The sequence below is a fragment of the Desmodus rotundus genome, chromosome 11 (assembly GCF_022682495.2).
Source record: "Desmodus rotundus isolate HL8 chromosome 11, HLdesRot8A.1, whole genome shotgun sequence".
NCBI lineage: Eukaryota > Metazoa > Chordata > Mammalia > Chiroptera > Phyllostomidae > Desmodus > Desmodus rotundus.
The window spans coordinates 67,295,238-67,402,248 of NC_071397.1; the positions used below are offsets into that span (position 1 = coordinate 67,295,238).

At 40.4% G+C, this 107,011-nt stretch overlaps 2 protein-coding genes across 4 annotated transcripts; both read left to right on the forward strand.

Annotated features, from left to right (window-relative positions):
- Positions 1–11,425: 11,425 nt before the first annotated feature.
- DSE (dermatan sulfate epimerase) lies at positions 11,426–73,074 on the forward strand. 3 transcript variants are annotated; one of them, XM_053914121.1, is made up of 6 exons: positions 11,426–11,811; positions 34,117–34,585; positions 59,715–59,968; positions 65,779–66,018; positions 68,166–68,373; positions 70,419–73,072. In XM_053914121.1, the coding sequence occupies exons 2-6, from the start codon at positions 34,170–34,172 to the stop codon at positions 72,172–72,174; spliced, it is 2,874 nt and encodes a 957-aa protein (XP_053770096.1). In that variant the 5' UTR covers positions 11,426–11,811; positions 34,117–34,169; the 3' UTR covers positions 72,175–73,072. The 3 variants fall into 3 exon arrangements, with proteins under 3 accessions (XP_053770096.1, XP_045044632.2, XP_045044633.2); XM_045188697.3 differs by lacking the exon at positions 11,426–11,811 and adding an exon at positions 11,922–12,291; XM_045188698.2 differs by lacking the exon at positions 11,426–11,811 and having other exon boundaries at positions 34,461–34,581; positions 70,419–73,074.
- Positions 73,075–88,529: 15,455 nt separating this feature from the next.
- On the forward strand, positions 88,530–91,502 carry CALHM6 (calcium homeostasis modulator family member 6). The gene is made up of 3 exons (XM_024551677.4): positions 88,530–89,528; positions 89,786–90,432; positions 91,080–91,502. The coding sequence occupies exons 2-3, from the start codon at positions 89,902–89,904 to the stop codon at positions 91,500–91,502; spliced, it is 954 nt and encodes a 317-aa protein (XP_024407445.2). The 5' UTR covers positions 88,530–89,528; positions 89,786–89,901.
- Positions 91,503–107,011: the final 15,509 nt, after the last annotated feature.

Here is a 107,011-nt window from a genome sequence, read left to right on the forward strand (position 1 = left end):
TTAATAAAAACCTGAGATGAGGTAGTAAGAGAATATGTTGGGTTTGGTCTGGGATGTGCAGTCCTTGGACGTATCCTTGGCAGGAACTGATCATACATGTGGACTTTCTCATTGATGAGCTGAGGAGCTGATGAGATGATGGTGCTGATGAGCACCAGGCTGTTGGGAACCCCTGGTACTCTCTAACAACTGCAAAATTTTCTTGTGTGCTGATGCAGCCACTGGCCTGCAGTGTCCACGATGTTGTGGCTGAGACGAGACAAATTCACACAGACTACCGAGCTCCATGGAGGAAAAGGGACTGCACAGCCACTCTCTCAAGAGGAGAGTGCTCCAACCCTTGCCTTGACAGGCTTTTATTGCTTTTCTGGGCACATTACATTGAGGATAGTCCTCATTTACTATGCACAGGTTCCCTTTAGGTGGTTACCTTTTACAGAAAACAAAGGAGAGGATGTTGCTAACTACATCAAAAAGGAAGGATATTTGTAAATGTAAAGGGAAAAGTGGTTAAGCTGGTTACACTTGTCCTTGGGAGGTTTAGCATAGATTTTAGGAAGTTACTTTAAAGATATGCAGTAAATGTTTGCTGCCTCAAATCAGGGTGAGGGAGTTTTAGCCAAAAGCAAGTCTCAAAGTAGCCTAGGTACAATCAATACAGGCCTGATTCCCCATGGGAGAACCTATTCGTGGGCGTGGGTCCTATGTGCTGGACCTCGCTTTCCACTGGCCTTTCTGAGTGGGAGCTGGGCTCACGCCACACAGAATAGTCTCCTATATTTTCCCCATTGTTTTTAGTTAGGACCACTAGAGATCCCACAAAGCTTGCTACTTGCTGCTCTCTCACATGACCCTGGGAAAATAATTTGCAAATGCACCAAAGTACACAGAGCATTATTATAATCAGTAAGCAACCAGTGACTCCAAAGACCCACATTCTCAGATTAAGCCCATCAGTCATTGTCAGGCAGTAATGATCAAACAATAGATAACATTCAAAGAACTATGAGGGCTTATTTAGAGTCAGGCTCAGATGGCTAAATGGTCATAAAACTTTGGGGAAACAAGATCATTTCAGGTTTGGACCCTTATCATTTAAATTGAGGGTATTAGCAAAGCAGGTTTCACAGGATTTTATATATTCTTTCTTAGGCCTGATCTCCCCGGGGAACCCACCCTTTCTAGCACAGGGTCACACCCACCTCCAGCATTGTTTCAGGCTTAGGTCAAGCAGGGGAAGTAAGGCAGCCAAGATATTAGGAGACTTCTTGCAGACAGAATGAGGACTCAGGTTATGTCAAAGCCGAGGGGTAAGGGTCCATCACCCCCCTTTTCTATAGCCCCCAAGTCCTTCCCTGAGGGCCCCCTCATGATCGTGCCTGTCTTAGGTCATCCCTCCCTTGAGGAATCTTACCCATCATTGGCTAACCGATCATGCACTGGGGGCCAGGCAGGGTGAAGTAAAGTGGGCAGAGGCAGTGCTCCTGCCAGGGAGATAAGCTTCATCTCCTCAGTGGCTTAGGGTCCCAAGGTCTCTCACTCAGCCTTAGCCATGGGGGGTTACAGCTTCTGAAACCAGGCAGGGCAGTTCCCAACAGTGTGTCTTATAAACACATGATATTCCTGTTACTAGATCTATGTAGCTATTGGGAAAATCTTAAAGGTAGTATGTTGTTTTAAACCTTATCTATTTACTACTGTTTCCTTCTTCTGCCAGTGCAAGCAAGTTTTAGGCAAGGTTGCCTCTACTTCCGATTTGGCTAAGGCATCCAGGCATCTTCTTACGTGTTTAACAGTCAGATTTATGCAGGTTAGAAAGAGTTCAGAAGCCACTTACAGTTTCATATTTTTTAGAGGTCTATACTCAAACTTTTATCGTAAACATGAAAAATATACCTCTACACATACACGAAAACCCCATGCAATGTTTTTAAGCTGGAAGTTGAAATCCATTAGTGGGTCTTAAAATGTATTTAGTTGATCAAAGATTGTCTTTATTTTTTAAATATACTAAAATAAAAATATAAACATTGGCTCTGAGCTTTATTTTATACATATCTATTTTTATATCTTTATCATCTATGATCTATCTACCTACCTACTATTTATCTGTGTTTTTAGTTAAAAAAAAAAAGGTTTGAAGAAAGGCTGCCTTAAGAGAATTGTCGGAAATAGATTAGACTTTGTAACAATTCTTATGATTTCTTGGTAGATTAAACAAGGAACACTTCCTATAAGTTTGCATATATGATGATGTCCTTCTTTCACAACTTCCTCTCCCCACAACTCCCAATTTTTTGTCCTTTTAAAACTGTAGAGACATTGAAAAAGGGAGTAACACTAAGTCTTAAGGACACCAAGATAAACTATCAGAGACCTATGCTTGGACGTATCCAATCTCTCTGGGCCAGACCGGGTTCATGTTCCTCCTCACTGATGCCATCCAGCAGAAGAGGCAGGTAGGATGTCAGCTCTTAAAAGCCTCACTTTACTGTGCACCAACTGTCAATGATACATTAAATGAAAGAGGTTGTAGAAAAATTCAGGCACCTGTTCATACACTGTCTTTCATGTGCTTGGAAATTAATAGCTAATGTGACTTGATTATACTTCTGAGCAGTAGATGCACCAAACATGTAACAAAAATTTTAATCAACAACTTTATGATGGTATATAAAGCAGGGCATACTTTCTAAAGGAGAAGGTATCGTGAAAAATATTGCTGCCCTATACAACCTGACCCTTCAGTCACCCACTCAGGAGGCAGAATCTGGCGCTGCTTTAATTGTCGATCTGGAGCAACTGAGACATCATCACTTGTTATCTCAATGTTGAAGCAACAAAATCACCTGCAAAGATGGAGCCTCAAAAATAACACATTTTCTGATTTATCCTTCATTAGAACTATTCTGCTACTGGGGAAAAAAGACACAAACATGTTCTGCTGTCAGTTCCTGGTAAAGCTGGCAAGAAAGACTTTCTTACATGTTTCTGAGCTAAGAAAATATATAAGTTCTGACAATGCTTTCAATTAAACAAAAAAAATGTTTAGAATGATATTTCACCAATTACCTCACTGAACATGAACAGTATATTGTAGTAAGCTTTGTAGTAATAAAAGGCAATTTAGCAATGACCACTGTTATCAGAATTTTGTGACTTTCAGAAATCATTGCCAACCATCATATCAAATTCAAATATATCTTTCTTCCTGTTTGTAATTGTAGCTCAGCTACTATAGTCATATCTCTTATTTCTTATATATAAAATATTGTTTTAATATTCATGAAGTTCAACGGGGGGAAATTGAGTCAACTGTAATTGAATAACAATAAAATAAAAAATATCCATGAACTTCAGAAGCCTCTTGGCTTTCAGAGAATGGCATCTTAGAGATTAGGGTCATATCAAAGTTAAAACTATCTTTTATAGTCAAAATAGAAACTTTGTAATATAAAACTTTCATTTCAATACAGTATAAATAACAGGTTATATGGTTAAGTGGAAACAGCTGGGAGTTTTGCAATCTTATTACAAATCAGAATTTTATAATACTTCCTCTTCTTTTAAAGCATTTGTTAATCTCAGCTCCTCTATGGTTTTAAGTGTTGACGCAGCTTGCTTTTCTCATGAAATGATATCCATTGACTTGTGACGCACCATCCCTTAGGATGCAATTGTTGAGTTTTCCAAGTTTATAGGAGACAAAAGCTCTTTTGGGGTGTGTCCTAGAACACAGCACTCTCAATTTCCAGTCTTACCCCATTCAGTTTCCCCCAACAACATTAAAATTGGTTTAATTCAAGCAGATTCACTCTAAGTGACTTTCCATTATAGTACAATCTAAGAATGTTGTATTCTATATTCTATGTCTGCTTCGTAATATTTGCTATTTGTTACATACACACACACAAGTATATATGTATCTATGAGTACATGTATATATGTGCTTGAACTTCACACTGTAATAATCTGCCCACCATGAACAGAAACACTACTCTCTAGCATTATCCTTCTTGTATAACATCAGAAAACTTAAAAAATTGATTCATGCAATAAAAATATGCAGATTTGTTAAAAAACTTTTGGATGCCTTAAAAACCCAAGTTATAATGAGGATAAATGACTCAAGGTGGGTAAAGTTTATTGAAGATTGCGCCTATAACTGAAGATGGCGGCAGCAACTGTACATATGTGGTGATGAGCTTACTCTGCCCAATGCCAGTGGAAAATTATAAGTAACATACACCATCAAGTTTAACAATACTACATGGAAGGTACCATCACGTTCACGTTCTGAGTGAGCGTTTGATTTCCTCAAAAAATAAAACTTATTTCTCCTTATGCATGGACATTTTGTTCATGGAAAGAATGCATCTTTACATTTTTCCAAAAAATGCCACAGTTCGTGTAAATATGAGAACCTCAAAAGGAGAAGTCAGTTGCACTTTCTTGGCCTGTGATGCAGATGGAGAAGTGGGAAAAAGAAAGTTTGAGCAGGAACTAGGGGATGACTTCTCGTCTCACCTCTGCCAGTAAATAGCAGCAGGAACTGGTAACTATTACCACCTATGTTAACTTTGGGTTCTTTTTAAAATGAAAGGGTTGGCTCATAATTATTTCAAGTTTCCTTTTACTTTTTTGCACAGAGGGTAAGTGCTTCTAAGGAATGCTGTTTTTCTGTTAGACTGTAATTGGGCTTTTAACTTTTGTTATTTTAGCATTTTAAAATATTACCCATGTTTTCCATTTGGCCACAAAGAGCAAAAATGGCTATCTAAAAATGGCACTATTTTTAAAAATCATAAAAATTAAGACAAAAGAAAAAATAGTCTGTATTCTTTGCTTTTAGGTTAGAAAAGATATGGAAAAACATCATTGGATTACAAACGGAGGTTTAATATCGGCAAACTATCAATTATTCCTCATCTAAAAGATATCATGCCAGAGTAAATTGCAGCCTCGAACCATTGCCCTGCCTCCTTATCTGTGGGCTGTGAGCACGGAAGGGGGCTGTACAGTGTGAAAAAGAAAAGATGTTATAAATACAAAACAGCCAAGATTTTCTTTGCTTGGTACTGTTAATCTCATCAGCAGAAGAAAAAGTCTGAACAGACTGGCTGTTAACTGTTTTATTGAAATTCATTATTTATATAATATTTGGGCAGCAGAAACATGAAGTGAAACATTAACTTCAATCCGAAAGCAACTTAACTAGTTCAGCCCATACTGAAATCAAGTATTATTTCCCCAAACTGCATATCTATCAAAAGCATAGAAATAAATATATCAGTGAACAGGTATAAATGGAAACACTTCTTCACAATATTTTATACAATCATTAAACTGGTACAAATGCGGCAAGTAAACACACTGTCGGAACCTAATGCTTCGTTTGGTTCAAGTGCCTACTCCGTAGCACTTCTGTGGAACAGTGGTTCCCAAACTTCCCGTATACTGGAATCACAGGGCTTTACACACCCCAGTCATTATTGATTGGATAGGCTACAGCCCGGGCATCAGAGGTTCTAAAAGCTCTTCCCAGAAGGTCCTAATGGCGAGCAAACTTTGGGAACCACTGCCTTGGAATACTGGTTTTAACTGGCTGCACACTGGAACCACCTGGTATATAAAAGCATATGGGTTGTTTGGAGCTCATCCTAGAAATAATTAAATCAGAATTTCTGAGACATTGGTGTTTTACATACTCCCAGGGTGACGCTAATATGCAGCCAGGGGTTAGAATTACCACTACAGAATACTGCTGGAGAAACTCCTTAGCGCCTCTCGAATACATTAGCATGAAATCCCAATAGGCTTAGCTTCCAAACTGGTGCAAACATGGTATAATCTCACTTTTAGTGGGGTTGACTTTCCAACTTCATAGGAGACAAAAAACTCTCATGAGTGAGTGGAGTGCATGAAGACAAGTTGCACTATGTCTTTAAAAAACAGACCATAATAGCACATGGACATTGGGAAATCAGATTCCTGGACCATGAACTTGTCCTCAGAACTTCCTTCACACAATTCTTCCTTAATTGCACTTTTCTGGAAAAAGCTGGAGTTTGGTAAAAACATGAGGATTCAAGGCCATCCAAGTATATTACAAGGAATCAGCAGATTAAATTAAGCCTCGATAAACATTCATTTTCCAAACTCCTCAGTGATGTCTACAGTTCCTTACAGTTCTCAAAAACCATGTTTAAGAAAATATGAAATGCTTAAACTTCTTTTGGTCCATTTTGTAATTCTTTTGAGGAAAACAACAAACTTCTAGTTTCATTGAGTCATGTGGCAAATATCAGTAACTGTTTTTATCACTTCAGGGAACAGTGCTGTAATTTGGTAGGCGTATGGGACACCTTGGGTAGTTTAAAATAAATCAGGTGGTGATATAAAACTCTTCCATTTCAACAGTCGATCAAGAATGGCGAATAACTTTCACCTGAGGCCAGGACACTCAAACTACAGGTGGGGCTTCAGATAATGAAAAGTTAGTGCAGGCTGAGTGATTCAGTGGAAAGAACCTGCATTTGATATCAGAAAACTTAATCATATGTGTTCTGAGCCATCTTGGGAAAATCCCTTCAACTTTCTGAGCTTTGTTTCCTCATGAATCAAAAGAGCATAGTAATACCACACCAGCGCCTGTGAGGATAAAATGAAACACATGGAGTGCCTGGCACACTTAATAATCTGCCAGAAGATTGTGAGGCCAGGAAATATGTACTTGAAGAATTATATGTAAAAGTGTCCACTTGTGACTGGGGTGGAGACGGTGCAACTCAGTTCTGTTTAAGGGTGTAGGTACATGTTTCTTTTCGTTTGTTTTTGTTTAATTGAGGTAACACTGGTTTATAGCATTATATAAGTTTCAGGTGTACATTATAATTCGACATCTCACCACCAAAGTCTGTTTCCATCCGTCACTATACAAATCACCCCTTTATCCATTTTGCTCTTCTCCCATCCTTTCCTCTCTGGTAACCACCAAGCTGTTGAGTTTGTTTTCGTTTATGTTAGTTCTGGGTTTTTCTTTAAATCAATATATTCCACATATGAGTGAAATTATATGGTAGTTGCCTTTCTCTGTTTGACTTATTTCACTTAGCATAATACCCTCAAGCTCCAACGCTGTCATTTTCTTTGGTTTTAATGATGAAAATTAGGTTCAGGAAGCTTGAGTCATTTGGAGATGAAGCAGTAGCAGAAGAACAGCCTAGGTTATGGAGAAAAGCTGGTCAGCACTGAAAAAGTGGGAGGCAGCAGCCCTAAGTAAGAAAGAGGACCTGAAGTAGAAGCCTTAGAAGCCTTGGTGGATATCTGACCAGAGCAGAATGCCGAGAAATAGAAGGGGAAGCTGAGATTATCACTCAGTACAGTGTAGGGCAATGGGGCTTCAGTAACAGAAATGATCATACTTCTTCAGTGACTCAAGGATGAACCTTTCAGGTGTAGGGTACAGTGGTTTTTATTTTTATTTGGGGGTGTGTGTTTTAACAATAAGACTAATTTTGCCTGAGGTAGAAAAAAAACAAAGCATTTCAAGGATTGAAATAATTGTATAGTCATGAACCAGCTGGCTGGCTAGTAAAATCAAAAGGGCAAATTTGAGTTTAATTTAATAACTTACAACTAAACAAGGGAACAGAAGCCATCGTACTTGTGATATCCCTGTAAGATTGGGGTCTGTTGGACTAGAGCTGAGAATAAACTAAGGACACTAGAAAAAAAAACATGTACTTTTTTGGGTTTTGTTCAGGCAAGCAAAACATAGAAAGGATGCCCCTACTTGGGATAAGCGAATGACAAGCCAGAACTAATTCCCATTTTTTCTTCTCTTCTCTATCATGAAAAAATAACCATTCAACTGAAAGAATAAAATGAACTTTGGAAGAATTAATTAAAAACTAAGTGAAGAACTTGTAGGAAAATATCCTAGATCCCTGAAACTGAACTTCTCTTACCTACAAAAATTACATCCCAGCAAAGAGAGTTTAACTATTTAGGACTTTCACCTAGAATCAGCACCAAAAGCTTTGAACACTAAAAGAGTGGATATGGACAAATAAGTTTTCAAAAAAGAGCAGCTTGATTCCTGAAACCAGGACAAGAGGCTTTTCACAGATCCTGAGCAAAATTAATAAACCTACTATTAAGGTAATATCTGGCCACTTAGAAAAGTATGAAGAAATTCAGAAGTTAATGAGACTTCACTAAGTAGTCATTTCCTTTTTTTGACAATGTTGCAACACGGGCAAAGCAAACCCACTGGATAGACAAAGCACATCTGCTGTTCAGAATTCCATCTGGGAGGAAGCGGTCAACCCCTCTGCCTGAGTAAGGGTGGTGTACCGTCTTCTAATTTCCACAAAGATGCCATTGTAACTGAAAGCAGGTCTGACTGCCTGCTGCAGTGAAAGCCAATAGTCAAGAGGCAGGTACTGATGTAAAGGAAAGTAGTTTATTTTCAGGTGCTGGCAACCTGGAACATGGGGGACTCACGTCTCAAAGCCCATCTCTACATCTCAGTGGATGCAGAGATTTTCATAAGGAGGGAGAGGGGAACAGAACAAAGAGATCAAGGGAGGGGGTTGCAAAGTTCTCAACCTGCAGACAAGCACAGTCCATTCCGATAAGGCAAGTGATGGTCTGGTGTGCATCATCCTGGTTTAGTCATCTTGGATTCACGTCATCCTGTTTTACTTCATCCTGACTCCGTGGTTGAAGGTCAGCAAATCTCCCGGAGCTGGGATGCCTAAAGGTTGGAGTCCGTATCTTTTGAAGTTAGTTCCCAGGATTCTTATACAAACATGCTGCTCATCTACAAGCCACACATCAGTCAGAATCAGCACTTACAAAAACAAGGCCAAAGAATGGTGGGGTGGGTTCAATTTCCCACTGTTACAGCATGCAGCCATGCACATTAAATGCTGCTCTGGGACAAGGAATGAAAATAGGACTCTAACACGTGGGGCCCCACTTGATGTGATTATTCATCAACAGTATGCTAATTCAGTTTCAGTTGGCATGGAAGGTACATGAGAATGAGAAGATACGTGATGACATAGCACACTGATCAAATTTACAGAAGACAAAATTGGGAGGCGGAATTATTCAGTTACATCACTGACATCCAACATGTCAACAAGCTAAGAGGCCTGACTTAGCATAATAGAATTTAATAGACAAACGCGTTAGGTGCTAAACACAAATTGTAGTAAGTGTAGGTTGAGAAGGTGTGTTTTGCAACAGTGGTGAAAAAGACATTACTGCTTAAGAATGCTAGTAAATTGTAATATAGGAGTCAACAGGGTAGTATTACTGCCATAAAAGCTCCCAAGATTTACTTGGGGAAATACAGTAATTAGAACAAAGCCATTAAATATCTTTTTACTGTGTGTTATTTGGATGAAACCCTGAATTAAATTGTTGGGATCAGACTTTCAGAGGGATGATGGCAAAGTAAACCAACTTCCAAAGGCTTTCAGAAAGGATGAGAAAAGCTGGTGGAGTTGGTAGGTACCCAGGCAAACTGGAGCACTTTCCTGGGGAATCAAGGCTAGCTGCATTCCGGAAGACTCCAGAGAGTAGAATTGCAGATGATTGAGGCCTACTATATGGGGGGGGAGGGGGCACTTTTCAAGAGGTGGATTCATTCAGTGGTAGATTTCCAGGTCCATGGAAGGTAAAACTGGGGGTAAAGGAGCAAATGCCAGTGGGTACTACTGCCTCCTTTGAGGAGTTCTCAACCTACTGCTTGCACACCATGATGACATGGGAAGAGAGTTTAAAACGCTGATGCTTAAACTCTAGTCCTGGAGATTCTGATTTACTGGTCTGGCGTGGGGCCTCAATTAAAATGTATTTTATCAAAGCTCCCCTGATGATTTGATGTTCTAGGTTGAAGAATCACTGAGCTAAATGACTACTCGTTGAGCGGTTAAATAAATCAAAACAAAGGCTTTTTCTAAAGTTTCTTCCAGATTTGAGAAGATAAACAGAAATGAACATATGGGTTACATACCACAGCTAAACATTTTCACAATTAATCATCTCCAATATTTGAATTATTACATGTAAATCCCACAGCACAGTAACTGGCATCAAGTAACTCTCAAATATAAGCCATCTTTATTGCACCCTTTCTATAACTGTTTTGAGAAGGTATTATTCCTCTCCATTACACATGAGGAAACGGAGGCTTTGGAGTTAGTTTTCCAAGGCCCCTTGTAGTTAATTGCAAAACAAGGATTTAAACCAGAATTCAAAGCTAGTTCTAAATTCTCAAGCCCCTTCTGGTCTCTTCCACTGGCCACCTCTAAAACATCTGGAAATTTATGCAAATCAGTGGTTTACCTGAGTAAACATCACAAAAAATTAACAAAACCACTTCCTCTTGACCTGTTTGTAAGGAATCGCTTCAGAAGCAATTTCTGAGTAAGAAGGCTAGCAGTAGGCACCCACTCTTTTTTCTAATGTGGCCTAAGGGAAACTCCCTTGCAGGCCTGGAGAACCTCCGAGGGCAGGGGGCGTGGATGGAGGCGGCTCTTCACAGCTCAACGCACTTTGAAGCAAACGGCAAAAATGCACTGCTCTCAGATGAAACATTTCCTATTCTAAGGAATGGGTAACCATCTGTCATTCCTGTACTGTCTAGCGCTGGTGGGTTAATTACATGCTAACACAGAGAGGCGAAGTTAGCCCTGAGGTGATGGCCAGGTACCTACCTATCTGACACCTCTTGGGAGCAATGTTGGTGCAGTGGCTGCTTTTAAGAGAACTGCAGAAACCTCTCCCCAAGGGAGCTGTGACGACTAAGGTTGCAGAACCTCTCCCTCTCCTTTCCCCCCACCCACCCACACAGGCCTAGGAGATAAGATAAATGGAATTTCCTCTTGTGAGCTGCAGGCATGAAATGCTCTGTTCCCGACCCGTTACCTTTGGTGATTAAAATCCATTCAGTTTGCAGGGTTCAATGGTTTCATTTCGTGTTTGTTGTTAGTACAGTTACAGCAAGAAGTACTTTTAAATAGGTGATTTTCTGCCTTCCCTCTGAGAGCAGAGTAAAACCGAATGCGGGAGAAAAGGAGGAGTTAACTATTTTGAAAAAGGCGAGTGGAGTAGGCGACAGCCTCTCCTTCTTTCCTCCCTGCAATAAGGTTCTCCAAGTTTTCCTCGATTTCTTTCTCCGGGCTCTAGGGAAGCATCAGCTCCTCCCCGTGGACCTGCAAAACTATCTTTCGTTTGGGAGCGGTTCCGGAGTCCAAGCAGAAACGTACGGGCCATTAGAAACGATTAAGAGCAAGTCAGAGCCGCAGGGCTGGCAAGGCAAGGGTGCGTGGAGTCGTGGCCAGAGTGGAGGGAAGGCCGGGCGTAGCTCGCGAGCCGCGAGGCCGGGGAGGGGCAGAGGGAGGGGGAAGCGGGGCAGGCCGGAGGTCGGGGTCCCGCAGGGGGTGGGGGTGTCCCCGTTTCCCCGTTTCCCCCTCCCCATCCTCGCCTCCGAGGGCTCCGGTGACGTTGCGGTTTCCTCCTCCCTCCCGCTCAGCTTCGCGCCCGCCCTCCTCCGGATGAGCCCACACCCCACCCTCCCGCTCCCCGCGGGCTCCAAGTAGCGCCACCCGAGGCTGCAGCGGCGCATCTCGCGGCGCGGCGCCCACCGGCACCGATGGCGCGGCGGGCGAGCTGAGGACTTGGCTCCGAGGGCGCCGCGCGCCCTGGGGCTGAGGGGCACCGGGAAGGGGCTCTGGAGCCTGGGCCGAGGCTGGTGGGGCGACGCCCGAGAGGGCGAAGTCGCGGCGGGGAGCGGTGAGCAGAGGGGCGCGCGAGGGGGCGGACAGGGGCGAGCGGCGGGCGCCGCTCCGGGTTCCTCGCTGCACAACTTTCTTTCGGAGTCCTGGCAGGGAGGCGGGCGGGAGGCGGAGAGCCACGTCCCCAGCAAGGCGCCGGGCGCCGTGCGCCCGGGCCGGACTCGGCGGGGTGCCTGCAGGGTGCGCTAGGCGTGAAGTTCGAGCGGTGCGGGCGGCAGGCAGCCTTGGGGACAGCCGATCGTCCCTTTCCACCCTGGAGCTCTCAGTGCAGAGCCCGGCGCACCGTAAGAACCCGGAGCTCGCTTTCGGCGCGTTGGCTCTAGCTTAGCCACGGTTTTTCGGACGGCCTGCTGGGCTCTGGCAACGCTCCGCTCGTGGTTGGGGGACGCTTGACTCATAGGCTGGGAAGCTCTGTAAGCGATGCCACATGGGCTCAGGATCTGTCGCTGCTGGAATCGGAGCCAAGTCTGTGACCTGAGTGAGAGCTTGCTCATTTTCATTGCTCACTTGATCGAGGTAGCAGCCTCTGCGTAGGCCTGCTGGCATGAAAGGTTGAAACCGAATCCGTTGCTTAAAGGAAGGGAGTGCACCTCATTTACCTGGAATTCCTTAGGTCAGGCAGTGACACATAGTTTCTAAGGATCTTCGTGTAGTGAAATTATTAAAAGTTATTTCGTTATAGAAAGTCAAGGTTTAGTTAATGTAACATTAAATTTGAGAATGGACGTTCTCACTTAAAAATAATGTAAAAATAGTTTTTTTTAAGTATTTTTCACATTACAGGATTTAGTCATCTAGTAATTACATTTTCCTCAGTTTTTTGGACTTCTCAGTGTGATAACCTGTAAAATGAAATATGACGTACAATACTTTGTAGAATATTCACTGCTAAAATCGAATCACAAAAATGTTTGTAATATGCAAGGAAGAAATAAAATACGGGATTATCAGTCTGAGTATTTGACTATTCGTGACAATTTTCTTTTAAAGTCACCAAACAGATATGTCCTTTTATGAAGTGTTGTAGGTAAAAATGTGTTCTAGTAAGATGGAGAAAGGATTGAATTTGATACCTCCGTTGTTTAGTGACCCGTCTGTGTGGGTTCAGCAAAAAGTACAAGACAGTGTGGTCCATTTAGAGGTATAGGAGAAAATGCATGGGCAACTCTCCTGGAGTTGCTAATGTAGACAGGGAAAAAACCTAAGTAAACATTTGAGAGGTTGAGAGCTTGGGAAGCATCATCTTTCATTGATTGGCATATGTCAGATCAGTGTCATCATTTTAGTTAATTAAATAGAAACAGTGGCCTACAAAGCGCATTTTTACATTCAGGTTAAAAAATATTGGTAATACAGTCACCAAATAAAATGGAATTCTCAAAAAAAATAAATAAAAAATCTTGGACAAGGAGAGATTTGCAACAGAACACACTGTATGGAGGCCTTCCTACTGAGGGAATTATTGGGACCTTCCAGGTCCCGATAGGTAGGATAGGTAGACACTGTTTAAAGTTCCTCCCTGAGGGTAGGGGCCTGGCGTGGGAAACAGCCCCTAACAAGTCCTGTCGGCTACATGAGGTCAGGACCATCGTAGTGACTGACACTTGTGTGTGCATCTACTTTTTGTACTTGTAAAATTACTCCACAGTTTAGTTTTTACAGATGCAGGTTTTCAGTGAGGTTTGTGGTCTTTCCAGTTTGATATCCGACAGTGCTGCGTGAGAGAACCTGGTGGTTATCCATGAGGTGAGGTTCTTAACTTCACAGGTGTTCCCTGCCTTTCCCAATGCCTCGTTGTAAAGATTTTGTAATCTCCGGAAGTGTTTTAAAATCATAGGTGAAAATGCATTCTGCCATTAAATAATAAAATATTTATACAATTCTTAATGTTTGTGATAGATTATTTTGGTATTTATTTCTACTGTCTCAGACCACAGTGTGTTGCATGAAAGCCATTATATGATTCCCTTTTAGTATTACGATTTCAACCAATGGCTAGAGAGGAATAAAGGAAGATAAAATATTTAAATTTGGGTTTTAATATATCAGTAATCTTTGTTTCCAAAAGGAGTAAAGAAATTAGTAAGGAAAGACTTAATATTTTGTGGTTGCAGTAGTACTTAACCACTGGCATGTTTGAGTTCTAAGTACATATAGTAAGTACTCTTACTCTTTTTCACCACCCTAATAAAAAGAGAAATATTGTTATTATCTTGTGATGTGTGTGTGGCAGGCCTTTGAGGAGATCTGGCCTGTGGCGGAGGTAATATCATCATCATAGTGGATGTTGTAATTCCATTTACTGAGAGGGGCTGGATCTTCACTCTTCTGAAAGAAGGGGGAAGGCACCTGATGAGATTCAGCGACCAGCAACCTTCTGAGAGTGTCTCAGCAGAGGGCAGGACAGTTCTTATTACGAATGCCCTAGGGTTTTCTCATTACATTACCTTCCCCTGTAGTGATCCGTAGAATAAAGCTCTTTGGGGGTCGCCAAATTGCCAGCAGATGTTTGGATGACACAATAAAATTCTCTAAATCTAGAATCAGTGCCCAAAATGGGAATTTGGAAAGTGTATAAACCCAGAGTACCAAAAAGAGAAATTATTCTCCTGAGAAATTCATACAGTGAATTAGTGGCAGAATGGGAAGTAGAGGTTCAAATGGCAGAATCCTGATGCACTGATCTATTTGGCGATAGCAATAATTAGAAATGGAGGAATTCCAGAAAGTCTTACTAACTCCAATGCCCAATTCTAGTGGGGAGTTCCCTTTTAAAAATTAAACTTTTCATTAAGTGGATACTATTTAATTGAATAATTGGTTTTTTTTTAGAAAAACCTTTTTATGTATGTTAGTAAATAAATGTAGTCCCAAGTTCTGACCCATCTAAATTTAGTATTTCACAACTTCTGGTTATGTTTAGAACAGTAGTTTCGTTAGCTAATGGTGGAGAAGTGTAGAAAAGAATCAAACTGGAAAGAGAAATGCAGAGTATTGTAGATGGGTTCAAAAGGGGCCATTAGGATGAATAAACTCTTCCCTACAAATTCATAGGTGTTTGCACAATTGAAGGAAGGAAAAGTCCCCATAGATCATACAGCTACAGGAATACTTGCATTTTAAAATTGCCCAGTACTTTCTAATTTTTTTTCAAATCTAGTATTTTCATATTTTAGCCCAGTGGAAATGGAGAGTGATGTAGAGCAGGTGACTTCTCTTTTTAGAGGGAAATGGAAATACTGTGAAAATAAGCAATCTGTTTGTAATCTTGCATGTAGTTAGTGGCTCTTTTAAAAGTGAGATTAAACTAAATTGCATGTTTAATTGTACTTTTCTCCATTATGACTCCAAATTTATATTATTAAAGACTCTTGCATTTTATTTTCCTACAGATCCAATTTATTATCCCTTTTAATACTCACTACTGCCCGTGAACTGTCAGCTCCCTAGAATGCTCCTGTGCTTCTCAGGCTTCTGTAAACTGTCCACTGCTCCCTCCTTGTCCTCTCTTCTGTATCTCTTCTCAGGCCTTGTAAGGATTCCATTGTGGGGCCTCTGTTAGTTTCTGCAGGGCCCTTTACTCTGCAGGGCTTATCACTCTGTTCTCATTACCTGGCCTCAGGTCTTTGAGTGTTTTACCAAGTATGTTGCTTACTACTGAGTATGCAGGCAAGCTCCAGCCTGTTGAGGGTGTAGATTCCAGATCCTCTTTTAAATGCCCAGGAGAGTATAAACCTGCAGGAGGCAGAGTGTTCAGAGGCATGGTTGGAAATCAAAAAGAAAAAAAGGGATTTGGAAAGAGGAGAGAAAATTGTTGAGGTCATGTGTTTACTTCTTGAATGCAGTAGTTTGTTCAGTCCTTAATTCAGAATGACATTATGAATTTCAATGTGCTTAAAGATTACCACTGGATTTCTGTTTGTTCCAACTGTCTTGGGATATTCCATAAACATGAGTTTGGTTAGTGTTGTCATGAAATATTAGTAAACAGTTCCCAAAGGAACAGAATTTGCCTCTTCAGTAATAATTAGAAGCTATAAACCTACTGATAATTCACATGACTTATTTTGGCATCGCATATTTGGGAGTAGTTATAACTATTAGGGAAGTATAGCCCTGTTTTTAAAAATATAACAAAAGACATATGTAGTTAAGTCTCAGTTACGCATACGTGACACATTCATTGTTGATTGTTGTCTGTTTGTATCCACCTGCTTTTCCTAGACATGGTCAGAGTGAATTTGCAACTGAGTGTGTCTGCATGCCAAAATATTTTTTTGGTATTATTTATAGAATTAATAACACCTCTTTCCTCCCCAGTTAATGTGAAAAATAGGAGGGCAATCATAGCAAAATTCCTTGTGTGTGTTTAAATTAAGGTACAGGCTCTTTTAGCAGAGGTTGAATAGGTTCACAGTCAGTCGAAAACGCCACCATTTAAATCTGAAATATTTGTCGCACACACATGCCATAGAGACGTAAATGTATATCTGTTGATTAAATCAAGATTTTGTGTTAAACTTAGCTACTAAGCAACAGGCATTTAATACATGCAGATGTGATACCACAACAAAGTTGAATCAGAATTTCATAACTCTTAAAAGAGATTTGTAAAGGAAATCGCCTTACCAAGCTTGTGGGTCTATAATATTTTTATTGATGAAGTAGGCAGGCAATATACTGACTTTACTGTTGCAGCCTAATGGCAATTGCAAGGAAAATGAGAATAATTGTCAGCTTCCTGGAGTGGAAGGTAACAACATTAGGTTGCGTATATAAATTTTGGTCTAAAATGTGATCTGCAGATTATGTCGTGAATCTGGAGAGACAGCTCATTTAAAGAAATAATGGACTGCAGATTGACACTTTGATTTAGAGTAGTCCTTTAGATTGCAGCGTTGCATGCATTACTGCATTTCTGAGGTTAGCTTACATCCAGAAAGTTGTGTCAGTGACCAGAAACTCAAGAACTGCATGATAAAGTCACCAAGCAGTTCAGATGTGTTTCACGCCAAGGTGCCCTCACCAGACAACACACGGAGTGGAGCTGCAGGGAAGACCGGGTTGGCCGGGCTGCGGGGCAGTGCTGCTTAGCTTCTTCACAGCTCTGATCGAAAATGTCTTGAAACTGCTGTTTTTGTTGTTTGACTATATCTGAGGACAGACTGTAAGCAGTGGGTTTCTAGAATTTCACACATTCTGGTAAAGAACTGTTCTTGGGGCCCTTGCAGTTCCGTGATGTCGTTCCAGGAGGTACAAGTGGGGCCAGGTTCGCCAGCCCCGTGGATCATCAGGCATGGGCCAGCTGGGTTTGGGACTCACCTGCGGTGTTTACACTTCTCCCAATGGGGGGGGTGGTGTTGGGTCTGGCAGGAGAGAAAAAGTAGCCTGAAAGGGGATGTTGAGCAGCTGTTTTCCATTTTCCCTGAAGGAAAAGGAGAGGAAATAGACTTACAGCTAGCATCAAGAGGGATTTATGCTAAATACAGGGAAGTTTTTTGGAATTTTTCACCTTTAGAATAGATTTCTGATGGAGGCCTTTTAGGTCTTCTCTGTTTAGAAAGGTTTAAGAGAGGTTGTCTTGAGGGGATATTAGCATTTGTCTGCTGGGGGTTTAACTTCATGACTTCTGCTCATCTGGAGTAGAAAATTGTAAAACTAAAGATTATTTAATTACAGTTGATCCTTGAACAACACAGGTTTCAATTTCGTGGGTCCACTTGTGTGCAGATTTTTTCAATAAATACATACAGTACTGTAAATGTAGTATCCTTATGATTTTTTAAAATAAGATTTTTTCCTCTAGCTTCCTTTATTGTAAGAATACAGCATATAATTCATATACAATATATGTGTTAATCAACTGTTTATGTTATCGGTAAGACTCCTGGTCAACAGTTGGCTACCAGTCGTAGAGTTTTTGTAGAGTCCGAAGCTGTATGCAGACTTTCGACTGAGCTGGGGGTTGGTGTCCACTGCTCAAGGATAAGCTGTATTGTGAATATAGAAGACATGGTCCGCTTTAGTGTCTGAAATACAAGTTGCCTTTATTGTTTCTAGTTAGCATTTTTATTTGTTATTACAAAGTACTGGCTAACCGGTTAAACCCTGAGCATATAGGAAATCCCTTTAACTTCCCATTTAGGTACACACTACAATAGATGAAAGTCCTCTGTGCTTCATCTGCTTTTACCTCACAGAGGTCACTTGTCTTCACATTTCTTTTTCATTCCAGAAAATCTTGAAACAAAGGTTTTGGCATCAGACTGTGGTGTTCCATCCGGGCTTTCAGTAACAACTTTTACGTTCCTCTGCTCCGTGTTTTACAGTAGAACTGGATGGGCACCAGTGGCCACACAGACGTCCCGGGCATCCATCGGTCATGGGGCAAACTGTACAGGTTGCACATGTCAGAAAGAGTCTTCTCTCATGTACCACATTTGTTGTAGCAGTACTGATGGTCAAAACTAATAATGATATTTATAGAAACAATGTGAACTTTGTTGCATTTTTGTTTAGGAAGATAGAATCTCCAGTAGGATCAATTCTGTGGTTTCAGGCCAGTGGTTCTATTTTTTTTCCTATTAAAATTAGGCAATACTTAAGATGTAATTATCTTAAAAGAGGGTTCATTTTGATGAGCAAAAAGTATTTGAAAATGCATTCTCAGCCAGTACTGGGTCAGTGGACTTGGGGGATGCCAAAAAATGAAGCCCAACAAAGTCAGTGTCATAGGCAGTTGGAATTAAGTGTTTTTTAGCTTGTAGTTGTAAAGCAGTTTTGAAATGTTTTTCACAATTACCTTTCTCAAAGACAGCTGATTCTTAGGAGTACTAAAAAGCTGCAGAGTTATCTTAGGTAAGAGTGTCTTTTGTTGGCCCCTTGAGTTGTGAGGTTAATTTCTTCGTTTCGTTCTTATTATTTATTGTAAAAATCGACAAGTTAGACTCTTGCACAGGCGGCAAACACAAGGCCTGAGGGCTGAATCCGGCCTTCCACCTCGTTTTATCCGGCCCAGCACCTTGTTTCCACCTGGCGGCAGCACCGAGCTCCTTGCCCCTAGTTAAGGAGTAGTTACATTTATACAGTCCTAAAATTACATTTGGTCCTTTGAAGGCAACCACAAGGCTGATGTGGCCCGCAGTGAAAAAGAGTTTGACACACCTGCTCTATTGGTACTAGTGAGAGCCCAGGATAATTGGAGCGTGACATAAGAATCCATCTGTTGCTTTTGTGCAGTAGTTCAGCTTATCCATTCCTAAACACTGGTGTGAAATTTTAAGATCCACCTTTTTTCCTAAGGAAACCAATATTGTTCAGATTGGTTATCCATGTGCTATGATAGGGTTCTAAGATTTTCACTGTTAAATTTAAATTTTTTAAAAAATGTATTGATTTTTAGAGAGAAAGGAATGGGTGGGTAGGGGAGAGAGAAAGAGAGAGGGAGAGAAGCATCAATTTGTTGTGTGACTTATTTACGCATTCCTTGGTTGATTCGTGCTTGTGCCCTGACTGTGGGTTGACCCTGCAGCCTAGGTGTATCGGGACAGCGCTCTGACCAACTGAGCCACCTGACCAGGGCACATTAAAATTTCTAGACTTTTGTGACTTGCATAGCATTCTATATAAAAGTCAAATTAATAAGTGGTACTTGAGTATCTGCTGTGGGAACTTGGGAACTTTTAAAATTCAATTTCACCTCTCCTTTTTACATTTCATGTTGCAAGTTTTAGGTTAAGTTGGACCACTTCTAATGCCTCTTTCTTGAGGAAGAAATGTGTGGCAGTATTTATTCTACTAAATTGCCATACAATGATAAATCCTGTGCCTAAAAAAGTTGAATTGAGCTAGCAGCATTAGGCGGTTACATAACAGATCCTTCTTTGTGTGCTTATACCTTTTTTCTTGCTGGTGAAGCCACTGAAGTTGGGTTCAGTGATTGCAAGTTTTAGAAAAGATAAATCTATGTTACTTGGCAATGAATACTTTGATATATGACTTTTTCCAATGTACTTTTGAACCTGGAGAGTCAGATGAAAGAATGTTATACTTCAGCAATAGAAATACTGAAAGGATTTAGTCATTCAGCAAGTATTTGCCTGGTTGTGTTTGAGGGGATGTCTGGGTGGAGGTCACGAGGAGAGGCATACAAAATAAATATGACATAGTTTCCAGCCTTGGGGAGCTATAAAATTTGGTTGGAGAAATGACAGAGCATGGATCTTTGTGAGAACAATTAAATGCATGTAGTAGAATTGCAGGCGGGAAGAGGTCTGTAAAGGTTGCATGGGCAGAGAATACTCAGCTTGGAGGGGAGAATGGGCTGGGTCTCAGAGGATTTCATGCCAAAAATGGAGGGGGGAAAAGCACTGTAGGGAGGGCAAATGCACAGGAAGAGGAGTTAGCAGCAAAATGGGGTGGCTGCCAGGCCAAGGAGAACTTAGAAAAATTGCAGAAAGTCACTTTAATGACATTTTCTTTCTTCCTTCCCATCCTAAGTAAAATCCTCACCATTGGGATGTTAGATTTTTGCCCCTTTCCAAAAGCATTCAATTCTCCCTTTTTCTTGTACTTTTAGATAATGATATATCACCCAAATTTATAGAGAGAACTAAAATTTACCAGTGCAAGTATAATGTCCCTGAACTTATCTTCATACCCTTACCTCCAATACCAAATGGAAAGAAGTCACACGTAGTGCCGTGCTGGAAAGAAGAAAGGCAAAAACTAGATTCTTTCAGGAGACAGGGAGCATAGCAACATCCCAAGACCCCTGTGACATGTCCATTGCTGGGGCTGTTCCGGGAATGGTTCAGATATAAGGCAAACAGGAGATAGAAGAGCTAAGGACAGCTCATTCGGGGACACACGGGAAGAGTGTTAGGTGAAGATAAAGGTAGAGAGTGGAGTGAAGCATCTACAAGCACTGTAGTACATCGTACCTCCAAATGGTTTGTCTTGGTACCCAAAGATTTTTACTGCTTCTATTTATGTAATTACATTTATACGGCTATATAATTAGATGTGTAGTTATCTCTGAGTTTTTGAAGGTTTATATCTTGACACATTAGTTAATCTATTTAATAACCTCTGAGGGTTTATTAAGTGTTTGGCCCCCTTCTAGGTGTTAGGGATGTAACAGAAAGCTAATGCCCTCATGAGGCTTATGGTCTACGTGGGAGAGCCAGACACATAAAAATGAGTAAATTATACAATAGATTAGAAGACTGTAAGGACAGTGAAGAAAAATAAAAACCCAGGAGGAGTTGGGGAATGGTGGTGGTTGTGTACCGTAAGAGTGTGATTTAAATAAGATGGTCATGAACAGCCTCACTGAGAAAGTGCCATTTGAGCAAATACTTAAAGGGGGTGAGGGAGCAAGCCATGTGGATCCCTGGGGGGACAGGCATACAGGCCCTGAAGAGGGAAGACTCCTCCCGTGTACAAGAATAGGAACAAGCCACATGGCGAGAACTGGGAAAGACAGGGTAGAGCTGTAGGAGGGGAAGGCAGGGAGGTAACAGGGCCAGACCACGCAGAACCTTAAGAGCTATTGTCAGCACTTTGGGTCTTACTCTGAATGAGATGAGGAGCCGCCAAAGGGTTTTAAACAGAGAGGTGACATAATCTGAATTATGATTGGACAAGATGACTCTGGCCCCGATGTCAAGAAGGACCAGTGGGAGGTGAGGGTGAAGCCAGAGAGGCTAGTTTGGAGGCTTTTGCAACAATTCAGGCAAGACATGGTGTGGCTTAGGCTATTATGGGGGTGGCAAAAGTGGCTGGATTCTGAGTGTATTTTGAGGGTGGAGTCAACAGAATTTGCTGATGGTTTAGATATGAATACAGAGGAAGGGAAGGAAAGGAGGGGGAATTTGGGCCTGAATTGCTGGCAGGATTTGTTGCCAAGAACTGAAATGAGGAAGTGTAAGAAGGCAGTGCCTGCATCTTCGGGTTATGCACATCTGTGTCATTGTTTTACAAACCAAATCTGTGATGTTCTGGGATTTGATTATGATTCATAGAGGACATTTGGAAAGTACTCAGATTTTGATGCCAATATACTATGATTTGCAAGACAAAAATGACAGAAAGTACGTACAAAAATGTGAAAGGCAGCAAAAAAAGTAAATTTATAATTGGTGAGTATTTGCAGATTGAAAAATGGAAGAATGCTTGAATATAAGGAATAAAAAGAGCTTTACATGTAGTGCTGAAAGTATCACTGCGTATGTACCCATCCAATATATAAAATTTTTATTTTAAATTACATATACTGGCAAGGTAGGTTTAATGCCAGCAAATTACTTTCCCCTGAGATTCTTTAAAGCCTTTTCCCTACCATCTACGGATTTCATTTTTAGACAATATCTAAAGCCTTCAAGCGATTTGTAAGTCCAGCATTTTCTGCTATGTACTTTGTTCCAATAGTAACATCCTTGGACAGAATCCTTTTACAGGGTGTAAGTCAGAAAACAATAATAAAAGTTGAGTAAAGAGAAGGATTTAGTGAAACGTATCACTACATTTTTTATTCTAATGGGAGAAAGTGTTACAGCAAGACTCATAATTCTAACCGGAATTTAGATGATTAGACTAAAAGTGAAGGTTGGTGTCCCCAAGACCACTTTTGGGTTCAGCGAGTCCCTGGAAGGACTCACCCAAAGCTGTTGGAATCGGGGTTTTATACAGCCAAAGGGTATACAGATGAAAATCGCAAGGGGAAAGGTGTGCAGGCCTCCAGGTGCCCTCCCAGGGGAGTTGCACTTCCAGCAACACCATGTGACAACACGTGCCAAGTGCTGCCAGCCAGGAGAGCTCACCCCAGCCTTGGCGTCCAGGGCTTTCATTGGGGTTCAGTCATGTAGACAGACGCTAGCCTCCTGGAGTAAAACTAGCGGTTTATCACAAATCACACATAGTATAAACTCTCTGGTCCCACTGGTACCACATGGCTCAAGGCCGCAGGCGCACAAAAAACTCGAATCAGACAGAATATTACAAGGGCTCCAAGCTCATCTACCCTGAGCCGGACAAGGGCCAGTGCCGAAGACAGGCCTTTCTTAGAAAGGTGTGGTGTGTGAGCACTAGGCCTGCTGCGTCAGCCCTTTTCTGCCTGGCGTGGTAGAGCCTTGAACATGGTATTAGTACTTCGTAGAGTCATTATTATTAGGGGTTAAACTTACAGGACCTGAGCCTGGAGGAGACGATATAAGGACATACACCAGATATGCACAGTGTTAGCTAACTTTCTAAGTGAGTGGGCTGGAGTAGATTACACACAAGAGGTCAAGCATATTTTGTGGTACTTTGCTTAATAACCTATAATTGATGTCATGACTCATGCCAAAGAAGTTTACAGGTACTGGTCTAGAAGAGCAGAGGAACATGTGGTATTGACTGGAATCAGGAAAGAGGTGGAAAAGAGGAAATGTAGCCTGAAAGTTGATGTTCAGGTAGAGGAATTAGCTCATGTGACTATGGAGTCTGAGATGTCCTGGTGTGAGTTCCAATTGAAAGGCAGGAGAAAACTGACATCCCAGCTCAGGGAGGGGGTACAGTGAGGGTGAGGGTGGAAAGAGTGAGGGAGAGAAGGAGAATGTTTTTCTGTGTAAGTGTGTGTGTGTGTGTGTGTTATACACACACACATATTAGTATGGTCTGTCAGTAAGCTTTATCTCTCTCTATAAATTTTGTTGATGAAGAGATAGTATTACATTTGAAGACTTATTTTCTCCTTAGATGTCTTCAGTTACTTGGAATATGTACCTTGAAAGTATGTGCAGTTGAGCAGGAAGAAAGAAAAACCTCTTGGCGTCAAATACTTTATATTTGTCAAAATATTTGCCATTTTTAGTGTCTTGAGGGTCCCTGAAGTTATGAATACACAATACGCTCTTTCTAGTTTTTATGAGCACTTCCTCCTGGCATGGGGCACACTTTCTCTGGGTTGGAACGACCCTGGTGTTCTCTTTGATGGGCAATGATGCTTCTGCAAGCCTTTATTGAACACTTTGTAAATCCTTGGCACACTTTTATTGCTTGGAGTGTATCAGCTAATTTGAGATCACAGAAACCCTGTGGGGAAGGAACTATTGTTTCATCCATTTTACAGAGGAGGACACGGGCATAGCTAAGGATGCGGTGGTACAGGGATTCAAACCCTGGAAGTCTGGCTTCAGCTCGTGCCCTCAACCACTGACCATGTTCTGAGGCGAATGATGGTTAACTAGTATTTTGAAGAAACGCTTACCAGAAAGTGGTGTTTTATAGGTGTTATCTCATTTAATCTCCCAACCAGTCTAGGAGAGAAATACCGTTTTTATCTTCACTTTAAATGACTAGGTTTAGATGGTTAGCTTGTCCGAAGCCATAGCGTGATGGAAAAAGCCACTCTGCTGTCTGTGGTGCTCCTCTTAGCCGCCTTGCCAGTCTGCGCTCCTAAGTCTGCTGCAGGGAGAGCGTTTTTGCTTTTCATGAACATTTCATGAAAACTATGGGTTAGTTTAATGTTATTTGAAACTGTATGTTGTTATATTTAACTGTTGGCTTCATTATCTCTATTCATCTTCTTGTCTCTGCTTTATTTTTTTAGCCCGTAGTGCCAGAAAAGAGTGTTTTCTTGCTTAAAGCTATTGCTGAGAAAGCTATAGGTGGTTTCTCAGACCCTTCCAGAAAACCTTTGGTTACTTACTGTTCAGAAAAAAATTTGAAAACAAAGATTGTTAATTTCCTTTTGAAGTCAGGCACAGTAATTTAAATAAATTGCTTTGGACTAAGGGAGATATTCCTACTTAACTTTAATGGCAGACAGAGTAATACAAATACTGCAGTTTAAAAAAAAAAAGAACCTCAGAAACACCAGTTTCTTAGATTTTTTTTTATTCTATAGTATTTAGGGCAGAACATAGTTTTTCTTGTTTACTTTGTATCCTCATGCCTAGCACATTTCCTGGATTTAACAGCTGCTCAGGACATACCTGAATTAATTAATATATACAAGAAATTCTTACCCCCAACATGGATAGGGAATTCATATTCCAATTCTGAAAAACAGTGCATTGGAAAATTTAACACATGTATAAAGTATTACTTTCTAAAAGATTCAGAATACCAAAAATAAATATACTTAGTTATACTCAACATTATTCTGAAAATAATATCCGAATTAAAAGTTAAGGTATTACATTCCAGCACCGTCATTAAGAAAATTAATTAAAAGTGTAATAAAGAAGTGCCAGTCAGATGTCCAATGGTTAGACTGCTAGATAAACTAGAATTTACTTACAGCATAGCTGAGAACGTCTAACCATTTCATTTTCTCTTTTAGTCTTTTTAAAGCAAAATGAAGTACTCCAGTGGTTGCATTAGTGGCTTTGCAGACTCCCCGCTCTACGCTGCTTTCTCTTTGCTCCATGAAAATGATGCAGATTTAACTTCCTTTCTACATTTTATAAGACAACCGCTCTCTCAAAAGCTGGATCTTAATGGTTCTTAATTTTGTAATAATGTGCACCAGGCAAAAACTCTACTGCTAAATTAATGCCTGCAGCTGGATAGCCACTAAATTACTCTTTCAAGTAGTCTCTGGTGAATGGGAGATGGAACCTTCAGACTTTACACCAGAAAATATGTATAGCCACTTTAAATGTAATTGAGATTAATTACTGTTTTCATAAAGGGAAGTTCTACCACCGTCATTGTTGATGTAGGAGAGAAGTGAGCTTCAGATGTGTTCTGAGAAAATGTGGCATGCACAGAAACTTTCCTGGGGACAACGCAGAGAGGTTCTTTGACTGCAGAGAGCTGTACTTAACTTGCAAACCTAACCTAAAGTTTCTCCGGTGTTGAGAGTGGAGGTTGTGAACACCATTATTATCCACAGTGTGGTTTTGCTGTGTGGGTTCAGGGTTATAATTACTCCCTCAGTAGTTTGTGTAAATTCTTGGGGGTTCCATGTGGTATAATGTCATATTGCGGATTTTTGTTTGGAAATGACTTTTTAGGGAGATATATTTCATTTCACCCTTAAATAAGGAAACAATAAGCCCTCAGTCAAAGGAACTTTCATTTTGATTAAGAGCCTTTGGTTTTTAAAATTTTCTTTTTTGGCTGAGTCTGCAGACTTTACACATCAGGGAGTATAATTTTAGGGAATGATTGTATAGTACCCAAACCATATGTTTTCTTAGGATTTGACATTTTTAAGAATAATGTTAGATTTATTTCACTACAGAAATTTACCAAGAACACATAAGGTTTATTTTGCTACTTCAGAAAAAAATATTTTTCAAAAAATTATTCTAAATATACATTTAATAAAATCAAAGTAGAAAAGTAAGGAGAACTTTAAAAATATCTGCATTCTATAAATTAAAATATGTGGAAACAGTGAGGGTAGTATGTATGAGACCATGGTGAGGTGTTTCTCAATTACGAGGTTTCTCTGAGAGTTAAATCCTACACTAGATCAGAGAAGGAAGTGTGCAGCTTCATTAGGGTATATTAGTGCTCGCAGGCCCTCAGAGTTTGCCTGAAACCAGATTAGAAGTCTAAAGAGGGAGGGAACTTGGGTTTCAATGGAAGCACAAATAAGGAAGTGTCGCAGATGCTAACTAATGCAGTGTCTACACATTTTCCAGGGGAGGGGGTATGACGTGAGGAGCATGCAGTTGTCTGGTCTGCTGGATTGTTTTAGGCCTTTATTGTGTATCCTGCCTTAGTGTGGGAGGTATTTGACTCTCCTAATCGTGTAACTAACTACTGGGCCCCTCCATTGGGTTGGGTGAACTGGAATGGCTACTCTTGGGTGAGCCTGAGTCTGGGGGGGGGGGGGGGTGGCAGGAGCTGTGGGGGGTGTTCATTTTGATCTTCTTTCCTAGATGTCATGGCAATTCAATTTTTAAAATTTTGTTTTTAACGACATCCCAAGTGCTGACAATTCAGCCCCTTTCAAGTGCGGTTATGGCGCTGATCTTGACTGGTTGAGTAGCCCCAAGCCCAAGGCCCCTCCCACTGCTTGCGTTCAGACTCTTTATTCATCGGGCAATTAGCTAATAATTTTACTTCCTGTGTAGTTTTCCAATGAAGCCAGAAATATTTCCCAATCTGCTTGATTGTTGTATTCCTTATAAATGAATGTAGACATTCTGGTTTTATTTATGTTGGGGAAGGGGAGTTTTAGTTTTATTAATGTTGGAGAGCATTTACTGGTTGATCAGCTGAGATATTGATGACATTGAGTGAGCCGAGACCAGACCCTGGACTGAGATTAGCACAGCAGTTCTGGCAAGGGCAGCAGATGTCCCATGAGAACTCAGGTTCCCCTTTCATAATATAAATTCGTTACTAGGAAACAGATCCCCAGCCAGAGATAGCAGTATTTCCCAGTCCTTATTGTATCAGTTGACCTTTCTTTTGAAAGAATACAGTAAGAAGTGTCACCATTTGTACATCAAGAATTTCTGGCCTTTGGAAGCAATCAAACTCAGATAATGGTTTATTTTGTTGTTGTTCTTTTCTTTGGGAGCAAAATCCCCAGCAAATACTTGAAAAATTTCAAGGGTCGAATGCTTTCTTTCCTAGTGAGTGTTGAGCTTACTGTGAATGACATGTTGAAGAGTCAGGAGCACTGTGTTCGAGCTTCAGCTGTCTCTTAACATGTGGCATGACCTTGCCCTAGTCAGTTAACATCTGTGGTTCTCATTCTTTTGCTTATAATATTCAGTTTCTTTCAAATAAAATATTTTATGGGCAGGATAATATAATCTTACATGTCTAAAACTTCTTCTCCTTTTGAAAAATTACAAATATTTATTGAGCTCCTACTTCGTATCAGGTTCTATGATAAGTGCATTACGTAGTATTTAATCTCCCCGTGAGGTTGGGCCATTTTATGAATGAGAGAATGGAGGCTTTGGGAGCAGCAGTCACTTGATCAGAAGTAGCAGACGGCACAGCTGCGATTACATACCGTGTCTGCCCAGCACGACACGCGTTATGTTCGCCGTAATGCCGTGCTCCTCAGACTTGGCACATCTTATAGAAGGTTTTTAATTCATCTTCACTTGGGATATGTTTTACTTTCTACAGGGTGATTTCTCTTTTCCATTCTTACACATTCAATGTTTAAAATTTTTAACATTATTTTTTAATCCTTTTTATATTTTGTAAAGCTGGAGGAACTGAAAGAACATGTGCACTACCATGTGTTTCATTTTTAAACAACCCCAGACCACTTGGGAACCCACTTCATTTTGGAAACTTGGTGGACTAATCTAGTTTTCAGTTCTTTTCACTTTCATACTCTTCTGTGCTTTCCTTGCGGAAGGATGGCAGAAATGTTGTTGAATTGTTAAAAATTTGGTTATAGGAAAGAACCTTGGTTTAAGATTTAGGAAATTCGAGCTCTAGTTCTGCCTCTGAAGTTTACTGTAAGATACTGTTAGAGTAACAGCATGCAGTAACTCTCCATACTGTTTTGCCACATTCACTTATTGTAAGTAAAAGATCAAATATGTGCAAAGCATTTCACTCAAAATTTCTCTGTGTGTCAGAAATCAAAATAGCTGCAGTGGACAGTTGGAACCAGAGCTAAAGCAAAATAATTTCAGGCATATTTTTGTTGTGAAGGACCTGCTTAAGATACTTAGAATTGGACATCATGTTAAATACTTTTTATATCCTTTGGCTTGACCTAAGCAAAATGCCAAACTAGGATTACTGCAGATGTATGTAGGGCATCCAGGCAGAGAGGTGGTCAAATTGCTCTCTGAATTGTCTTGTAGTGACAGGTTAATTCTTAAAGGACTATATTGTATTCATTAATTGGTTGTGAATTTGGGAATGTTTTGCTCTCTGAGCTGTGTGGAAGGAGACAAAAGAATGGGAAAGAAACCTGGATTAGGAAAGCCAGTGTGTTATAGTGGAAGAGAAAAGACTTTTAGGGGAAATGAGGCCTGACAGAGTCTCTCAGAAACGTCCTGAGAACTGACTTATGGGTAACCTATATTACTAGAGTCGGCTGTAGAGGGTAGCCTGCAATTTTGCTATACTGAAAATGCCATGCTTTTGAGCTGGGCCAAGTGCAACTTAAAGATTTAAGTGAGTTGGCTCCGCTGGCTCTGCTGGGTCTGCAACATAGCGAACAAGGTAGAAAATGGCTTGAGAGGTATCCGTAGACATCTGGAAGTACGGAATTATTTGTCCAAGTGTGTTGTGTTTTGTGGTGGGGAAGCTGGCCATTCTGGTAAACTCATTAGCCTTTAATGGCCACTATTTCACTCAGCATTCTCAGCATCTCCCAAAGTTTGGTCATTCAGGCACCACCTTCAACAAATTTTGCCTTATCCATTTACTTAAGTGTAAAAGTTTTGGGTTTTTTTTTTTTTTAACTGTACTGAAACAGGAACTTTATATATCTGTTGAAATCTCAGGTTGTGCTACTTTTAGTTTTTCCTAATGTTTATTGAAATAAATATGTAGCTTAACACCTGTCCATCCGTGGTCCACCTAAAACTATGTTGAGAAAAGTTCCTTTCATCTAAATTTAGCTCTTCTCTTTATAGAGTTCACAGAATGCCAGGGTAGAAGTTAAAGGGGAAACCCAAAGGCTGGAAATAGGGGCTTTGGGTGGAATTTTCTAGACAGACTTAAGATGGTAGATGGGAATTAGGTTTCCCTGTAGGTTATCAGCCAAAAGTAAGTTTGGGTTAGGCTTCAGTTAAGTTTAATTCATCCATCCATTCCTTCCATCCATTTCTTCCTTCCTTCCTGCCCTTAATACTTTTTAGGCTACAGGACTTTCTAGGCCTTGTGAGTGTTTCCCTCCATTAGTTTTCTAGCAGATGTTTTTTCTGAAAAATTCTAAACTTGCATTGGCTTCAAATAAGAGGGAATAAGGTTTCTCCTTGCTCAATTTTAGTGATGAAATCTACTCTGCCAGCTCCTAAGCCCAGGAGTTAGTCTAGTTCAGCCAGAGTTTATGAGCCGCCTTTTCTGTGTCAGGCACAGTGCTGAGCCCTGTGATGCGAACAGAAAGCTGTGGTCCTGCCTTCTGTGAGGCACAGCATATAAACAGCCAGAGCAACCCACGGTGATGCAGCCAGAGGCAGGGAAAACGAATTCTTTGGGTAGATGGACAAAGGCCTTAGTAACTGGGAGAGCGCTGGGGGCTGGGCATGTGGCGTGTGACATAAGGGAGGCAACACACCATTCGTGCCGCCATGAAGGCTGTGGGTTTTTCTCCCCGGGCAGTCTTTGCTGATCGTTCTGCAGAATTTCTGTGGGTTCTGCACTGGCCCACATGGTGTTCCAACAAGAATTAATGTTTTATATGTGTGGTAACGCACAGCCTTGCTGCCCTGACACCCTCACATGAATTTCAAGTAATAACTAGGGAACCTTCAATAACTGTTGGCATATTGAGATGGCATCATTCCCAAAACAACATCTTAATGAGGTTCTGTGCTTCAGGAGCAGCTCTTCTTGTTTAAATACACTCAGGCACGTCCTACCTGACGGGAAGCGATGTGGCAGAAGTGGCTGGGCTCATAGTGTGAGTCCTAAATTGTGAGGAACTCTGTAGAGCAACGCTGACTTTCTCAGTGACTCTGTACCTGGGTAGGAGGATGTTATGCATAAGGAAAGAGAAAAAGAATAAAACAAGTCAGTCTTAAGCACCTTGAGGGAATGTGTGTACAGAATCTGAAATAGAGAATTTCTAGTCTCCACATAGCTTCTTATCCACAACCCAAGCCACCCCCTACCCACCTAGAATGGGAGCTGCACATTCAAACACCAGGCCCTGGCCAGGCAGCTCGGCTGGTTAGATTCTAATCGTTAGAGGGTTGTTCTGATATGCCAGGGTTGCAGGTTGGATCCCAAGAATCAAATGCATAAATAAGTGGAACAACAAGTGAACGTTGCTCTCTCTCTCTCTCTAAAAATCAATTTTAAAAAAAGTAGCAGAGCGATCTTTAATTCTATGCATGTAGGGGTCAATTAAAGGAGAAACTTCCAACCTATCCTCACTCTGGGTACCTAAACTGCCCCCCCTCCCTCATGGGCCCAGTGTTAATTGTATTGATGGCTGCATTCAATCTTCGACTTTGGGGATTTAATACATACAGGTTTTACAAAAATTGTTGGCATAATTATTGTCTGCAAAGAGCAAGAACTAAAGCCGGGGTTGGTGGGGGGAGCAGTGGGGACAGAGCATTACTCCAGATCCAGCCACATCTCTGTGTTGCCGGAGCCCACACCCCTTCTCAGACACAACCACGAAGGATTATTTCTTTTGGCCAGGTCTCTCACCGTGAAGGATCCAGCCAGCTGCCTTGAAGCTTTGGGTGCTAGACATAATATAGGCAGAGTCCAAGAGTTATTTCTATTTTATATATTTTATTTAGCATGGCTATATTGATCTTTTTTTTATTCACCACCAGTTCTACTCTTGAAGTAAATCTAAAATGCTTTGCAAAAGCATCGCCACTGCCACTGATTGCTTACACTGTGTGTATACTCTAAGAAATATAAAGAATACTAGAATTTATGGCAGTATCCACAAGTGAGGCCCCAGTGCCTTTCTCTTGGAGATTTAGCAAGTTGAGAACCTGGATTGATCTCTAATGTGTGTTAAATCCCTAATTTTCTTTTTTTCTGAATGTGAGGAGGCAGTTTTTCCTTGGAAAAATAGTTTGTGTTCAGCTGGGGAGGTTGATTTTTCTCCATCAGTTTTTCCCTTTAATAATTGAAAACTACTGTTCATTATTTACATAAAAGCTGTCTTTTTCTGGTCTGCTTTCTGTAACCTTTCCCCTCTGAAGAATTTGAAGAATTCCCTGACTTTCCTCTAGGGGATTTTATGCGTGCTTTATCCCAGATGTGAGACATAGACGACTAGGCTGAGGGTTTCTTTCTTTCTTCTTCTTCTTTTTAATGGTCCTCCATGTGAAAGACATTCTTTCAACCTGTGAGCAAAGCTGCCACTGAAAAAGGGACTTTCAAGAGAGTTAAGTAGTAAGAAAATATGTGAGCTTGGTTTAAAAGTCTGACTTACTGAATGACACCAAAATCCCATATGCACAATGAAAAAGTAGACAGTAGTTTCAAATAATAAGGGGGAAATGCACACATGTTATTTTAGCCTTTTAATTCTGGGATTTTATTTCCTGACTGAAGGCATGTCAGTTTCTAGTCCCAGCAAGCCCGTGACTGGTCGTTCCCTGCGCGCTTGCTGATGGCAGCCTAGGGAATGCCCGGGCCTGGCAGATGTTTACCCTGGTTTTGTCTTCTCTGTTCCCACCTTCTGCTGACACAAAGAGGATATTAAGCCTTATTCATAATATTTTGTCTGCTTACATTCTTACAGACATATTGATCCTAATCTCCGGTTCAAAATATAGAATGTTAGGAAGCAGGGAGAGATTAGAGTGAAGGAGGCTGTGTTAAGAAAGATAGGATTTTGGGTTTTTTTTTCCTAATGTCCATTTAGATTCCCAGACCACATTTCACCACCAGCTTTTGGTTATTGTGGTTTTCATATTAGTGGCTAAAAAGTAACCATAAAACCTAAACTTTTTGTGTGCTATGAGAAGAAGGCCTACTTACGCAAGTATTGGGTTGTCCAGAAAGTTCATTTGGTTTTTTCTGTAAGATGGCTCTAGTAACGCTTAATTGTCTTTAACTTCATTTGAAACAATTTTGTTAGATTGTATTGTGACAGCTGTCATATCAGTGTGCATTAAAAATTAAAACTGATCAAAATTGGTGAATTTTTGTGAAGCCCTTTAATATTGAAGATGGAAGAAAATATGCAACATTTTTGGCATATTATGCTTTATTATTTCAACAAAGGTAAAAACGCACAACCAAAATGCAAACAAAGATTTGAGCAGTGTATAGAGAAGGTGCTGTGACTGAATGACTGTGTCGGAAGTGGTTTGCGAAGTTTCATGCTGGAGATTTCTCGCTGGACAATGGATGCTCCGTGGTCGAGTAGAGCCGTCGAAGTTGATGGCAATCATATCGAGGCATTAACTGAAAACAATCAGTGTTATACCATGTGGGAGATAGCTGACATACTCAAAATATTCAAATTAACAAAGTTATTGATAAAAATGAAACTACATGTCTTGTATTTTATGGAAAAAATCATATGGACTTTTTGGCCAACCTAATATTATTTGGTTTCCCCAAGTCCAAAGTTCTGTTTTCCACAATGAATATATATACCTGATGTATCATGCTTAATTAATTAATTTAAATTATTAAGTTTCAGTGAGTTTCTTTCTAGTTTAAATTTGTTGTGGGTGGGGGGAGGTATAGGAAGGTAAAAGGTAGTATAAATGGTGATGGAAGGAGACTTGACTTGGGGTGATGAACACACGATACAGTATACAGATGATGTATTATAGAATTGTATACCTGAAACCTATATAATTTTATTAACCAATGTCACCCCAATAAATGTAAAAAAAATAAAGCATATACATGGTTAAAAAGAAAAAACCTAAATTCATATGCTTTATTTTTCAATACAAGGCCTGTCCAGGAAAAAGTCCAGCCATTGTTAATATAACAAGAGTAATTTGTGCAACACTGATGTAACCTGGCAGCCAAGGAGAGTGGACCGGAATGCACATGCGTGAACAATGACAACTTCACTGTACTAGTCAGTGGGGGTGGGTAGATGCTGTTGAGTGAGCATGTGTGGCTATGACATTCAAAATAACTGAGTGAGTAGAGCAATAAATCTGCATCAAATTTTGTGTAAGGCTTGAACATTCCTCTGTGGAAACAATTCGAATGGTTCAGAAGGCCGCAGCTCTGGGCACCTGGTGGTTGGCAGCTTCATCATGACAACGTGCCCACTTGTGCATCACGTCTTGTGCAGACTTTTACAGCAAAACATCAAATCATCCAGGTGACTCAGCCACTAGATCTGGCACCCTGTGACTTCTGGCTTTTCCCAAAACTAAAAATCACCTTTAAAAGAGAAGCAATTCAGACCATGGATGAGATTCAGGAAAATATGACAGGGTGGCCGATGGAGCTTAGAACTGTGTGATGTCCCAAGGTGCCTACTTCGAAGGCGATTGAGGTGTCATTGTCCTATGTTCAGTGTTTCTTGTATCTTCTTCAAGAAATGTTTCTATTTTTCATAGTACATGGCTGGATACCTTCTGGACAGGCCTCATATTTAGACCTTTTCCTAGTAAGTGGGGCGACTATCTACCATGTTTCTACTTTGCAATGTTTCCTTGGTGAACATATTTTTCTTTTCTTTTTCTTCTTCCTGCAGTACCTTTCGAAGATGGTTTGGCTGCCTTGGAGATTTGGAGATCTGATGCCACGATGAGGACTCACACACGGGGGGCTCCCAGTGTGTTTTTCATATCTTTATTCTGCTTTGTGTCAGCCTACATCAGTGACGAGAACCCAGAAGTCATGATTCCCTTCACCAATGCCAACTATGACAACCACCCAATGCTGTACTTTTCCAGGGCGGAGGTGGCGGAGCTCCAGCTCAGGGCCACCAGCTCACACGCGCACATCGCTGCCCGGCTCACAGAAGCTGTGCATACCATGCTGTCCAGCCCCTTGGAGTACCTGCCTCCCTGGGATCCCAAGGACTACAGCGCCCGCTGGAATGAGATTTACGGCAACAACTTGGGTGCCTTGGCGATGTTCTGTGTGCTATATCCTGAGAACATTGAAGCCCGAGACATGGCCAAAGACTACATGGAGAGGATGGCAGCTCAGCCTAGTTGGTAGATTTTTGTCTTTTTCTTCTTACTGTATGAACTCTGCAATTTAGAGAAACGAGTTTATACTCAGATGAAATCTCAAGAGGCCAGAGTTCCCCATTCTTGTTTGTGTGTGTGTGAGTGAGCAAGAGTGAAGGAGTTACTCGTGGTTTGTGTTACCAGTGGCTTTTCAAAGGTCCATAGTTTCAAAAGATCTAGTGACTTCCATGTTTAAAGTTAGAAGGAAAATATTTAGGTACAACTTAACCAAAGAAAAAATAATTTGTTGAGTTGAGTAAACAGTACCGTTTTGATTATTGAGAGTTTTTTTCATCTTGTTTAAAAGTACCAATATATGTATATATTACTGTCATCTGCCCTTAGGTTCTGATTGACCCTACCCCCAAATGGTTAAAACCTTTATTCAGCAAGAAATTTCAGACAGTTAAAATTTTGTTTGCATGATAACATTTATTTTTATGATAATTAGGAGCTAAAAGTAAATGTGATGGGATTAACTTGCAGTTTATAAAAAAGATCCTATTCAGTTACCAGCAAATTATACAAACCTGTAAGAAAACCAGTGTTGTAGGATAATTGGGTGAGGAATTCTTACTTTGTAATAATTTACATTCAGAAATTCAGATTTGAGGATAAACTTTCTCTTTTTGATTAGTTTAACTATATAATTGATGTACCTACTTGCTTCCAAAAAGATATGGATAAATTGATTAATTTAGAGATTCAGCGGGTATTCTTACTTAAACTATGTTTTAATACATATTCATGGTTCAGTCGCACTAAAAAATTTACAAACTATATGATATATCCTGTTAAAATTACAAAAACTGCTCCTTGTCATAGGGCTAGAGAGAGCTCATTGTTAAATGCGTAGGAAAGTCAGTGAATGTATTTAGTGCTCTGATGAGTTACATCTCCTGTGAGTTAAATCTTACATTTCATAGGGGTAAAAGGGATGGTAGTTTGCACACTTCCTGAGTTTCTCTTATGGGGTAAAGGAGTGGAATTCTTCCTATATTTCTGCCAATATGGTAAAGACTGTTGTTTGCCTATAGAGTTTGGAGGATGTTCCAGAATTTCTTACTGAAAAAGCTTATGGAAGAGTTTGCATTAAATCCATATCAGAGCCAATTTTAAAGACTTATTAAGTATGTATAATCATTTTAAAGATTTTCTAATATTTGAGGTTGAAAAGGACCTTTTTAAAAATTTTGTTTCATTGCCAGGCCTTGTACGCAATAGTTTCTGACTTTGGCACTAAATCACTGATCTTATTCTGCTGACGCCAACAAAGAAAATAAAAGACGTATGAAAACTTATTTGATGTTTACACTATAAGATTATATTATCATGGTGTAATTACTTGACATTGTGTAGTTAGTTAAAAATCACAAGCATGTTTATTTAGGGGAAAATCCCTTTTTTGTCCCTGGCTTGGTAGCTCAATTGATTCAAGAGTTGTTCCCATACACCAAGGTTGTGGGTTTGATCCTGGGTCAGGGAACATAGAAGAGTCAATCAATGAATACATAAACAAGTAGAACACCAAATTGATGTTTCTCTCTCTCTGGAATCCATAAATTTAGAAAAAAACCTTTGTTGTTTTACAAGGGTACTTTTTCTTTTAAAGCCCCCTACCCCATGTTTTTTAGATACCTAGTGAAATTTGACAGATTAAGATACTGGTGAAATGTTCCAGAGAGACAGTTACTGTAAAAAAACATCTATTTGACCTCATAAAAGAGTAGATGACGGTGAAGTAGCATTTTTTCAGTGGAGATTTTTTTAGCACAAATACAATAACATTTAGAGAATTGCACAACTAGTGCACTTTTGTTTGCTGTAGTATTAAACATTCAGGCATATAAATATCAGCTTGAATGAATGCTGATATTAGAGAGGGTTACATGCCTATCACAAAGGAGAATAAATGACTTGCAATAAAAATGACAGTTGTTACATGTTAGTTTTTTCAGGCTTATAATTACTGGTTATTGGAAATGTGTAGAAATTTGCTAGAGAACTAGTATTTTACTCATGTTAGTATTGATAAAAATAGGTATAACTCTATCGTTATCCAATAATCTAAAAACCAGTCTGGACAATTGACTTCCTTTGCTTGCCCTCCTAAAAGCTGAAGGCCAGAAGCCGAAATGTGTCTTTCATCTAGTTGCGAGCTCAGAAGCGATCCCAGCATAAAAGTTTGAGCTACTGGAACATTTGTCTTGGCAAGTACCATTACTAGGCTGTGCTTTGTAATGATTTTGTGGAAATTTTAACTTTCTGAAAGCTACCACACCTAATCCCTAGAATCTTAAATTTTCATTTCAATTTGTAGTTGAACATAATCACTTTTTGACAACTTAAAACACTGTTCAGTGTGTTTATAGTTTAACTATCTCTGTTTAAATCCACTAAGTCATGATCCCCACTATGCACAGAGAAGTGTAGTATATTGCAGGGGTGGGCATTGTCTCAGGATAGTTCACCTGTATTTGGTTTCAGGGGGGGAAAAAAAGACTAGCTCTTAGAAAAGATCAATAATTAATATTTTGGGGGAAAAAAACCTTTTTACAGTGGCTTCATCAGACTGAATACATTTGCTATTTCCTTGAAGAACGTTTCCACTCTTCAGAGAACCAATAACCAAATTGTGTTCATTGACTTAATCAACAAACACTCACTGAGTATCTCTTGTGTCGCGCACTGTCCTGGGCCTGGGGATTCAAAGATGAAGAAAGAGCCCAATGACTTTACAATTTGCACCTGGGGTAAGGGGTGCAAATGTCAGCCATTTGAAACTGAAGCTGGGGCTGTGTCCTCCTCTCAGAATTGAGTACGTTGGTGACGTAAAGGTCTGTGTCCTGCCGCACTCCAGGGCAGCAGAAAGTGTCAGTGCGGGAGTCCGGCTGCCTGTAGGGGAACCCCAGCCCCCAGTCTGCAGCTGCGTCTGAGTCTTCGCATAAAGTGACAATAGCAGCAGAATCTACTTCATCGGGTTGTTAGGGATAAATGAGATAATGTAAAGTATTTAGCACAGTTTCCATCACGTATTAAGCCTCCAATAAATAAGAATACCACAATAATAATTATTGTTACTCTTATGTACTTAGCCCTAGACCCTGTTTGGTTTATAATTTGGTATATGTGGGCCTTAAGGAAATGGTATTTGGGATTTATTTGGAGAGTTTACTCATTTTTGTTTAGATTGCTTTCAAAACTCATAAAATTTTCCTTTTGGCTTTGTTCCATTAAAACTTCCAACAATGCTCCCCTGGGCCTTTCTTTGTGCATCTAAGAATCTGATGGTGACACCAGTGAAGAAGGCTTAGGGCAAAGTCACCATGACGTGTCTTTAGTCTGGTATTAGAAAGATCCATATCTGAGATAAGCAGGAATACAGACTTGTTAATGTGGTTCATTTCACTTGAGTATTTCGTAAATGAGAATCTGAAAGATCACGTCTGTAGATTCACTTACTCATGAATCTCGGGCCATTGTAAACACTGAATGGAAAATGTTCTCTAATTCTACTAGTCTTGTCATGTGTCCATCTGATACAATGTGCCGCAAAGTGGAAAGGAAATCTGATAGACATAATGATGTGGTGGTGATTTGTCATCGTAGAAAAAGGAGACCGAGTGCTGTGTCTGCCTTTGCAGAGATGCCCACATCCTGTTGCAGAAGCTCGCTCTCCTTTGTTCTCCCTTCTGCAATGCTCACAGTCTTCATAATACAAAAGTACCATATTTTGCCACATATAATGCGCATTTTTTTGGCCCAAATTTTTGAGGGAAAAATAAGTATGCATATTATACATGGGTGGTACCTGAAGTACCTTGTATCTGTTCTTGTGTGTTGTGATTATTTGTTACATAAAATTTCTTGTACCATTATTTGTTCAAAAATAAGTGCTAAAATTATTTTATAATACAAAAAACAGGTATCTAAATATAAATAAATAAATAATTGAATTAAAAACTTACACAAGATTTTTTTGTCCTGAAAGTTTGGGCCAAAAACATGGGTGCACATTATACATGGCAAAATATGGTAATTTAAGGTTGCTCTTAACTTAGTTCTAGAAATCAAATTTTAAAAGATATTTTAACACATATATGTAATGGCAAATTATTTTTTCTACAACGAATAATGTCTTTGACATCTGAATTAAGCCTTTTTCCCCTGTAGATCTCATCTTCTGAATGAGGTTTGGGTTGCATTTGGCTCTGTGTTAGGTAAAAGCATTGCTAGAATTTAATATGCTACCATTTTAAGTTCACTTAATAAGCTGAGATCATAAATCTAGGGCTGGTAACAATAGAAAATGCATTTTATTGCACTTAAAATGAATTCATTTTTTATGTAATATCACCTAGTCACTAGGACAAGTTCTGTATATGCCAGTTGGCACATGGGGGTATTCTCATTTATAAATGGTTGCTTTGTGCATTCAGTTCTCACATAGTCAAGAAAAAGAGCACAGTTGAACACCAAGTAACTAAAAATCTTTCATTGTTTTTTTTCCTCAAGAGCTTAATGAAGTAGCAAAATAATAAAAGAAGATTTTTTTTTAAAGACTTTATTTATTTTCAGAGGCGGGGGAGGGAGGGAGAAAGAGGGAGAGAAACACCAGTGTGTGGCTGCCTCTCAAGCACCCCACACCAGGGACCTGGTCTGCAACCCAGGCATGTGCCCCGACTGGGAACTGAACTGGCACCTCTTTGGTTGCAGGCTGGCGCTCAGTTCACTGAGCCACACCAGCCAGGGCAAGAAAGCAGTTCTTAGTAGAGATTTAAAGCGATGTCCATAAAGTCAGTTTCTATGATGAGTTTTTGGAGTCAGCACATATTATTCTACTCTCCTAATTTTTTTTTAACATTTATGTATGTATGTATATCTTTCCTTCAGAATATTAAGGAAACATAAAATATAAGATTCAAATTAGAAGTTGCTGAGAAAGAAAAGAGGGGAGAAAAAGATGAGGGGCATCAGCCGGACCAGGAATGAGATAGTTGCCAAAATGCATCTTATACACCTTGAGTGGGCCACAGGTGGGCTCTGCGTTTTCAGCTGCAGAGAAAGTAGGCTCAGTTACTTTTCAGTATACAGTGCCTTGGGATTAAAAACAGATCAGTTACTCTGTAGAAATGCTATTTTGGACGTAAGGATAAGACAGAAATTTCTCCTGGGGTTTTCATGATGAACTTCCACGGTAGTCTCAGGAGCATCCTTGTGTGACACATGATGAGTTGTACAGTGCTGATGTCTCTACACAAGACTAGACTGAGGGGCAGGACCGTGTGTGTTCTGCTCATGCGTGTATCCCCGACATCAGGTGTATTTCTGCCAAATGCATGAATGAATGCTGTAACACCCCTGGATGGAGGATCTCCAAAGTAAAGTTCCATAAAATGAGGTGGAGGAGAAGAGCATACGGTTAAGCCGCAGGCCGCCACTTCCCCCTGAGGCTAGCCTAATCCTTCAGTAGAATTTTGTATATGTAGAAAAATGAAATGACTGCATATCAGGCAGCCTCCCTATACATTGTATCTCAGCCTAGTTCTCCACAGATGTGGTGACATTGACATTATAGTCCTCAGCAAGTTCTTACAGTAATTAATCTACAGCTGAAAGCAAACAAAAAGCTCACTTCAACGATTATTGAAAAGCCCTAGAGATTCTGAATCACTTAAGAAAATGGCAATTAGGTTGACCATATTTCACCTCACAATAGGAAGAGATGAATGCACTTAAAAGAGGTTGAAAATAGGATTGTAACAGCAAGGATTTGTTTCCAAGCTCTAATTGACAGTGTATAGTCATCTGGTATGCACTTCCAGTCCACAGGCTTTGGGGACTTCTGTGTAAGCACTGTCAACCATGGGGAATAGGCCCCGCATAGTGCACCTCCCAAAAGGTGCACTTGCCTCTTGACTGCCGCTGTGTTAGCCAGGCATCCTTTGGCAGGTCGCTTAACTTCTTTAAACCTCAGTTTCTTCATCTATAAAATGTGGGTGATTCTTCCCATATATCAATAAGACTGTGCCAAGGATTAAATAAGATGATACGTGTAAAGGCTCTGAGCGTTATGTGCCTGGCACATAGTTTCAATAAAAAGCTTACTGTTATTACACTGAAATACCTATGCACATGTAGCTTTATGTTTAAGCTTCTCAATACACAGCACTTCACCTACCCGGTCACTCTGGAGTTGTGTGTTTGAGAAGTATTCATTGTGAATCATTCTTTCCCCCTTTCTTTATGGCATTTTTGCTCACTTATCGTCAGAAAATAAATCACAGAGGAAAGAAATTACTTCACTCTTGCACTGGAGCCAGTCGGCTAAGGAAATCAGAACTGGTGAGGGAAACAAAGGAAGTTGAACTTCGGACGGAGAAGTAATTATATTTTTATTTGCAACAGACTGCATATTAATTCCTTACCTGTTGACTACTAGTTTCTGGAGAGTGACATCTGAGGATGTATTTGCAAAATAAAATAAAATAATAAAGTAAACAGAGAAAAAGAAGAAAGAAGAGCCCCTGGCACATTGAAATGAACCCATCAAGTCTCATTTCTGCACATTCCAAAATGATGACTGTGTCTGTCCTGCTCAGCCCTGCTGAGCTCCAAATGCAGTTCCCTACAACTGTTTCTGTGAGCTTTTTACTTTTCTAATTTGCACGTTAAGGCTGGGAATCAAAGTGGGGGAGGAGGTAGCCTGGCCCCCAACGTGCGTGGCTACAGCACCATGAATCAGGGTTTCCTCCTCTCACCTCAGAGTGAAGACAGGAGGCTGAACCCAGAATACACCGGGAATCCACTGCGTTCAAGGAAACAAATCCTGTGGACTCGTGGAAACAAATGCTGGGCTCTCCGAAAACCCAGCCCCCAGCTCCCCTGGTTTGTTCTCAATTATGTTTTCCCTTCCTTTTACTCTTCCTCCTCTCTCTCTTTCTGCTCTCTTTTCCTCTGTTCCTTTCATTCTGTGATCTAAAGACAGTTATCCCCTTTTACTCTGCTTGAGATCCTTGGAAATAAAATGCTAAAACTGATGAAGGTTTTTAATGATGATTGGATTCTTTAAAAGTTACAGAAACACACGTTTTAAGAACCTGGTCACTGGGATTCCCCTTTTTCGAAAAGCAGGTTATTGCCAGCATCATTCCAAGAGAAGATATGGATGGGGCAAGGGTCGAGGTCAGGTGACCGGTGGCAGGGGGAAGCATGTGCAGAGTTGTTAAGGGAGAGGTGAAGACAGCTGTGCTCATTAGCTGAGCATCTCAGTGTGATCGTCCAATACATATCAGGCAAACTGTGCTCCATTTGTTTCAAATGCAAGTGAGGATAAAGTAGTTTTAATAAGGCTTCTTTCTAACAACTAATTGAAGATACTATACCAAAGTGATAATACACAATTGAAAAGAAGTCCAAAGTTAATTTCCTTTGTGGAGTCTCTTTGTTGTTTGACACTAAGAATCAGGATTGGTTTGACCTTCAACATGTCTCTGTGACGAGTGACTCGCTGTCCCCTACCTCCTGCCCTGTCATTGTCAGGGGCTGCCTTTTAAAACACAAGGTGGGCTTTCAGAGTTGCCTGAGGGAGCCGTGCCTAAGGCCAGCGGAGTTTTCCTCCTTTTGGTGGGGTTGTAAATCAGTGCCCCACACATGCAAAGACATGGGTATATGAAGACATGGGTTCAACATAGTCTTTAAATTTGGCTCTTAAATTTTTCTTATTAAAAACTTGCCAGTGATGATGTTTATTTAAATTTTGTGCATTCTTTGCCCCATATACTGAGGGAAAATGTTAGTCGGCAAGTGCTACATACATGAGGTCTGTCCGGAAAAAGGCAAGTTGTTGTTAATATAATGAGAGTGGCTTGAATCATACAGATGTAACCTGGCAGCCAAGGAGAGTGGACTGGAATGCGCATGCGTGAACAGTGACAGCCTCACTGTACTAGTCAGCGGGGGCAGTAGAGCCATTGAGTGAGCATGTGTACTGTGGCCATTGCATTCAAAATGGCTAGTGAGAAGAGCAATGAATCTACATCAAATTTTGCGTTAAGCTTGAACATTCCTCTGTGGAAACTATTCAGATGATTCAGAAGGCTTTTGGGGACAATGTGGTGAGTGCAGTGCAAATAAAAGTGTGGCACAAATGCTTTAAAGATGGCGGAGAATCAGATGAAAGCGATTCACATTCTGGAAGGAGGCCTGCAACAAGCAGAGCACCTGAGAATGCTGAACGTGTACGGCTGCAATCAGCAAAGGTTGGCGACAGTGGAGAACTAGAAGCTCATCTGGGGATTCCAAAAAACTACTGTATCTGAGATTTTGACACGGGATCTTGGCATGAAACGTGTTGTGCTAAAATTCATTCCACACCTCTGCTACCAGGGCAGAAGGAACATGTTGCTGCCGTTGCTAATGACTCGATTCAAACCACTACCAATGAACCAGATTTCCTCAAGAAGGTCGTAACCAGAGATGAATGGTGGGTCTACAGCTATGATCCAGAAACAAAGGCCCAGTTTTGCCAACTGAAGTCACCTGGTTCTCCACGCCCAAAGAAGGCACGGCAACGTTTCAGCAATATCAAACCATGTTAACTGTTTTTTAATTGGGAAGGTGTTGTCTATCACAAGTACATTCCTCCAGGCCAAACAATTAATAAGGAGTACTACCTCAATGTTCTTCGTTGGTTCAGAGATGCAATATGACAAAAATGGCCACAGCTGTGGGCAGCTGGTGATGGGCAGCTTCATCATGACTATGTGTCTGACCACGTATCATGTCTCATGCAGAGTTTTTTAGTGAAACACCAAATCACCCAGGTGACTCAGCTCCCCTACAGCCCAGACTTGGTGCCCTGTGACTTCTGGCTTTTCCCAAAACTAAAATCACCTTTGAAAGGGAAGGGATTTTAGACCATCAATGAGATTCAGGAAAATACAACAGGGCAGCTGATGGTGACTGGGAGAACTGTGTGAGGCCCCAAGGTGCCTACTTTGAAGGGAACTGAGGTGTCATTGTCCTGTGTACAATGTTTTTTTATTTTAAAGATTTTATTTATTTTTAGAGAGAAGGGTAAGGAGGGAGAAAGAGAGGGAGGAAAACATCAATGTGTGGACTCTCACACACCCCAGACTTGGGACCTGGCCCGCAGCCCAGGCATGCAACCTGACTGGAAATCAAACCAACGACCCTCTGGTTTGCAGACCGTCACTCAATCCACTGCTGCACACCAGCCAGGGCTGTACGATGTTCCTTGTATCTTCTTCAGTAAATGTCTATTTTTCACATTGCATTGCTGGATACTTTCTGGACAGACCTTGTATATCTATATTCTATTTCAATACTGCTTTATAATTATTTTTTAAAAGCTGGTTTTATCTGTGAAGTAAAATAACTATTCAGTTTTAATACCACTTAAGAATAGGGTCTTACTCAGAGAAAGACCAAAACCATATGATTTCACTTACATGTGGAATCTAAAGAACAAAATAAATAAGTAAACACGACTAAAACGGACTCATAGACACAGAGGACAAAGTGACTGTTGCCGGAGGGGAGGGGTTAAAGCACAGCATAAGGAGCACAGTCAATAATAGTGTAATAACTGCGTGTGGTGCCGGGTGGGCCCTTGGAACGTCGGGGCATCACTTTGTAAAGGGTATGACTGTCCAACCATTGTGTTACACACCCGAAACCAACACAAAGTAATGTCGAATGCAAAGTAAATTGAAAAAGAAAAGAGTAGGGTCTTGCTGACATTAAGTTCTTACTAATGCTATATAAACATTTGTAAGTGCTACAGAGTAATGATGACAGGTGTATGCCCGTGGAGTCTCATAAAGCTGGGTAGTTCATTTTACCTTGGTTATCTTCGGAATTGCTTTTTTACCTCTTCATTTCCTTCTGCCATATCCATTAAGGAAACGTGGTTTAGCCCTGCTTAACACAGCTTCTCATCCATCTTTCCTGTTCGTTTCCAGTGTCGACATGCTGGCATAGGACAGCAGGTGGAGACACAGTCAGGGGCCAGATTGCTGCCAATCCCACATAAGCCTGTGGTTTAGAAGCCTTGTGTGTGGAATGCCTTGGAGGTGAGAAATCAGGAGGAAGGGAACTCAGTAGAAGCTCATAATATTAGTATAGGAAGGAGATGAAAGCCACAATTAAGACAGTATGGTGGTGAGAAGATGGGATGAATTTTAAGAGACATTGAGGACAGAGAATCTACATAGAGATTGATTGGATAAGGGAGAGTTTTTCTGAAACATGATTCTTTTACCAGAATCATATAAGTAGTCTAAAAGGACAGATTCCAGGGCCCTGCCCAGGCTCAATAAATGATTTCTTGGAGCAGGTCAAAGAACCTGCCCTTTTAACAGTCCCCCTATAATCCTGAGGCACACTGGGATTTAAATGATAAAGGAAAGGGAGGTGTAAAGAATGGTACTTGGTTTTTGTCTTGGGGGAATGACCACTCAAAGATGCCACAGATAAGATAGAAGAGAAAGTGGGTTTTGTGGGAGAGAAAAGATAATTCACTTTTCTACATGCCTTTTTGAGTCATTCTCCCTCCCCTTTATTCTCCCCTTTTCTCCTCCCTCCCATTTATTCTGTTCTTTTTCTTGCTACTTTACGAGTACATTTTGTTAATTGTTATTTGTGTCCTTTCTGCACGTGGGTGCGCCCTTCAAGAAAAAGTATCTTCAGGTGGTAAAAAAAAGTTAACCTGTCATCACCATCACTGTAAAACATGCCTCCATCCAGAGCTTACAGATTTTTTAAGTCTCTTTTTTCTAGAACTTGGTGATTTTAGTGTTTCAGGCTTTTCACTGACAGGCATTGATGTACATCTCCCCAGTGGTCCACTTGGACCAGGTGCACTGACATTTGCAACTCTGCCCTGGGTCTGGTGGCCATACATTTACAGACCAGTCCCGAACTGGCCTTCCTGCTGCAGGGAGCCCAGGCTTATCCATCCCTTCTCTTCCTCCTTCCCCTCCAATCCTACCCAGACTTCAGGATGCAATTAACTTCTCCTTCCTCCATAACATTTTCTCTAGCCTCTTCCCCTCTCAAATCCCACAGTTACTATTTTTCATGTGACTCCCTGGTTTGCAAAAGTTAACTGGTTATGTTCCTTATTCTGTTCAGAAGTGTATGTCTTCGAGATGCAGCCCCAAAGAAACTGCTTTCTAGAAACCTCCTGAAGTCCAACTTCTACTCATACCTTTGCCAATGTGATTGAGATTTGTCAAGGAACCCATGCAAAACTCTTAGAGATTACTTCTCCTGTACTCTAATTCTTGGTTTATTTGTTTGCCTCTTCCACTGACACCTAAGCTTATTAAGGGTAGCGCCATCAACATGTTTTGCCATCGAGTCCTGAGAGCCAGGTATGTTATATTGCCCACAAAGGCTCTAATAAGATGTAGTTAATGAAAGAATAAGTGATCTCATTTTGATGGAGAGTCTAAGCTTGCCAAGAGCAGAAGTCCTGGATCTGTATGCAACTTTAAGTCTGGTTTGGTGCCTTGTGCATGGTGGGTGCTATTTGTCTGGTCTCGCTTCCGCTCTGAAGACTTGCCTGCTGTCTGCCTGTAATCACAGAGGCGTTGCGCCTTTGCCTACTGGGAGGCCGGTAGGAGGCATGTCAGGATTTGACATCTTGGTGCCTGGTTCACCAGAGAGTCTTGGATTAGCTGCATTTTGAAGTGCTGCTCCTGCTCTTGTCATTTTCTCCTCCTATTCCTTGAATTTTGTCATCCAGCATCTAAACATATCTGTGGTATTCATGAATGCTTCCTATCAGATAAACAATAATTTTTTTTTAGTGCAAAGCCACCTGTTTCAATCTTTGAAATGAGTGGTAATGACGTCAGGTGGGGGAAGGTGATACTTTATTGGAATGAAGGGCAAGAACTGTGGAGCCAGATTGCCTGTCTTCCAATCCCATTTGAGAGCTGTGTGACTTAGAGCATGTCACCTGACTTCTCCGTGGCTCACTGTCTTCACCGTAAATTGGTGATAAATACAATACTTACCTCATAGTGTTGTTTAGAGGATTAAATGAGTTAATGAGAGCAATACCTGGCATAATGTGTCAGCATTAACTATTTGTTCATATTTCATGTTCTTATAAATTAATGTGAACAAAGGCAATTTTAATTTACAATAAATTTATGCATGTATCCATTTTATGTAAGTTTATTGTGTACTTATTCTGTTTTAGGCATTGTGCTAGGTATTGGGGACACAAAAATTTGAGGACAAGTTAAACATCTTGCCTTAATTTGCTGACCTCTGGAAGACATAAACTAATAGACACTGTGAATGCAGATATTAATGGTGTGAGAGGGGAAAGTACAGTGTGTGATGGGAAGACTTCACCCAACCTGGCGCATCGGGGAAGGCTGTGCTACTGGGCCCTGAAGGACATATAAGAATCAGGCAAGTGAAAGGGGAAGAGAGCACGTTTGAATGTTCCAAACAGGAGTGACTGATGTTCAGAGAGCGGATCTATCCCATAGCTAGTACCCCAGTGCCCACGAGGCGATGTAGCTCCGATTTCTTTTACCAGGAAGCAAGGAGGCTGCTAAGGAGCATCCTGGAAATTGGACAGAATAGAGAGAGGAGCAGATGGTGATAAGTGTAGTAAAGACTCAGGGCAGGAATGAAGACCTAAGTTTGTACCATGGTACAGCACGTGCTATGATGTACTGTATATGGTATAACATGTTATACTGGTGAGGAGAGAGAACAGGTTACTCCATAATGTGGGAGTGAAGCAGCGTGACCCTTTTTAGAGAAACACGACAGACAACTTATCTTGGTTCTAGGAGAAGGAAACAGCACTTGGTTCAAAAATTCCCAAACACTAATTGAGGGTATGCTGGGTGTCCGTGACTCGGGGAGCATAAGCCCTGGGAAGAGAAAAGGCAGCGACAATTAAAGTTATTGCAGCACAATGTGAGACCACTTTACCCAAAATGGTTTAAGGCAAAGTGGGATTAAAAACCGAGTGAGTGGAAGTCCCCATATTATATGATTCCATTTATTTGAAATGTTCTGAATAGGGATATCTTTGGAGACAGAAGTGGATTGGTGGCAGCTTAGGGCCCAGCAGAGTAGGGATGGGAGCCTAGAAGGGTTATAAGGAAAGGACACTGGGTTTCTTTCCAAGATGATGACTGTGTCCTCAAGTTGACTGTCGCCCGTCTGTGAATGTACTAAAAACTGTCAGATCACACATTGTAAATGGATGTCTTCTTGTGTGGTAAGGAAATTATATCTCAATAAAGCCATTATGTGAAAAAAGTTTAAAAAATGAAAAGAAAGCAGAGACCTTTTGGGGAACTGAAAATTTAATGTAGGAAGGAGACGAGTAAGCTTTGAGTGGAGAACCAGATGCTGCAAGGCCTTGCCCACCGTGTGAAGGAACTTGAACTTTTCTTTACAAGCACTGTGAGGCCAGTGCAGGGTTTTCACAGGGCAGTGACATGATCAGATTTGTGTGTGACAGGATATTTTCCTAACCTTTTCATTGCAAAATAAAGTAGAACACCATGCAGACATGTGTAGCTTAATAAAGCAACTAATGCCAAGTGCCCTGGTAACCACAGCACAGGTCCAAAAAGACAGCTTGCCAGACACCCAGAGAAGCCCCTTCATGGGCCCCACCCCGATCATGGCTCCCTCTGTCCCCACAAAGGCCACTCTGACTTCTATACTCATCACGCCCCCGGGTTTCTTTATAGTTCATTCAGGGGTGCATCCCTAGGCACACGTTTAGTTTTGCTCATTTAAAAAAAAATTGTCTTTTAAAAGTCATTTTTATCAGCAGTTTTCCCTCCATCCCTTTACTTCTGTTACAATTATCTATGGAAGGACCCAGGGCTCTTGGAAGACCTGTGCTATGCCCCACAGTCTGGATGCTCCGACTGTAGTCAAGGGGTATCTCGCTGAGTCCCTCCACCCGTGGTATTTCCTGCGACTGACCGCCCGATGCTATGGCTTGCTCCAGCTCAGTTTCCATCACTTTGACACCAGCATGGGTGGTGGCTGTGCTCCCATCAGGAGACATAAAATGGCTGCTGGTTTCCCCGTGTGACAGATTTGTGTTTTAGGAAGGAAGAACCTCTGACCACGTGTGGAGAGCGACTGCAGAGGTCAAACCAGGAAGACCAGTTAGTCCTTTTGTGTTTATCCAGATGAAAGCCTGGAATGGGGACGCTGAGAATGGAAAGAATTAATGGTTTCCAGAAAGGGTTAAGATTTAGCATGTATGAGACTTGACCATTGTATCTGAGAACAAAGAGGACAGAGAAATATCTTTATGGGATGCTGAGAGGATGATGAGGTCTCTTGGTGAGATTGTAAAACTCGGAGCTGTTGGGGAAGGCTAATAAAGTGTTTGGTTTTGGATATACGGACTTCACAGTGCCTGTGGACAGAAGAGGAGATACCAAGTTCACACTTCTCAAGCATTATTTTTAACCACTTCCTGTTTGCCAGTAGTGTATTGTGACTTAAAAAAAAAATGTTGCCACAAAAAAAAAGATTTAATTCAATATGAAATATGCTTTCAAGTACAACAAGCATAGTTTCTGTTGATGATAAAAGAACATAGAAGGGAAATTCAAAGATGAGATTTAATTCAAGTGGGGTTCCCATTATACATGAAAGAATAACAGCCAGAAGCATGAAAAGAAAAAGCCAAGTGCTATCAGAGCATTCTAGCCAGATGGATGTCCTCAAATCATTTTCTGGAAGTGAAACGAAAATGAAACACCGTGCAGTGGCTCTTTAAGAGGAAAGCATCTGCTTGAGTGAGTTGTGCTGTTTTTTTTCTGAAGTTAGAAAAAGAAAAAATTCTTGACGAAGCACAGATATTAATTTGGGTTTGCCACAATTTAGTGAACAATTTTTAGTTCATTTCTGTGATTTCTTTACAGTGTTACAAAAAATCTGGGGAAGGAAGAGATAAGAATAAATTCACAGGTATTGCTAAAACTTTATCTTCTTTCCCTAAACTTTTAGCCATAATTTGAAAACCCACATGGACCTGACTAGTAATTTTCCCTTTGGAGCGTTTTCTGACCTGGGAGAGATTTTAAAGTATTACTGAAGCCAGTTTGGATTGAAGCCGGTTTGAACTTTTGACTCTTTGCTTCTCTGCCATGGCCTGGCACTTGGGGTGCGGTGAACTGGTATTTTCAGTGTGACAGAAAACTCAGGACCTGCAATTTGGGAAACTTTAGCGACCATGACATGTTGAAGACAGCCCGCAAGTTTGACTCTTAATTTAATTTAAATTTAGTATACTCATTCTTTTTTGTGGCAGCGTATGAGATAGCACATCTCCAAATTTTTTATTTGGAGCACAAAGCACAATCCTAAACTGACTTTTTCCCACTTTATTGCCAAATGCTTTTTAAGAAGTACTCCTTGAAACTGCGTTCCCAGGATATGAAATAAAATAAACACTATTGGTGCAGGGTGCTGTTCACAGGCATTACTTCATTACCCCTCTGGAAGAGAAATGGCTTCAAAGCCCAGCAGGACTGTTTTGGGGGATGAGGAGATGTCTTCTTGTTGTTTTTCCACACACTGATGAATTATTCTTTTGCTCCTGCATTGGCTGCCTAGACTTATTTGGTGTTTCATGTCTGCCTTCGTCAGACAACACCTTCTGCCCTCTACTTGGAGCAGTTGGAACTTCTCTGGTGTCTGGGTTCCTTCCTGATGATCTCACAGTGGGACTTGCCCTCAGTGCTGGCCCCAGACCCTCTGCTCTGGGAAAGTGCTTTGGGAAGCCCGGCACTCCACCCAGCTGCACACACAGAACCGGGCCCGGGTCCTCTGCCTGCAGGAGGCATGTGAGGGGCTGCTGGATCAGTGTCAGCTTTACCTTCTAAACAGTGGTTTTCAAACCTTTTTTCAGTGTGACTCACAATGAGAATTAAAGTTGACATCACAACGCAATGTACACATCACTTGACTCTACATGTGTAAATAGTAAAAGTTGTGTGCAATCAGCCCTTGGATTTAAGCCATGCTTTGTACCCTACTATTTCCTATTCTCTTCCATTCCATTAAATTACACTAAAAATATGCTTGTCGTAACCCATTATGTTCATTTCATAGTCTGTTAATAGCTTGTGATTTATAATTTGGAAAGTCTGCCTAACATTCTGATAAACACGATTCATTCTCAGAGAGTCCCTTCTTCATATACCCCTGATCTTGACTCTCTCCAGAGAGGAGACCGCTTCCTTCTTTGAGGTGGCCGCTTTATTCCGTATTTCTAGTGTTTATAGAGTACTTGTTCCTAAAATATATTAGGAAGCATCTTTTTTTCATTAGGAAACAGAGCAAGTCTGTGATTGATGACTCCATTTCAGGTTTCCAGGGCTGAGTGGAATAAATTCTTCAGTCTGTTATTTCCTATTGGTGCCCAGAATAAAATAAGCTGGAGTTAACTCACTGTTTTAAAAAGGTAACTTCAACAAAACCTTTAAAAATTATATTGTAAAAGAAAAAATTGGATAAAGCATTAGAAAGTGGGCATCTAGTGTAAATACTAACCTCACCGAGGAGACCATAAGGAAGCGTGAAATGTCATTGTGGGCATCCTAGCACCTCAAGATCCACTCATTTTATTTTTGTATTTTCCTACCATTAGGGTGCCGAAATTTAGCAGTTTGAGTACAGTTTTTGCCATTGTGAAAGTGTCTCTCACTTTTTAAACTTTATATTGCAAGTAATTCTTCGCCCTTTTGCACGTGCTGCTGGAACATTAGGGGATGGCTCTCCGGAGTAAGTGGCAGTGTTTGTTCAGGCAGCAGCAGGACCATGGTGGGGCGTGATGGCCGCGACAGCAGGCCGGTTCCAGAAGGGGTGTGTCCTCACGGCGGGACAGCCGCAACAAAGCTTGCAGGCAGGCGGGGTGGCTTCAAACGAACCAGTGACTTCTCTCCCAGGGCTGGAGCCTCGGCATCTGAAATGTGGGTTTAGCAGGATTGGTGTTTCTGGAGGCTCCCAGGAGAAACTGTTCCATGACAGTCCCATGCCACCATCCTAACTTTGGGTGGCTGTAGGCAGCCCTTGGCGTTCCTGGGCTTACAGATGTGTCAGTCATCTGTCTCTCATCAGACCATCCACCACTGACAGGTGTATACTCTTGTCCCTCCATCCTCCCATTATAGAGAAATGGAATTTTAACTAGATGAATATTGTGTTTGCGTATTTTAACAAGACAAAAGCTGTTGACACCTGAACCATACCATGTACTTAACAGTCACTTTTCAATTGGCACACCACTTTTTGTTTTCTCTAGGATGGTTAGCAGCTTGCTTGCTTGCTTTCTTTTTAAATTCTCACGCAAGGACATGCACATGAGTTTAGAGAGAGGGGAAGGGAAGAAGAGAGAAGGAGAGAAACATCGATGTGAGAGACATCAATTGGTTGTCCTTTGCTTGCACCCCAGCCGGGAACCGAACCCTTAACCTAGGCATGTGCCTTGACCAGGAATCAAACGTTTGGCATTTCAGTTTACAGGATGATGCTCCAACCAACTGAGTCACACCGGCCAGGGCACAGTTTTCTTGTTGTACTTGTTTAGTTTCCTATACATTTATTACTAATTACCGATCAGACTCTCAGGTAAATCTTCTCTCAGTCCATTTACACAAGACATTATTTTTAAGACATTCTTCGTAACAATTCATCTTAAAGAAGTAACTCCCAGAGCCGTTTGGCCTGCTGTGATCTAGATGTCTGTGCAGCTGCTGGCTTGGTCTCCAGTCCTGCCTGGCAGTGGATCCCTGGCCGTGGTGATCTCACCTGTTCTTTGTTCTTATACGTCCTAATTTTGGTGGAGAAATTCTCCACTGGTTTCCAGAGGAAGTATTCAAGACAAGTACATTTTGCAACCTCAGATGCCTGCAGTGCTTAATGGAAGCTTGTCTGGGTGTGGAATTATAGTCTGGACATTGTCTCCTCGAATTTTTGGAGGTATTGTTTTGTGGTCCTCTAGCTTCTAGTACGCTATTGAGATCTGTGATTCCACTCTGATTCTTGGTACTTTGAATGAACTCTGATTTTTCCTTTTGAAGCTTTTAGGGTGTTTTCTATGTCACCAGTGTTATGAATTGTAGAATCATGTGCCTTGGTTAGGGATGAGTCTGTTTTCATTCACGTCCTATGAACTTGAAGGACTATTTCAGTCTGGAAACTCATGCCCTTTAGTTCTAGGAAATTGTCTTGATATAGTTTGATGTTTTTCCCCTTTGTTTTTTCTTGTTGATTATTTGTTTCTTTGGGTGGGGGGCTCTCTTCTTATTCAGTTGTTCAACCTTTTGGGCCAATTCTTTCATTTTCTTTTCTTTCCTTTTTTTGGTCTTATTTTCCTACTTTCCTGATATTTCCTCAACTTTCCTTCAGCCCTTCTATTGAGTTTGTCTTTCTGCCATTTTATTTTTCATTTTCAAGAGTTCCTTTTTGTTTTGAAATTTTTTCCTACCTGCATGGTTTAATTTTATCATTTTGTTAATTTGCTGCATTTATCATTTTGTTCATTTGAAACTCTATTATGGGATTTCCTTAAACCTCTGGTAGTTATTGAGTGCCTACTCATATATTAGAGTGGGTATTACACATTTCCTATTGTTGCTGTCACAAGTTACCATAAACCTATAACTTAAACAACACAGGTTTAGCTTACATTTCTGTAGCTTAGAAATCTAATGTGGGTCTCTCACTGGACTAAAATTAAGGTGTTAGTAGGGTTGCATTCCTTTCTGGAAGCTCTAGGGCAGAGTTTATTGCCTTGACATTTTATAGTTTCCCGAGGCCACATAAATTCCTCTGCTCTTGTCCTCCTTCCTCCATCTCCAAAGCTAGCAATGTCGCATCTCTGATTTTTCCACTTTGGTTACATTTCCCTTTGACCACAGCCAGGAAATATTCTTTGCTTTTAAGTACCCTGTGATCAGACTGGGTTTACCCAGATTGTCTAGGACAATCCCCCGCCGCAAGGTCCTCACTCTAATCACCTCTGCAAACCTCCTTTTGCCATGGAAGATAAATACATAAAAATATACAGAATTGTAACTGAGCAGTTACTGTTGGAGCCAACATTTATAAGTTGTCATTTTTTTCTGAACCTTTTAATTTGAAAAATTTCAAATGCATAGAAATGAAATACTATGCAGTTGATGTTACTTATAGTCTCAATATCTGGATTCAGTTGTGGTTTGTATTTTCAGAGAACCAGTCTTGCCTTTGTTGATTTTTCTCTTATTACTTGTCTGTTTCGTATTTCATATATTTTTGTCCAATCTGTATTATTCATTTTGTACTGTTAACACTAGATTTAACTTGCTTTTCCTGCTGGAAGCTCAGACCATTAATTTTATACCTTTTTATTTTGTGATATAAGACTTGTAGTACCATAAGTTTCCGCTAAGGACTGTGTTCGCTATATCCCACAAATTCAGACATGTTGTGTTTTCATTATCATTTGCAATAATTTATAATTGTGCTTATGGCTTCTTTGACTCATGAGTTATTTAGAAGTATGTTGCTTTTACATAACTATATGATATATTAGTAAGCTCTTAAGCTCATGGTAGTGGATAATTTTTCCAAAATTCGTAGTTTCATTGGAAAGCTCAAAATTTGTCATTGGCAACCAAAACTTTTAGTTTTCCTTGACCTGAAAAGCTTCCTTGTTCATTTTCAAAAAGATTTCTTTTTAAATACCCAAGTCTAGATAACTATAATTTATTAGTTGGTCATTTTCTCATGTAAAAATGATGTTTCATGAAAAAAAGCAGCCAGTTCAGCTCCCAAATCAATGCACAGTTTCTCTTCCTGTGACAGTTACTGCACGTGGGTATTCATTATGCTTTTAACATATTTCCCATTTCATCACACAGGACTGAACAAATGTGCTCAGAGTTAAGATTTTATAAAATTAATCTTTGTACCACTTTATCAAGGATAGTCTTAAGTGAAACTGTTTTTTATTGTTGTTTTTAATTTAGAGTTCCTGGCAGCAGTAAAGACTTATACAAGGGTTACTAGAGCAGTTTGGTGCCCCTGCCTGGAGTTTTCCTAGGTGCCAGAATTTTTAGCTATTAGTGTTTTGTACCATCTGTACATATGTCCACATATAACATCTTTATATTATTATGAAATTTTTTACTTGGGGATACCCTAAAAGAGACTTGGAGACCCTACGGGTCCATGGACCTTACTTTAAGAACATCTCTCTAAGGAGAGGAAGTGTAGCTCATAAAAAGAAGAATACAGTAGAAGTTTTCCTAACTAGCCTCCTCTGATCCAACTTGCCAGTGAAATTAACCTCCAGTCCTCATGGGAGGCAGCAGGAGCTCTCACAGAGAGCTGGGAGGGGCCCAGGCGGCAGGCCGTCTCTGCTGTGTCCCTTCATTCCTGTTCCCACCGGTAGAGTTACCTCCTTAGCAAATAGCAGTTGTATTTGTTCTCAAGCCAGTTGATGCCAGTTTCACTAATACCGGGAATTACACCATTTTAATACTATTATGTAAATAGAATAAGTGTGAGTTTAAAAATAAAAAGAATTAATGTTTGAAAAACCAACTTCAAGGCTTTGGAATGACTTACTGTAAAATATTGCTGTCATCATTTAGTATGGATGAGATTCGTAAAAGTCTAGGGGACACTCATAAAAACCTGGGAGGGTTCTACAGTCTTTCACAAGTATCTTTAATTTCTCCCTACGTGATAGAGAAAACAAAGCTGGAAATAGTGAGGATGTGTGCCTTGCAGAAAGGAACAATGGAACTCCAATCTGTAGGTGACCGACTGTATTCAAAGAAAGACGTTTAGCTCACCTTCAAAATAATGGTGAATCTGTGTGCATATAGATATTTAAAGCCAAAATAAAATTCATAAATTAATACTTACCTCATTTTTTAATGATTCTCCACTTAACCATCCATTCCACTAAACTGATTAACTACTGGTCAGAATCATGTTACATAAGACAGTTTCTTTGTTGCCATCCATGAGCTAGAAGCAAATTTCCTTTGGATTCTGTGACAATAAAACATGCTATCTTCCTTCCGTTACTGCACTTTGTATCTGAGGCCGGGTAAGTTGCGTTGGTAAAGGATTTAGATAGCCTTTTAGAAATACAGCTGTTACAGGCCAGATTCATAATGACTTAGTAGTGATGAACCCAGTGGTGCCATGAACTATTTTATGTCAGTGTACTAGTATTTTATTGAATTGAAAACTGCTCAGAAGCGATAATTGTATGCAGGAACTTAGAAATTGTCACAGAAATTGCATTATAATATTTCCTGAAGAAAGAGACTATGCTAGATGTCCTTCTATCTATAAAAATAAGTTTATTTGTTAATCAGACATGTCAAGGTTTGGTAGATGGTCATAGTTCGTCAATGTCAGCTTTATCGCAGCTAGGTGCATAGGCTGTCACTTACAGATGCAGCTTGACATGGGTAGAGACACAGAGCTGGGAAACAAATGACTTGGATTCTCTGCCTGGCTCCCCAATCACCATGAGTCAGTGGAGACTGTGTTCTTAACTCCTGGCAGTGAGCTTGCAGTATGAAGTGTTTCCCCTCCACTGCCAGGAGTAGGGAATTAATTCATTCTCTTCACAGTCTGTTTACAACCAGTGTGTACACTGGCAAGCTGACTGGCAAGGTGACTTCGTGACCAAATGGTTAAGATACTCATCAACCTTAGTCACTTTAGCACCAGTCTGTATCACCAGCACAGCTAGCCAAACAGTGGTACTTTTCTGAAATACCAGGGGATTCCTCCAAATTTCTGATTTCATAATGATTGCATATTCATTGTCAACAGTAAGGCCTAGCTTTATAAACTTGTTCCTTCATTTTTTTCCTTTTAACAAAAATAGTTTTTGAGAGTCTGCTATGTGCTAGACACTGTTATGGGATTGGGGATCCAGCAGTGAATACAACAAAGGGGGAAAATAACCCTGCTGTTGCGGAACTGAAATTCCAATAGGGTATACACACATGTGCGGTATACACATACATATACAGTTTACACATACATACACATGCAGCATACACATGCACATATACCAGAACACACATACACATGCAGTATACACATACACACAGTATACACACATGCAGTATACACACATACATGCACAGTATACACATACACATACAGTATACACAAATACACATCAGTGTGCACAGTATACACATGCATCCACACATGGCACACATACACGTGCAGTATACACACATACACATGTGGTATACACATACATATACAGTTTACATATGCATGTGCATGCAGCATGCACATGCATATATACCCGTACATACATACATGTGCAGTATACACATGACATGCACGCAGTGTACACATGTGTGTAGTGCGCACACGTGGTATACACATACACATTGGTACACACATACACATACAGTATACACATACATATAGTTTACACATACATACACATGCAGTGTAAACATATACCGTACACACATACATATGCAGTATACACACATGCATGCAGTGCACACACAGTATACACACAGTATACGCACATGCAGCATACACACATACACATACAGTATACACAAATACACATCAGTGCACACAGTATACACATGCATTCACACACGGCACACATATACATGCAGTATACACACATACACATGCAGTATGCACATACATACACATCAATACACACCAGCACATGCACAGTATATACATACATTCACACACAGCACACACATGCAGTGTACACATACATGCACATCAGTACACACATGCATACACATGCAGCATATACATCAGTACACACATACATACTCATGCAGTATGTGCGATATACACACACATGCAGCATACATATACACATCAGTATACATATACATACACATCCGCATACATATACATACACATCAGCATACATATACATGCATACACACACACACACACACACACCCCTATGCTAAGAGGACCAACAAGTGACAAAGGAAATGAGAGGTTGGGGGTTGGGGGTTGCTGTTGACATTCAAACAGGGTGGCCAGAGAGGGCCTCACTAAGATCGGTTCTTTAATATAAACTCCTAAAGGAAGAACAGTCTAGAAGTAGTCTCTCAGACATTTTTAAGTCTTCTTAACTTTGGGTCTGTGGGGTTTGTAAGGGGAGAATATTGCATTGTAATTTTTACTAATTCTAAGTGAAGCTTATCATTTCTCCCAAACCATGAGTATAGATGACCAACCATAGCAATACTAGGAGAACCTGTAACTTTGTCACAGAGACCACAGATATTTCCCTGTCACATTACAGTTATTATGAACATCTCAAAATAGTGTTGTGCTCATCACTACTGTTAAATTACGTACTTACTACCCCTGCTGTTAAATCTTATTATTTAATAAAGAAGTACCAGGGGGACCCCAAACCGGAATTTATTTGTAAAAAAATTGGGTACTATTCTTATATATTTAAACTTCAGTCACCTTCAAAGTACTCTCCATTTGATGTAATGCACCTATTGACATTTTTCCACTGCTCAAACCAATTTTTGAACTCATCAGTTTTGATGCCTTTTAGTGCTTCTGCCGTTTTTTGTTTGCACCTCCTCCACATGGGCAAAATGTTTCCCTTTGAAGACTTTTTTCCTCCAGGGAAACAAACAAAAAAAAGTCTCTTGGGGTAAGATCAGGTGTAGGGAGTGTGGGGCATGGGGGTCCTGCCATTTTGGGGGAAAACTGCTGAACACAGTGCTGTGTGGGCAGGTGGGCTTGTAAATCACCCATCATGAAATGGGCAAACACATTGGGAGAGTCTTCAAAAAAAAATTCACTGAAGCTGTATGCAGCCTCTCCCAACGATGCCGGTCGGTACACCGATACAGATGGGTTCCTAAAACATTCACCTAGTGGCAGAGGCCCAGAAGATAATTCTGTTTTTTTGAGGGCTCCTCCCTCGTACATATCACGATTTAAAAAAACCTCTGTATTAATAATTACATTTCAAAGTAATAGCTTTCCTTGTAGCCCTGTGCATTTTAGCTTACGAATTTTAAAACACACTGAGAAAGAGACTAAGGCTTTACTAAATTGCCAAAAGGGGCTCATGGCATTGAATTGTTAAGTTTTAGTTTAATCCTTAACTGAGAGCTTGCTTCCACCTCCCACGAGAACAGCGCACTCTTCATTCGTTTGCCTCTCTTAGAGATTACTCAGATACATCCTGAACAGATGGGGAGGGCTTTCTGGATAATGCCATAGAATGGTGATTGTGAAAGATCCTTTTTAGCTTCCTGTTTAACGCAGGCCACACACTATTAAAATACTTGCTGAATAATGCAGCAAGTCAAGCAGAAATTTGACTTCCTAGAGAAATGACAGTTTTAATGCTTCACAGATCAGCTTTTAAACTTCTCTAAAAAATACTCAAAAAAGACCTTAAAAGACCTTAATTATTTTCTGAGAAGAATGAGATGTAGTAGTAGTTAGAATCAGTTCATTTCACTCATTTACATCAGCTTTTTAGCCACTCTTCCCAGCATGGTGGTGGCCAAGTGGGTCTGTCCAGATGGACAGGCCGTACATAGAACATACATAGAACATACACCTTCACCTGGACCAACCTGTGGGAAGTGACAGGGCATATTCATATCTGACAGTGTTAGCAAGGCAGCCATAGGAACAGAGCCTCTTAGGCTGGTAAAAAGGGGAGGGGAAGCACTAGTTAAATGAGTATGCCAGAGAATTTTGCCTTGCTCCTACATGTTATGGGCTTCAGATCCTTTGGGTGTATTCTGCTACCAAGAGCAAAAATGAAACAGTAAAAATTCTCAACATCCTGATGTTGCCAGAAGCCTGAGAGAGAGAAATGGTAACTCTGTAATTTTCACATTAGATAAACTTTATGCTTGTGTCTAATATAGAGGGAAGCCGATTCTGTGTCGTTAAACCTCTTGGATCGTATCTTCAGTTGTATCCTTGAGTTATGAGTAATAGGCACTTAAAAAAGTGTGATGACAGCTGGGAACCTTGTTGCACTCATTTCCCTGGCTTATGTTTCTTACAGGTTGGTGAAAGATGCTCCCTGGGATGAAGTCCCGCTCGCTCACTCCCTGGTTGGTTTTGCCACTGCCTATGACTTCTTGTACAACTACCTGAGCAAGACCCAGCAGGAGAGGTTTCTTGAAGTGATTGCCAATGCCTCAGGATATATGTATGAAACCTCGTACAGGAGAGGGTGGGGATTTCAATACCTGCACAATCATCAGCCCACCAACTGCATGGCTTTGCTCACAGGAAGCCTAGTTCTGATGAACCAAGGTACGTGAGGGATGTCCGGGCTGACGTGAGTGGTGGTTGCCACGTTGTGAGCAAAGCATTTTTATGACCATTCTTAGTACGTGTTCATACTTGATCCTAACGAAGCCTATGAGATGAGGTAATATGTAGGGCATCTCTTGAGAGAATTGAGACACATCTCTTTCCTCACTTCTGCTAGTTACATTAGCATGAAAGTTATTTAATTATGGCTTTTTGATTGTCCCAAGCCACATTGTTATAGCGCAGGATCATTGGTAAATATTGATTTTTCCAGAGAATCTTGACGGTGAAGACAGCCAGTCTGGATAAATGGAGCTTTTAAAATCTAAGCAGGTGTTTTATTATTTGAAATGAATGTTCTTGCACAGATGTGCATCATTATCTCAGTACTCTTTTCATTCTCTAAGGACTTAACACAACCAGTGTAGGTCATGTAGGTCAAATTTGGAAGTAACTTTTGGGGATTGTGTAGCTATGTTTCCTTACGTATAACATAATCGCTCTGTTCTTATAATTCTGACTTAATTACAGGTTCTGTGGAAATCTATAAATTACTAAATAAGATTGTATTTAAGAAAAGCAGCTCTAAGGTCACAGTGAATTGTGAGGATATTAAATATATACTTGGAGCTGGCAAATCTAAAAGAATTTAACTCTTGATCATAAGAATAAATAAGAATAAATAAGCATTTTGTAGATTGTCCAGCGGTAGGCTTTCCTCCAGTGTAGCTTTCTCTCTTGTCGCAGTAGCCAACCGTCCCATTTGATTAGATCTTAGAGGAAAAGGAACACCAGTTGAGCATATGACAGGTGCTGCTTCTTGTCCTTATTTCATCTAATTCTCATGTCAACCATACAAGGTAGCTGGGATTTGGACTCAGTTCTGGTCAAACTCAAAGTTCATTCTCTCTTCGCTATATTTGGTTACCACTCTGGGAATAGAAATTTAATTTATAGTAATAAGGAAAGCTGCTTAATTAAGAGGGTGAATTTTCTTTTTTATTGAATTTATTGGGGTGATTTTATTTTTGGTTAATGAAACTATAAAGGTTTCATGTATGCAATTCTATAATACATTATATATATATATATATATATATATATATATATATATATATATATATATATATAGTGTGTTCACCACCTTGAGTCAAGTCTCCTTCCATCACCATTTATCCCATCTTTACCCTCCTCCACCTCCCCCACCTCCCTCACCTCGCTTTCCTTCTGCTAATCACCATATTATTGTCTGTGTGTGTGAGTTGTTTTGGGGGGGGGTTAATTCCTTCACCTTTTTTATTCCCACACCCCCTGCCCAACTCTGCTGACAGTTGTCAGTCTGTTCTCTATGAGACTGTTTCTATGTTGTTTGTCAGGATTTTTGTTCATTAGGTACCACATATGAGTGAAATTGTATGGTTCTTGTCTTTCTCTGACTGGCTGATTTCACTTAGCATAGTACTCTCCGGGTCTGTCTATGCTGTCACAAAGGGTAAGATTTCATTCTTTTTTACAGCCAAGTAGTATTCCACTGTGTAAATGTACCACAGCTTTTTAATCTGCTCATCCACTGATAGATACCCGGGCTGCTTCCAAATCATGGCTATTGTAAATAATGCTGCAATGAACATAGGGGTACATATATTCTTTCAAATTAGTGTTTCATTTTGGTTTTCTTCGGATATATTACCAGAAATGGAATTGCTGGGTCGAAAGTCAGTTCCATTTTTAGAGTTAACTCTATACTGCTTTTCACAGTGGCTGCACCAGTCTGCATTCCCACCAACAGTGCACGGAGCTTTCCTTTTCTCCACATCCTTGCAAACCTTCTTGTTTGTTGATTTATTTGGACATGCCTGAGATGATATCTCATTGTGGTTTTAATTTGCTTTTCTCTGATGATGAATGACAGTGAGCATCTTTTCGTATGTCTGTTGGCCATCTGTATGTTCTCTTTGGAGATTCGTTTATTCAGGTCCTTTGCCCACTTTTTAATTGGATTGTTTGTTTTATTGGTGTTAAGGTTTATATGTTCTTCATAAATTTTGGATATTAACCCCTTATCAGGTATATTATTGGTGAATATATTCTACCCTTCAGCGGGTTGTCTTTTTATTTTGTTGATGGTTTCTTTGCTGTGCACAAACTTGTAGTTTGATGTGGTCCCATTTGTTTTTTTCTTTTGTTTCCCTTGCCTGGGGAGATATATCAGAAAAATATTGCTACAAGAAATGTCCAAGATTTTACTGCCTCTGTTTTCTTCTAGGATTGTTATGGTTTCAAGTCTAAAATTTAAGTTTTTAATTCATCTTGAGTTTATTCTCATGTGTGGTGGAAGAAGGTGGTCTAGTTTCATCTTCTTGCACATATCAGTCCACTTTTCCCAACACCATTTATTGAATAAATTATCTTTACCCCATCTTAAGTTTTTGCCTTCTTTGTCAAATGTGAATTGACTATAAAAGTGTGGGTTTATTTCTGGGCTCTTTATTCTGTTCCATTAATTTATGTGTCTGTTTTTATGCCAGTACCATGCTGTTTGGATTATTGTACTTTGGCCTTGTAGTATAGTTTGATATCAGGTAGGGTGATTCTTCCAACTTTGTTCTTCTTTCTCAGGATCGCTGTGTCTGTTCGGGGTCTTTTATGGTTCTGTATAAATTTTTGGAATATTTGTTCAAGCTGTGTGAAATAAGCCATTGGTAGGAACTGTGTTGAATCTATAGATTGCTTTGGGTAATATAAACATTTTATTTTATTTATTTCTATTTTTTAATTTTTAAAAAATTGCCATTGTTTACACTATTAGAGTTGTCTTCACTTTTCCCCGCTTTGCCCACCTCCACCCAGCCCCCTCTCCTCAGGCCCTCGCCACACAGTTGTCTGCATCTATGGGTCATGCATATATGTTCTTTGACTAGTCCCTTCTCCTTCTTTCATCCAGGTCCCCTTCCTCCTCCCCTCCACCATCTGTCAGTCTGTTTGATGTATCTATGCCTCTGTTTCTATTTCGTTCGTCATTTAATTGTGTTCATTAGTTTCCACATAAAAGTGAAATCATGTGGTATTTGTCTTTTACTGACTGCCTTATTTCACTTAGTTTAATAATCTGCAGGTCCCAGAGTATGGACATTTAATGATGTTAATTCTTCCTACCCACAAACACAGTATATGCTTATTTGTATCTTCTTCAATTTCTTTTTCCAGTGTGTTATAATTTTCTGAGTACAGGTCTTTTATATCCTTGGTTAAATTTATTCCTAGGGTTCTTTTTTTCGAAGCAAATGTGAATGGGGTTGTTTTCTTAGTTTCCCTTTCTGATAGCTCATCATCGCTGTATAAAAATACAACTGATTTCTGGATATGTATTTTGTATCCTGAGGGTGAATTTTCATCCTAGCTTCCTCTGCCCCCTACACTCACAAAAACAAGATTTAATCTCAAGGGCTGGGACTGGTTCAGACTGGAGCAAACTTTGTACTTCCCTGGCAGACATTGTCATGTGCACTCACTTTCTGGTTGACGTGCTCTGGGATATACTCTTCCAGGGCCCCTACATAAGCAGTGCACACATTTGTAAGAAGACTGGGTCGAAAAAGGGGTGAAATGTCTGGTTCTGCACATCTCAGTTAATATTTAGGCTCACAGCCCTCGCTTTGTTGGCATACTCACTCCAGCTTTAGGAGCTGCTTTGGCCTGGCTGTTTCCATATTCTCTGCTCTTTAGACCAGGCTGGCACAATAGGTGCTGCCCGAGGTAGCTTAGAGCACACCTGTAGTTCCACTCACATGACATCTCAAAAGTAGGAGAATCAGAATTTTCTGTCTGTTCTGCTAACTCTGTCTGAGGCTTGGTGCACAGAGACCACAGGATCCCATGTAAGCAATTTACGAGTCATTTGGAAAGAAGAGAGGTATAAAATGTTTAAATGATTGCCCAGTAGTTATAATAGCACCAGGGAATGAAATAAGAGGTATCATGAAGTTATGGTTACATATCAGTTGAGTGTATTAAATTTGAATTCAAAAGAACACCATTCTTTAGGTAAGTTTGAGAAGGTTCATGGAACTTTGAAGGATGGATAAAATATATTAAGTGAAAATATGAAGAACATTCTAGAAAAGGTATATGCGGATGGTAGAAAAATAGCACCAATAATGTCACAGGTACGTCACATGACAGATTTGAAGTTTACGAAGCATGTTGGTGGACACCACCTTATAGCTCCTGAACAGGGGTGTTATCAGGAAAACATAGGGAATATCAAGTAACGTGATAGATAATCCAGGGAGCAGCGAGTAACAGACCTGATTTTAGGCATCAGTTGCAATGGTGTCTGGTTGCAGATGGAGGAAAGAGAGAGGGAAAGGATGAAGATGATTGGAATTTTAAACCTGAACGATCAGAAAATGGAAATTGAAAAGTGTATCCAGAAGACTGGCGTGTCGGGTGTGGAGCTGGATGGCAGGCAGATCCAGGGTGCAATTAGCAGTCACCTCTCCCCAGACGAGCCTGAGAGTGGTGTTGCCTCACGAGATGGGAGAGGGACTTAGCCTGCGACCTTGGATTTAGGCCGGGAATTGTGGGACTGGGCCTCTGGCAGCCCCACACCCAGCAGACCTCATGGACCACGATGGAGTGTTCAGCACTGGTGGTCACACACACACACACCTGTGGGCATGAACCAATAAGACTCCACCCACAGGCATACAACTGTAATTGAATAACAATAAAAATTTTTTTAAAAAAGACTACCCACGTTAGGAGGCAGTGAGCTTAATTTTATCCTCAGGGATTGCATGTTTTAAATACAAGAAAACAAAATGAACCTTAAATCTGGGTTTAAGTCAAAGGTCTGTTCATTTTTAGTCATGTGCCAGAGGTCTCGAACATGTCAGCCTTTCAGTAATTGGGAGGTAATAAGGCATCACTGAGTTGTTAAAAGGATTAAGATTATGTTCAGTGCTGTGTAAATTACAAATGTTATAAAAATGTGAGGAGGTGTTATTGTCACTTAAATGCTAATCTCAGAAGAATTATAGAAAGCTGGCATTTCTGAGTTGTAAGGGTTTTTAAGAAGTTTTTAGACCTTTAACTTTCAGTTGGGGAGATGGATGAAGGTGACAGGTTGAAGAAATGCTTGAGCAAAAAGTCACGTAGCTCATTTTTGACAGATTCTGGACTCCCAGCTGATTTTTTTTTTCCTTTTTGCCCTTAATTTGCCACTCCAATTGTCTCTTCACTCCATTGTGTGGCCTTTTCAGATCCAAAGGAATCCAAAAGCACACACAAAAAGAGAAATTTTCTAATGATGAAACAAATTGAAGACAGCTCGATTAGCCTTTATAGTATTTGCAGCTTATTACAAATCGTATAAAATAATGGTGAAGGTTTTGTAAAGTGATAAACTTCAAAAAATATTTTCAAGTAGTTCTCAGAAAAATTGAATTTAAAAGTCTCAATATACAGATCTTTTCCTGCAAGCATAAAGCCGTATGCAATTTGTGATTTTAGATGTGATGTAGTTTCAGTTTATTAAAGATTGGAAAATGCCTAATACTCGTTTTAAAGGTTAATCTTCATTTAATTAATAAATGACCTGTATTCAAGACCTTTTTAACTTATATCGTGTACCCATCACAAACCTGGATTAGCAGGGTGTTATTTACAATGTTGATACGTGGGAGTTTTACAAAATGCGGCTCGTGATAATAAACTAGTCAGATAACTGAGAGGGTTTTATTTGGGCATATTTTTATTTATGTTTTGTTACACCTTCGGTCATTGTTTCCACTTGTTTTCATCTTTAGGGTATCTTCAGGAAGCCTACTTATGGACCAAACAAGTTCTGACCATCATGGAGAAGTCTCTGGTCTTGCTCCGAGAGGTGACCGACGGCTCGCTCTATGAAGGGGTCGCATACGGCAGCTACACCACTAGATCACTCTTCCAATACGTGTTTCTCGTGCAGAGGCACTTTGACATCAACCACTTCGGCCATCCGTGGCTTAAGCAACACTTCGCATTTATGTATAGAACCATTCTGCCAGGTATAGTGAGGAGTCACTAGTGGGTCAACGTTAACTGTTGTCATTTTTCCAGATTATGAAAGTGAGCTAGAGAAATGTGGGGTTTGAGCCATATCGTGGTTAAAAGGATTTTTCAAAAATCAAAGTAGAACTCGATGTAAGGGTTATACAGCCAGAACATCTTGGGAGCTACCGTGAATGATACATGATCTAGGTATTGTAAAGGTTAGAGTGGAATGGACCAAATATAACTTGTAGCCTCCCCAGAAACTTTTGTTTTTGTATATGTAAAACTTGCGTAGACACACAAACTGATCTTCTTGAATCTAAACAGAATATAAGTATTTATCATTACACGTTAATTTTCCTTTATGTGTGATCCTTGATCAATCTTATTTTGGTTTTTAGTTTATAATTTTTTTTCTTCCAAACTATATGGACATGATTCAAAATGAAAGATTACACCTATGTATTTAAGTTGTAGCTTTAGTTATTTTCTTTAAATATTTAATTGAAATCAGTCATAAAAAATATAGGCATGTAACCCAAAAATTAATCTCTATAAACCTTATCACTTATTGTTGTATCCTTAGAGTTCTAAGAGAACTGGCTCAAAAAAACAAAAAACAAAAAAAGTTATATATGATTTAAGAGCTTATTTATTTCTAGGAGAGCCCTGTGACTCCCCTTATTTCTAAACAGGACTAAGATGTTAGAAAAAGTTTAGGAGGTATTTTTTCATCAGGATGGGTTCTTTTCCCCCTAGTGAAATGCAATTTTTAGGTGATGATTCTAGACTTACAGTAAAGAATTTAGTATTTAAATCTTTTTGCTGTGGTGGTTTATGCATGATTGGCTAGAATCTCCAGTGTTGGACTAGTTTTCAGAAAAATACTGCAGAACAAAAGAATCATATTAAGATTTAGTTTAGACTTATATTCAGAACTCTATTTGTTTTATTGCTTATTATTAGATATGCCGGAGAAACCTGTAATGTAGTTTATCTTGATAACCAAAGGCCATCTATAGTAAGGGACCTATAGTGGTCTCAGTGTTCTATAATTTGGCTGAGATCTAACAGCCAACCACAGCAGGGCCGGGGTCTGCTGTGAGCTGTGTATGTGGCTACTTCTTAAGCTGAAAAAGACAGTGTGAGCACCTCTCAGAAGAGGGTTCAAATATTTGTCAATTAATTCAACAAACTTTTCTTGAACACTTTTGTGCTGGGCAGGTGATTCAAAGAGAAATAAAACATATCATCTGTTTTCAGGGAACTCACAAACCAGTAGAAGTGTCAGAAAATCACATTTTATAATAAGATTTATTTAGAAGAGCATTTACTAGACTGCTAAAAGCAAAACATTAGCTCTAAATGGTGGAAATACAGCCATGGTACCATTTAGAAGGAATTCTGTGTTAAGCCCACCTGTTTCAACAGCATTTCTCTTTTCTCTGCAGTAGCTATTCTAGTAGTGATTAGTCCTGTCTGACCCAGGAGTTTTCTCCCATTCTTTTCCAAGAATACCTGGAGCATAGCCTGCCTTACCTGCTTTTATTTTTCTGACCCATTTCAGTATGATCTTTCCCTCTTTTCTTTAACTTCCGGCAATACGTACTGGCAGGATCTTCTGTGGAAATTGTTTTCTTCCTGTAGGAACTCCATTTCTTCCCTAAACTTTATAACTTCCACTTTATTGGAGGCCAAAGTGGAGCATTTATGTTATTATCTTGGCACAGGCTGTGGGTTGAGTTGGTAGGAGAGCTAGTGCTCATTTGGGGTTCAGGAACTCGAGTGCACAAGGGGACAGCACATGTATGCATGCAAATGTAGCACACACAGCATAGACACGGGGAAATGAGAAAGGTGGGCCGAGTCTGTCGTCGGGCATTGTGTCATTTTCATCGCCAATGACTAGTTGCCACATACACGCAAACTTGAACACAAGATTTGTGGAAGACCTTCAAAGGGATTGTGATTAATTGGTCTGGGGAAGAGTGTGGGCATTGTGGTTTTGTTTGTTATTTTTATCTAAGATACACAATTACTTCTAATTTGCAGGCAGGATTGAACAACAATTTAAAAAAAAAAGAAGAAAATCATTGTTTAGGCGTTTATGGGAGTATACAGTTTTAAACTTATCTTAGTTCTATCGAACTTCTTTCCTCAGGGTTTCAAAGAACTGTGGCCATTGCAGACTCAAATTACAACTGGTTTTATGGTCCTGAAAGCCAATTAGTGTTCCTGGATAAATTTGTCATGCGCAACGGCAGTGGCAACTGGCTGGCTGACCAAATCCGAAGGAACCGCGTGGCGGAAGGCCCCGGGACGCCGTCCAAAGGGCAGCGCTGGTGTACTCTGCACACGGAATTTCTCTGGTAGGACACAGGGCGCTGACCGGGAACAGAAATTGTACCCAGGGTTACAGTGTGCAAGTTTTTTGCCTTAAAAAAACAAAAACAATAATCCAAAGTGCCTTTACCCAAGTGCTTGCAACTTCGATTCATATCATAGTGTTTGAAACTGTTAGAAACATTTCCTTATATTTAAATCTAATTACTGTTTGCAGGTTTTTAAAAAATATTAGAGCTGTCCTAGGCCCACACTATTTCATAAATATGTATATTTTGATTTACATCATTTTTGAAACTGTGCAAAGAGAAAATGACAAACTATAGACTGGGTTATTCTGAAAATCACACCAAAAAAGGTAGTCAAATCTTTTGTTTTGTTTTAGTAAATGGAGCATTGTAATCTTCTAGTAGCAGAGCCATTACTAAACTTTCAAAACTATTTGAAAGTGTTTGACAGTACTTGACAGTTTCACTTTGATAATCAAAGAACCATGTAATTTTTTTGTCTTAATCTTTTAAGCCCAGAAAGAGAAGCCAGCATCTCCTTTTTAAAGTACTGCCAAATATATTGTTGGCATCCAATAAATTAAAATAAAAATTACAGGAAACTACTTAATAATTAATCCCTGACATCTTTTCAAGCTTTTGGCATTTGCATTGAACTCCAAAATAATCTTCTGTGGTTTATTTGTTTCTCTTCATTATTTTTTTAAAATTTAAATAGTTAAGAGGATAATAACACTAGAAAAGAGGTATAGTTTAACTAGCACTTTTAAAAATTATATTCACAGGTGAACTAAATATATTAATAGGCAACCATTCTTGATTCCTTTTAAGGGTTATCTAATTGTGTTTTCACTTACGCATAAATAAGCAACCAAGAGAATTCTACAGAGCTGACTATAGGAGTCAGACTAATGGTGAGTCTAACTTGGTTTAAAATCTGCCTTATAGGAATCTACAATCTGACCAAAAACTGAGAGAAGGATGGAAAATTCAGCTGATACCTAGATTTGTTAAATCACAAAATGAAGCCAACATTATTATACTAGACCTAAGTAGACACATTTTCTTATGTTCTGAAACTGAGACTCCAGAACAACAGATGAAATGGCCACAGTTAGGCACCAATAAGATTAACTCCACCATAGGTAATTGATTCACTTTGGAAAAAAGTATCTAAGAGCTAGTAATACAGGTCTGCCTTTCTTCCCTTGAGCAGGAAATTATATGAACCTGTCAAGGACATTACTTGAAATCATCAGAAGTAAACAGTCATGTTTATTATTATTTTTGTGGTCTTTCTGAATCAATCACCTGTGTTCTTAATCACTTGGAAGTTTAATGCTAGCTTTGTATTACTTTGATAATAAACGTTTACCCTAAATAAAAATAAGGTGCCATTTATTGTCCAAGCTGCATGATATCATCTGCAGATTAAAACAAACCTTTCGATCTGGGCTAGGCAGTGGAAGCCACATTTAGAAATCCTCCAGTATTAACAGTTTCCTGAATTTTAACCATTTATATTCTTAATATGGTATTCACAGTAAATTTTATCTAATATGTAAACCTCAACTCTATTAAATGGTCAAAAGTACTCTGCCAAACTTTAAAAAAAAACATGTATTGTAGAATAGTATTTCATTGCAACTCAAGGCTTGTTGAATTCTAGACCCTAACACAGGGTTCTCTCGAGCAGGAGCCCTCCAAACTAGAGGTCTGGATTAAGGGCTTAATTCTGTGATCTCTGAGCCCCAGCTGTTTGGACAGCTTTGTCATCATTACGTGAAAAAGGTTCACAGAGTGATTAGCAAGCAGTAATCATTTCAGGCTCAAATCCAAGGATCAATCTCCTCTCCCTTTCACCAAGGGTGTTAGTTCCCCTGTGCAGTCTGATCATCCAAGGGTGTTCTTGGACATGTCCCAGGTACAGTCTGCTCTGCCTGTGCTTGGGTGGCATTTGTGTATTACTTCTTCTAGCTGCATTATCATGTGGCATCACAGTTCTTGTGCTATTTTCACTTCCACCAGAAAACCAGCTAATTTTAAAAAATTAATTCTTTCAGGTATGATGCCAGCTTGAAATCCATCCCTCCTCCAGATTTTGGTACCCCGACGCTGCATTATTTTGAAGACTGGGGTGTTGTGACTTACGGAAGTGCACTGCCTGTGGAAATTAATAGATCTTTTCTTTCCTTCAAGTCGGGAAAACTTGGGGGACGTGCAATATACGACATTGTCCACAGAAACAAATACAAAGATTGGATCAAAGGATGGAGAAATTTTAATGCAGGGCATGAACACCCTGATCAAAATTCATTTACTTTTGCTCCCAATGGTATGCCTTTCATTACTGAGGCTCTCTACGGGCCGAAGTATACCTTCTTCAACAACGTCTTGATGTTTTCCCCAGCTGTGTCAAAGAGCTGCTTTTATCCCTGGGAGGGTCAGGTCACGGAAGACTGTTCCTCAAAATGGTCTAAATATAAGCATGACCTGGCAGCTAGTTGTCAAGGGAGAGTGGTTGCAGCCGTGGAGAGAAATGGAATGGTTTTCATCCGAGGAGAAGGTGTGGGAGCTTATAACCCCCAGCTCAATCTGAAGAATGTTCAGAGGAATCTAATCCTCCTACATCCACAGCTTCTCCTCCTCGTGGATGAAATACACCTGGGAGAGGACAGCCCCTTGGAGACAGCAACGAGCTTCTTCCACAATGTGGACTTCCCTTTTGAGGAGACAGTGGTAGATGGGGTCCATGGGGCTTTCATCAGGCAGCGAGATGGTCTCTATAAAATGTACTGGATGGATGATACTGGCTACAGTGAAAAAGCAACTTTTGCTTCGGTGACGTACCCTCGCGGCTATCCCTACAATGGGACGAACTATGTGAATGTCACCATGCACCTCCGAAGTCCCATCACCAGGGCAGCTTACCTCTTCATAGGGCCATCTGTGGATGTCCAGAGCTTCAGCATCCACGGAGACCCTCAGCAACTGGATGTGTTCATAGCCACCAGAGAGCATGCCTATGCCATTTACCTTTGGACAGGTGAGGCCACAGGGCAGTCCGCCTTTGCACAGGTCATTGCAGATCATCAGAAAATTCTGTTTGACCGGAGCTCAGCCATCAGGAGCGCCACTGTCCCTGAGGTAAAGGACTATGCTGCTATTGTGGAACACAACCTGCAGCGTTTTAAGCCAGTGTTCCAGCTGCTGGAGAAGCAGATCCTGTCCCGGGTGCGGAACACAGCTAGCTTCAGGAAGACTGCTGAGCGCCTGCTCAGGTTTTCAGACAAGAGGCAGACTGAGGAAGCCATCGACAGGATTTTTGCCATATCGCAGCAGCAGCAGCAGCAGCAAAGCAAGTCAAAGAAAAACCGAAGGGCAGGCAAACGCTATAAATTTGTGGATGCCGTCCCTGATATTTTTGCACAGATTGAAGTCAATGAAAAAAAGATCCGGCAGAAAGCTCAGATTTTGGCACAGAAAGAACAGCCCATAGATGAAGATGAAGAGATGAAAGACCTTTTAGATTTTGCAGACGTAACATACGAGAAACACAAAAATAACGGCTTGATGAAAGGCCGGTTCGGGCGGATGGCAACAACTACTCACAGCAAAGCGCCGTCACTGTCTGCTTCTTACACCAGACTGTTCCTGATTCTGAACATTGCTATTTTCTTCGTCATGTTGGCGATGCAACTGACCTACTTCCAGAGGGCCCAGAGCCTGCACAGCCAAAGATGTCTTTATGCGGTCCTTCTGATAGACAGCTGCATTTTACTGTGGTTGTACTCTTCTTGTTCCCAGTCGCAGTGCTAGCGCTGACGCTGTCGATTGCTTGACCATTTGTGCTCACAAATCTATGCAGAAAAAAAAGAAAAAAATTATCGCCTTAGTTTATTATTGGGTTTTTTTCCCCCCTCAGATTCATTTTAACAAATTCAGGGCAAGATAACTTCACACAAGAAGGCAAGGGCATGGAGAAATCAGAATTGGAACAGGCAAAGAATTTGTCAGGAATAAAAGTTGCTTAGCTGTCACAGATGTTTCTGAAGTGTTTGGCATGACTAATCCATATAATACTACTCTTAGAAGAAACAAAAAGTCTGGTTTTAAGTAATATTTAAGAAACAAAAAAGACTTAGAATTGGATTTTATTCATATTAATTTAATGCTATTAGCAATCTTCATATACTATTTTATAAGAAGGCTGAAGCAAACAATTCTGAGAAATACATCTTGCTAAGTCAGGTACGGTGGTATCACCTTCCTGGGAGAGTAGTTCGTTAGTTAAGCAAATAACAGCACCTGCATTTTGGGTTCCTATTCAGGTAACAGTAAAAATGATGGCAGAAAATCAGCAAAAACTTAAAATGTATTTCCCATAGAATACATGTATCTGTGAGCGACTATTTGCTTGATGACGTCAGTCTGCACACACAACTGATTTTGCTTTCATGCATCCATTGGTTATTCAATAACGACAGTTACAGGGAACTTGATCTCTTATTTTCTTCATGTGGAAAGCTGTTGAAGACCCAATGACTACACTTCAGAATAAAATATTTTATATCCTGAACATTGATTTCAATACCAAAGAAGATGGGGAAGCTAAAATTTGGATATGATTCCTATGTTTTTTAATAGAATATTTTCTTTAAATTTATTTTGTTAAATAAACATTATAATTGTGACTTTCAATAGTGTCTTTCTACTTTGTTCCATTATAATCAATACGTATGCAGCAGTTTTGAAATCTTTGAAGAGAAATGTTTATTTGGACATGTATTAACTAAACTTATAAAATAGTGTTTGAATTGAAAGAAGTAATTTCTCTGCTTACTTCCCTTTTATTGTTTAAACATTTTCAATATTTAAAACAAAAGCCAGCTTCTGATATTTGCGTAATGCCATGGTTTTAAAAACAAACTTTTCTTACTTATTCGCAGTCAAGTCTGCAGGAGGTTGACAGCAAGTACTGGAAACACGCTCTGCAGCTTATACTTCAGCAGAAGAAAATGACATGCTTCGGCGGAATGACGAGTAAATGATCTTACGTTCGGCATAGTTGAGTCTTCTGTATTTCTCCCTTGAAAACACGTTTGCCTGCAGTTTTGCAGTTAAGACACATTCACTGATTTGTAGGTCTGATGTCATAATGGCGGTATTTCCCTTTCACTTCTTTTTGTTTGTGGAAATAGCAGTACGTAACAGAAAACAAGACCACGGAGAAGCTCTTTTATGAGCGCCTTTTTGCCGTTCTACTCTTGAACCTTCTTACATAAATAAAACCCAAGGCCGACTTTTAACTGTGCTTTGCACTCACTCATACTTGGAATCTAGAACATGACTTCTGGGGAAGTATTTTTTTTTCTCGCATGGAAAAGGCCTCTAGGGAGGATGTCATTACACACTGTTTAAAAGAATAATGTTTTCAAAAGAAGAATGCTTCCGTTTGTCCTGCATGGATGATGTTACTGGGATTTAAACTTGCTTTATGTGACAGATTCTCTGTTTACTTAACCCCATTCGACATTCCTCTCTTCTCCTCTTTCTCATTCAAAAGGATGAATTGTCTGAAATGATCAAAAGCAAATTTTGGAAAAAAAAGGGAAAATTGCCCTTTGAGGCGACCGAGCAAACCTGATCTCAGACCCAAACACTGAGGCGTACTTAACTGAGCGAGATGAGAAGTGCACACAAGTGCCAAATCCAGCTTTCCTCTTGTTTTCATTAGTTTAGGGACAGATGATAAATCAGTTTAAAAGTAATTCTTCAAGATTTTATTTATTTATTTTTGGAGTATTTTTTTCAATGTGGTAATCATGTATCTTTAAAACCAAGTTCATTAAATGGGTTTTTTCCCCCCCTTCTAGAGGACCTCATATCTATTTCACTTAAAAAGAAATTTCCATGGGCAGTGGTTGAGGGAAAAAATGATAGTGCTGAAACAAATCCCAGCTCTTCCTACAGACGCATGTTTTGCAGCAGGGCTAGTGCATATTTCATGGAAACTAAGGAACTCTTTGTGTCTTCCAGAAAACCAAGCGACGTTAAGTCTCCCTTGTAACCGAGTAATCAATTATGGAATCTGTGTCAGTGCTGCTCACTATGAAAGGAGTGTTTCAAGTTCGTGGGATAATATGTGAGCTGTAGTTTAGGGCATTGGCAGGACTTTTCGTCCTAGCCTTAAAGAGAACTTGGGAGTCATTAATTAGCATACAGAGCCTGTCTGTGCAGTGGCAGGGGCATATTCCCCTTTTGGTAACTAATTAAGTAATTAACAGTTGTGATGATGGATAAGACCTATTATCTGCTGAGAGAACATTCTCTTGAGATCATCGTAATTGGTAACAAAGTCAGAAGACCTTATTCTGTAATTTTTATTAATTAAAATCTATTGTCTAGAATATTGAATTCTTCCATAATATCTGTCATAATTTTTAAGAGTACACAATGTTCTAAGGTTATTAAAAATAATTTTAACAGAATATTATGCACACTGAATTAATATGCTTTTAAAAAGAAAAGTTTACATTTTCAATCTGTTTCATGGTTCACAAACCACCCACAAAGAAATCAATTTCTTCAAATTTTGAAGAGAATTCAAGTTATGAAATGTACAGGGGTGGGCAAAACTAGGTTAACAGTAATAAATAATATAATAATTAATTAAAAAATACAAGAGGAGCAAACACAAACAACAGATACAAACTCAGATGGCTGTAGGAAAACTAGAGTATATGGTCGTCGGCGTCAGAGATTAACTAGGGAAGTAAGCCGGGTTAGGGAGGTGTGTGAAGACCTAACTTGCTTGGAGTTGAGTGCCGACAAACGAGCTTTAGGTGATCTGATCAAGCCTCCAAAATCTGTTCAGAGAGGGAACTGAGGATTGAGCAAAGGGGCAATCCTCTCTCCAACTCTGTCCTTTGTATGTCCCTGTGCTTCTTTCAATTCTGTTGGCAAAGCCCACTGACTGGATTCTTTCCTCTTTATGTTCATGTTGAGAAAAGGTCAGTTTCTGCTTTATTTAGCTTATTGGCGAGAACAACTTATGTACCAGCCATATTTCAGCGAGATACCTGCATTATGCTACATATCGTCAATGAGTTACCGACAGGTTTTCAGGAAGTGACAGACAAAGCATGTGTTTCACTGCATGGCCGAAATATTTCATTTTGGGTCTTTTATTTTTTATTTTTAAGTATATTTTATTGATTATGCTATTACAGTTGTCCCATTCTTTTTCTCCCCTTTATCTCCCTCTGCCCTGCACCACTCTTCCACCAGCATCCCCCACCCCTGGCCTTATCCTTAGTTCATGTTTATGGGTCATAACAGAAGTTCTTTGGCTTCTCCATTTCCCATACTATTCTTAACCTCCCCCTGTCTATTTTGTACCTACCATTTATGCTTCTTATTCCCTGTACCTTTTCCCCCATTCTCCCCCCGCCCCCTCCCTGCTGATAACCCTCCAAATGATCTCCATACCTGTGACTGTGATCCTGTTCTAGTTTGCTTAGTTTTGTTTTTGTTTTTGTTTTTTAGGTTCAGTTGATAGTTGTGAGTTTGTTGTCATTTTACTGTTCATAGTTTTTTATCTCCTATCTCTTAGATAAGTCACTTTAACATTTCATATAATAAGGGCTTGGTGATGATGAACTCCTTTAACTTGACCTTCTCTGGGAAACACTTTACCTGCCCTTCCATTCTAAATGATAGCTTTGCTGAATAGAGTAATCTAGGTTGTAGGTCCTTGCTTTTCATAACTTTGAATACTTCTTTCCAGCCCCTTCTTTGCTGTAAGGTTTCTTTTGAGAAATCAGCTGATAGTCTTATACGAACCCTAGGGTCATTAATTTTAAAATAGCTAGCTAGGTTCAAGCTCTGTTAAACAAGACATCATCACAATGTGAAGAGTAAAAGTCAAAGTTGCATTATAACTTTTCTGTTATTTTTCTTAGTTGTACTTGTTATATTAATTATAAATATACATGATTAAAAAAATAAAATTATACTAGCAGGTTTGTATTTGTAAAATTTTGCCCACTCTCTTTGTAACCTTACAGAAACCTTATTTCTTTCTCCTGGCCTTTTATTTTTATTTATTTTTTCCTTTGACTCAAACTAGCCTCACCTAGCACCCAGACTCACACACCACCCTCTCCCTTGCTTCATCACAGCCCTCAGGACAATGAGGTTGTGGTCAGCATCCAGTAGTCTTAGGAACGGGTCCTCGGTCGCTACTGCTGAGACAGAGTTAAACATGATATCTTTGCCTCAGTTGTGCTTTAGCTCTGGACCAGGAAGTGGAACAATCCCACAGGACAAATCCTTGTCAGATTGGACAGAACAAATACAAGGTCGACATCAGAATCAAACACGATGATCAGTTACCCCATCCGTACCCTAGCTCCAGCCAATCAATAGAGACCACAACCCTTAATCACCATGATTAATTATTTTTTTCCTTAAATAATCCATCCCCTAGAAGGCATCCGGGAGTCAGGTCTTCGAGCATGAGCTACCTATGACTCAGGGCGTAGTGCCATCTCCTTAATAAATCCTTAATTTCTTTGGCTGCGAACTCCTGTTTGTGTCCTATAGGGCTTTGATGTGCACAGACAAAAGGACCCCTTTAGTCTGGTAACACCTCACTCTTGATTTGTGCTTCCCAGAAGCTACCAATTCCTGATTATCTTAGCTGTATATTTATTATGTCCATGGTTAGGATAAGATCTAAAACTTGTTACCCATGAGGAAGAGGATGGGTGTTTTTATCCATCTCCCTCTCTCCATACCTGCTTCATTCATCCCCAGCCTTCTAACGGTTGTCATAAGTTTGGGTTGCCAGTATTCAGTATTTGTGTTTTGACTGTGTAAATGCAGACTCACAGGTTAGCCATGGAGAGTGCTCTCTTCCCTTCATACACGACTTTGGCTTCCTCATAGTGATTATTTCTTTTTTGCTTTTGCTTAGTTGTCAAGCAATCTCATTTTATCCCCAAACTTTCCAGTTTAAGTGTAAATCTCACTGTCTGTTCAGTCACACCTAGGTCACTGGACACTTCTTTGTGTCCTTAGGGCCAGCCCTCCTTGCAGGTGGGTTGCCCTCAGGTCTCCTTTCTCCATCGGTTGGAGGATTCTGTATGCCTCTTTTCTGCGTGAATACATTTTCTGAACCCCATGGTTTCCTTTTTCCTCATCAGCGCCCCATTTCAGTGGAGCATATTCTCCCTGACATTCTATGGGGAGTAATATTTTGCCTCCTTTCATTTCTGAAAATACCTTCATTCCCTCCTTCACTTGATTCATCACTTAGCCAACAATTCTAGGTTGGAAGTAACTTTTCCTCATATTAGTGCAAATCTGATATTGTTGAAAAATTTGTTACAAAGTTTTTCTCTTGGACAAAGCAATTTTAAGCAGAGAGAAACTCCAGTCTTCTTTCTAGTTAGTTCAGTGGAGGGACGCTAGAGGAAGGAATTGATTAATAGGCCTACCTGTTTGTGTTCTCAAAGTTGGAGAAAGGGGGCTAGAGATCTCTGTTGAGTAGACACTTACCCTCTGATTAAGTGTAGTGCCTCCGTTCAGCTGTGCTGTGTCTTTAAACCAGAATCCCTCTTCTCTGTCTCTATAGGGAGTTATCTGCTGGGATCCAAGTGCACTCTGCCTGCTGTGGTTCCATTTTCCACTCGGGTGCATTCCCACTTTCAGAGGTACCAGCTGAGCAAAAAGGCTTGTTTCTGTCAACTACAACCCCATTCTCTTGCTGCCTGGGATTTCAGCCTCCTATTTAGTTGTCATTCATCCATCTTCTCTCAGCTATAGTCTTGTTCAATTTCTCCATTCATTCATTTTCCAAATATTGCTTGAGCACCCACTAAGGGCTAGGCACTTTTCTAGCACTTAGAATACGACATTAGCGCATAAAATTAAGATCCTGCCTTCTTGGCACGGACATTCTAGGAACAGGTTTGACAAACTAGCCTAATTTATAAGTAAGTCATGTAATTGGTTAAAAGATAGTGGGTGCTATGGGGAGGAAAGGCAGAATGAGGAGAGTGAGAGGGGAGGCTGTGACAGGCTGGTCAGGCTAGGCTCTATCGATGCCACATCCCTACTCCCATTGTCGCTTTTTGGTTTTGAAATCCCTTTACTGTCAATTTAATGGGATTTCAGGAAGGAACAGAAATAAAATTCATATATCAAACCTAATGTGTTTAACTGAAAACCCCACATCATGTTTCAGGAAGGTTGACAAATAAAAGGAATGAACACCTGTTCACTTAGCACCTACTATGTGCCAGGTACTATTTTAGAAATGAGATTTGGTAGAGAAGAATAACAAAATAAAACCTGGTCTTCATGTTTATGTTCTGACTTGGGAGGGGGAAAATAGCAACAAAAATACATTATGTCCAGTAGTGATAAGTACTATGGAGAAAAAAAGCAAGGGGAAGGGACATAGAGGGCTGGTGAGCTGGTACTATAAAGAGAGCTTCCAGATCAGATGACATAGGGGCACTTGGAAGAGGTAAGGTGTGACTCCATAGGGATATCTAGGAGAAGAAGAACATGGCAGGGAGAGAGAACAGCAGTTACAAAGGCCTTGAAGTCAATATGTGTTTCATGTATTTTGAGAATAGGAGGCCAGTGTGGGTGGGGCAGATGGGAAAGAAGGGAATGGTGGGAAGCAATATTTGGTCATATGTGTCCTCACAGGATGTAGCAAAGAGTTGGATTTTGAGGTGGGAAGTCTGCTGAAAGAATGGAGCTGCAGTTAACTGAGGCATGGCGGGCTATAGGAGGTGCATGTATGGGAAGGTGGGTTCTGGACCTCGCATGTTTTCTAAACATCCAAGAGTAAATGCGCAAGCTTGGAATCCACAAGCGAGTCTGGCAGGAGAGAAAATTGTTGGAGTCTTCTTAAAGGCTAAATGGAAAAGCACTGGCTAGGTAAGAGGAGAAATGCATTCTGGGTAAATGGAATAACAAAAAACAGAAGTATGAAAAAGCAAGTTTTGTTCAAGAATTCACCCAGATTGATGTGATTGGCTCACAGGGTATATAATGGGAAATGGTTAAAGATGAGACGGGAAAGGCTGGAGGATTTTGTGCGGGACCTTGTATGGCAGGCTAAGGAATTTGGACTTTATTCTGCAGTGAGTGCTCCTTAACGTTTTTCGTGCCTCAGCAGAACTGAGGGGTATATCAAACACCCCCTCCTGAGCCACAATGGTGGCAATTTTCACCAGGTGAGATATGGGGATGGGGGCAAAAATGACCTGGGTGAAGGGAGGTGATGATGTCCCACCCTCGTGTGTGGGGGGCGGGGTTTGAAAAATCCTTGAGGTGGTGCTGATGTGCCCCCATTTTCCATACATTCACTGTAGGAGAGGGTTTCCCTTTAGTCGAAAATCACTGCAAGCAATGGGAAGCCATTGAAGGATTTTCTTTCTTTCTTTTCTTTTTATTGTTTTATTGAATTTATTGCAGTGAAATTGGTTAATAAAATTATATAGTTTTCAGGTGTATAATTCTATAATAATACATCATCTGTATATTTTATCGTGTGTTCACCACCCAGAGCCAAGTCTCCTTCCATCACCAATTATCTCCCCTTTACCCTCCTCTACCTGCCCCCCTCCCCCCTTTCCCTCTGGTAATCACCATATTACTGTCTGTGTCTATGAATTTGGAGGGTTTTTTTTTTTTTTGCTAAATCCATCCATCTTTTTGACCCAGCTCCTCAACCCCCTTCCTACAGGATTTATAAATAATCAGATTTGCATTTTAGATGGACAGCTTTAGCTTCAATGTAGAGCGTGGAGAAGAAATTTGGAGGCTATTTTCATAATCTAAGTAAGAGATAACCATCTCCTTAACTAAATCTAGAGAGGGAATATTTACGGCCTGGCTCACAGGGAAAGCGTGACCAAAGGAATGTACGTTTTGTGGGAGTATTGGGCCAGAGATGATACACCTAGGGACCTTCAGGATGTTCGTGTCTCCGTGTCCCGTTTACTGTAGAAGAACACTGCGGCCTAGCATGGGTGTGGCCCAAATGCCCTGACTTCGCCTTAATAAACTTAGGAAATTGTCCACATCTTCCTGCCATCGTCGTTGTCAGCCCGCCTGTTTCAGTAGGGGCTTCACCTAGACCGGTGTGGCTCAGTGCAGGGTGTGCTACGGCGGGCGGTGGAAAACAAGCCTGGAAAGGTAGGGCTGGCAGGGGATGTGCCCCCTTCTCCTCTCCATTTAGTTTTTTAAGAATAGTGCCAACCATAAGAGCATGATTAACGCAGGCAGTTGGAGTGTCTTCTCAATGGGTAAAGATGCCGCTCTTTCTGCGTGTCCCTAGAAATTAGTTACTGGGAAGCCTTTGTCAGCGAAGGATCGCATGACTTGATTGGTGAGTCCCAGAGGGAACACTCAGGACTTGGGATGGGCCTTTGAAGCTTTGATTTAAAGTAGAATTTCTTCAAGCAACAGCTTCTAAAAGCATTTCAGGCAGCCAGAACTTTCCAAATTAAACAATGAAAAGTGATGCTAGTATATATTTAAGGAATAACTTTCTGCACAAGTTTTCAGTAGTTAGGTACCTTCTCTTCCTTCGAAAGAAATAGTAACAAAAAGATACCTTTTCTCTACAAAGGGAACATCTAGGCAGTTTTCCCTGCTTTCCACTCTCCAGTCTTTGTTGTTTGCCACTTTTTAAATTTTGTCCAGGATAAGAGACAGCTGGTAAAATATAAGAAAATCCCATTTATTGACTTTCTGTACAGATAACCTTGATTCCTTAGCTCCTTCACCCCACCCACTAAGGAATGGTTTTTCGGACAGAAGAATGGATCTATGTCATTTATTAGTTCTGAAGAGAATTTCTTGGAGTATTGTGCACATTGTATCTGTTTTTGACACTAAAAGAACTGAAGATAGGAAAATGTGATTAGTTTGAAAGGTGAATTCACAGAACTTTTTCTAAAGGCTGAAATATAAGTTGCAATTATGTAATAAAACATCACTCTTGAGAAGGTGCCGTGAGAGCAGGAGCTCACCCTTCTTCATTCCTTGATCACATAAAGCTTCTGCACTTTCAAAATAAATGAGTAAATAAATAAATACATTGCTATTACTGGATGCTGCCCTTGGGCGGTTTGCACTTGGGTGACATAAGGAGATCATAAAAATCACTGCTCCATCTGTCTTCTCCAATAGACTACACTACTTGGTGGCAGGGAGTGTGTCTCTCGCTCATTATATATATGAGGTGGGGACCTCAAAAATCTGGAATTATATTCTGGAGGGTAGGCCTCTTGTAGTACAGGCTTCCCCCGCTAGGTGAGTGTTCTAGGAACCCATCTGTGTCAGCGTACCAGCTGCATTGTTGTGAGAGGCTGCATGAATTATTTGAAGACTGTTTCAATGTGTTTGCCAATTTCATGATGGGTGATTTACGAGTGCACCTGCCCATACTGTGCTGTGTTCAGCAGTTTTTCCCCCAGAATGGCATGACCCCTGTACCCCACCCTCCCTATTCACCTGATGTCGCCCCAAGTGACTTTTTTTTGTTTCTCTACATGAAAAAAGTCCTCAAAGGGAAATGTTTTGCTGATGTGGAGAAGGTGAAACAAAAAATGGCAGAAGCACTAAAAGGCATCAAAATCGATGAGTTCAAAAACCGTTTTGAGCAGTGGAAAAAATGGCTTATTGGGTATATTGCATCAAATGGAGAGTACTTTGAAGCTGACTGAAGTTTAAATATGTAAGAATAAATACACAATTTTTTATAAATAAATTCCAGGTTATTTTGGATCTCCCCTCATAATTGGTTCTTACATAGTGCCTGGCACAAACATGGTATTCAAAAATTACTTGACAATTGACAATAAATAAATAGAGCACAGGAGACTGTGCCCCCCCCCAAAACCTTACATATAAAGCTCCAGCTCTTACAATGAGCTAACATCACCAACCTCCCACATAGCTGTGGACTTTGGCCCTGAGAGATGCTCCAGCTAAAGCTGTTTCAACATTGTCACCTCGAGGCTGTGGTAGCCCTAAAATTCAACACCTGATACAGGGTACATCAGAAAGGCAGATGTAAACAAGCTACACCTGCAGTGGCTGTTTAGCTGTTATATACATGGTGGTCCCAAGTGGGATAGAAGGCCCAGATGCCAAAGCACAACTTAAAATAACACACCATTTGTGTGGGATGCTGTAAACCACAAGTCATCAACAGACTGTTACTAAGCTTCATCAGTAGCCCATGAGAATGCCTTTTGAATTCACAACATTGTGCAATCCAGCAAGCATGCCTCACCAGCACAGCTGACTTCCTAGAGAAAACAGGACGATGTGGTGTGGATGCGGGGGATGTGGGTGAGCAGAGTGGCCGGTAGGGCTGCTTATTCAGCTGGCTTTGCAGCCACACCTACACGCGTGGAGAGTCACACACCCTGGCACCTCAGAGGACATCAGGCTTTCTGAAAAAGACTCTGGCAAGGGTAGTATCACATATAAGTTACTGCGTGTCTTCTCCACTTCTACATAGAGTTTCTGTGTTGCTTAGTGGATGTGTGAAGAGCCTTATAGACGATGAGAGGACCTTTGTGAATTCACTGCTGAAGAGAGGTCACTAAAAAAAAAAATTAGGATGCTGGAGAAAGAAGTCATGAAAGGGTATTTGATAATTCTATAAGGTTTTTTGTGAAAATTGGATATAAGGAACCCACATGCTAGGTTGATTTTATAAAATGTGTTGAAGTTCATGAAAATATTGCTCAGTCCATATTTGTACCATTATTATATTAAAGCACACTCAATAACACTGATAATAATAGCCATCTTACTGAGGCTTACAGATTTGAGGAACTTTGCACACATCTGCACATGATTCTGTAAGGAACATACTATCTATATCCTCATGTTATAAATTAGGAAGCTAGGGTCAGAGAGGTTAAGAAATGTGACCAGAAACACACAGCCAGCAATTATTATGGGCTTTCACATGACCCTCAAAATAAAACAATGTTTTAATATTTGTTTTTAATTATTTGGAATTTTCAACATGCTATATTATAATAGTTTAAACTATTAGTTTACAAGCATAATTATATAGACACTCTGTCTCACTTTAATGTTCTACTTTTAATTTTATGATACTGAAAAGAGCAAGAAAATTTTTTTGTCCAAGTAGATTTCTAAAAATAAGATAGACTAAAGGACATACTTGTATTTTAGAAATTGCTACAACTGTTTGTCACAATTTAGAATCCTGCAGGATGGCTTGCAGAGAGCATAAGATATCCCATCGGTGCAAAATCAGACTTCTGCTTTCTGTTTCTAGTCTCATGTTGCACCCAAACTTTGATTCTTTCATTGTAGAAAATGTTCATAAACATAAAAACCAAATTATTTACTAGTGTCTTTGTATCTGTCTCTTAATGTAGTGTTTTTCTCTGGTTTGCCCTTAGTCATAAATGTTTGTCATTTCTCAAGTAGTTGAAATGAACGAAGTCGTAAAACTACAATGCTTTCAATGGGCTAGCTAATACTTTATATAAAATAAGCCTACTTTATCAACCTCTCCTAAAGAAGACACACCTCTCCTAAAGGAGATAATAATAATTAGCAGGTGTGGAGAATTAATGCATCTTTCTGACAGTCACATTGCATTTAAACCCCAGCATTATATGGAAGGAAAAAAATGCATCTACAGTTTTGTTTTTTGCCTGTTTTGGCAGATTTTAAAAATTCTTTGTTTTTCTCTTTTGACTGAATTTTGTCACTTCTTTTTTGAGAGTTCATATCTTTTGAGATCATGCCTGTCCTCTTCTAGATCTAGAATGGTATGTTATAGAATGGTAGAGTTGAAGAGGACAGTGAAGATGAGCTAGTCCACCCCTCCCATTCTAGGTTGAGGAAATGCCTTGCTTGGCATCTCTTCTCTTTAGGGGAGGTGAAGGTATCATCTAAATCAACATCACCTGCTTTGTTTGACTTCTAGTTGGACCAATCCTAGGGTGAGGAATAAAAGAACACAAACAAAAATAAGTTTATGACACCATCAATCTGGCTGTTGGATTGTTCTTTAACAAAATACTTTCAAGTAAGTTATAGACTTAAATGTTTGAACTATATTAACTTATCTTATTGAACAAAGATGGTTGATTTTTTTTTTTTTTTTTTACCAAACATCTGATTCTTCCTTTGGTTCCTGCTTAGATGAAATGAGCAAGTCAAGCTGTTAACAGCCCGTAAAGCACAATAGCCTATTATGGTGGTGAATTAGCGCCCTCTAGCACATTTCTGAGTCACTGCTACTTTAAAAAATCAAGAAGCATAACTGTGAAACTAAAATGTTCTAAATATTGTGTTGGGTTCTTTATATTGTCTCATTTTAATTCTCACAAAAATCATATGACATCCTTTGAAACAGTTTTTGAAGGAGATAAAGCTAATATGCAATGTGGTTAGGGCTACTTCAGGTGTGAAAGGAGAGTTGTGGACAGGGAATGACTCACTTCATTGAGGAATGCAATGATGACTAAGAGGTCCTGGCTCTCTGGGAGCGCTCAGATTAGCAAGGTAAACAGGATTCTGAAAAGGAATGTTGCAATAGGCACGTTAAGAACTATTTTAGCATTATTATTTGTTTAATGGTGTGGAAGAAACTAAACCGAACCACTAATTCTGCCTGAAGGCTTTGAAGATGGCTTCAATGAAGAGATGACATAGAACAAGGTGTTAAAGGAGGAGAGTAGTTTTCCAGGTGAAGAACAGAGAAATGTCATTCAAGGCAGCAATAGAATTGAGGGGGACCATGATATGTAAGTTCAGGTACCGTTAAGGGGGGCAGTGTTGTTGGAAACTAGGGTACGTGGGATGGAGTGGGGCTGCAATGGATGGAACAAGACTAGGAAGGGTTTCTATGCCAACTTAGGGATACAGAACTTGTCCTCTTGGCAGTTGGGAGCATTGGGGGTTTTCAAGGGGAAAACAATACAATTAGATTTCTTTCTTTTCCTGCCTTATAAGTTGAGAAATATAACTGATAGTCAGAAAACTACTAAAACAAATATACTGTATAAAGCATGATTATAAAGCAAACACTTCCATAACCCTCACCCTGGTATAGAAATATAACATCGTGAATACCCCGCTCCTCCCTGCCCAAATCATAGTCCCATTCAAGCCACTGTCTTTGTATTCTTAATCACTGTTTGATTTTCCTTTATAGTTTTATTGCTTATGTGTATATCCTCAGAAAATAAAGTTTAGACTATTTCTCAACATTTTACAAATAAAGTCATACTGAATGTATTCTTTATGTTTGATTTCTATTACTCAACATTGTTTTTAAGACTCATCCTTGTTATTGCTTGTTGTTGTAGCAGTATTTATTTATTTTTATTCCTGTATAGTATTCTCTTGTTTGAATATTTCACAGTTTATCTTCTCTGCTGTTGTTGAATATTTGTTCTTTGATTTAAAAACAAAATCAGTTCTTGCCTAATGCAAATCATATCACTATGAGCTTTCATACCTTGTATCCTGTTTGTCCGTGACTAACAGTTTGTACAACATATTCAGCTCCTTTTAAGGAGAATAATGGTCACCAACAATACTTTTTGAGCATTTGTATGAGCTAAGCACTATTCTAAAAATGTTACATGTATCAATACATTTAATCTTCACAACAACCTAATGAGGCAGGTAATATTATTTTCATTTTATACATGAGAGAATTGAGGCACAGAAAAGTCAATTCGCTTTCCCAAGGTCACACATCCAGTCACTGGTGATGCCAAAAGGAGATTATTTGAGAAGTGTATGTGGAGAGGAACTTTAATGAGTATTAATATTAATAATGAGGAGGAGGAAGAGGAGCCTGGGAGGAAGACTTAGATGAATAGTTACTGAGTTAGGAGGAGAGCCAGCGAGTGTCATTGACAGCCTAATTTAAATGAACTTAATAAGGGAAATACTGCAGGGGCCTGGCAGTACTGTAGGAAGTTAAATGCCAAAGTAGAGTCATAGATATTCAAGCTCTGAGACTTGTGTTAACCAAACCTATTCAGGCTTGGTTCATCGCTTCCAAGAAAGAAAGAGAAAACTCTTGAGGAATCCAATAAAATATAGAAAAATAATTGTTTGCCTTTGGTTGCAGTTTACAGCTAAAGTAAAAAAAAAAAAAAATCCCTTCCTTAAGTAACTCAGTTACGTGTGAGTATGGGAAGATGGTGGGAAAATGGGAAAGGTAGTGGGGAAGATGAGCATCCCATACCAGAGAACTCTGCTGAGTAAACAGGTTGAGCTGGGCAGGAAGGTGGGAAGGAGGAAGTCATGGGAGAGTCCCTGCTCTGCCAAGGCCAGCAGCTCCCGCACCCCCAACTGTGGCCTGGAGACTCTGATGAAAGTGGGTGTCTAGGTGACCCTTCGGCTGTGCCTGAAACCTGCCCCATGGCCCATAGCTCCTCCCTGGTGTTGCCTTGTTTCTCTCTCGATAGACTTAACTACTGTTGGTCACAAGGTTGGCACTTGAAATGTCGTTGGTTAAACGGCACTCCTGTGCCAAGGAAAAGTCTGCTCTTTCTTTCTGTTTAAAATTCCATAGGAAGAACTTTTATAAACATTCAAAAGTCTAAACATAATAATATGTTCCATATTTTAAAATACATTACTTAACCTAAACAATATATCTACAAATTATAACATGCAGAATGGTATTCTTTAAGAGTGTCACACTTTTTAAATTGTTAAGTTTGGCATCTAAAGTTGTGTCTTGCACATGGTAGATGTTTGTAGATGTCAATCTTAATCTGATTTTACTCTTGTAGGTGAGTCTTGGGGACTGGACGGACACTTCGCTAGAATCTAGCAGTTGTATTCCAAGCAGGGCCAGAATTCTCATGAGGGCTACAGAGGGTGATGCTTGCACTAACCCCCTTGAAGATGATTGCAAAGAACACTGTGAATGTGTATTTCCTTTCGAGAGTTGGTCTTGCTTTTCTGAGAAATTTTTTGTGCTTTCTGAAACCAGTGATAATGATAGTGCTGACAGACAAAGCAGTACAGTTAAAAAAAAAACAAATAAAACCAATAACCATTGGTTTTCCATTGGGCTTAACGTGAGAACCACTCATTTCTTAAAAGGTAAAGTAAATTGGTGTTGAATTATGAATTTTTGAAAGTGTAAAGTTCTTTCAAATATTATTTAGCCTAGCCTCAGAAAAAATCCTTGAATCCTCTATGCACCATTAGTATTTTTTTCCTATTTCCACTAAGAATTAAACATCTGAGCAATGTTTTCTCAGAACAGACATGGGTAAAAAAAGGATTTGTAATCTTCAACAGACCCAGAACTAGAACCACTCACTGCCCCAGAGATGACAGGGGTGGATGCCAGGGTATTAGACTCAACTGCAGGTGTTGGGAGAAAATTCAGGCTGGCAGGCAGGACTTTCCAGACTTTCATGGCTCTGGAAATGTGTAACAAGGAGAGAATGATCATCAGTATCTGTGGGACACATAATCGGGGAGCACAGTGGCAGCAACCCCACAATGTGGTGTTTGGAGACACAAGCTCACAGAATAATGGGTGAGGATGCAGCTCAGTCTGTAATGAGTTCCAGGGCAGGCGTTCCTGGCCTATAAAGACTTTAAACCTGACCTCAGCCAGCAGCTCTGCCCTCATGATGGGCCATCTTCCTTTTCCCATCACTATGGCTTTCTTTCCAACCACAGAATGCCAAGCTCCTTCACACCCTGGAGTCTTAGTCAATCAGATTTCTGCTCAAATGTCCTCTCCTCATAGAAGCTCTCTAGCACATGATTCTATTCTAATAATTTGCATAACCTTTGAGGATTTTCCCCTCACTTTCACTGAAAGCTGTTTATCTGTTTGCCGCCTTCTTGCTGTATCCAATAATCCCAGTCACATGAGGGTCAAGGACTCATGGACAATGGCTTGGTGACTGCAGGGGGGGAGGGGGTAAGGGGGACTAAATGGTGATGGAAAACACACAATAAGATTAAATCAAAAAATAAAAAAAAACACTGTTTAAAAAACCCCAAATAATCCCAAAGGTGCAATGTAAGGGGTAATCTCTTACATTGAGTATTCATTTAATTTTATTTTATTGATTTTAGACATAGAGCAAGGGAGAGGGGGAGAGAGAGAGAGAAACATCAATTGGTTGTCTCCCATATGTACTCCGGCCGTGGCTCGAACCTGCAACGTAGGTATGCGTCCTCACCAGGGATTGAGCCTGCAACCTTTTGGTATACAGGACAACGCTCCAACAAACTGAGCCACGGGGCCAGGGTGAGTATTCATTTAATAGGCACACCCTATATGTAAAGGTGCTTTACATATGCTACTCTATTTACCTAGCTCAGCAATCCTGAAAAGTGAGCTGTATTATCCTGCTTATACAAACCGTAGTGCTGAGTCTCAGAGACGCTAACTTATTACGCACACACGCCGCACCTGACTTCAAAGGCCGTGTCCTTGCCAGTACACCTCACCTCTGTCTGGAGCCAGACCGTGTAGGCTCAGTTTCACAGAAGTGCCTACAGTTTGTGTCAGAGGACTGATGTTTGAAAAAACTAAAAGGGGAGGAAACAACATGTTAGTTAGATGTAGCTGCAGTTTGAAATGTTTTTGGTTTAAGCAGTATTTTTGAACAACCATGTACCCCTTCACCCCCACTGATCATCTTGTTAGTCACTGAGTAAGAATTTGACACTCCTCCAGGGACCAACAGGGTAAGGATATACCTGGGGGAAAAGGGAAGAGGTTAATATAATACTACATTCAGTCCAAGGTCCTTTATGACCTGTGGGAAATCAGGCAGAGGAGAGAACAGTTGGGGTAAATGAGGCTGGGAGTCTGTCCAGAGGGGGACAGGAAGGGGACAGATATGAGGAAGGTACTAGACTTGAGCAAGGCTTTGTTTTGAATTAGCCTGTGAAAGAGAAACCAGAAATCTGCCCTTGAATAGTGTTTCCCGTAAATGATGAAGGTTTTTTGGTAGCTGTTTGGTCTTACTAAATTAGGAACTAGGGTGGCTGCAATAGAGGAAAATCTGTCCTTTTTTTCCAGCAGTTTCGCCAAGTAAGAAGCATTGTTTGCATTGGGCAGCTGCATCCGGGCAGAAAAGGTAAGAAGAGTCTCCTGGTTCACTGTCAGCTGGGTGTAAACAAAGGTTACCATGGAACAGAGTCTATCTCCAGTCTGAGTCCATGAGTTGGGGAAGAAAGGTCACACGTGCAGCAGCATTCTGAAAAGTGATGGGTATTGGGTAGGGCAATGGTGTCCTTGATTAAATCGCTCTGTCAGCCAGAAAGGTCTGGTTTGGTTGAAAAAAGAAAACGAGAGTTCACAAAGCCAAAGAAGCCTTTCTTCCCTCTTTTGAAGTTGCTTCTTAGCACAGCCGAAGGCCCTAGACCCCAGCAGAAAAGCATCCGAGGAGCAGGGCAGCCAAGAGGTAGAAGCATCCGGGCCTGTCCACTGCGCCACTGGGTAAGGAGCCAATGGAGAAGCTCAAGACGGTACTGGACCTGAACCTCAAGCACTACACCGCCCTGGGTTACGGTCTGGTGACTGCGCTGACTGCGGGGCTGGAGCGCATCTTCTCCACAGTGGTGTTCCAGTGCCCCTGCAATGCCACCTGGAACCTGGCCTATGGCCTGGTGTTCCTGTTGGTACCCGCTCTGGCACTCTTCCTCCTGGGCTACGTGCTGAGTCCGCGCACGTGGCGCGTGGTGACCGGCTGCTGCGCACCGGGCGCCTGCACTTGCTGCAGTGGCGGGGGGCTGCGCGGGGTCCTGGTGTTGGCACAACTCAGCGGGACGGCTGCCGTCGCGCCCCTCACCTGGGTGGCCGTGGCGCTGCTCGGGGGCGACTTCTACGAGTGCTCGGCCAGCGGGACCCAGGTCTTGGCGCGGCACCTGTGCTCCGGCCGCGACCCCAACTGCACAGCCCAGCTGCCGCTGGTGCCCTGCGGGGATAAACAGGATAAGGACGTGCTGGACCTCCAGAAGGATCTCAAGGCACAGTCGCAGGTAGGCGCTGGCGCCAGGCGCTGCGGGGAGGAACGGAGCGGGAGGGCTTCTGCGAGCGGACCCAGTGACACAGATTTCGGGGCCCTTTGCCCAGACACGTAAGACAAACTGGAACGGCTTCTTGCTTCTAATGAGCCAACAGGCAAATGTTTAAATAAACGGGTGAAAAGGAGGAAAGGCGGTAAGTCCTTTACTTTCTACCTTAGTCTCCTGAGTCTTCAGAGCGAATCCACCGAGTCTAGGTCAGGTTGTTTGCCCAACCCAAACAAGCAGAATTGGTGCGATGCAATGGGTCTGCCTGGCTCCTAAGCCACCACCCCACACTGCTTCTTGGAGTGTAAAGCTTAGAGGGTCTTGAAAATGAATGCTTGCTTCTTTGGATTTGCCGCTATTCCAGTTGAGTCCTCGGGGCGTAACATACTGGCATCTCCCTGGGCTCTGTGACCTGGAACATGACTGACTTGCACAGCAAGCAGTTGTACCGAGGGTTTGCAGAGGTCACGGCCACTCCTTCCTCTAAGACAGTACGACTTAAAACTGTTGCTTGCTCATCATCATGACTGCAGAGTAGTTCCAACTCCACTGAGGATTTTAAAATTACTTGTAAAAAGAGGTGGCTGAATTCGTCTTTTGCTGTGTTTTCCTAGGTAGCGGGCTGGATCCTGATAGCCGCGGTTATCATTGGCCTTGTGATTTTTGTATCTATCACGCGATGCCGATCTCCAGTTAGTTTTCTGCAGCTGAAATTTTGGAGAATCTATTTGGAACAGGAGCAGAAGATTTTCAAAAGTCAAGCCACAGAGCATGCTACCGAATTGGCAGAAGAGAATGTTAAGTGTTTCTTTGAGAGCTCACATCCAAAGAAATACAAAACCCCAAGCATGAAAGACTGGCAGCAGATTTCATCACTATACACTTTCAATCCGGAAGAACTGTGCTACAGCATGGTGCACAAGTTTGTTAACAGAGAAGAAGGGACTGACAAAACCGAACATTCTGAAAGAGGTGCAGTGGTTCCTGTTCTTCACTTTGTAGATTCATTTGCTTTAAACACCACTCTTGAGTTATGACTTTGTGAATGAATAGGGAAAAAAGGTTGTTTTGAATTATTGCTTCATTTAAAAAAAATAAACATTAGTTTTTATGTTGGCTTTTTTTTTGTCTTCCAAATTATGGAAACATGGAATTACTGATTTGAAATAAATATTTAGAATTTTACCTCTTTATTAAATTAATTATTTAAAAAAGAAGTGAGATTAAATGACTCGTTGAAATTAACAAACTTGAACTAGATCAACAGTTTTATATCCTTCATCTAGGGTCATTTTTATTGAATAATGTTGCAGCTTTCAAATAAAAGACTTTACTTACTAGCAAAAACAACGAAAGAACAATTGAACTTCAGGCTGTCTTTTAGGTTATCTGATGCTAATTTCAAGTTCACTTTCTTGCAGGGTAGGCCTTGTCAGGAACTTCAAAAGACTGACATTGTGTGTCTCTAATAGGGTTTTAAAACAAAAATACAAAAATTTATCCTGAAAAGGAAAGTAACATTCTTTAAATACAAAATTTGAAAAACTAGGTGAGGATAATTGCAGACAATAATTGCTTTTAGTTTGTCGCATCAGGGGGAAAGTTTTAAAGCTGATTATTGTGGCAAATTTCAAGTATGCACAGAAGTAGAGAAGATAGTGTTATGAACCTCCATGTAGTCATCACACAGCTTCACCGAAATGGGGAAGTGCGATAAGACCCAACACTAATCGTGGCTCGATTTATATTAGGGGAGGAAGGGGCTCAGGGGAGTCTGTGAGAAACTGAAATCTGTAGGAGAAAAGCATTTCAGTTTGCAGGAATAGTATGTGCGAAGGCTGAGCTGACACAGATCTTAGTGGAGTTGGAAGCCTTAAAGGTAACTGGGGAAACTGAGCAAGGGACTGATCGTGGAGCCCCTTGAGGTCATGCAAAGGGATTTTGGAAATACTGATATGACTTTCTTGGGGGAAAAAAGAATGGCAGGGGGAAGAGAGAGAGCCAAGGTGGAAATGAAGAGTCTGCCCTGGAGGCCTCTGCAGTGGGAACAGGTGAGAGTGAACTTGAACTGGGTTGATGAAGAGAGAAAAAGCAGGTAGATTCAAGGTAGATTGTGAATATAGATGTAACAGGATGTGTTAATGGAAAGGGTGCAAGGATTTATTGAGAACAAGTTTATCTACAGATAAATTCTATTGCTCGATGATGTCAGGGTTTTTCAGGGCACATTAGGTTGTCATTTCTGTCCATCCCACAAATTTATGGCTGTTTTGTGCATTTTTAAAATGTGAGTTATGAAAACTTCAAACTATGAAACAGTTGAGCACTGATCATTTTCAGTCCTTGCTCTCTTGGCGCTGGCTTTATTTGCCCTTTGTCACTGAGGGCCATTAACATGAACTAGTCAGCAGGCCTGAATATCCTAGGTCGGGAGTCATATACAACAAGACAGTTGGCAGCAGAAATTACATAATCAGTTTTTCTCTACTTCCTAATGAGTACTTTTGAAAATCGTATCATGCCTGCTTTCAGTTTTGCTTCTTTTTTTCATTTCCCAATTTCTTTTGTATATACTTCCCTTTTAATATGCTCCATTTTCTCTTGCCCAGTCTTTGTTTTTATTTTTATTTTATTTTATTTTTGTAGCCTCACCCAAGGGTACACTTACTAATTTTAGAGACAGATGAACAGGGTGGGGGGGGAGATAGGGGGAGCAGGGAGAGAAAGAAAGAAACATCAATATGAGATACATGTCAGTTGCCTCGCAAACATGCTGCCATCGGGAACGAGCCCACAAACTAGGTATGTACACTGACTGAGGAATAGAACCCCCAAACTTCTGGTGCATGGGATATGGCCCCAACCAATTGAGCCACCTGGCCGGGCCTTACCCAGATTTAATACTTCCTGTTAAGGTATACATGCTTAAGATCAAAACGATAATGCTAGAAAAGTATGTGAAGTAAAGCATAACACTCCCTCATTCCTTTGCAATATAGTCTCCCCAGAGGAAACCATATACTCTGTGTCTACACAAATACTATGACACTGTAAATGTGGTTCTGGAACTTTCTCACGTGAAATATTATTGTTCCATGAACATATATAGTAATTTGCCTCATAAAAATTACTTTATGGTATTCTGATTAATAGACTATGATCCCCTTTATTAAAAAAGTACACATGCACACACATACATACATACATACAATTATATAAAGTTATGCAGCAACTTGTCAAATTTGGTCAATTCAGGAGACTAATGATGAGGGAGGGTGTTTGTTTTTAAATCTCAAGCACTTCTGATGTTTGGATTTTTTGGTAATGAAAAACAAATATTAACTGTGTTATTACAAAAGATTAAGAAGATCCTTTACACTGGCAACAAAACAGCTTTCCATCTCTCACTTCATTTCATTTTCATGTGATCGCCGGGTTCCCATGAAACACATCCCTGTCACTTACAAGTGAGGAATTGAAGATTAGAGAGGTTACTTCACTAGTCTAAGTCACACGGTCAGAAAAGGCAGAAGTGAAGCAAGGGGGTTGTTCTTCCCCAGATCACGTGGTACGAAGTGACCATTTGGCTGTTTTTATTGCAGATTTTTCTTTTTTTTTAATTTCATGTGTCCTTATAAGCAGAGAGAAATATCAATGGTCTACGAACTGATTAAAGAAGCAAGTCCTGAGGGAAGCATACAGAAATAGAATTAGCCACGTACAGAAATGTCTGTGGCTGAAAAATACCTTGGACACATTCAGTTTCTCACCTTACATCTCACGTACTAGGTGGCCTATTGTAAATAACTCTTCCGAAGACAAAATAGGGAGAGACGCCTCTGAGCCAGCAGAAACAACCACTGTCTGTTCCGTCAGCTACAAAAGCCCACTGAGTGCCTACCAAGTGTCGGACACGCGGCCGGCCTTTAGTTGATCTTATTCTGTCCCTTACTCTGTATTACCTGCTTGTGAGGGATCTGCTGTCAGCTGCAACATAAGGACTGTGGAACTGACTACATTCCATTCTGATCCAAGGAAAGAGACCTGTATCAAAAAAGGGACACGGCCTGTCAAGATCCTTTGCCACAAAGAACTGAACATTAAAAACTTCCAAATGAAAGAAAACTTGTACAAGATTAGGTAAGCTGTTATTCTAAAAATTGAGAGCCATCAAAGATGGAGAAGAGTAAATGAAACATTTATATGTACTGTAAAGAATAATGACAAACATCCATGTAACTAGCACAGGGGGGAAAGAAATAGAACATCTCCAGTATCCCCCAAACTCCCTGCTCATGTGCTTCTCCACAATCCCAGCTCTCTTCACCTGCAGGGTGCGGTGGGACGGGTCATTTCCTCAGTTTTGTATATAGTCTTATTACCTAATGTGCATTCCTAAGCTATTAATTTTTAGTTTTCTCTGCTTTGCCCTTTTTACCAATGAAATCATCCTCTAAGGATTATTTTATTACCATCTTTTTTGTTTGTTTTTGTTTGAAAGATTCATCTATATAATGTCTAGAACAACTCATTTTGACTGTGGTATAATATTCTACTGCATGAATATATACCACCTGTAACAATCTAGTTATTCATTTAACTGATGGGGGTTGTTCTCAGTTTCTGGCTGTTATGAGCGATACCAGAGCGGACATTCACATATTTATATTCTGGTGCGCATGGCATGTTTCTGCAGGGTGTGTTGCTAGGAATAGATGGTACCACGGGGCATGTACATGTTCTAGTTTGCGTCAAATGTTTTCCAAAAGGGTTGTACCAATTTACACTACCAGGAGAGTTCCCACTGCTTCTTATCTTTGTAACAATTGGTATTTCCAATCATTTAATTTTGTCACTCTCGTGAACATGTAATGGCATTTCTCATTATGGTTTTAGTTGGCATTTCTCTAGCTGTTAAAGGAATTTGGCAGCTCTTTATATGTTTACTAGCCTTTTGAATATCCTTTTTAATGAAAGTTCTATTCAAGCTTTTTGTCCACTTTTTAATATTCAGGTTGTTTGTCTTTTTCCTGTTGATTTATGAGATTGCATTATTATTTTATTCACTTACACCAACGAGTATTTATTGAGTGCCTGCTATGTCTCAGGCATATTTTAGGTGTCTGGGATACAGCAGTGAACCAACAGCAAAGCTGCTGACCTTGTGGAGTCTATGTTCTAAGGAGGTAGAGAGATAATAGAGAGCAAGCATTATAAAGAAGTAAATAATTAGGTATTTTAGGAGGAAAAGAATACCATTAAAAAAAGGAGAACATTCGAAGAGGCATTAGAAATGTTGGGGGTTGGTGAAGTGTTACCCCACTGAGGTGTAACCTTTGGGCAGAGGTTGAAAGAAAGGGAGGCCTGAGTAGTGAGGTAGGTAGGGGACAAAAGTAGGCCATGAGGTCAGAGAGGTAAGGGGCTGGGGGACAGATTGTGTAAGGCCTTTGGGCCGTTGCAAAGACTTTGGTTTTCACTCTGCATGAACTCACACATTCCTTACAACACTAAAATCATCTGATGACTGAGTCAGAACACTGGATGCTCTGAGGTAATCAAAGAAGGCAAGATGTTGCTGGTTTTAAAAACAGAGGAAATGATGCTCCCATTTAGACTATAGGATTATTTACTGTTCACTTAAAGTCAGGTGGGAAGTGTGTGTATACGTACAGGTGTGTGTGCATGAGTTGTCTTATGGGACGTTGTATACATTTTTAGTAGTTTGTTTTGCTACGAGGCTATGACTTAAGAAACTTAATTTGACAAGATTATTGACAATGATCAGAGATGGATTTATATATTCAACAGTCACAAATTGCTTTTAAAACTTTGCAGTTCACTTTTCAGTGATTCTCCTTGTCCCGTTTGGGCTCCATTTCACCAATGCCCTCATGTTCACTGTCAGCTTCTTAATATATTCATTTCCAGCCATTCAAGGAACATCCAAACGTATATTAAGAAGGCCTATTATATGTGAGAGGTTTTATAATGCTAAGATTAATAGTTCAGTCACTGGAGCAAAGTATACTTATAAAGTGGCTTATGTACAATAGAAACTTATTTCTCATAGTTCTGGGGGCTGGAAGTCCAAGATCAAGGCACCAGTAGATTCTGTGTGTGGTGACGGCCCACTTCCTGATTCATCAATGGCTGGTTTCTTGCTGTATTCTCACATGCTGAAGGGGCAACGGAGCTCTCTGTGGTCTCTTTTACAAGGACATTTTTCACCTTTTCAGCCCATCCTCTATGCATATTTCCTCCTCAGTGCATTTCCCAACAACAGCAGTCCACGGTACCTTCTTCCTTCTCTGAACTCCTATGACTTCACCTCTCAAAATCACACACCTCTTTGTATCATATTAAAACTATGTTTTCTCTTCCCAGAGTGACTTTCTGCCTTACAAAGAGTTTAAAAAGCAGGGGTATCTTGTAAATGCCATAAAAAAGCAACAAGGGAGATAAAAGAAGTTTTCAAAAACCAAGTAAGAAATAAATCAGTTGGTTGCTTCCCCCATTCCCCTAGCTGGAATCTAATCAACAAAACAAACAAGCAAGCAAAATATAACCAGAGACATTGAAATAAAGAACAAACTGACAGTAACCAGAGGGAAGGAGGAAGAGGGATAACGAGTGAAAATAGGGGAAGGGCCATCAAGAACATGTATAAAGGACAAGGGGACAAAGAGAAAGGGGGTAGGATCGAGGATGGTAGGTGGGGATGGGTGGGGTGGGGGGAGTGGTGGGGGGAAAATGGTAACAACTGTACTTGAACAACAATTTTTTTTAAAAAAGAAATATCTATGGCTTACCTTTGAGCCAATGGTTATCCATGCTTTAATATCACTCTTTACTAATGGGAGCCCCTGAGAATTTGATTTTCTGTTTTAAGATCGTAGACAATCCAATTAATATGGAGGAATACAATAAAAACTAAATAGAAAAAGTGAGAAAGATTAAATATTTTATTAACTTACTAAGAGGAAATAATTTAAACTATTACCAACATTTCTTGAAATTTTAAGACGCAAGATACACCACCATAGATAATAAATCAACACCAAAAGCCTGCACATTGGTGATTATATTGCCACTCCCAGACTTGAAACCCACGTGTGCACAAACCAGCCATTCTCGATATATGTTGGCCTTTTGTGCATGACACTCCATTTCTCACTGGCAGACTGGAGTCGAAGAAAAGCAATTGCCGTATGTAAATATATTTACTATTTTTTACGTATAGTAAAGAAACAAAATTTAAAAGACCAACGGTGGAAACAACACTTCAGATAATCAGAGGCAGATGGAAAATCAAGTGTTGTTTGGCTTACTTCACAATATTCTTAAGTCACATAGTCTATCCAAAAATAGCAACGTGAATAACCTCAAGACCGAGACATGATTAAACTGTGGGGTAACTTATTGCAATGGTCTAGCAAGTTGATGGATGCATAGGCGACCCATTAAACCATGCTTTATTTCATGGAGACCAGACAACCTTATGTCTAGGCATCTCTAGAGACACTTAAGAGCACTTGGAGAGGGGACAGTGAATAAAATAAAAAGCAGATGTTTTTCCTCTTAAAAATCAAAGCACTCCTAACCCCTTTCTTAGTTCCCAGCTCTGCTCAAGCTTTTCTTGAGGAGACAACTGTTCCTAACTATTCCAGCAGATGTACAGTGAAGATGGCTCTATAAAATAGCTATTGATTTTTTTTAGATCTGAACCTGTATTCCAGATCCTCCGTGTTCCGACTCTGATTTGAAATTCAGTAATGTACACTTTTAAAAATAATGCTTGGTAAACACAGTTACTGGCAATGACAGACAGCTGAGAGAGGTACTTCTGGTTAAATCTGTTGGTGTGAAAGTACGTATTCAACCACGATAAGACGAAAGCAAAGAGATCTTTTAAAAAGTGTTGTAAAGCAGAAAAAAGATTGAAAAAGCAATGCAATATTGGAAGTTGAAAAGCAGATGGAAAGTGGTAATTGGCCTAAGCCAAAACTGAAGAAAGATAAGAAGCAATATAAATTGCACCATGGAATGTGCATTTAAAAAAGGGCTCAAAAATTAGCAGCACCAGTTACCTGTGGAAGTGGGGATCAGAAGCAACTCTAAAGACAGGATTCGTTGAAAGCTTAAGAATTAGCCCCTCAGCTCTGGCCGGGTGGTTCAGAGTCCCATCCTGTGCACTGAGGGTTGCAGGTTGATTCCCTGTCAGGGCGATACCTAGATCGTGGGTTTGATCCCTGCATGGACTCATACCTGAGGCAGCCGATCTCACTCTCCCTCTCTCTTTCTCTATTCCTCTCCCTTCCTCTTTCCCTAAAATCGATTAACATACCCTCAGGTGAGGATTAAAAAAAAGCACTAAAAAAAAATTACTCCCTCAGATCTCTGTCCCCATGCCAAACATCTGGGCAACTGCTTCTTTTTCTCCTAGCCAAAGGTGGGCGTGTTAATCTCTAGATGTTGCTTTCCAAAAGATTTCTTAACTGAGGGACACTAGACCACATGAGAGCAGGGGCACCAGAGAAAGAAATGAGAATCAAATCAAAATAAGCACACAGGTTTTTTTTCCCCAAACCTGGCTCCCTAATGCTGGCATGCAGCCAGTACTCTCCAGGCAATTGGTCAGAAGAACCGTATCTAGCAAACCTGACTGCCCAAGAGAGACTTCAATAAAATGGCTCATTTTGATTTACATTTAAATCCCCCCCAGTAATCATACTATGTTGAAGCTGATAATGTACAAGCTCCACCAAAGTGCATATTTTATCCAATGGAAGTGGGTAACCAAGGAGCTCCAGAGATTTGAGAAATGCATGAGAGACAAACCCAAAGCAAACTAAACTGCGTGTAGGAAACAGAAACCATGTACTTTTAAGAAGACTAAAAATAACAACTCGCATAATTTTAGAGATAGAGGAGACATTACATATATGAAATAAGAATAGAATGGTGTTAAAAAACATTTGAGAACAAAAGAGTTCTTGGAAATAAATAACATTATATCAAAAAGTCAAAAAGCAATAGAAGGATTGGAATATAGTCTTGGAGAAATATCCCTGGAATAAAGTATTAAGACAAATAGACAGAGATAGAGAAAAGTGAAGAAAATTAGGGGACCAGTCTAGGATGTCTAACATCTTACTAAATGAGATTCCTGGGTAACGCAGGGAAAATGGATAAAATGGGATATGAATTCATCAAAAAACAATTCAATATCTTTTCCCAGAGGAAGGGCATGGGTCCCTAGACTGAAGAGCTGGTCCCGTGAGGTGATGAGCACAGTACTAGGACCCAGCCCCACAGTGAGACACGTCCTGTGCAGTGTTGGAGCACTGGAGATAAGGAGGAGACTTTTCAGAGAGAAAGAACAGACCAAGTTTTCCAGACAGAAAGAGTGGACCAAGAAGCAAAACTTAAGTGGCACTGAACATCTGAAACGCTCCCGGAAGCTGGATGAATATGTCTTCACAAACTTTTGCTCCTATTCGCTCTTTATCAGGCAGCTACTAGAGCATGCACTCTTCCAGAAGAAGGAGTGCCCCACGCAAGGAAAGTCACAGAATCATGGAAACAAGGGACCCACAGGAGAGAGAAGAGAAGGGAATCTCGAAGATGGTGGTGAAGGGAAAAGACAGAATGATGATAATTCAGCTCTCCAAATTAAAACTAGCCTGACATGGGTTAGTTAACATTAGAAAGGAATAAAGCTAACATTTTAACAAAATTATAAGTTCTTAATATTATGTAGAAAAAAGTATTGTGACCTCTCTCAAATAGTGTGTGATGGTTTTAAAAGATGTCTATAGATTCTTTGAAACTCCTTCCTTCAAAACATAGAGATTAATTCCCTCCCTTGATTATGTACTGGACTCAGTTACTCACTTTTAATGAATAGAAAGAAAAGTGGAAGTGAGGATAAGCATCTTCAGAGCCTAGGCCATAAAAAGTGGTGCAGCCTTCTCCCCATCCCCACCCCATCCTTTTCTCTCTCTTTCTTTCTCTCCTTCCCCCCCCCCCCGCCCCCACCCCACCCCCTGGATTGCTCTGTGTCTCTCTCTTGAACTCAACTGCCACGTTGTGGGGGTGACCAAGCAGCCACTGGAGAGGCCCCTGTGGTGAGAAACAAAATCTCCTGCCAATGGCCATGGGAGGGCCTGGCTTGGAACTAAATCCGCCAGCTCTGGTCAAGGCTTCAGATGGCTGCACACTCTACTGACATCCTGACTGCAGCCTGGAGAGAGATCCCGGAGCAGAACCACGCAGCTAAGCTGTCCTCAATTTCTGACCTAAACAAAACGTGACATAATATATTGCTGTTATAAGCCACTATGCTAAGGGTTACACAGCAAAAGGTCACTAACACATAACCTTTGAAATTTGTGGATTCCTAACAATAAGGTCCATGCTCCCCTTCTATCCTGAGTGACAAGGCATCATATTTTCTCTACCTGAGTGTCACAGGCTCCTCTCCCCCTGCTGGCCATGAGGCAGTTTTGGAGAGTTTTACACTATACTACTGGGTAAGAAGAACTGTAATTTTGGTGGGTCAGGAAGCAGGATTTGTATGTGCCTGACTACTGGCTGGTGAGCCGCCTTTTCCTCCTCCCTGCATTACAGTTCACATAATATCACAATGTTATTTTAAAGTTGGAGGCACCTTTTCTTTTTCCCATTGCAATAGTTAAACAACAAGACAACATCAGAATGCTTGGGGGAGACTTCTTTAAGAAGATAAATTGATAGAAAACCTAACGTGTTTGAAAATATTGAGAGGAGACTTATACAAGTGGAGTGAGAGTGTGGGGATTAGTGCTGCGCATAGAGAAAGCCACAGAAATGTAAAATACTAATCTGTTATTAACTGCCAAGAAAACCAAAAGTTGTGAAGGCAACAAAATCTCATCTTAGTACTCTGCGTGGTCCAGGGGTGGAGAGAGAGTGTTTCCACGGTCACGGCAGTGTAAGCACTGACCATCCATCTGACCCAACCACACTGCCTGGGAAGAATGAGGATCAAGAGAGCTGCCTGTGTGTGTGGTTAGAACACGGGCTGCGCGTGTGAGAAAGTCTCATGTTTCTCATGGGGAAGTGAAAATGTCGTGCCGCAAGGGAAAAATCAGAAAGGCCTATGTAAGCATATTATACGTGGCAATGCAGGAAATGCCAAAGAAAATGTTTACAAGACTAAACAGGGGATGCTGGTGTGAAGCAGGACACGGGAGAAGGCAGAGGTGGAGGACTCAAGGCGGGAGCTAGGCAGGTGGTTCACACTCTTGTCTGACTCTTTAAGCTGCTTGCATGAATACATTGTTTTAAAAGTAAATGAAAAAGAAAAGAGAAACTAGATAGTTACTAAAATAATAGCTAAAGCACCTGGAGAGAATCCGTCAATGTTACCAATGTTACTAACTGGAGCTTTACATCTTTTGCAGTGCCAGATTCTCTTCTGGGGTCTCCCAAATGCGGTCCTTACATCCACAGAGAGGAATGTCTGCATCACGCTAACTCCGCCTCGGCTACTCCAGTGTTTCTGAACTTACTCCAAGTAATCCTATGAGTGGATTTATAGTAATCTGCCCTTTGAGAGGTTCTTTTTGTGTCCTGAGATGCAACAAAACCTCTCGTGACCACTGTAAACACTTCTGATGATATTTTGTTTTCTCTATTGATTTAAAGTATGAAAAACAATATTCCCGTGATGGAGTAGATTTTGCTCATTTTAGCCTTTCCTTCTCTTTACAATATCACTCAAAAATTTTTCAAAGAGGAGCCAGCTTGATTTAGTAAATTTTTATCAAGCATTCATGACATGATCATAGTCTAGGCAGGGGTGTCCGACCTATTGGCGTCTCTGGGTCACACTGGAAGAAGAGTTGTCTTGGGCCACACATTAAATACACAAACACTAACGAAAACGGATGAGCAAAAAAATTTACAATTTTGTGTTGGGCCACATTCATAGCCATCCTGGGCTGCATGCAGCCCTGAGGCTGCAGGTTGGACACCCCTCATAGTGTGAGGGGGTGGGGGGAGCAGACCTGTAATCAAATGATTACAATGCAATGGGATTGGTGGAACGTTATTGTGTGTACATGTCAGAGAAGTAGTCTAGTGATAATTTGCCTAGGAACTGCCTCAGATGTTTTTGGAATGAGGCAAAATATAAATTGACTAATTAAGGAGAGGGAGAGAGGTGATCTGAGGAGATTTCAGAGAACATCAGCCCTGAAGAAGATTTTGGAAGATAAATTAGAGCATTGTGTATTGAGAAATCGAACATTAACTTGAACCTGAACACAATGATGGAGAGGAAGGCAGAGAGGGCTGGCCACAGTGGGCTTCGTTAGTCATCGCAGGGGACTTACTCTTTGCCCTGTAGACAATGAAGAGGTAGTACAGAAATTGGTGATGCCGTCAGATAAAAATGGATTATCCTGGAAAGGAATACTTTTTAATTGATGTTATGAAAATTACATATCATAGAGAAAAATAATATAGCATGATGAAGCACTATAGACATGTATTTATTAATTCTTAACATTTAAAAAATTTTGTATTAAATATATTATTTTTGTCCTATTGCAGTTGTCCCAATTTTCCCCCCTTTGCTCTCCTCTGCCCAGCCCACCACCCACTCCCATAGTCAATCCTCTCTCTGTTGCCCATGTCCATAGGTCATTCATACATGTTCCTTGACTAGTCCCTTCCTCTTTTTCCACCCTTATCTTCCTTCCCCCTCTCCTCTGGTCGCTCAGTGTGTGTCTTGTTTCCGTGCCTCTGGTTTTATTTTGCTCATTTGTTCATTTTGTTCATTAGGTTCCTCTTATAGGTGAGATCATAGGGTATTTTTCTTTTACCACCTGGCTTATTTCACTTAGCATAATGCTCTCCAGTTCTATCCACGCTGTCCCGAAAGGTAGGAGCTCCTTCTTTCTTTCTGATGGATAGTATTTCATTGTGTAAATGTACCACAGTTTTTTGATCCACTCATTTACGGATGGGCACTTAGGGTCACAAGGCTTGAAACTATAAACAAACCTCAAGGAAAAACTCACAGACATTCAAATACATGGAGACTGAATAACATGCTACTAAAGAATAAATGGATTAACAATGAGATCAAAGAAGAAATCAAAACATATGTGGAAACAAATGAAAATGAACATACAACAGTCCCAAACCTAGACTGGATGGCTTCACAAGTGAATTTTACCAAACATTTATGGAAGATCTAACCCCTATCCTTCTCTGACTATTCTTAAAAATTCAAGAAGCAGGAGGACTCCCAAACTTTTTTTTTACAAGTCCAGTATTACTTAATTCCAAAAGCAGTTAAAGACACAACAAAGAAAGAAAACTACAGGCCTGTAACTCTGATGAACATAGATGCTAAAATCCTCAACAAAATATTGGCAATCCAGACCCAGCAATACATTAAAAAGATCATACAAAATGATCAAGGGGGATTCATCCCAGGGGTGCATGGGTGGTACAATATTCACAAGTCAATGAACGTAGTACACCACATAAAATAGAAGACAGAATTCAAGTGATCATATTAATAAATGATGAAAAAGCACTGGATAAAATCCAACCATTCTTAACATTTTAAAAAAGCATTTATTGTGGGAAGTTTCAGGAATAAATAGAAGTACAGAAAATAATATAGTCAAGTCTCCTGTATTCATGGGTCAATTTCAGCGATTGTCAATTCATTGCCAATCTTATCTATGCTCCAACACACTTCCTTCATTCCCAGATTATTCTGAGGCACATTCACATATCATAGAATTTCACCATAGATATACAGTGTAAGTGTATATCAAAAAGAAAGGGATACTTTCCAAAAGCATAGAGTGTACAACACCAGTAGTGAACCATAATGTGAACTATGGACCCTGGGTGACTATGATGTGTCAGTGTAGGTTTATTGATTATAACAAATGTACCACTCCAGTAGGGATGCTAACAATGTGTGAGGCTGTGCATGTGTGGAGGCAGAGGTGTATGAGAAAGTTCTGTACCTTCCAAGGTCTTAATTAAAATAGCAAAACTATGCTAACTAACAAAGAACACACAATGGAATCATCAAACCTAAGAAATAACAATTTCTTAATAACAGATATAAAATTATCACTTAAGTCCTTACATGACTCATAAAGGTATTACTTATTTGAATTTGGATTCAAATAGGGTCCACATAGTACAAAATCGATGTGTATTAAATGTCTTTTTAAAACTAATTCTTCATTGTAGTCATTTGATTTATTATTGTTTAAAATTTCTAAGCTGTGGTAGGACATTCTATCTGCTACACCTTGTTTTCTTAGTTTGCCAGTGGAAGGATGAAGGATGAGGGATGCACTGGTGGCCTGTTAGGGAAACAGGATCTCACTGTTGTCTCTCCAGTCCACCACAGTGAGGCCACCTCCTCCATCTGGCCCTGAAATCGCTCTGGGGCGAAGGCCTTCTCCTTACCAAACTCAACATCCCTTCCTTAGCTTCTCTGTGTCATCTAATACCCCTAAGCACTCTATTTCCTGGAAACTCTCTTGGCTTTGGGGTCACCACTTTCTCCTATATCCATCTCTGCTGGAAAGTTTGGCCTTATTTGTGCTCTCCTTTCTTTGCTGCCTCTCAAATGGTGTTTTTCCTCCAGATTCTGTTCTTGCTCCTCACATTTTCTCAAGTCCACACTCTCCCCAGAGGCTGTTGTGTACACCCACCATCTTTACTGCTATCCACATACTTATCTGTTCTCTTCTAACCCCCTGGAGCTGTTTAGATGTTTCAAAGGTACCTCAAACTCAAAATATTCCAAACTTAGCTTCTTTCCTGCACTGGCTCTGCCTCCTGTGGGCTCTCACTCAGCCTCCTAGGCTGGAGCCACGGCCCGCTCCCTTTTCTCATGAGCCTTCATCATGATGCACTTAAAGCACTGGCGGCTTTAGCTGCTTTTAGTTTCCCACCCAGCTGCTCCTCCTCTGTTCCCTAACGCCCCACAGGTTGTTGGGAAAATTCAGTGCCATGGCACAGAGTCGCTGAGCCTAGTACCCGACAAAAATCTAAACTGAATTCAAAACCAAGAAAGCAGCATTTCCACGGGCTTATAGTTTGGCATGTGTAGAACATTGGGAATTAGAATTTTCTCTTTTAAGTCATTAAAGTCTAGTGATTCACCCACTACACTGAAACAGCAAGTCACTACATACAGTCTGCTGGCTTGAAAGATTTAGGCCACTAGGAGGCTCCATAAGTCAGAGGATTGTTCTGACTTTGGAATTCTCAAGTGACTCCTAATGTAATTTAAGTTTCTGTTGGAAATAGTTGAAGCAAGGCTCCGAAATGTATGCAGTTCTTTTTGTTTTGGTTTGGTTTTTGTTTGTTTTTAAAGAGCTCGCAGTGCACTGATATAAAATGCCTTCTCTCTACAGAATCGCCCTTTCTTGGGACTTTTGGGCTAGGTACTTGCAAACTATAACTCAGCTTCCTCTTTTTTCCCTTCTGTAACCTTTTAGTCTCTGTGAGGAGGGGACCTATTGTGCCCAAGTGTTATTTTGTTAAACATTCAACTACATGCAAATGTAATAATGAACAGTTCTCTTTGATATTCTCCAGTATGTTGCACATTGTTTATCACATATTTATAATGCAATGAAATTTGTTGCATTACTGTAACAGAAACCCAACCTACTCTCTGAAAGACTACAGTAAATTTATGGGCTCGTGTAACAGGCGAGACTTTGTTCACTTCAGCCCAGTCATCCTTGCCCTGTGGTCTGGGGCATGTCATGTCCTGACTGCCTTAAATGCGGCTGTCAACGCAGTGGTTTTAAACTGGGAATGAACCACTGTGGCCAGGTGATGACTTCCTCCTGGGGTGTCATATGTAGCTGGGGTGCTTAATAAAATGGGGAGCACTTGAAGAGAACACTGTCGTTCTGTCAGACGGCAGAAAGATACAGGCAGCCAACAAATATCCGTTACACGAAGCATAATTGAAAGAAATGAAATGGAAGAGGGAACAAAGAAGGAAGTAAGGGGCTGCAGGAAGATTCCAGGTCCTTCATACACAGGGAGAAGAGGGAGCTTTGCAGTTATTCATAATAGCCTGTTCCAACTGCTAAAGAGATCCAGGCCTCTGACAACCAATAGATGGACTGGAGAGGTTTCAGAAGACAATAAATAAGTGCACAGGCTGCTGAGGGAAGTATTCCTGACTCTTGGAAACTTTAAATAGGTAACAGGCAGGCCTCCTCAGGAAGCTGCGTGTGCACCACAATCTGGTGACGTCCCTTGAAATCACTAAACTGTCTCTCTGCCCCAAACCTTTCTTTCCCTTTGGCTTTTCCAAGATAACCAAAATCTCTTCATTGATCAAGGTTCCAGATTCTACTCCTGGTCTTCTGTGGAGCCAGTTTGAGGGTCCTTCCATTGATGCTACAGCTGCCCCTGTGACCCTATTTGCTGCTTAGTGCCGACCTCAACGTCCTTCTGGAGAGACAGCTGGGTAGGTGGGGAACAATTTCCCCAT

Excerpts from the sequence above, each read along its gene's own strand:
- DSE (XM_045188697.3), top strand. The coding sequence starts at position 12,234 with ATGCCACATGGGCTCAGGATCTGTCGCTGCTGGAATCGGAGCCAAGTC. Across the intron at positions 34,586-59,714 it reads ATGGCAGCTCAGCCTAGTTG|GTTGGTGAAAGATGCTCCCT; the intron begins GTAGATTTTTGT and ends TGTTTCTTACAG. Across the intron at positions 66,019-68,165 it reads GTATAGAACCATTCTGCCAG|GGTTTCAAAGAACTGTGGCC; the intron begins GTATAGTGAGGA and ends TTCTTTCCTCAG.
- CALHM6 (XM_024551677.4), top strand. The coding sequence starts at position 89,902 with ATGGAGAAGCTCAAGACGGTACTGGACCTGAACCTCAAGCACTACACC. Across the intron at positions 90,433-91,079 it reads ATCTCAAGGCACAGTCGCAG|GTAGCGGGCTGGATCCTGAT; the intron begins GTAGGCGCTGGC and ends GTGTTTTCCTAG.